The 144179-nt window shown below is 44.1% G+C and overlaps 1 long non-coding RNA gene across 2 annotated transcripts; it reads right to left on the bottom strand.

Moving 5' to 3' along the window:
- Nucleotides 1-39051: 39051 nt before the first annotated feature.
- Nucleotides 39052-121342, bottom strand: LOC133512246 (uncharacterized). Of its 2 annotated transcripts, none has more exons than XR_009798146.1 (4): nt 121059-121342; nt 115850-115920; nt 114852-114960; nt 39052-39590 (listed from the first exon to the last, which is right to left on the bottom strand). It is a non-coding gene; the product is annotated as an uncharacterized LOC133512246 (long non-coding RNA). The 2 variants fall into 2 exon arrangements; XR_009798147.1 differs by having other exon boundaries at nt 39052-39587.
- Between the last annotated feature and the right edge of the window lie 22837 nt (nt 121343-144179).

Here is a 144179-nt window from a genome sequence, read left to right as displayed (position 1 = left end):
TATAATAATGAGAAGAATATAATAAATAAATAAATAATTTTACATTGTTAAATAATAGTATTGGGAATTGTTGTATTGTAATGTACAAGTGAATGCGTATTTGTATGTTCACTTTCAGATCATTTGTACCACTGGAAAAAATACTAGATTTTGGTGTACAATTAAAGTTTCTTGTAGTATTTTATTACTATAAAATAATAAAAGTGAAAGAAAATCATAAGTTAAGCAAAAAAGGATAATGACTGTAATGTTTAGTAGGCCTATTTGGATAAACAAAACTAACATAAATGCCTCAGATGATTGATTTATAAACCTGAGAGCGATACTGTGTTTATTGTTAACATTTCGGAGATTGTTCATCCTCTTGAACAAAAATTATCCAAAAAATTAATTGATATTTGTGGTAAGACGAGAGGTGGGCATGGCAGTTGACATGTTTGCCATGGGGAATATCATTAAGGTCTGTACATTCTATTACATATGTATGTGTCAATGTATCTTCTAAACCTTCCTGGCCATGCTGCAAATATTTAGATCATCTTCAAGTCTCTAGGGATCCAAAACATCCCAAGTGTCTAACCCTTTATTGCATCGTTTTCCATAACGTGTGTATGTTTACCATGCTTTTTGCCCTAAACAGAAATCAGAGCCTGTTGACCATGGTAGAACCAATATTGGATGCAGCGTCTAGTTTTAATTCTTCGTCATTGATCCTTATCCGTTGTCCAAGACACTCGCGGAAGTGCTGGGGCCTATCCCGGCTAATACTGTAGACATTTTGTACCTATTTATTGCTATCACAGTCTCTGATATTAAATACATAATATGGAGTTTGTTGGAAGGAGGTCCTTTTGGAGTCCTTCTGCGTGTTCGTCCAATTCCAGGTTCGGTCAATAACTGGACTCAAGAGGTGTGAAATGTGACAGACACTTTGAAGTTTAATGAACAGAGCGCTTGGTGACACACAGTGTGACACAAACAAAGGCTGTGGTCCGTCACCGAGTGTGTGTGTGTGAAAGCAGAACAAAGATTATATAGGCTATGTTGGAAAGCTGCTGTTAGCGGACAAGTCTCAAAACAGGGTCTTACTGATGTGACTAGACACCCAAGGCCGGTGAGTCTGCTGAGAACCACCTCTGTTGTGACTGGACACTCAGACCAGGTGCCTGCAAAAAACAACTCAGTTTTGGCTATCACACAAGGCCGGAGACTGCTGAAAAACAACTCCATTTAAGGCAGTTCCTAGAACTGGGTCTTAGCGCAGATTGCTGTCCTAACATAACTTTTCATTCCCCCTTTTGGACCCGACACAACAAAGCACGAAAATTTGATTTGGCAAAAAAATCCAATTTGTACACTCTGGTAATGAAAGAAAGGATGATAACCCAATAGCAAAATTTTAGCATCCCCCTTTTGAGTTCAAAAGAATTCACCAACTTAACAGATCAATAAAGGTTGATTGACAGGAGTGGGGCAGTTGTCTTTTGTGGTTGAGGGTGTGACAATGGCCAGCAACAAAAAAGGAAAAAGCGTGGGGTGCATTTTATTAATGAAATGTGGCATGTTGGGGTAAGTGTGTGTTGGAGGTGAGATGGTGACAGGAGTCAAGTGACTGAGGCAGGAACGACTGGTGACGTGAGGGTGGAGTCGGGTGGGGCAAGATTCTGTCCGGTCGGGGTACAAGCACACAGAGCAGGTCGATAAAAGAGGGTACCACGTGTCGCCCTTTCCCACCAATCGAACAGCAGATGAAGTTCGTTCATCATCTTGGGACCGTCCCACCGAGGTTCAGATCACTTCCGCTTTCGCACCTTGAGCCACACAAAAACACAATCATTAAGCACACAGGGAGCATCAGTTTGTTTTCCGGTGAGACGTGAAAACTCGAATGTTAATTGTTTTGGCTCGTGTCGCCTTTCAACTGGTTGTGCTTGTAAAGGACTTGAGGGTGCTGGGAACAGTCAGTTGGTATGGCACTCAAAGGGTGTCCACCCTTTTGATGAATTTAGAGTCATCCGAACGTTCATTAAGGCAATTGGAAGTGCTTGTGGCCAATTCAATTTGTGGTACACACAACCGAACTTATATTTTAATCTCAGTGGTTTTTCAACATCTTGTAGATGTTTGTTTTTGAAATGGGTTCCATTGTGTGATCTTATCTTTTTCGGTGACCCATGGGAAGGAATGTAATGATTGACTAGATGTTTGACCACGGTACTTGGTGTTTCAGATCTGCAGGGATACGCCTCAGGCGAGTCAGAGAAGCCGTCCACTATGACAAGCAAGTATTGATATCCCGACACAGATTTAATCATGTCAGTGAAATCCATCGACACCACATGGCCAGGGGCAGTCATTTCCGGATCGTGACTGCCCTGGGGTGGCTTGGTGGCAGGCATACTATTAAATCTGCTACATACACTGCAGTCCTGCAGTTCTCTTTTAACAATGGTTCTCATGAATGGCCTCTATTAGGCGCGTGAGGAGTTTGAAATTGGACCTTGGAATAATTTTTTTTCTGTTAAGTTTGTAATTATAACATGGCCATTTGGGATTCAGCATTATTATGTTTTTCTACTTTTGTGTCAATTTCTTTGGTGTGTTTCCTCAAATAAAATTTCAAATGAGTCAGCCATCTATCATGGGTGGCTCCAGGGAGATCGGGATTATTCTCCATTGCCTGAGCAATAGTTTTGTGTACCCCTTTAATATGGAAGCGCTGAAAATTTGAGAATATAGTGCAGTGTCAGTGGGCTGGTGCCTGGTTTGCTGAGCAAACTCAACCAAAGTTGTTGTTGTTTCTTTCAGCTTGTCCCTTTCAGGGTCACCACAGCGTGTCATCGCAGATGAATGCACATATATGTTTGGCACAATTTTTACGCCGGATGCCCTTCCTGACACAACCCTTCTCAAGGAGTGGAGGCCCCAGTGGGATACAAACCCAAAACCCCTGGTTTACCAAACCAGTGCTCTAACCACTGAGCTACGGAGCCACCCGAACTCAACCAACGTACAGTCAATAAATAAATCAGCATTCCTATGAGATTTTGGAGCAAAGACCAGGTCGAACAGTTCAATCTCAGGGAGGGAAACAATGCATCCAAAGCACCCAGTATGTTGTCAAAGTCAGCGACCGTGAGTGCGTTACCGTCAAGGAGGCTGCCGACAGTGGAGAGACATCAAGACTTTGAGCTGAGAAAGGAGAGTTGCTTGCGTCATCAGCATTTTCAAATCACCAGCAGTCAAAATTTGCCCAGTTGTATTACGCTGAACAGCCCTCAGCCATTTCGCTTATCCACTCCACTTTCCATTGAAGGAGGTTCCTGTAACAACATTCTCAAGTCGGATGGAGTGAATGGTTTGTGAGTAGTAAATCATTAACACTGTCTTGCAAGTGATTAATTGTGTGATGAGTCTGTGGCTGCTCGCGATTGGGAAAGGGTGTCTCTCGCTTCGTCCCAAACACACAGCAAAGCCCTCCCGGACATGGTCATTAAAGGTCCAGTGTCTAAAATAGATATTAAAATTGTCATGATCCTGCCGCTCCAGCCCGGGCTGTGCGGGTGCCCGCTCGGTCGCGCTAATTGGGAGGCACACACCTGCGCCTCATGCAGGCTGATTATCCCCTGTATATATAGGACCCCGATGATGACTGGTCCTCCACCAGATCGTTGAGGTTCATGTCCCGTTCCAGCACTCTCGTATCCCTGATTGACAACCCGTGTGTACCGACCTTCGCCTGTTCTCTGACCGACCCCATAAGCCTGACTCCTTTGAAACTTCTGCCTGCCTTGATCAATCTCCCGTGTACCGACTCTTGCCTGCCCGCTCACCTGCTCTCTTCGCCCGACGTCCCAACTACCGCTGCTGCACCTGACTGCCTGCCCGATCCCCGACCATTTAATAATAAACGTTTTTCCCTGAACTACCTTGCATCGGACGAATCCTGCATTTGGGTCCTACCTCCGTTCTGATGGGTCGTGACAGAAATGAAAAATACATATAAGATTATTCACTTCAATGTCTACACAAAAAAAATAAATATGAGCGGAGAGTGCTTCATCCATGCGAAAAGTTCCCGAAGTCTCATCCGACGACATCCAAGTGGTTGCCATATTGGGTGCATCCCGTCTGTGACGTCAACCCAAACATACGCCATTGAAAACACGCAGTGGACCCTACTATGGGAGACGAACACGCCCCTTCTGACACGGAAGTTCTTTTCGAAGAAAACATCTCACAACAGAGTGAAGTTACCGACCGGGGCAATATTACAGGCATGAGCATTTCGGCAAGTATGGTAACCGATCTTTCGGTTCTGTTGATTTTTGTCCTGGTAAACGGTGGGAAACGATTTTTCGGTTCCCATTGATAATGCTCATGGGAACCGGTTTTTACATGTACTTCAGAATAAAGCCTTAGCCATATCACAAAGTTTCCTGTTGTGTTTGCAATCTTTCTTTTCTGGTTAGCTCCATGTACATGCAACTGCCAAGTGCAGATTGAGCACAAAACTTTATAGATTATTATAGTATAGTTTTTTTCGTTGCCTTGCCTGATAAAACCTTCTAAGGTTGGATTTGGTGAACTTGCTGTTGCGGCATTAGACACACCACTCGTACTTTGACCACTTTGACTGCATTCGCTTTCAGTTTCATTCGTTTCTCCACAAAACTTTTTTTTTTGCCCAGTCATGGAGTGAGCCGCTCTTCACGTGTTTATCTGCATTACCTCGGTGTACGTAAGACACCCCATCAATATAGTTGAGAATTGACTGTAGCGGCGGTCCCGATATGCCTCGCCGCTTCGCTTCGTTCCGTATTGCTGCATGGTGTTCCGAACATATTCTGCACCTCAGCTTTATCACCTCACCTTCTTCATTGGTTTCGGCAATAAATTCTTCACATATAGTCCACTTTTGGAACGTCTTTAGGGACTCCGTCTCTTGTCTTTTACGCTTAGCAACCGACATGTTTGACAAGCATTTGAGTGACCCGGATATAAATAACTCGACCTTGCGCATGCGTAGCACAGAAGCGGAAACCGGTGCTGTTTGTAAACCACACTGACAAAGCTGGGGGTTTTAATCCTTAAAAATAAAGGGGTTCATGTAGGTTCGTTATATACAGATTGTTGTATTTCGTTGAGAACTTGTTTTACATTCCATACATGGGCGAATTTTATTAAAAGTAAGTCCTGAGATCTGGGAAACGGACTTTCGGTTCTGTGTTTTCTCAGGCTGGGTAACGACACGGTAACAGAACGATCGTTTCCGTGAAATGCTCATGCCTGTATTACCCTATAAATATGGAGCCATATTTAGATTACATGTGGTTAACAGCCAAACCACCTCCCCGGCCTATCCACCTCCGCACGGAGGTGATAAATAAACACTTCCGCGGTGGACATGAGTCACCCCTTGTCGACAAGGCCAGTAGCAATCCACAAGGCCTGCGGAGGCCGTCCTTCAGTGGCTGCTGCATGGAAGCCTTCCGATGCGCACACCGACACATTTAGCAACCTATTATTTTTTTAGTAGCTGTATACACACCTACCTGTAAGCCACAAAGCTCTGGTCCTTTTCACCCGTGCAATCCATTTTTCATGACGAACCGGGTCTCCTGCAAACTTATGAAGGGTAAATCCATCCTCCTGAGTGTTCAAGCAATGTCCAGCAATGCAACGAGCCGGCATTTTGGCTAACACGAAGGAACAACGAGCTACCTTCCCGGAGGTAAAACTAATAGAAACAAACGAGTCCACTTGAGGGCGGTCCTGCCATGTACGTCACATCTTGCTTCTTCTTGAAAACAAATCCCTCAAGTGGATTTTCATGGCGGGAGTTACAAAAAGCTGTATACGTCAAAATCATGTTTTGTGATGAAAAAATGCATGGATCCATGTCGGCTGCCATTTTTTCATTCATAACATCGTAAAAATCAAGCATTTCATGAGAGTGGCACTTTAAGGGACACGTCAAATCGGATGCATTTTGCTACATTTTGTTACATTTGGAATACAGCGATTCCGCTGCGGTAGAATAAGGTGGCGGAATGTGTGTGGTGGCTTGGCTTCTCCCAACACAGACAGAGACATTTGGTTTCTCGCAACCTTCTTTGAAATTCAAACGCTTAACAATCTAGCCTTTTCCAGCATACATGACACCCTTTTCAGTGACTCTCTTACTCTTCTCCCTCTAACAAACAACCTGTTGCTATCACAGTCTCTGATATTAAATACATAATATGGAGTTTGTAAGAAGGAGGTCCTTTTGGGGTCCTTCTGCATGTTCGTCCAATTCCAGGTTCGGTCAATAACTGGAATCCAGAGGCGTGAAATGTAACAAACACTTTGAAGTTTAATGAACAGAGCGCTCTGTGACACACAGTGTGTCACAGACAAAGACTGAGGTCTGACACCGAGTATGTGTGTGTGTGTGTGTGTGTGTGTGTGTGTGTGTGGTGTGTGTGTGTGTATGTGAAAGCAGAAAGCTGGAAAGCTGCTGTTGGCAGACAAGTCTCAAAACAGGGTCTAACTGATGTGACTCGACACCCAAGGTTGGTGATTCTGCTGAGAACCACTTCGTTGTGAATGGACACTCAAATCAGGTGCCTGCGAAAAACAACTCCGTTTTGGCTCATCACACAAGGCCAGAGACTGCTGAAAAACCTGGAACTGGGTCTTAGTGCAGGTTGCTGTCCGAGCATAACCTTTCAAATTCAAAAAAGAGGGAGTTTGTGTAAACATAAATGGTTGATATACTGTATATTTAAAGTGACAGATTCATTAACGGTGTAGTGATACACACGCTTGACTTTGGTGTGGGCAGCGTGGATCGATTGCTGCTCAGTGATGGTGTGGTTATATGCCCTGCAACGAACTGGCGACCAGTTCAGGAAATACGTCGTCCGCCTTTCGCCCATAGCTAGCTTGGATAGACTCCAGCTTTCCTGTGACTCTTGTGAGTCTGAGCGGCTTGGATAATCGATGGAAGGCTTTTAAATTTATTTTCCATTTCTTTTTCTTCAACTTTTATATGATGTAGCTTTTCACCAGAACTTAATGGAAGAACAAAATGGAATAATTAATGTTAACACAGATAAAGGTTATTCCTCAAAAACATTGCCTGAACAAAAAACTACATTAAAGGGCTACTGTCATGATATGGATGATTATTAGTACGTTATTAATGAAAAAACGGCAGCCAGTATGGGCCAGTGCGTTTTTTTTCACCACAAAACATAATTTTGACGTATACAGCTTTTTGTAACTCCCGCCATGAAAATCATGAAAAGCAGGAAGTGATGTAAATGACAAACTCGCCCTCAAGTGGACTCGTTTGTTTCCATTAGTTTTACCTCCGGGAAGGTAGCTCGTCGTTCCTTTGTGTTAGCCAAAATGCCGGCTTGTTGCATTGCTGGACATTGCTTGAACACTCGGGAAGATGGATTTACCCTTCATAAATTTGCAAGAGACCCAGTTCGTTGTGAAAAATGGATTGCAGGGGTGCAGAGGACGAGAGCTTTGTGGGTTCCAAATAACAGGTAGGTGTGTATACAGCTACTAAAAAAAATAATAGTTTGGGGCAGACCACGTCATCGGTCTCCCATAACGTAAAAAAAAAGATCCGCGTACGAAATATGTCGATGTGTACGTCGGACGGCGTCGGGCTGCTGCGTCGCTTCACCAACGAAGGCTGCGCTTCGGGCTCGCAGATGGTGGTGGCTCCGAAGAACCCAGCCGAGAATGCCTCACTCAGCCGCATGCGCGCAGTAAAGACGTCGACGTTGTTGTTCATCACGTACTGCGGCGTCTATAAACAACCTCCGAAAGCAGCATGGCTCGGCTCTGCCTCACTCAGCCACGTGTGACCACAAAGCATTAAAACGCCCTGCCTCGACAGTGTGGCTCATCGCAGCTATGCACAACTCCCTAAAGCAGCACGGCTCTGCTCCGTCATAAGCCACACCGGCCAGCTGCGATGAGCCGCGATGGCTCATCACCACAGAAGTGGATCGGACGGGGATGTGGTTTGGCCATGATCGCATATCATCTGAATATGGCTCGAAACAATAGTGTAATATTGCCCCGAGGGCTCGAAACAATAGTGTAATATTGCCCCGAGGGCTCAAAACAATAGTGTAATGTTGCCCCGTGTAATTTCACTCGGTTGTGTGGTGTTCTCCTTTTAGAAAATAGCTTCCGTGTCAGAAGGGGCGTGTTCGTCTCCCATAGTTAGGGTGCACCACGTGTTTTCATTGGCGAATGTCCGGGTGACGTCACGGACAGAGGATGCAGCCAATATGGCGACCACTTGGATATCGTAGAATGACACTTCTGCAACTTTGCGCATGGATGACGCGCTCCCTGCTCACATTTATTTTTTCGTATAGACATTGAAGTGAACAATGTTATATGTATTTTTCATGACAATATCTATTTTAGAATGTTTATAAGGATTACAAATGGGCTTTAAGAAACGGCTACAGTGATGGATAAGTATTTGTAAGTGTTATATTAGATGAATATGTATTTGCAGTGACTTTGTTTTCTGTGTGTGTATTTGTTTCCCCTATGCTGTTGCTTCATTCTTTCATATTTTATTTATTTATTTTGATCGGTGAAAGAAAGTATCTATCTAAACTTGTGCTTATTTTGTTTGTTTGCCACAGTTGCGGTCCCACAAGTTTTCCCATTTTCGCCAGATGATGGCAGTGCAGTCCACTAAATGGGACCCATGCCCGCCCAATCCTCCTCTTTACACGTTTAATGACATAATAATAATAATAATAATAATAACAATAACACAGTAGATTTATATAGTGTTGTAAAGATGCCAGTTATTTCCAGTCATCATACCCATGTCATTTGATCATCGATGCTAAAACTGCGTGTTTGCTTTTTCTTTATGAATGTACAGAGTCAAAGGTACATTTTTAAATTAAATTAAAAATACATTTTAATTTGATTTGATTATTTTTTCTTTCTTCCCTCTAAATTTATAGCCTTCTTATACTCATTAATATATTAGAAGAATAATTATTTGTTTCAAGGGGAAATAAGATAAAATACTGACATTTACATTGCTCAAGATGAAATAATAATAATAATGAAGACGTAAAAAAAAAGTATATATATACGGCATGGTGGCTCATCTGGGAAGAGTTGGCCTCAGTGTTCAGAGGACCTGGGTTCAATCCCAGCCTTCCTTGTGTGGAGTTTACTTGTTCTCCCCTGTGCAGCTTTTCTCCGGGCACACTCTAAATTGCCACAAGGTGTGATTGTAAGTGCGGTTGTTTGTCTTTATGTCCCCTGCGATTGGCTGGCAACCATTTCGGGTGTACCCTGCATCCTGCCCATTGACAGATGGGATAGGCTCCAGCATTCCTGCAACCCTCGTAAGGATAAGTGGCTAAGAAAATGGATGGATGGATGATGGATGGATGGATGGATGGATGGATGGATGGATGGATGGATGAAAAGATGTCTCTTTGTTGGCTGTATGTTTCCCTATATTGACTTGAAGTATGAAATTGATTTTAAGGTCCACAAAAAAAGGTTGTCTGTTAGAGGGGGAAGAGTAAGAGAGTCATTGAAAAGGGTGTCATGCATGCTGGAAAAGGCTAGATTGTTAAGCATGGGAATTTCAGTGAAGGTTGTGAGAAAGAAAATGTCTCTGTTAATGATTTACAACTTACAAACCATTGAGTCCATCCGATTAATGAATGTTGTTACAGGAACTTCCTCCGATGCAAAGTGGAGGTTGTCCCATTAGGGGTCGCCAGAGCGTGTCATCTTTTTCCATCTAAGCCAGGGGGGGCCAGGATCGAACCAGGGTCCTCAGAACTGTGAGGCCAATGCTTTACCAGCTGATCCACTGTGCCGCCTCTATCTACACACACTTTAAATAGTTCTTCTTTTCCTTTCGGCTTGTACCGTCAGGGGTTGCCACAGCGTGTCATGATTTTCCTAATAAGCCTATTTCATGCATCTTCCTCCTTAACGCCCTGTGTCCTCATGTCCTCCCTCACAACATCCATCAACCTTTTCTTTAGTCTTTCTTTCGCTCTTTTGCCTGGAAGCTCCACCCTCAGCACCCTTCTACCAATATACTCACTCTCTCGCCTCTGAACATGTCTAAACCATCTAACTCTGCTCCCTTTGACCTTGTCTCCAAAACATCTAACTTTGGCTGTCTCTCTCATGAGCTCATTTCTAATCCTATTCAACCTGCTCACTCCAAGTGAGAACCTGAGCATCTTCATTTCTGCTACCTCCAGTTCTGCTTCCTGTTGTTTCTTTAGTGCCACCATCTCTAATCCAGACATCATGGCCGGCCTTACCACTGTTTTACAAACTGCGCTTCATCCTAGCGGAGACTCTTCTGTCACATAGAACACCAGCCATCTTCCGCCAACTCTTCCACCCTGCTTGGACCCGTTTCTTCACTTCTTTACCACACTCTCCATTGGTCTGTATTGTTGACCCCAAGTATTTTAAGTCATCCACCCTCGCTATCTCTTCTCCCTGGAGCTTCACTCCTTCTCCGCCCCTCACTTTTATGCACATATATTTTGTTTTACTTCGGCTAATCTTCATTCCTCTCCTTTCCAGTGCGTGCCTCCATCTTCCTAATTGTTCCTCCACCTGCTGCCTGCTTTCACTGCAGATCACAATATCATCTGCGAACATCATGGTCCAAGGGGATTCCAGTCTAACCTCATCTGTCAGCCTATCCGTTACTACTGTGAACAGGAAGGAGCTCAGTGCAGATCCTTGATACAGTCCCACCTCTACCTTAAATTCTTCTGACACACCAACTGACAACAGACTCCCAGACAGTATGTACGTATGAGCCAGACTGGCTCATACATACATACATACTCTCTGGGCATGCAGTACCACAGTTCCTCTCTTTGTACTCTATCATAGGGTTAGGTACTCGATGCAAATAATGCATCTGTGGTACTCTTTCTAGGCATGAAACCATACTGTTGCTTGCAGATACTTACTTTTGTCGAAACCATACTGTTGCTTGCAGATACTTACTTTTGTCTTTAGTCTAGCCTCCACAACTCTTTCCCATAACTTCATTGTGTTTCATCATCTTTATTCCTCGAATGTTTCCACAGTTCTGAACATCGTCTTTGTTCTTAAAAATGGGACAAGCACACTTTTCCGCCATTCTTCTGGGACCTTCTCTCCTGCTCGTATTCTACTGAATAAGTTGGTCAAAAACTCCACAGCCATCTCTCCAAATTGCTTCCATACCTCCACTGGTATGTCATCAGGACCAACTGTCTTTCCATTTTTCATTCTGTTCAGTGCCTTTCAAACTTCCCCCTTACAAATCCTTGCCACTTCCTCATCATTCACGCTTGCCTCTTCAACTCTACCTTCTCTCCAATTCTCTTCATTCATTAACTTCTCAAAGTACTCTTTCCGTCGACTTGGCACACGACTGGTACCAGTCAACATATTTCCATCACCTTTCCTTGATCACCTTTACTTGCTGCACATCCTTCCCATCTCTATCCCTCTGTCTGGCCAACCTGTAGAGATCCCTTTCTCCCTCTTTCATATCCAACCTGGTGTACATGTCGTCATCTGCTTCTTGTTGAGCCTTCGCCACCTCTACCTTTGTCCTACGTCGCATCTCAATGTATTCTTTACGCCTCTCCTCAGTCCTCTCCATGTCCCATTTCTTCTTCGCTAATCTCTTTCCTTGGATGACTTCCTGTATTTTGGGGCTCCACCACCAAGTCTCCTTATCCCCTTTCCTACCAGAAGGCACCCCAAGTACTCTCCTGCCTGCCTCTCTGAGTACCCTGGCAGTCGTATTCCAGTCTTCTGGGAGCTCTTCCTGTCCATCTCACCTCTTTCCGAAAGGCCACAGGACATTTTTCGTTCCTCAACTTCCACCAACTGATTCTGTGCTCTACATTTGTCTTCTTAATCTTCCTACCCGCTACCAGAGTCATCCTACACACCACCATCCTATGCTGTTGAACTACACTCTCTCCCACAACAACCTTACAATCAGTAACCTCCTTCAGATTACATTGTCTGCACAAAATATAGTCCGTGTTCCTACCTCCGCTCTTGTGGGTCACTCTATGTTCCTGTCTCTTCTGGAAATAAGTGTTCACCACTGTCAATTCCATCCTTTTTGCAAAGTCCACCACCATCCAACCTTCAAAGTTCTTTTGCTGAATGCCATACTTAGCCATCACTTCTTCACCGCCCCTGTTTCCTTCGCCAACATGTCCATTGAAATCTGCACCAATCACAACTCTCTCTCTGGGATGCTCAGGACTACTTTGTCCATTTCCTTACGAAATTTCTCTTTCAACTCAAGGTCACAATCTACTTGTGGGGCATAGCCGCTAATAACATTATACACACTGCCCTCAGTTTCAAATTTCAGCCTCATCACTCGATCTGATACTCTTTTCACCTCCAAGACATTCTTAGCCAGCTCTTCCTTTAAAACAACCCCTACTCCATTTCTCTTCCCATCTACTCCATGGTAAAAGAATTTAAACCATGCTCCTAAACTTCTAGCCTTACTCCCTTTCTACTTGCTCTCTTGGATGCACAATACATCAACCTTTCTCCTAATCATCATGTCAACTAATTCCTGAGCTTTTCCTGTCATAGTCCCAACATTCAAAGTCCCCATACACAGTTGTGGGGACTGTGCGTACCTCTTCTTCTTTTGCCAACTAAGAAGCTTTCCTCCTCTTTTTTGTCTTCGACCTACGTTACCTGAATTTCTATTTACACCATCTAGATTAACAGTGCAGGGGCGGGCATAGTTACCCAGGGCCACGACTTATACGTTATGAAGTCCCCAAAATGTGTACACACTTTAAATAATTGTTAACTTGATGTTTATTATAATTTGAATAATTTTTAACATCTAAAAGAATTTACAAATATTATTTAAAGTCGACTTCAAATACTTGGGGTCAACAATCCAGAGCAATGGTGAGTGTAGTAAGGAAGTGAAGAAATGGCTCCAACTAGGTTGGAACAGCTGGCTGAAGGTGTCTGGTGCGTTATGTGACAAGAGTTTCTGCTTGGATGAAGGGCAAATTCATAAAACAGTTCTGAGGCCAGCCATGATGTACAGATTAGAGATGGTGGCACTGAAGAGACAACAGGAAACAGAATTAGAGGTGGCAGAAATGAAGATGTTGAGGTTCTCGCTCAGAGTGAGCAGGATGGATAAGATTCGAAATGAGCTAACTAGAGGAAGAGCCAAAGTTAGATGTTTTGGAGACAAGGTTCGAGAGGGCAGACTTCGATGGTTTGGACATGTTCAAAGGCGAGAGAGGGAGTGTGTTGGTAGAAGGGTGCTGGGGATGGAGCTGCCAGGCAAACGAGCGAGAGGAAGACCAAAGAAAAGGTTGTTGGCTGTTATGAGGGAAGACATGAGGACAGTGGGTGTTCGAGAGGAAGATGCACAAGATAGGCTTAGATGGAAAATCATGACACGCTGTGGCAACCCCTGATGGGACAAGCCGAAAGGAAAAGAAGAACTATTTTAAGTGTGTGTATATAGAGGCGGCACAGTGGGTCAGCTGGTAAAGCGTTGGCTTCACAGTTCTGAGGACCCTGGTTCGATCCTGGCCCCCCCGTGTGGAGTTTGCATGTTCTCCCAGTGCCTGCACGGGTTTTCTCCGGGCACTTCGGTTTCGTCCCACATCCCAAAAACATGCAACATTAATTGGACACTCCAAATTGCCCCCAGGTCTGTGTGTGAGTGCAGCTGTTTGTCTCCATGTGCCCTGTGATTGGCTGGCAACCAGTTCAGGGTGTACCTTGCTTCCTGCCCGTTGACAGCTGGGATATGCTCCAGCATTCCCCGTGACCCTTGTGAGGATAAGCGGCAAAGACAATGTATTTTTATATATATATATATATATATATATATATATATATATATATATATATATATATATACCCCTGGACATGTTGTTTTTTTGGTGCATTTCTTTTCTTTCGGCACGTCTGGGATCCGCGCCTTAAAGGGGGGGGGGGGTTTCTGTCATGAGCCAGGCTGGACCACGGCCAAGAAGGGCGTGGCTACTGCCCGGGCCAGTGAAACCTGTCACCGCTCTCAGCTGTTTAACATTGGGGCTGTAATTAGATGATGTATTTAAATTGGAGTTTTGTCAATGACATTTGCCAGATTGTTGCTTAATTTCTCCTTCCCCCACTCTCACCATCCTGTTCCTGATCTCCCGTGTACCGATTCCTGCGTGCCGGCTGACCTGCCTTCTTCACCTGACGTCCTGCTTACCACTGCTGCCATTGACTTTCTCCCTGATCCCCGCCCTTGGAACAAATAAACACTTTTCCCGAAAAGTCTCTACGTCTCCGGAGTCCTGCATTTGGGTCCTCCCCCGCACCGATGGGTCATGACATATATATATATACACACATTTTTTAAGATCAATTTGTGTGGGGAAAGAGGAGACTGAAAAAATACATTGCCGGGTGGTTGATGGAAGGCCAAAACAGGAAAAAGATCATGGAGAATAATAAGTGGGAGCAGCCACGGATGCGCTCATGACTTTATCATCCTATCATCGAGAGCTGGTGGATCAAATGTCAGAACAATCCATTGTCCAGCAAGCAGACATCTATGACACAAACCATGATGACATTTACCTCCCTAGCCTCTGTATCAATAGAATAAAAAAAGAGAAGTGAAAATCAATTGTTCCAAAACACCCTACACACACCCACACACCATCAAGCTATCATTTTCCCAACCCTCATCATTTGTTCTTTAGAGCCAAGAGCACTGCCAGGGATTTAGGGGACTTTGAAAACAAAAAAAAAAAATGGGCTCAAACACGACAGCCAATCGCAGGGCACATAGAGACAAACAACAGATGCACTCACAATTATACATAGGAGCAATTGAGAGTTTCCATTTTATGCATGTTTTTAGGATGTGGGAGGAAACTAGACTGCCTGCAAAAAAAAGAACACGCAGGCATGGGTAGAACATGCAAAGTCCACACATGTGGGGCCGGGATTTGAACCTTGTTTCCCACAACTGTGAGGTCAATGTTGTACAACTGCTCCACTGTTCTCCCTCAAACATAACATATTTTACAAAATATGATCTGGAAGATGAGTCAGTGATGGTGTAGTGGTACACATGCCTGACTTCGGTGTGGGGAGCGTTGGATCAATTCCCACTCAGTGATGGTGTTGATACTTAGCCTGTGACTGACTGGCAACCAGTTCAGGGTGTACCCGACCTCCTGTTCGTTGATAGCTGTGTTGGCTCCAACACTATTGCAACCCTTGTGAGGATAAGGGGCTAAGAAAATGGATGGATATATGATCTGGAAGCGCCACCATGTAGTCCAATGTATTAGTTTGTCTGAGGTTTGGAAAGGTTTAGATTAGTTAGGTTAGTTAAAATTTTCAATTAAATCTAAACTTCAGTTAATTTTTTTCATTTTAATAATTTGGGAATTTTTAATGAAACATTTACTCATCAGGTTTGACATATGAAGTGATATTGTGATATGAAGTCAAGATATGTATTCTAATTGCTTTCCTGATATATATGTACAGAACCGTTCATTATCTTTTGTTATGAGTTTATCATTTGTCTAAAAGCACTAATATATAGGGAATTTTAAAATAATGGTGTGAGGTTTTAATTGCAGTAGTAGTAGAAGTAGTATTGCAATAGTTGTTAATGCATTTATTCAAAAGTAATTATTCAAATGTAACTTAATGTTATTAGATACGAGTATATTATTTTTAGAAAGTGATTGAAATACTTACACGACTATTACATTTTCAACAAGGTAACTTATAATCATAACAAATCCATAGCAATCTTAACAACACAACTCATCAGCCGAACCCCTTTGACCTGACCTGTTCTCCACCCTGATAACATGCCTGTTTTTAGCCCTTTACTTCTATCTGTTTCAGTCTATGCTGTTGTGTTTGCCTTTTTATTTGTTGTCGTATGTTCAGTGTGTGGTTGATGCGCCGGGTACAGAATTCTACAGCCACAATGAAGTTCACGGACAAATTCCAGCTGCACTCCTTACCAGACTTTCACTATCACGCACACATGGAATGAGTGATTGCTCTAATCTGGCGCAGAATTTACACAGCCACTGACCTCTGTAACATTTTAGATGCATGAAATTATTTATTTGGATGTTAACCAAAAAGGCACAGCCTGTCCCCTCCCCCACAGTCAGCATTCAAGCCTTCAACTGTGACATTTTAGGCGCACAGGAGGTGACGTGTGCTTCCAGACCACCTGCTCATCCCCACTCTTGTCCCCTGCTATTGTTTGTCCATCAGGATTCAGGAGTTCATCCAATCAAAAAAATCCAAGTGCCAATACTGTACATGTTATTCACACATTTGTTGGATATTCAATCCACAGTGTGTATTAGCATTGTTTCCCCATCGAAATAGTGGCACGGCCCCACACTTGTAAAACATCCCAAAACCATAAACTGAGAACTTGTCCCCTCAAAGCACAGCCTATAACAAATATTGTGTCCAAACTGGCATAATCCAGTATTTCATGTCTCATCGCACTTGCTGCCACTAAAGACAGAATGGAGAGATGTGTGTACTCCTTGTAAGAGAAGAAATCCCTTCAGCCAAATGAGGCTATGCACCCGATTTTAAATGACTCATCAATAATTTACCGTCACCAGCACTTGAGCTGAAATGTGGGAACAAAAAAAAAAAAAAAAAGAGCTCCAAACATGTACCTCGCAGAAACTTGTGATAGGGTAGTCATTATCCAAACGTTTAGTCCTGATCCTTCTAACCCAAATGCCTTGTCATGCCTTGTCAGGCCTTGTAACTGGCTGTTTCCTTAAGAATCATCCATGAATACAGCATAAACATTTTGGAAGTTGGTGTTAGGAGGATATAAGAGCACAAGCTCGAAGCGCTCAGGGATATTGATTTTGCTTCAGCGGCCAAGAGCCACGTCTCTACCGGCATCAATACATCCAGGAGAGGGAGCTAAATGATGAGGAGTGACCTTGAGCCGGGAAGCAATCTTGGCAAATATAGCCGTGTCCTGAAATACAGCAGGAATATGATATACACTGAATGTCAGTGTACAGTGACATGAGTGACTTTGCAGTTTTGATCAAAAGATGTGAAAGGAGTGATGGAATCATGCATTGAATCATGGACATCATGTACAATTTGTTGTTCTCTATGTTTTCAGACAATTCAGAAGTTTTTTTTGTCACGATGGGGCAAAGTTTGTTCCGATTCACTCACAGAGGACAACCTTTATCATTCTCTACTTATGTTTGATTATCCCTTGCTCCAGAGACTGTGGTTTTCTTGAGTAATCCTAATTCAGCTGTGATGTAAGGAGCTCTGCACACATCTTTTTAACATCTTAACTGATTTTTTTTTTTTTTTTTAATGTGAGAGATGATACATGATGAGGAAAAAAAATGGCAATTTTGAGGCGGCATTGACCAAAAGAACAACACACATAATACTGTATGGGAGACCACCTGGGAATACCAGGTGCTGTAATCGTCTCTCCCTGGCTAAATGCAGAAGTGGTTGCATCAGGAAGGGTATCCGGCGTAAAACTGTGCCAAACAAATATGCGTTCATCGAAGATGACACGCTGTGGCGACCCATAAAGGGACAAGCTGAAAGGAAAGAAGAAGAAAATCAGAGTACCCTCCCTCAAACCAGCTGGCAGCATCTAGATGTCTGTCATAGTATAAAGATTGACCTGTGAGAGCTACCATGGTGCCAAAGGGCTTTTGGACTACCTAAAAAACAAGTAATAGTAGACGTTCAGCAAAATCATTTACTAGTCTTATTGTTTCTGGCAACAGCGTTAGTCTCAGGTCACTTCCTAATTGGCTTTGATTCTGTTTCACATCACAGTCACAGAGTATGTGATACTGTCAAATTCACTGTTGACCGTACACAAATTTTTTTTTATTGTACAGTGAATACTGAACAGGTCTAACATTCATTGATTGCAGGTGCTGACCTCTCAGGCAAATCCTGAGTCAAATCCCACATCAAGACTGGCAAGTCCTGGGTCAAGTCGTAAGTCGAATATAGTTAAAAAAATATGTGTGTATGCTACCTTTTATTAATTATTAGTCCCATTAAGCAACAACTAGTTTTGACAAAAGCTTGATATGTCAATTCTAAACATTGTAGTACAGAGGGAAGGTCCAGTGGATTTATGCCTTTTATTGTTCAGTGTTCCCAAGAGGAGAGCACAGCTATTGGTGACCCCGGCTGACTACAACCCCTAGCTGAGTACATCTCTGAGTAGCAGGAGAGGAGGTACACTATGCAATGTATAATAGTCACATGATTTGTACTTACACATAAACATGTTTTTGACTCTGTAAATCACATGTGAAAGGAAATTGTGTCAACTACAATTTCCTTCCTTTACTTTTGGCTTGTCCCGTTAGGGGTCGCCACAGTGCGTCATCTGTTTCCACGTGAACCTGTCCTGTGGATATTCCACCAGAGCTGTTCACATCTTGTATACAAATGATACACATCCATCTTTCATCTGGGCAAACTTGTCAATAACCCATTTGTCAAAATTCAATAATCCATGAATGAATTCATTTTCAACGGACAACATAGCTAGTGCATTTAATCTCTGCTGGCCCATTGTGTTTCTTGTAAATGTATTGATTCTATTTAGTGTTGAAAAGTTTCTTTTGGACACCTGCTTTATAATTTCTTCCCGATATGCATCAAACATAAACTGTAAAAGTGCATTTTGAATCCCTTTGAAGTACAGTTGCGGTTCATAATGCCTTTTGAGTCTAGAATCACCTTCACACATAATCTCAAAAATGCTGCGGAAAATGCTCGGATTCACTGAGGCATTGGATTTATCACGGCCCGAAAGGAGATTTCACATTTACTACAGAGTTTTAAGCATGGAATAATTCTTCCAAGCAAATACAGTACTTTTTCCCCTCAGTTTGCTGATTGTGCACTTCAATGGCACGTTTGTGAGTGGAATTCAACTGTGCAGCTAAATTACCTGTCCCAAGCAAACCCAGTTTCAGAGAATTCTCACGTGAGCCACTGGTCTCATGTTTGGCCAGACATTCTGAAAGATGTTTGACATATTTGGATCCCATTGTAGTTCATGTAGTGTCACCCCCGAAGAGCAGGCAAGGAAAGCAAAACTGATTTCCTGATGACACATCCAGTTAACCATGTTATCCTCTTGAACCATTCGGGGTTGAAGGTGTGGGTTTTGTCCAATCCTGCTTGAACGATATTAAAATCCACTGGTTGATCCCAAACGTTTAATTTCAAATTTTTGCTCAAGTGGAAAAATGCTAAACTTAGTCTATATTCAAGTATCTACATCATTCATATTGATGGGTTGCTTTTATTGATCCTTTAGCTCGCAATGAAAACAAAGCTTGCTGCCGCTATCCAAAAAAACTGAACACTTGTTAAATCTTGACGTATTTCACTCCAGTATTGTATTTTATTGGCTGATTTCAGCCTTTCGGCTGTGGTGTGATTGTGTTGACGTCACCAGGGTGCAACGGTGGGTGATGATAAGGAAGTAAGTTAGGGAGTTGGTGGGCATAAAGGAAAAAAAAGATCACGCACGTGGAAAGACACAAGGGACTCACGTCTATGTTATTTAATAACATGAGATGGTGTCAGAAGTTGTGTAGTTAGCATGAAGTGGACCTAACGGAGCTTCGTTTGGAAGGAGGTGGAGAAAGGATGAGTTTAGAAGGAGGAAACATGACCGGTGGAGCCTTAGCTCCCGCCCGGGTGGACAACGCACCACAGCAGCCGATAATTGCCGCCGGACCAAGTGCTACCTTCAACATCCAGCCTCCGGAACCCTTCGACTTTTCAAAGCCGCAGGAATGGGAGAAATGGATCCGGAGATTTGAAAGATTTCGCCTGGCAAGTAACCGAGAAGTGAGCTCTGAGGAGAATCAAATAAATACGTTGATTTATTGCATGGGAGACAAGGCAGATGACATTCTGCTTGGATTAAACCTGTTGGAAAACCAAAGACAGGAGTGAGAGGAAGATACCAGACGTTCTATGTTGTGAAGAAAAACATCATTTATGAGCGCGCCAAGTTCGACATGCAGTATGAGAGAGAGGGGGTAAGTGTGGATTCGTTCGTTGCCGCACTTTATGCCTTGGCAGAGCATTGTAATTACGGGCTGTTGCACCAGGAAATGATCAGAGACAGAATTGTGGTCGGCATGCTAGACAAGGGGTTGTCTGAATGCATGCAGTTGGATGCAGATCTAACTTTGGAAAAAGACATAAGAATGGCACGGCAGAGTGAGGAGGTGATGAAACAGCAGTCTTGTCTGATTGGGGAAACCCGTTTTGAGGCCAGATCTATTGACAGAGTGTTCAACAGCACCTCCAGGTCAGTTAAACACAAACCTCACTATGCAAACAAGCCACACAGTGCTCAGCAACAAAACAACGCAAGAGACGTACAGTCACGGTGTCAAAAATGTGGCAGCTCTCCTTCTCATCCCATTTGTTACTGTCCTGCTAATGATATGAAGTGTCATGCATGTTGAAGGATGGGACATTACAGACATGTGTGCAAGTCCAAATCTGTGCAGGAGGTTGAGGAGGAGCAGGTTAAGGAGGAAGTCTTCCTTGGCAGTATCACGACAGATGGAGACCCTTGGATGGTCAAAATTGACATTAATAAACGCAGTGTCAAGTTCAAAATTGGCATTGGCGCCGATATCACAGTCTTGTCGCATATTGTGTCCCAAAGAATATACAGGGACAACCCACCCACACTCAAGAAGGCAACAAAGTCACTGCTTGGACCAGGAAGCAGTCCACTTGAGGTGGTGGGCGTCGGTAGGTTGCTGCTGAGGAAAGGTAAGAGGAAAGAGATGAAGAACGTTTACATTGCCCGCCATATGTTTACTGCCATGCTTGGGAGGTCTGTGAGCTGTAGGCTGGGGCTGGTGGCACGCTTAGACAATATTACTGTGGAGGCATTAAAGGAGAATTACCCGAAATTATGCACCGGGCTTGGAGAAATACGTCAGCCTCATGCAATCAAGCTGAAACCGGGAGCTGTACCATTCTCTTTAAAAATGCCAAGGAGGATTCCATTGCTGCTGATGGACAAAGTCAAGCAAGAATTGTCCCGCATGGAACGACTTGGAGTTATATGCAAAATTGAAGAGCCTACCGAATGGTGCACGGGGATCATGGTGGTGCCTAAAAAGAATGGTGCGGTGCGCATATGTGTAGATCTCACCAAGCTAGATGGCTCCGTGTGTAGGGAGGAATATATCCTGCCTTCAGTGGAGGAAACGCTGTGAATTCTGGCAGGAGCCAGGATTTTCAGTTAACTGGATGCCAACATGGGGTTTTGGCAAATTCCCCTGATGGCAGACTCAGTGAAACTTACAACTTTCATCACGGCCTTTGGGCGCTATTACTTCAAGAGGCTGGGATTACTTCCGCCCCAGAACACTTTCAAAACCGGATGGTGACGGAGGTCACTGACGGGCTGGAGGGAGTTGTCTGCCACATGAACGATGTTCTGGTATGGGGCCGGACGCAGGAAGAGCATGATACCTGCTTACATGCAACACTGGAAAAGATTCAGCGGGCGGACATCACTCTGAACGTCGACAAGTGTGACCTGTCGAAGATGGAGGTGACTTTTCTGGGCCATGTGGTCTTCACCAGTGGCATAAGTCCTGATCCATGCAAGATTGAAGCCATCTTGAAAATGAAGGAGCCGACGACTGTAACTGAGCTCAGGAGTTTTCTCGGAATGCTGAACCAACTTGGGAGGTTTGTGCCACAACTGGCTGAGAAGGACAAGGCTCTGTAGTCCTCCTGTCTAAAAAGAACTGCTGGGTGTGGGGCATCGAGCAGGTGTGCACCTTTCAAAACTTGAAGGAGACACTGATGTCTACACCAGTGCTGGCCATGTATAATCCCAACAGAGAGTCCAAGGTCTCAGCAGACGTGTCCTCTTACACCTACAGAGCAAAGGGGACTGACGTGGGCTCGCAAAAGGTTCCGCAACTTCCTCATAGGGAATCATTACCAGATGGAGACAGACTACAAACCCCTCCTAAGACTCCTGGGTACACAACCATTGGATGCTCTACCTCCTCGGATCCAGCGCTTCAGGATGCGACTCATGCGCTATTCTTACTTACATCACTCACGTGCCAGGGAAGTGCCTATTTACAGCTGGCACTCTGTCACGAGCTCCTGTGCAGAGGGACGAGATGCCTGCAGACAAGGAGCTGTTGGAAGATACCAACATCTACATAGACATGGTTATGGAGCACCTGCTGGCAAGCGTAGACTACCTGGAAGAGCTGAAGGAGCAGCAGAGGAGCGACAGTGTGTGTGCACGTGTGATGCAGCTGTGCACAGACGGCTGGCCCAAAGAGCCAGGACTCAAGCTGTATTGGGCAGGGCAGGCGTTCCTCACAGTCCAGAATGATGTCTTGCTGAAGGGACAGAGACTTGTCATTCCTTCAGCGATGAGAAATAATGTCCTTGCCAAATTCCACGAAGGTCATGAAGGTGTGGTGAAATGCAGACAGAAGGCACAACAGTCAGCGTGGTGGCCCGGGCTGAGCCAGCAGCTGAATGAGTTGGTTCTGAAATGCCGAACATGCTGCAAGGAGAGGCAAAACCATAGAGAGCCAATGATGCCATCTCCATACCCAGGCAGAACACGGGAGAAGCTGGGAGTGGATTTGTTTGTGCTCGGGAGTAAGACCTACCTGCTGGTTGTGGACTGCATGTCAAGGTATGTGGACATAGCTCTACTGACATCCAGAAGATCAAATGACGTGATCCACCACCTTATGTCAATTTCCGCATGTCACAGGATACCAGACCTTCTCATTTTGGATGGGGGGCCCACAGTTTTCAGGAGTGACTTTTTCAGAGTTAGCAAAGTCCTATGGGTTCTGACATGTCACCAGCAGCCCAAGATACCCACAAGGCAATGCAGAGGCTGAACAAGCGGTTCAGACCATGAAAGGTCTCTTGAAGAAAGCAGACTACCCCTATCTGGCCTTACTCGCTCGACAGAAATACCACTTTGGAGAATTAATATAGTCCAGCTCAGCTTCTCATGGCAAGGAGGCTTCGGACGATAGTGCGCATCCTTCCCGCCTTGCTGAGTCCAGCTATTCCAAATCTTGAAGCTGTTCAGTTGAAGGAAAATGAGAAGCGAGTGAAAGATGCTATAACCAGCGGCATTGTGCACGGGACCTCGAGGCACTGGAGACAGGCCAGAAGGTGTGGATCAAGGATCAAGAAACATCTGGGGCCGTCATCAGTAGTCATGCCACCCCACGTTCGTATCTAGTGGATGGACCCCACGGAACCATGATGATTATGTTTAGACATCGAGAAAATGCAGGAACTCAAAAAAAAAATGTTGAAATGTGATGTGATGTGATTCATGGTATATTTTTGTAACATAAATGCTTAGTTAGCTGCAGGATTGTTGGGTGAGTTTTTGATTTGTTGCAGTGAATTGTTCAAGATAAGGCTAAAATGTTGTGTGTGTGCTTGACTGTTGGAGACAGGTACAGACAGGAGCAGACCTTCCAACCACCAGGCAGAATAACCTTCAAGGTCTGTTGAATCATTGGCAGTCTACCCTATGATTCTAGAAAGGGGAGATGTGGTGGGATTGTGTTGACGTCACCAGGGCGCGATAGTGGGTGACGACAAGGAAGTAAGTTAGGGAGTTGGTGGGCATAAAGGAAGATAAAGATCACACACATTGAAAGACACAAGGGACCCATGTCTATGTTATTTAATAACATGTCATCTGCCACATTAACTGGGCCCCATGGCAGTCTACTGAGAGCAGTTAAAGACATGCGCATTACGATTTTAGTGGGTCATTGCTTAAACAAATGTTCACGGACTGGCCCAATTTGAATTGCAGTTAGAGAAATTGTGCTTAGCTTCGGCAAAGCCTTTGGATCACACACACTTGGGAATATTTTTCATATAATATTATGGATGTTATTATTCATGATAACATATTGATCCATCCATCCATTTTCCATCCAAGAGCACTGACCATTGTCTTGGGATGTCATCATCATCTTCATCTTCATCATCATTCCAGGCAGTTCTGTACATATATCATGCCTGTATGCAACCATAGTTTGGATTTGTATCCTTTTCCAATCATCCATTCATCCATCCATTTTCTTAGCCGCTTATCCCAAAATGGTCGCAGGCCGTGCTGGAGCCAATCCCAGCTGTCAACGGGCAGGAGGCAGGGAACACCCTGAACTGGTTACCAGCGAATTGCAGGGCACATCGAGACAAACAGCCGCACTCACGCTCACACCTATGGGCAATTTAGAGTGTCCAATTAATGTTGCATGTTTTTTACGACAGCCAAGGTAATCAGAGAGACAGGCAGGAGAGTACTTGGTGTGTCTTCTGGTAGGAAAGGGGAGAAGGAGACTTGGTGGTGGAACCCCAAAATACAGGGAGTCATACAAGGAAAGAGATTAGCGAAGAAGAACCGGGACACTGAGAGGACTGAGGAGAGGCGAAAGGAGTACATCGAGATGCGACGTAGGACAAAGGTAGAGGTGGCGAAGGCTCAACAAGAAGCAGATGACGACATGTACACCAGGTTGGATATGAAAGAGGGAGAAAAGTATCTCTACAGGTTGGCCAGAGAGAGGGATAGAGATGGGAAGGATGTGCAGCAGGTAAGGGTGTTTAAGGATAGAGATGGAAATGTGTTGACTGGTGCCAGTAGTGTGCTAAATAGATGGAAAGAATACTTTGATACGTTGATGAATGAAGAAAATGAGAGAGAAGGAAGAGTAGAAGAGGCAAGTGTGAAGGACCAGGAAGTGGCAATGATTAGTAAAGGGGAAGTCAGAAAGGCACTACAAAGAATGGAAAATGGAAAGGCAGTTGGAAAGTATTAGCCTCACAGTTCTGAGATCGCAGGTCAATCCCGGACCCGCTTGTTTGTATGTTCTCCCTGTGCCTGTGTAGGTTTCTTCCAGGCACTCCGATTTCCTCCCACATCCTATCCAAAATTAATTGGACACTCTGAATTGTCCGTAGGTGTGATTGTGAGTGCAGCTGTTTGGCTCGATGTGCCCTGTGATTGGCTGACAACCAGTTCAGGGTGTACCCCGCCTCCTGCCCGTCACACTTGGTCTCATTCCATATATATGCAAAGATGCTATTACCATGAAAATTACAACAAAATGATAGGAGCATCCCAAGTAATCCATACATACAAATAAAGCAGAATAAGATCAGAAATTATGTTGTGTGTAATAATGTTAAACGACAGATGAAAAAAGTATTGAACACGCCAACCTGGATTGATTTAATAGGTCGCCTTCTTCTTCAGCTTCAAAGAAGCCTGCTGTATGGAGAAACTAATCGCATGTATGGCTCTAGGGTGATTTTGACCCATACTGCCACACAAGCGGATTTCAGCTGTTGAAGATTTCGTGGGCTTCTTCTATGGACCTTGAATTTCATTTTTTTTGCATACATTTTCAGTTGGATTCAAGTCAAGAGATAGGGTTATAGCAACTAATTGAAAGTTTCATTGGCAGGATGTTTTTTTTAAATCATTATTCTGCTGAAATCTCCACCCTCGTTTTATTTTAATCATCCTCGTAGATGGTAGACGATTATTGTCTCTGTAAATGTTCCCATTCATTATTCCTTTGATAATGTGAAGTTTACCAGTGGCATGTGCTAAAAACAGCGTGTTTGAGGGTGACGCACAGTGGCATTTCTCCTCCAAACGTGGTGTGCATTAAACAGTTCAATTTTGCTCTCATCCTCAGACTCCATTTTCCCACTGTTTAACTGGCTCATCCAAATGTTGTTACGCAAATTTTAAATACATTTTGACATGATTTTTCTTACAGTGATGGTATCTTGTGTGCTGAGCATCCTTAAACGCCATGGCGGCATAGTACATTACTCAGTTTTCAGTGTGACAATAGTACCTGCTAATTCTAGGTTTTTTTAAAGCTCTGCGCAGGTTGGGCTTGGCTCTGGGATAACTCTTCTGATTATTCTTTGCACTCATATATTACAAACCTCGAATCTCTGATGGTGTAGTGATATACACGCCTGACTTTCATGCGGACAGCTTGAGATCGATTCCCGGTCAGTGATGGTGTCAATATGTGCCCTGCGACTGACTGACGACCAGTTCAGGTTGTAGTTTGTCTTTTGCACGACGTTAGCTGCGATATGCTCCAGCACTACCGCAATTGTGTGAGGATAAGTGACTTGGAAAATGGATGGGTGGATACTAAATACTGACAATAATTGGTTAATGATGTCATGAAGTTGGAAATGTATGTCAGTACTTTTGAGTGTAGTGTTTAGCCCAGCAAAAGGCTTCGAAGGTCTCCACTGCACATCGGTGATCACTTCAATCCACTCTATTTTGTGGTTTCATCCAAGATACATGCACCTAAAAACCTCAATCCTCACCCAACGTCTGTTTGTCTGCCCCTCATTCCAAAGTACACATATATTTCTCCTCTTACCTTCCACTCCTTAGATGACATCAGGGTCAGCAACAAATTAAATACGGCTGTCTAGATTCTTAATCTTCATTGTGGAGATGTTTATGCCAAGGAGGTACAATACAATTTTTAAAGGTAGCCAATGTCCTGATTAGCTCATGTAGCCCATTTCTTTCCCTCCACTTTTTAGATTCCTACTGTCATACCACAGAAGTGGCAAAATAATCTAAATTTGGGGAGTTGAGCATCCTGCCATTCACCCGTGGATTAAAAAAAAAACGCTTTATGAAGTTGATGGAGCAAATCGGGGCCCTATTCAGAAGCTCCTTTGATCTTCGAGTACAGCTGGGCAGAATAAATAATGTTATTCAAGGTTTTATCCATCCATCCATCCATCCATTTTCTTAGCTGCCTATCTTCACAAGGGTAGCGGGAGTGCTGGAGCCTATCCCAGCTGTCAAAGGGGCAAGAGGTGGTGTACACCCTGAACTGGTTGCCAGCCAATCGCAGGGCACATGGAGACAGACAACAGTCACAATCAAGATCACACTGAGAGGCAATTTAGAGTGTCCAATTAATGTTGCATGTTTTTGGAATGTGGAATAAACTGGAGTGCTTGGAGGAAACCCACACAGGCACGGGGAAAACATGCAAACTCCGCAGATTGAGGGTTGGGATTGAACCCGGGTCCTCAGAAGTGTGCCAAAAAAATATGAGCATTCATTGAAAGAATCCCATACTGGATTGGTCGTAGCCTGGGTTGCAACCCCGGCCCCTGACACCACTAATCTGCAGAGTGTAAGAGTGATGGAAATTCAGCTACTGTGGGTCAAAGACAAAGAAGAGGAAGCAACCGGATTTGTCAGCACAAGAAGAAGAGGAATGCACACAGCCTTTGTATGTTTGGATGATGACAAGAAAACCTCAGGAGTTGATTGAGATGATAATTAGGAAAAAGGTTGATATATTACGCATCCAAGAGAGCAGATGGAAAGGTAATAAGGCTCGAGGTTTAGGAGCAGGGTTTAAATTATTTTACATGGAGTTGATGGGAAGAGAAATGGCGTAGGGGTTATTTTAAAGGAAGAGCTGGCTAAGAATGTCTTGGAGGTGAAAAGAGTAACAGATCAAATGATGAGGCTGAAATTTTAAACTTAAATTTTAAACTTTGTCTCTATGTGCCCTGCGATTGACTGAGAACTAGTTCAGGGTGTACCCCACCTCCTGGCTGTCACACTTGCTCTCATTCCATATATATCCAAAGGTGCTGTTAACATGAAAATTACACAAGATGATAGGAGCAACCAAGTAATCCATGCATATAAATAAAGCAGAATAAGATCAGACATTAAGTTGTGTGTAATAATGTTAAATTACAGATGGAAAAAGTATTGAACACGCCAACCTGGATTGATTTAATACGTCGGTACAAAAGCCTTCTTCTTCAGCTTCAAAGACGCCTCCTGTATGGAGAAACTAATCGCATGTATGCCGCTGGTGTGATTTTGGCCCATACTGCCACACAAGCAGTTTCAGCTGTTGGCTTCTTCTATGGACTTTGAATTTCATTTTTTTAACATACATTTTCAGTTGGATTAAAGTCAAGGGATAGGCTTATATCAACTAATTGAAAGTTTCATTGGCAGGATGTTCTTTATCATTATACTGCTGAAATCTGAATCGTTTTATTTTCATCGTCCTCGTAGATGGTAGAAGATTATTGTCTCTGTAAATTTTACCATTCATTCTTCCATCTATAATTTGAAGTTTACCAGTACCGTGCGCTAAAAACAGCCCCACACCATCATGGTCCCACCTCCCAACTTTATTGTTGGGAGGGTGTTTTTAGGGTGACACGCAGTGGCATTTCTCCTCCAAACGTGGTGTGCATTAAACAGTTCAATTTTGCTCTCATCCTTAGACTCCAATTTCCCAGTGTTTCACTGGCTCATCCAAATGTTGTTTAGCAAATTTTAAATGCATTTTGACATGATTTTTGACTGCGATGAGTATCTTGTGTGCTGAACATCCTTACAGGCCTCGGCTCTGGGATGACTCTTCTGATTGTTCTTTGCACTCATATATCACAAACTTCAAGTCACTAATGGTGTATTGGTATACATGCCTGACTTTCATGTGGGCAGCTTGGGATCTATTCCCGCTCATTGATGGTGTCAATATGTGCCCTGCGACTGACTGGCGACCACTTCAGGTTGTAGTTTGTCTTTCGCATGACGTTAGCGGGGATACACTGCAGCACTACCGTAACTGTGTGAGGATATCCCCTGTTTCCTTCTTAGGTGAGATGAGTGATTCATTCATTGAACCGGTGTACTAAGAAACCGATTCGTTCAGAGAAGTGTTGTACAGGTAAACTGAGGAAATGAGGTGATTTGTCCACTAAGGGGTGATCTACTCGTATGATGAGTAATTTGTTTGCCGTAGGAATGACGTACTATGCAGTGAGTGTACTCATGAGTGATTATAACTGTAAGTCCTAACATCCTCGCGGGGAAAGCTTTCAATAGCAGGCGTTTGTTCAAGCTAACGGCTTAATTTGAATCTGTCAAGCACATGAAAACAAGCACCCATATTTACAATAAATCTAAATAAATAATAAATCTTTATACATACACATACATATCATGCCCTCTGTCTCTAATGCAATTATTAAAGGCTTTTTTCCATCCATTTTCTTAGCTGCTTATCCTTACAAGGGTTGCGTTGACAGCGAGGATAGGCTCCAGCACTCCGGGCGACCCTTGTGAGGATAAGCGGCTAAGAAAATGGATGGCTGGATGGATGGATGGATGACACCTGTATATATTGAGGGGCAAATGGAAATATAGCACAAGATAAAATATAGTGAAACTTAATAGAAGTATGTTCACAATTTCACATGTAGACAAAGCTGTTTTCTTTCTTTCTCACTCTCTCTCTCTCTCTCTCTCTCTCTCTCTCTCTCTCTCTATCTCTAGCTCTCATCATCAAATTTCAAAAAGGTGGCCACTGTCTCATTTGAACTATGACTGAGTGAACATGGCTAGCAGTCTCGGACCTCCAACTCAGGTCATTTGTTAAACATTTATAGTTCATAATCCATCTGTGCTCACCTATTCACATCCCAAGTAATTTTTCATCCCCCTTTTGTTTTATTTCTCTCTCTCTCTCTCTCTCTCTCTCTCTCTCTCTCTCTCTCTCTCTCTCTCTCTCTCTCTCTCTCTGATGGATCATTAAGTATATCTTGCCTCTTATTGGGCCACATTGTGCGAACACTCACGTTTATGGAACTACCCTATATACCAACAGGGGACAGTAGAGGACCATGGATGAAGCTGTTGCTAAGTCACTCAGTGTTCGCCATCTGTTGCTCAGCAAGTGTTCCCAATAGATGCCGACAAATGAGAGGAAGACCGAATGCTTGTTGATCAGCCACATGCCATTTCACCATTCTCTTTCAATAAATTATCTTCATAGGTCAAACCCTCATTTTTTTTCATTGGTTGTTTTCCAAATTATATTTTCAATCCAGGACCCTAACCTCATTGCATCTTGGGCGTAGGATAAGATAAGATAAGATATTTTTGACAGTGAACTCATTAAGCACTAATTCCAGGAAAATATAAAACAGTATATATATATTTTTAATGGTCACATTAAACGTTCTACAAAACCAACAGTGCCTCCATTGTTTATTCTTAGAATAGGTTGTTGTCATTGCTGTTGTTTGCTAAAAGCTGGAATGAATTACTCAATGTAAAAATACAATGGACTGACAAATTTGTCAATATAATCAAACACCGAATGCAATTTTTTCCTATAGGTTTTTGCAGATCATGACCCTAGAATATTTTGTTACACGAATAAGACAGTAAACTAAAGTGGAAGTCAGATTATTTCCACAAAGAGGATACCTCGAGTTATCACTCACTTCTCTGAGAAAGAAAATTAGAGGAAGATCAGCTCACCTGGAAAGCGTTGGCCTCACAGTTCTGAGGACCGGGTTCAATCCCAGCCCTCCCTTTGTGGAGTTTGCATGTTCTTCCTGTGCCTGCGGGGGGTTTCTCCGGGCACTCCAGTTTCCTCCCACATCCCAAAGACATGTAACATTAATCAGATACTCTAAATTGCCCCTAGGTGTGATTGTGAGTGCGGCTGTTTGTCTCTTTCTTCCCCGCGATTGGCTAGTAACCAGTTCAGGGTGTACCCCGCCTCCTGCCCGTTGACAGCTGGGATAGTCTCCAGCACTTCCGCAACCCTTGTGAGGATAAGCGGTGAAGAAAATGGATGGATGGATGATTGGAAAATGATACAAATCCAAACTATGGTTGCATACAGCCATGATATATGTACAGAACTGCCTGGAATGATGATGAAGATGAAGATGATCATGACATCCCAAGACAATGGTCAACGCTCTTTTCTGGACTCCACCTTTCATTTGACTTTGTAATCTCTATAGATGACTGACCTTTCTGTGTGTTTCTTTCAAAGAAAAAAATGAACAGGGTAAAAAATCTTTTCAGTGAAACAAGAGATGTACAATATGGAATGAGAAAGAAGAAGCCGCAGCTGGATAAGTGCTCCTCTTTCTTGCCGTCCCACTGAGCATTCTTTGTTGATCTGAAACCACAGTAACTTGTTCCCCATTTTAAATCTTGTCTTGCTCCAGATGACAGGAAGCGATAAGAGTGAAGTATCTTTTTTACATTGTAGATTGTCATAATAGAATAAATCTCGTTTTCATGTGTAATGCCAGTACAGTTACAGTATGTTCAATACTGTGTACTGTATTAAACCATCACATAAACATGAAATATTCTGAGGGTAATTAAAGATAACAATGGATAGTCTGGGTGGAGAGTAATATCAACGTGGCAGGTGTTGCACCTTATTTTTTTTTTACATTTTTGTTCAAATCCAAGGGCCTTTGCTTCCAGTCCCAAACTGTTAGCAGCTTAAACAGGAGGCACTGGCCAGCCTGATCGTAATTCAATAAATCCTGCTGAATTTGGGCCGAATATTGTGAATACTCGACATGGGACGCTCCTGGTGACGACTTCAGTGGACTAAAATCATCATTTGTGCAATCCGAGTACCCAAATTGGCACATATCGTTCGTGTTGAAGTTGCTCGGCCTAAGTTAGCCTAGCCTAGATCGCTAACAACGAGACGCGTTTGTGATTAAACCATGTTGTTGAAGAAACATCGAACGTGAGTAACCTCATAATTTGTACAACGAGGGCCATGAAGAGTTATCTGGAATTTAACAAGTCTTATCTTAGTACATCTTAATACCCAAATTGGTGCGGTATCGTCCGTGTTGAAGCTGGTCAACCTAAGTTAGCATAGCGCGCTAACAACATTACCGATGTAGAGTATACGACGAGGAGCAAACATTGAACGTGGACTCATCCTTCAACTACTAGAGTGAGGGCCATTGTGGTTTGAATCCCTTCCATCCACATATCCTTGAAATCACCATATCCTTGAAATTTCTCACACAGATAGTATGTGACGACATGTACACCAAGTTGGATATGAAAGAAGGAGAAAAGGATCTCTACAGGTTGGCCAGACAGAGGGATAGAGATGGGAAGGATGTGAAACAAATAAAGGTGATTAAGGATAGCGATGGAAATATGTTGATTAGTGCCAATCATTTGCTGAGTAGATGTACAGGATACAGACGGTGGCACTGAAGAAACAACAAGAAGCAGACCTGGAGGTAGCAGAAATGAAGATGTTGAGGTTCTCGCTTGGAGTGAACAGGTTGGATAGGATTGATAGACATGAGCTCATGAGAGGGACAGCCAGAGTTTGCTTTGGAGACAAGGTTAGAGAGAACAGACTTAGATGGTTTGGACATGTTCAGAGACGAGAGAGTGAGGATATTGGTAGAAGGGTGCTGAGGATGGAGCTGCCAGGCGAAAGAGTGAGAGTGTCACGTCCCATCGTAACGAGAGTAGGACCCAAATGCAGGAACTCGGAAGACACAAGGTAGTTCAAGAAGAGACACGTTTATTATATGCAGAGGTAGGGGATTGAGCAGGCAGTCCGGTGCAGCAGCGGTAGTTGGGACGCCGGGCGAAGAGAGCAGGTGAGCGGACAGGCAGGAGTCGGTACACAGGAGAACAATCAAAGCAGGCAGAAGTAACGAAGGAGTCAGGCTTACAAGGTTGGTCGGAGAACGGACGAAGGTCGGTACACACAGGTTCAATCAGGGATACCGGAGCACATGAACGTGACATGAAGATCATACGAACTGGCCCGGCCAGTTGTCATCGCGGTCATATAAATCCACAGCATAATCAGGCTGCATGAGGCGCAGGTGTGCACCTTCCAATCAGCGCAACCGCGGACACCCGCCCAGCCCAGGCTGGAGCGACAGGATCATGACAGAGAGGAGGACTAAAGAAAAGACTGATGGATATTGTGAGGGAGGACATGAAGACAGTCGGTGTTAGAGAGGAAGATGCACGAGAAAATGGGACAAGCCGAAAGGAAAAGAAGATTTGTTGTAAATCCATTCAAATTCAAATCTATCATTCATCAATTTTCTTGTCCTGTTTATCGCTGGCGCTTTCACCAGCAAAATTTCAGTTACTGATGGTTTACACAACTTTAGGATTAGTAGTGGTGTCCTACACTGCCTTGCATATGTTTATACAAATAAAGAACTAAACAAATATACACTGATTTAGTACACACGCACACCCACCCACCCACACACACACACACACACACACACACACATATACATATATATATATATATATATTATATATATATATATATATATATATACAGTGAAGAAAATAAGCATTTGAACACCCTGTTATATTGCAAGTTCTCCCACTTACAATCAGAAAGGGGTCTGAAATTTTCATCGTAGGTGTATGTCCACTGTGAGAGAGATAATCTAAGAAGAAAAATCCAAAAATCACAATGTATGATTTTTTTAATGATTTATTTGTGTGATACAGCTACAAATAAGTATTTGAACACCTGATAAAACCAATGTTAATATTTGGTACAGTAGCCTTTGTTTGCAATTACAGAGGTCAAATGTTTCCTGTAGTAGTTCACCAGGTTTGCACACACTGTAGGAGGGATTTTGGCCCACTCCTCCACACAGATCTTGTCTAGATCAGACTGGTTTCTGGGCTGTCGCTGAGAAACAGAGTTTCAACTCTCTCCAGAGATTTTCTATTGGGTTTGATTCTGGAGACAGTCTAGGCCATGCTAGAACCTTGATATGCTTCTTAATGAGTCACTTGTTGGTTTTCCTGGCTGTGCACTTCGGGTCATTGTCATGTTGAAAGACCCAGCCATGACCCATCTTTAATACTCTGACTGAGGGAAAGAGGATGTTCTCCAAAATCTCACAATACATGGCCACGGTCACCCTCTCCTTAATACAGTGTCGTCGTCCTGTCCCATGTGCAGAAAAACATCCCCAAAGCATGATGCTACCACCCCCAAAGTTCACAGTAGGGATGGTGTCTTGGGATGGAACTCAATATTCGGTTCCGTTTTGGTCTCATCTGACCACAAAACTTTATATATAGATATTATCATTATCGTGACTGAAAGAACAAGATCCCGGATACAAGGGGTCGAAATGAGTTTCCTCCGCAGGATGTCCAAGCTCTCCCTTAGAGATAGGGTGAGAAGCTTGGTCATCTGGGAGGGGCTCAGTGTCGAGCCGCGGGTCCTCCGCATTGAGAGGAGCCAGTTGAGGTGGCTGGGCATCTGATTCGGATGCCTCACAGACGCCTCCCTGGTGAGGTTTTCCAGGCATGTCCCATTGGGAAGAGACCCCGGGGACAACCCAGGACACGGTGGCGAGACTATGTCTCTCGGCTGCCTTGGGAACACCTCGGGATCCCTCCGCAAGAGCTGGAAGAAGTGGGCCTACTGTGGGTCAAAGACAAAGAAGAGGAGGAAACTGGATTTGTCAGCACAAGAAGCAGAGGAATGCATACAGCCTACAACTGAATGTAGGGACTTTAAATGTTGGGACGATGACAGGAAAAGCTCAGGATTCGGTTGAGATGATAAATCGGAAAAATGTTGATATATTACGCATCCAAGAGAGCAGGTGGAAAGGTAATAAGGCTAGAGGTTTAGGAGCAGGGTTTAATTATTTTACATGGAGTCGATGGGAAGAGAAATGGCGTAGGGGTTATATTAACGGAAGAGCTGCCCAAGAATGTCTTGGAGGTGCAAAGAGTATCAGATCGAGTGATGAGGGTGAAATTCGAAACTGAGGGTGTTATTTATAATGTGATTCGTGGCACTGCCCCAAAGGTAGGATGTGACCTAGAGTTAAAAGAGAAATTCTGGAAGGAAATAGATGAAGTATTTCCGAGCATCCCAGAGACACAGAGAGTTGTGACTGGTGTAGACTGTAATGGACACATTGGTGAAATAGGTGCGGTGAAGTAGTGATGGGTAAGTACGGTTTCCAGGAAAGGAATTTTGAGGGATAGATGGTGTTGCACTTTGCATGAAGGATAGAAATGGCAGTATTGAACACTTTTTTTCCCCCAGAAGAGGCAGTAACATATTGTGACCTATATCAGTGGAGGTAGAAACATGCAGGTGGATTACATTTTGCGCAGATTATGTAATCTGAAGGACGTTGCTGACTGTAAGGTCGTAGTAGGGGAGAATGTAGCTTGACAGCACAGGATGATGGTGTGTAGGATGACTCTGGTGGTGGGGAGGAAGATAAAGAGGACAGATTAAGACCTGAGAACCATGTGGTGGAAGCTGAGAAACGAAGAATGTTGTGCGGCCTTTTGGAAAGAGGTGAGACAGGCTCTCGAAGGAGATTACTTAGTGTGTCTTCTGGTAAGAAAGGGGAGAAGGAAACTTGGTGGTGGAGCCCCAAAATACAGGAAGTCATACAAGGAAAGAGATTAGTGAAGAATAAGTGGGACACTGAGAGGACTGGCACATACATTGAGATGCGACGTAGGACAAAGGTAGAGGTGACAAAGGCTAAACAAGAGGCATATGACGACATGTCCACCAGTTTGGACATGCAAGAATGAGAAAAGGATCCCTACAGATTAGCCAGACAGAGGGATAGAGATGGAAAAGATATGCAGCAGGTAAGGGTGATTAAGGATAGAGATGGAAATGTGTTGACTGGTGCCAGTAGTGTGCTAGACAGATGGAAAAATACACTGAGAAGTTGATAAATGAAGAAAATTAGAGCAAAGGAAGAGTACAAGAAGTGTGATGGACCAGGAAGTGGCAATGCTTAGTATGGGGTAAGAAAGGCACTAACAAGGATTTTAAAGGGAAAGGCAGTTGGTTCTAATGACATACCTGTGGAGGTATGGAAGTAGTTTGGAGAGGTGGCAGTGGAGTTTCTGACCAACTTATTCAACAGAATATTATTATTAATAATAATTAGTTATTATTGTTAATTATTATTATTAATATTATCTCTAAGAACAAGGGCAATGTTCAGAGCTGTAGGAAGACATAATGTGATGAGCCACACAATGAAGTTATGGGAAAGAGTAGTGTAGGCTAGACTCAGAACAGGGGTAAGTATTTTCAAACAACAGTATGGTGTTATGCCGAGAAGGTCTACCATAGATGCATTATTTACCTTGAGGATGCTCGTGGAAAAGTACAGAGAGGGTCAGAAGGAATTACATTGTGTCTTTGTAGATCTAGAGAAAGACATCGAAAGAGTACCAAGAAAGGCACAGTGGTACTGCATGTGTCTGGTGTGGTGGAGAAATATGTCAAAATAGTGCAGGACACGTATTTAGCTATTTTGAAGTCATGTCGACCAAGTCACCCCTAAATGAGTCAGGTGTCTTTTAAATCTTCACCTGCCTTTAGGTATTTTCAGATACCATAAATCTGCACCCACCGTAAGATGGATTTTTCTCACCTTTCCCTTTGGGTGACTCAGCTGAGATGACCTTTTACAGTGTGTAAGGTGTATCCACGTGTTTCTTTCTGCTCTTTTGTCCATGTCATTCACCTCTTCCTTGGTTTATGCCAGTGTTTGGTTAAAACTGCACGTACAGTGTATGTATGACAGCAAAACCCCCACCCCAGTCTGTCTGGAGGCTGTCAGGGCCACCCAAAGCAAGGAGTTTTGCTGTGCAGGTCAGGAGGACAGCCAGGATGCCAAGCACTTGGGTCCCCACGGGGCGACTCAGGCGGATGTCCTCGAGGAGGGACCCAAAGGCACAGCCGGAACCAGATGGTAGCAGGTGACGGCTGAGCACGAAACCTCCCAAGATGTAGTTGAGAGCCAGCGGGTACTGATGCTGGCAGAGGGTCGCTGAGGCCTGGACGTGAGGTGGCCGTGGATTGGTCGTCACTGAGACGTGGGCGTGAGGGGGCTGTGGCTCGGTCGCTGCCGGGGCATGGTTGTGAAGCGCACGTCGATCAGTCACTGCCGAGGTGTGGTCGTCATGTGTGGTCATCAGGCAGCCATGGATAGTCACCGCTGAGGCGTGGTCTTCAGGCGGCTGTGGATCGGTCGCTGCTGAGGTGTGGTCATTAGACAGCAGTGGATAGATCACCACTGGGGCGTGGTCGTGAGGTGGTGGTGGATCGGTAGCCGCCGAGGCGTGGTCGTGAGACAGCTGTGGATCGATCGCCGCCAAGGAGTGGATGTCAGGTGGCCGAGGATAGGTCCCTACCGAGATGTGGGTGAGAGTCAGCTGAGGATCGGTCACCACTGAGACATGGTTGTCAACCAACCGTGGATCGGCCGCCAACGATGCGTGGTTGTCAGGCGGCCGTGGATTGGGTGCCGAGGGGGGGCAATTGTCAGGGGGCCGTGGATCAGTTGTTCCTGGGGCGTTGTTGTGAGGCAGCCGTGGATTGGTCCCCGCCAAGGCGTGGTCATCAGGCAGCCGTGGAGGGGTCGCCGCCGAGACAGGCGGCCGTGGATGGACGTGAGCAGAAGTTTGCTATACTTCGGTCGCCAGTGAGGTGTGGATGAGAGTCCGTTGTGGATCTGCCACCAGCGCGGTGCGGGCGGCAGGGCACTGTGGCTCGGTTGCCACAGAGGTGGAAGCAAGAGTCTGCTGTGGCTCGGTCGCCACCAAAGCGAGGGCGAAAGTCCACTGTGGGTCGGTCTTCGGAGAGGCGTGGGTGATCGTGGGCTGTGGCTTGGTCGCCGTGTAGCGGGAGGCATAAAGCGGCACCCTACATGGGCGTCTCCTCTGGCCGCCACGCGCAGGCCCTAGATAGATGGTCAAACGGGTGCCCCAGAAAGGATCAAAGGAAGAGGACTTGGGCACAGAGGACATAGGCACTTGAGGGCTGGTTATGGGGGGCAGCAAAACAAATTAACCGGGACTAAACACCGGGACGGAAAAAACTAAATCAGTCTCTTCGTCAGATTCGGACAGGCGGTCGTAAAAGTCCAGGTTCTCCACAAAATCCGAAAAATCCAAGTCCAGCAAAATATCTGGTGGTGAGCGGATCGTGCATGGGGAATAATCATCACACCCGGGTGGTGCAGCAAACTGGACAAAAAGGAAGCAAAGACACCAGTTCAAGTCTCGCGAGGAGAGAGGAGAGGAACTGTCTCGTACAATTCACCACTGCACTCTGATTATCTTCTCCTGAGTACCTCTATTTATTTTGTTTTAAGACGCCCCTTATTTACATGGATGTTACAAAAAGGAGATGGCAAACAAAACATAGTTTGAAACAAAGTGTACTTGTTTGTTCATGTGTGTGGAAGATTGCTGAGTACATGTGTGGTCATCATTTCTTTAACAGGCAGCAGGTGCTCCTGGTTCTAACAGTTCTGATGATTAGATGTTTTTATTCTTGCTATCTCCTGCTAGGCGGCTGCCATGTTATCTAGAGCAGAGCAAAGCATTTCTGTATTGGAAGCAGATGTATGATAATTCACAATAATTCCTATATATACATTTGCTAACACGTTTTCTAGAGCAGACCGAAGCATTCTTCATTGCAGGCAGAGCAAAGCATTCTTCATCGCAAGCAGAATCAGTTACTGAATTGGAGCAGAGCAAAGCATTTCTTCATTGCAGGCAGAAGCAAAGCATTCTTCATTGCAGGCAGGAAAGTAACTGAATTGGAGCAGAGCAAAGCATTTCTTCATTGCAGGCAGAAGGAGTTACTTAATTCTATTTACAATTATTTCTACATTATCCTCCATTTGCTCAAATCCTCACATCATCTAAAAGATCACCCTTTTGGCTTTATTCTACATATTTACAGTCGGAGGAAAATATAGCACTAATTACTTGTAATCTTCTGGATCAGAGAACAGGTCTGGAAGAGAAGTCATAACGTCATCATCGTGGTCAACAATATCTCTGTCATTACCCTGTTGTGCCAATAGTGGATATACCTTTATGCAGGGAATACAACAACATCCACACAATGCAAGAATATCTGCAAACAGCTATAGAAACTAGGACAGAGAACACCAAATTTTTAGATTTGCCAAACCTTTTTTTTACCCACCACTTAGACCAAGCTGATGGTTTTACACCAGAGTGCTCCTTCATCTTGTGGTTCACGGTGCGGAGGTCTTGAATGGCCCTTGTGAGTGACCCATCAGGTACTGTGATATTTGGAATAAACAACACTGGTCACCGAACATTGAGCAGTTGCCACCCTTCTCGGCCAGGAGCATGTCGACCGCTATGCGGTTCTGGAACATCATGTCTGAGGTTGCAGCTGGTTGTTCCATTATGGCAATGAAGTCTACTTCCATATAATTACCTAGTTTCTGTACATTGTAATATATGATTCTGTCAACGTTTTTATTTGGAGTTATCCATAACAAGATGGATTCCCATCCCGCAGCAATCTGGTTAGCCAACTTATACTCATCTGGTATGCCTCGTGGAATGCCATTTGCATCAATGTATGTCGGATCTCCATCTTTCCAAGAGGACCTTTGCCTTCGGGAGTAACCAAGGGGAGGTCCAAAGATGGATGCGGCCAATTGTATATCTTCTGCTTTGGATGGAAACACAGTCACAGATAAGAGCAGTGAGACCAATGCACACATTCCTGTTGCATTTATCAGCGTGTCATACAACTTTTGACCAACACACCACCACCACATATCGCTGTGTGGGAGCAGTGGGGCTATTTGTCAATGGATATCATGATACCATGTTTTGTTGAGACTTCCCACTTAATACCTGTCCCTGTAAAGCTAACACAGGAGAGGCTAGCCAACGCAACATGAGTAGAAAATATCAGTTTATCATTTACTGCCTTAGTTGTTGGATAAACACCATTCCATTTCTGACAAGTGGTGTTAAGAGTTGCTTTAATCATTACCTCCTGGGTACACTGTGTTGGGATTTCTGGTGGAATGATACGCAGTAGTGGCCTCGGGCCCATGCACGTGATGTAACTATAGTTTATCTTGTTAGCTGCATTCTTCGTTAATAACAACCAGTGTTTTCGTATTTGTAAAAGAAAAAAATAATGATAATTAAAAAAAAAATGTTCCTCACACTTTTTCGGGAAAAATACTTCAACTCCCTCCATAGTATATGTACTCTTTTGTATGGCATTTGGGTTTAAGGTAGCATTAAATTGTCTCATACAATTCACCACTGCACTCTCTGATTATCCACTCCTCAGCACCTCGATTTATTTAGTTTTAAGACGCCCCTTATTTACATGGATGTTACAAAAAGGAGACGGGAAGCAAAACAGTTGGAAACAAAGTGTACTCATTTGTTCGTGTGTGTGTGCATGTTTGTGGAAGATTGCTGAGTACATCTGTGGTCATTATTACTTTAACATGCAGCAGGTGCTACTGGTTCTAACAGTTCCGATGATTAGATGTTTTTGTTCTTGCTATCTCCTGCCAGTTAGCTACCACGTTATCTAGAGCAGAGCAAAGCATTTCTTTATTGGAAGCAGATGTATGATAATTATATTCACAATTATTCCTACAAATGTTCTACAGCTGCGCCACTGTGCCACCTCTTTTATTTTTATCCTATTTTGTTATTATTCCACTCACTTTTTTGACGCTCTTCTCCATTGACAATCTCCATCCGATTCAATCCATTCCAACTTCAACGTGTTTGGAAAATTCCCGCTTCTCGTGCTATTACATAACTAAACTATTACTCTTCTGATTACTCACTAATCCATTTTTATGTGCCCAAAAAGTTAATTTCCAATGGCACATTTCACATGACACTTTCACATCGTTCTCTTCAAACATAAAGATTCTTCAGAACTTCATCAGAAAACATTCCCATATTCCCCACATTCCTGTATTACCCACGTTTCACAATTTTCACCCACATTTCACTGTCAAGACACATTCTCCCCATTGCACTCTATTCTGCTTTGTTCTCCCCCACTTCCACATTTCTTCACCAATTCAAACTATTCCACTTGTGTTAACCATATTCCACACACTATCATATTACCCAGATTCTAAACTAAATATGGCTTAAAACGAAACAATAGGATAATATTGCCCCGGTTACTTTGCTCGATTGTGTCCGTGGCATACAGCTTCAGACGGGCTATCTCGTACATACTGCCTCAAAGTCTGTTGTTAGTTAGAAGTTATCCGCATATCATCTAAATATGGCTTGAAACAAAATGAGACGATAGGATAATATTGCCCCGGTCACTTTACTGAATTGTGTCCACGGTGGACAGCTTCAGCCAGACTACCTCATACAGACTATCTGGGAGTCTGTTGTTAGTTAGAAGTGACCTGCATATCATTTAAATATGGCTCGAAACACAATGATAGGGTAATATTGCCCGGTCACTTCATTCGATTGTGTCCGCGGCGGACGGCTTCGGCCGGGCTAGTTCATACATACTGCCTGGAAGGCTGTTGTTAGTTAGAAGTGATTTGCATATCATCTAAATATGACTCGAAACGAAATGATAGGATAATATTGCCCCCGGTCACTTAACTCAATTGTGCCGGCTGTGGACGGCTTCGGCCGGGCTGGCTCATATATACTGTCTAGGAGTTTGTTGTTGGTTGGAAGTGATCTGCATATCATCTAAATATGGCTTGAAACAAAACGAAACGATCCGATATTATTGCCCCGGTCACTTCACTCAATTGTTTTAGCGGCGGACGGCTTCGGCCGGGCTAGTTCATACATACTGCCTGGAAGGCTGTTGTTAGTTAGAAGTGATTTGCATGTCATCTAAATATGACTCGAAACGAAACGATAGGGTAATATTGCCTCGCTCACTTCACTCGATTGTGTCTGCAGTGGACGGCTTCGGCCGGGCTGTCTGATACATACTATCTGGGAGTCTGTTGTTAGTTAGAAGTGATCTGCATATCATCTAAATATGGCTCGAAACGAAACAGAGTAATATTGCCTTGGTCAAGTCACTCAATTGTGTCTGCTGTGGACGGCTTCGGCCAGGCTGGCTCATGCATACTCTCTGGGCACCTGTTGTTAGTTAGAAGTGATCCGTATATCATCTAAATATGGTTTGAAACGAAACGATAGAATAATATGACACTTGAACTTTAAGTTTTAAAACAATTACTTGCAATGGTCTTGTGACAGGTTTTGCTTTTGCTTCCGGTCCCCAAACTGGTAGTCGCTTAACCAGGAGGCTCTGCCCAGCCCGATTGTAATTCAATAAATCCTGCTGAATTTGGACCGAATGTTGTGAACACTCGACGTGGGATGCTCTTGGCTTGACTTCAGTGGACTAAAATCATCATCTGTGCAATCTTAGTACCCAAATTGGAGCCGTATCGTTCACGTTGAAGCTGTTCGGCCTAAGTTAGATTAGCTTAGATCGCAAACAACAAATTTTAAAATTTTAACTGAGCTGAACTAATATTTAACATCAAACGTTTCTCCTTACACTACAGGCAAAACCTACCTTTTGTTTACAACAAGGACCATGAGTACTTAGTAGGAAGTTGGGCAAGTAGAAACGTCAACTTAAACTTCCTTTTTGGCCCAGACCACCTTAGATTAGCTGGCTAACAACGAGATGCGTTTGTGATCAAACCATGCTGTTGAAGAAACATTGAATAACTAACATAACTTGTACAACGAGGGCCGTGAGGACTTATAGGAAACTTAAAAAATTCTTCTTAGTACATCTTAGTACCCAAATTGGTGGCATATCTTTCACGTTGAAGCTACTCAACCCATGTTAGCCCAGCGTGCTTAACAACATAACCTAGACTATCCAATGAGAAGCCAACATTGAACGTGGACTACTAGTACTAGAGTGAGGGTCATTGTGGTTTGAATCCCTTCCATCCACGTATCCTTTAAATCGTCTTATCCTTTATATTTTCACACACATAGTGTGTGATTTGTGTACCTTACGTGCTGACTGTGTTTATGTGATTGCTTTTATCTGACTTTAACTTTAACATAGATCAGGTAGTATCTGAATTGTATATCTCCTGTGTTGACTTTGTTTATTTGATTGCTTGTTTTGACTATCTTCAGCTCGAAGGGGGTCACAATTGCTATACGTCCTGTCGGCCGGTCCCAAGCCCTGATAAATGCAGAGGGTTGTGGCAGGAAGGGAATCCGCCGTAAAACTGTGCCAAACATATATAAGCATTCATCAAACGAATTCCATAACAGATAGGTCATGGCCCGGCCCACCCACGGCACTGTTAATCTGCAAGGCGCAGGTAGAAATTCAGATAATGTAGGTCGAACAAAAAAAAGAGGATGAAAGCGGCTTAATTGGCAGAAGAAGAAGAATCATGCACAAACCCTACAAACTGTGTGTCGGGACTTTGAATCTTGGGACGATGACGTGAAAACCTCAGGAGTTAGTTGATATGATGATTAGGAGAAAGGTTGATGTATTGTGCATCCAAGACAGCAAGTGGAAAGGGAGTAATGCTAGAAGTTTAGGAGCAGGGTTTAAATTATTTTACCATGGAGTAGATGTGAAGAGAAATGGAGTAGGGGTTATTTTAAAGGAAGAGCTCACTAAGAATGTCTTGGAGGTGAAAAGAGTATCAGATCGAGTGATGAGGCTGAAATTTGAAATTGAGGGTATTGTGAATAATGCCCCACAGGTAGGATGTGACCTCGAGTTGAAAGAGAAATTCTGGACGGAAGTAGACCAAGTAGTCCTCAGCATCCCAGAGAGATAGAGAGAGAGAGGTAGTTGTGATTGGTACAGATTTCAGTGGACATGTTGACGAAAGAAACAGGGGCAATGAAGAAGTGATGGGTAAGTACGGCATCCAGGAAAGGAACTTTGAAGGGCAGATGGTGGTGGAATTCGCAAAGAGGATGGATTTGGCAGTGTTGACCACGTATTTCCAGAAGAGACAGGAACATAGAGTGACCTACAAGAGCAGAGGTAGAAGCGCACAGGTTAATTACATTTTGCACTGATGATGTAGTCTGAAGGAGGTTACTGATTGCAAAGTAGTGGTGGGGTAGAGTGTAGCTCGACAGCATAGGATGGTGGTGTTTAGTGGGTAGGAAGATTAAGAAGACAAAGGTAGAGCAGACAATCAGGTGGTGGAAGTTGAGAAAGCAAGAATGTTGTGTGGCCTTTCACAAAGAGGTGAGACAGGCTCTAGATGGACAGGAAGAGCTCCCGGAAGACTGAAATACCACTGCCAAGGTACTCAGAGAGGCAGGCAGGAGAGTACTTGGGTTGTCTTCTGGTAGGAAAGAGGTGAAGGAGACTTGGTGGTGGAACCCCAAAATACAGGAAGTCATCCAAGGAAAGAGATTAGCAAAGAAGTGGGACATGGAGAGGACTGAGGAGAGGCAGAAAGAATACAGTGAGATGCGCCATAGGGCAAAGGTAGAGCTGGTGAAGGCTAAACAAGAGGCATATGATGACATGTACACCAGGTTTGATACGAAAGAAGGGGAAAAGGATCTCTACAGTTTGGCCAGACAGAGGGATAGAGATGGGAAGGATGTGCACCAAGTAAAGGTGATTAAGGATAGTGATGGAAATATGTTGACTGGTGCCAGTCGTGTTCTCAGTAGATGGAAAGAGTACTTTGAAAAGTTAATGAATGAAGAAAATTGTAGAGAAGGTAGAGGAGAAGAGGCGAGCATGAATGACCAGGAAGTGGCAATGATTAGTGGTGGAAGAGTTGGCAGAAGGTGTCTGGTGTTCTATGTGACAGAAGAGTCTCCGCTAGGATAAAGGGCAAACTTTATAAAACAGTGGTGAGGCTGGCCATGATGTATAGATTAGAGAAGGTGGCCCTGAAGAAACAAGAGGAAGCAGAGCTGGAGGTAGCAGAAATAAAGATATTGATGTTCTCGCTTGTAGTAAACAGGTTGGATAGGATTAGAAATGAGCTCATTAGAGGGACAGCCAAAGTTGGATGTTTTGGAGACAAGCAGACTTTGATGGTGTAGACATGCTCAGAGGCGAGAGAGTGAGTATATTGGTAGAAGGGTGCTGAGGATGTCGCTGCCAGGCAAAAGAGCGAGAGGAAGACCAAAGAAAAGGTTGATGGATGTTGTGAGGGAGGACATGAGGACAGTGGGTGTTAGAGAGGGAATGCACCAGATAGGCTTAGATGGAAAAAAATGACACCCTGTGGTGACCCCTAACGGGACAAGCTGAAAGGAAAAGAAGAGGTTTTGACACAGACCCCTCTCTGCTCTTACTCATCATGCGATGTTCTTGACTCAGACCTTGGCAATGAAACCTTTTTTTAGTCCATAAATTAGATCTCAACCAGCAGGTAATTAATGTGCGCTGACATGGAGCTGGATTTCTGTTTTATTATCGATAGCTTTTAGGTGTTGTATTGGCTTTATATGCCTTTTTGCACCTCCCTTTCCTCGTCCTTTCACATTATTACACACATCTTAATTTATTATTCTTATTTCTTCCACTTTCGTTGTCTATATGGATTATTTGGGTTGTTCCCAATATTGTTCAGGTCAATAACACGTTTGGAAGTATATTTAGAGAGAAAAATATTGACTTGTTAAATCGTAATTGATGCCCCTGTAAATAGGTGCAGGGAGAAAGAACAAACCACTCAGGAAGGACACAGCTGAAATTCGATCTTCAAAACTTAGAACTCTGTGTCTGATGTGCTAAACACATGTTTACCACGCTCCCCAGAATGTATTTTTACTTTAATAAAATAACTGAAATCTATTGCTTTGACTGAAATTGGGTAGTCAATACCTCATAGTAGACGTCACCTCTCTTTCCTCTTATTGCCATTGAATTGAAAGAATAATGGAAGAATGATTGTTTTTCTTAAGGCTTGACCGAACTCAAGGGATCCTCACAAATCTGTACCAGACGTAGTCCAGTTTCAGCCATGAAGCCAGTTTAGTTTTCTATATTCATAGACTTACTTCACCAATACTGGGACTGAATTCCCCACAATATTTCATTACCATACATTTTTGCTCTCATAGCAATACTTAGTAGTTTTTGCAGACTGCTGTGTTGGCTAGCGCAAAAAGAACCGAGAGAATGATTGCTCAAGGGGGTGCCAAAGGTAAAGAAAAAAACTTAAAAAGAATGAGAGTGTTGAGTGAAAAGAAGTTTCTGGTTTTGGAGGAGGGAAAAAGGCTTAGTTGAATGAAAGGCTGTGCTGTAATTTCCTCCAAGCTCTGTGGTTAAGAATGTCTGTCCAAGCCTGGACGAGAATGAGCTCCAGTCGCTGAGATGTGCTGCTTGCTTTGGCCCGCTCATTCTGCTCATTTTCATGGTGTGGTCATTCTTCTCCATAAATGAAAGTGGCCAGGCAAGCGTCAAAGTAACCACTGTCACTGCAGCCCAGAACAACTTCTGGCTTTAGGGACCACATACTCATCCCCATTGGGCAAAACACATTTAACAAAAAAGCTTTTAATCCCCCCTAATCAATCTCCAACATTGATAAAACATAAATAAAGCCTTCTTCAGATTATGTGGTAATTATCGTCATAGGAAAATGACAAAAATAATAAGAGATGAAACAAATGATGTATATTTTATAGTTCAGCCTGAAACAGTTCATTGCAAAGCCAAATTTTAACCCATTCGTGGGCAGTGTCCCATTTTTGAGACATCTTGATTTTCAAACATTATATCCTTCACTATATCAAAATATTTAAGTGTTTTAATCTGAAGCCATAATTTGGTCTCAGGAGAGGATAACCCATTGGTCAAAGCTAGTACAAAGTTATTTCCCTTTCCTTCTTGACCCAACATGGCTGCTTCAAGTTATCATATAACTTAACCATAAACGAAAAAGAAGTGTTATTTCCTTGATTGTGACATGTTAGGAGAGTTTTATCTCAATAAGGCAAAAAATTGCCACCCTTTACATGAATGGGTTAAGATAAAATCAAATCTATTTGGTTAAATATAGGTAGAAATAAGACAGTGCCAGCATGAAATAAAGTGTTGAAACCTTTTGGAATCCACATCCTGTTCAGAGTCAATAGGGACCGGCACCTATACCACCTGACTTCAAGCAAAAAGCAGACTACACCGTGAACTGGTCACCAGTCAGTTACAGGACACAAATAGACGCGGACAACCATTTGTGCTCACATTCACACCATCACTGAGTGGGAACTGAACCCACACTGCTTGCACCAAAGCAAAGTGAATGTACCGCTACATCATCAGTGATTCTGTTTCAGAGATACTGTCCATCCATACATTTTCTTTTGCGCTTATCCTAACGAGGGTCGCGGGGAGTGTGGGCAAGAGGTGGGGTACACCCTGAACTGGTTGCCAGCCAATCACAGGGAATATAGAGACAAACACTCACACTCACAATCACACCTAGGGGCAATTTAGAGTGACCAATTAATGATCCATGTTTTTGGGATGTGGGAGGAAACTGGAGTGCCTGGAGAAAACTCACGCAGGCACGGGGGGAACATGCAAACACCACAGAGGCGGGGCCAGGATTGAACCCAGATCCTCAGAACTGTGAGGCCAACGCTTTACCAGCTGCCCCACCATGCCACCCAAAGATACTGTATTAGTGAAAAATATCTGACATCTTCATTGTGGTTTATGAAACCAGACTATTTTGAGGAACTTGAATATTATGCAACTCTAAAGCCTCCAGGTAACTTATAGCCCAATCTCGCAGATCAACTATCTATTTAAATATATGGAAATTGCATGAATCAGCTTGGACAGGAATCTTTTATCACAATGTAAAAAATATACTTTGAAAACGATATCTTTTAATACAGTGTTGTATATTCATCCTTCCATCCAATTCCTAATATTGCTTAACCTGTTCAGGGTCAATGGGCGCTGGAGCCTATCCCAGATGATTTCAGGGAAAAGTGAGAATACACCCTAAACTGGTTGCTAGACAGTCCATCCATCCATTTTCTTAGCCGCCTATCCTCACAAGGGTTGCAGGAGTACTGAAGCCTATCCCAGCTGTCAACGGGCAAGTGGCAGGGTACACCCTCAGCCAATTGCAGGGCACATGGAGACAGACAACAGTCGCACACCAAGGGGCAATTTAGAGAGTCCAATTAATGTGGCATCTTTTTTGGGATGTAGGAGGAAAGCAGAGTGCCTGAAGAAAACCCACGCAGGCACAGGGAGAACATGCAAACTCCACAAAGGGAGGGATGGGTTTGAACCCTGATCCTCAGAACTGTGAGGCCAATGCTTTACAGCTGCGCCACTGTGCTGCCTTGCCAGTCACAGGCCACATAAAGACATGGATCACCATCCAGCACTCCTCGCGACCCTTGTGAGGATAAGCGGTTAAGAAAATGGATGGATGGATAATATAATATATAACTAGTTCTCAATAATTATAATTTGTCATTTCATTGCAAGCTGTGAAAATGATTTTACAATGGAGTTTATGTGCTCCTCTGCTGACACAAATTAGTGACATAAACTTACTATATATATATATATATATATATATATATATATAGCCATACTGTAATATTGACATATAGTACATAAGTTTAGGAACTAAACAGACATTAATTTACAAAGTTTGTATCAAAACAACAATGAGTTAAAACCCTTTCCAAAGAAATGTAATAGCATTAAATAAAACACCTTATAAAATTTTACTCTTACAACCTGTAAAAAGTAAGTTTCTTTCAGCTTGTCCCTTTTGGGGTCAGCACAGCGTGTCGGATGCCCTTCCTGACGCAACCCTTCTCAGGGAGTGGAGGCCCCAGTAAGATACGAACCCACACCCCCTGGTTTACCAAACCAGTGCTCTGACCACTGAGCTACAGGTCCTCTCTACTCTTACAACCTGTGAACCAATAAAAATAAATCCGTGACCTATTACTGTAGTGACCTCTAGTTGAAAAAAAACGCTTTAATACAAGAGAAAAGAGCTGCCAAAAATCAGAAAGGGTGTGGAAACATTAAATATCACAAGCTTATTGTTTTAATGTAGTAATGTGTAAGACTAAATCCTTTCTGTCATTCATCTGAAATACCATCAATTTGTTGTTGTGATGGTTTGCTGCCCAGCTAGAGTCGGACACTCTTTTTGTCCTTCATGACGACCATAACATTCTATTCAAAGGCATAGTATGCTGTGATTTGTCATAATTTTCCATTTTTATATAATGTGTATTTGTGGAGTTTTTTAAGCAAATGCCCACATTTGGTGTACAAGCTTGCTTCATCTGAGCTAAAACACAAGGAATGAGGTTGAAAGTATTGAAATTCCTTCCCTCAACTGTTCTCAAACTTTATGTTGCAGTTGAATGCATTGCTAATACCTTACTGGCTAACTTTTTGCCCTCATGCTGTGAGGAACAACTCGCCACTAGAGAATGATAGCTTCTTGACAGCTTCATTAAAACAACAGATGGATGAGGAAGTGAAGAGGAACTTTAACAAATGAAGAGTTTGTTTTCAAAACGAGACATAGGCATTTTTTTCAGATTTACGAAACTCGCGCCAAAATTATCCAGCTCCGAATGGATAATTTTGGCTCGAGTTTCCTAAATCTGAAAAAAAAAAAAAAAAAATACCTATGTCTCGTTTTGAAAACAAACTCTTCAAATGTAAAGCTGGTGAAAAATGATGCAAGCCAGAGGACTTTTTGTCAGCATGAGCTCATGGACCACATCCAAGGCTCCTGCTTACATCTCAACTATTTCCAATTGGAATCTGTGTTTAGAATAGGCGAACTACCCCTGCATGTGTGATCTTATTTCATGTTCGTGGCATCTCTGCGGTGGAACAGTGATCGACTGGCGAGCACATCTACCTCACAATTCTGAGGACTGGGGTTGAAATCCAGCTTCGCCTCTGTAGAGTTTGCATGTTTTCCCCGTGCCTGTGTGGGTTTTCTCCCTGTAAACCAGTTTCCACCTACATACCACATGCGCGATAGGTTAATGGAACACTCTAAATTTTGCGTCGGTGTGAATGTGAGCGGGAAATGTTATTATTTTTTTTTTTTTATATGTGCCGAGCAATTGACTGACAACCAGTTCACTGAACCCCGCCTCTCTTCCAGGGTCAGATGGTCAAGGCTCTACCACGCCTACAAATCTTATGAGGTAAAGCGACACAGAAAAAGGATGGATGGATAGCCAGTGTCTCCGCTGCAAAATATTGAATAACAACTGCTGCCACCACCTAACAAATTTGAGGCAGCAGCATTTTTTAAGATGAAGTCAAGTGTGGAAGAATATACTGAACGAAAAATCCTCATGATAGCATCAGCCCAAAGCAAGAAAAAAAAAACATCTATATGTATATCTTTGATATTTCTGAATAAATACGTAGTAGTTATAGTAATGGGCAACAAAAGTAGATTCATCTTAGCTTTGTGGCAACTGTTTAACAACAGTCACTTACGTGGGCCTGTCGCTGCTAATCTTTTCCATCATGGATATGGTTTTATATTATACTTTTCTACATACTAATATATGCTTTTCAGAAAATGATAAAATGAAAAAAATGTGAAGGAAGTAATTAATGTAAAACAAAATATTATCAAAGTGTGAAAAAGCAGTTATATGAATTTGATTTATAGCTATAAAGAATTTAAATACATAATTCAATTACAACAAGAAATAGCAGGAACCATAAATCATTTGGTAGATGTTCTGCCTGGTCTTTATCAGGATAGCATCTTCAAGAAACCACTCTTATTTTGTCTGTAGCTAAACTTAAATCATGACCCTCTGGTTGTAAAGCACAACTCCTTATACATGAGCTACTCCCATCCACTTTCTGGCATAAAATGATGCATTCACTCGTGTTGAATGCACACACAGAAATTCGTAGCATCCTGAATGTCCTTGCGAATATGAATTTCCTCATTTCACAGTCGACCCACCACATCGTCCTTCATACTCCTTGGACTCCAAGTATCATCTATCCTCTATCCTCCTGTTCTTTTATTCTCTGCTTCTCACCTGAAGGACGAGAGCATATTCTTTTTTCTCCTGCCGATTAACCTCTCATTGCCCAGAGGAAGGTCTTACAGTATGTCAGTGATGAGCCAAACAATCCATCCATCCAACCAGCCAGCCAGCCATTTTCTGAGACACTAATCCTCACGAGGGTCGCAGGAGTGCTGGAGCCAATCCCGGCTGTCATAGGGCAGGAGGAAGGGGCACACCATGAACTGGTTGACAGCTAATCATACGACACGTGGAGACAGACAACCATTCACATTCACAATCACACCTAGGGGCAATTTAGAGTCGCCAATCAATGCATGTTTTGTGATATGGGAGGAAACCCAATTACCTGGAGAAAACCCACGCAGGCACAGGGAGAACATGCAAACTGCACACAGGTGTGGCTGGGATTTGAGCATGGGCATACTAAGTCCGTCCTTGGATGCTAAAGATATTAGTACAGTAGATACCAAAAATAACACAAACATCATTTGCCTGCATTGTACATATACTTTCAACATTGGATTTGTGCTGCTCTTACAAGCAGGACGAGAGTAGAAAAAGATGAAGAGTAGTGGTGTGGTGTCATGTCACAGTTCTGAGGACTGGGGTTCAAATCCCGGCCCTGCCTGTGTGTGGTTTGCATGTTCTACTAGTGCCTGCGTGGGTTTTCTTCGGGCACTCTGGTTTCCTCCCACATCCCCAAAACATGCATTAATTGAAGACTCTAAATTACCCTTAGGTGTGATTGTGAGTGTGACTGTTGATTGTCTCTATAGGCCCTTTGAGGGGCTCACAACCAGTTTGGGGTGAACCATGCTTCCTGCCTGATGACAGCTGGGATAGGGTCCAGCACTCCTGCAACCCTTGTGAGGAAAAGCGGCTCAGAATATGGATGTATGGGTTTGACATTGCCTGCGATTGCTGGGCAACCAGTTCACGGTGTAGCCCACCTCCTGCCCGAAGATAGCTTTGATAGGCTTCAGCACTCTCATGACCCTTGTGAGGATAGGTGGCTAAGAAAATGGATGGGTTTAACATGGGTAAATATTGCTTGGGTTAAAAACTTTTGGCATTCTGGGATTCACATGTAACATTCAGTTGTGGTTTCTCTCATGTCATTTGCTATGTGCTTCACATTTTTCAGGTATCTTAATATTTTTTTCTTTTACAAATTAGTTCTGGTATAACTCCCAAAAAGAGTAAGGTGTGCAAGTGATAACACTGTTAAGAAGCCCTAGAAACTTTCACTTTTGCAGAGCTGTTCGCGGAGCTCTTGCTCCACACTACACACATGCTGATACATAATGTTACTCAATTGTTTCTTCTGAAGAGCTGGCAATGCTCTGCTTCGGGGGATGGAGCTGCGTTCCTAGTGATCACGAGTTACTGCTGGTGTTACACAATCACATCAGAAAAATCTACGGGTGTGGTCAGTCATGCCCGCAGATATAAAGTTGCGGGTATGCTTAGGGATGGAATCTCCAGACCTTAAAATAACTTGCTGAATTGTTGTACCCAAGTATGGAGTTGTTGCCTAATAACATAGTCATAATTTATTGACACTTCACAGACTGAGACAGACATTTTTCAAGAGGTCAATAGACATTCAATTCAAAGGAGAGTTTGAGGTGCAGGAGTTCCGGTTGAGCAGCCGTGCTGTAGACCACAAAATAAGAGAGCTCCCCATCCTGTTAAAGTTTTAATTTATAAATGCCATATACTTTTGGTTTTTACTCCACACGTGAATTAAAAAAGACAAAGAGGTGTTTATATTATGCCCAAACAAAAGAAGAAAGTCGTCCCACAGATGACAGAAGGCGAGGAAGAACCCGTCAATGACGATGTAGCAAATGCTATTCATTCAGAGCCGGAGGAGCTAATGCTACAATGTGAAGGAGGTATGGCTAACTTGCTAACCATACTGCAAGAAATAGAGTTTGAGAGAAAGTGCAGAAACTCTCCGGAGAATATGAGAGGATATTAATGTCATACACAACAGACTGGATGAAGGCAAACAGAGAAGCGCAACCGCAGAGGAACGAGTGCAAGGACTTGAGGAAGCTCTGAGAGAGCTGCTAAAGTTACAGGTTGACAAAGAGGGAAGAGCAAGACGGGAAAATATAAGAATTCATGGCGTAGCGGAGTGGTCGGAAAAAAATTCTGGGTCAATGACGATATTTGTGGAGAATCTTTTGAAAGAACACTTGCATTTGCCACACCCTAAAGATCTGAGGATCGAACGCACTCACCACGTGACAGGACCAAATCCCCCACCAGATGCACCACCAAGATCTATTGTCATGAAATTCTAAAGCAGCAAAGCTAAATAGGAAATCTTGAAACAAATGTGGAGAACTTTTACATCAAGGTAAAAAAGTGTTTGTGGACCATGATTACGCACCGGAGATACTGAGGTAGCGCCGGAAGTACGCGGAGCTGAAGAGGGTGCTTCAGGAGAACAATATCGGATCCAAACTCCTTTCGCAGGGAGAATGAGGGTGTTCTCCGAGGGAGAAACAGCCATGTACAACTCAGCAGAGGAGGCTACAAAATACATTATGAAGAGAGGTATGTTTGTGGCGATATATCAACCTCCAGCAAGCTGGGTTGACAGAGTCAACAACTTGATGTAGAGCAGACCTCGAATCCTGAGAGAATGGACACGGCAAGCCGAGAAGCTAAGGGAAGGCTATAAAAAGAAACTGGACATCTTCAGCCGGACTGACCAGTAAATTTTATTTTATTGGGACAAAGAATTGTTTATGGTAAAGAGGCAAGGTGATGGCGATTGGGGGAAAAATATATAATAGAAAATGAGGGGGAAAAAAAAAAATTCACCATCACTATAACATTTGGGTTACTTCTATGACATTATTAACAAAATATATAGGACTGAGTAAATATAAATTATGGACTGTTCAGAATATTTAAAGGAGGGGATTTCAATTTGAGATTGAATCCAAAATGGGATATATCAAGATGAAGTCAGACACAAAACAATACCATATAAAAAAAAAAAATAGTGGACAAGATTACAAGAGAGATGGGCATTTGCGATGTATGGAGTTAAACCCCACGACCAGAGATTATACCTTTTATTCTCCACCACATAAAACTATTTCTTTATGTATAGTCAAGATATTGGTTTTGTAAAGTCCTGGAAAATTGGATCTTTCAGACCACAGACCACTTTTTTTGGACTTAAACTTAAAAAAAAAAAAAAAGTCAAAACCCGTTTTCTTGGAAGCTTAATTTAAATGTATTTAAAGGGAAAATGAAAGAAGAACTCGAAGAAGACATAAAATTATACCCGTCGGACAATGATAATGGGATATCTCCCCTCTCATGATCTGGGATGCAGGTAAAGCTGACTTGAGAGGGAAGATCATTGCTAAACTGGCACTTCATAAGAAGTTAAAAACAAAAAAAATTGAATAAACTAGAAAATTAATTGGAAGATCTGGAAAAAAAAAACATAAAAAAGACACTCAGATGGAAACTAGTTGGAGAATCAGGGAAACAAAAACCAGATAACGGAAATCTATGATACAGAGATTCAGAAAAATCTTTTTTTTTTTTTTTTTTTTAAACAGAGGCTGTCATGATCCTGCCGCTTCAGCACGAGCTGTGCGGGTGCCCGCGCGGCTGCGCTAATTGGGAGGCACACACCTGCGCCTCATGCGGGCTGATCATCCCCTGTATATATAGGACCCGGTGACGACTGGTCCTCCGCCAGTTTGTTGAGGTTTATGTCCCGTTCCAGCACTCTCGTATTCCTGATTGAACCTGTGTGTACCGACCTTCGTCCGTTCTCCGACCAACCTTGTAAGCCTGACTCCTTGATACTTCTGCCTGCGTTGATTGTTTCCCCGTGTACCGACTGCTGCCTGTCCGCTCATCTGTTCTCTTTGCCAGACGTCACAACTACCGCTGCTGCACCCGACTGCCGGCTCGATCCCCTACCTCTGCATATTATAAACGTGTCTCTTCTTGAACTACCTTGCGTCTTCCGAGTTCCTGCATTTGGGTCCTACTCTCGTTTCCGATGGGACGTGATAGAGGCATTACGAAGTAGGTAGTTAAGCAGCCAAAATATTGGCTTATAGGTTGAGAAACCAACAAGCAGAAAGGGCAATATACAAAACTAAAGACCCATTTACTAAAGAAATGAAATACAAACTTCAGGATATTAATAATACCTTTGAAAAATATTACCAAAAACTTTATACAGAGATGGAGTGCAAAGTGGATAACTCACCTGAATCTCTGCTTCTACCACTCTGTCTCCCAACAATCGCAGAAGACCAGAATAAAATGAGTGGCCGATATATCCACAGATTAACTTCAAAAGGCAATCTCTAGATTAAAACCCAACAAAACCCCAGGTTCTGATGGGTTTACAGGAGAGTGGTATAAGACCTTTAAAGATATGTTATCCCCACTGTTGCTTAGAACATTTATCTAGGTCTTGAGAAAAGGAGAAATTCCTCCATCTTGGAGTTAAATTATTATTACAGTAATACCAAAAGAAAGGAAAGATACAGTGGAATGCTCTAATTATTGGCCAATCAGCTTGTTGAACGTGGACTATAAAGATTTTACTCCAATTTTAGCAAAATGCCTTGAAATAATACTCCCACATATTATACAGTTGGATCAAACAGGTTTCATTAAACAAAAGACAAACACAAGACAATGTCAGGAGAACATTACATGTAATTAACCACATTAACAAGAACAGATTAGATGCTGTCCTATTAGGGCTTGATGCGGAGAAAGCGTTTGATTCCACCGATTGGCTTTTTTTTAAATTATATATAAGATACAAAAGAGATTCCAATTCCATAATTATGTTACTAAGACCATATGAGCCTTTTATTACAAACCAATTGCTAAAGTACAACTCAACGGAGGACGATCCAGTGGCTTTGAACTGGAGAGGGGTTGTCGTCAGGGTGGCCCTCTCTCAACACTGTTGTTTGATCTTTTGATCGAGCCACTTAGTCAATGGATCAAACAGAATGAGAAGATTAAGGGCATCAAGGTGACAGATAAAGAACATAAAATTGCTCTGTTTGCAGACGATATTCTGATATATTTGGGACACCCATCCAAATCCCTCCCAGAATTACTCATAACTCTCAGAGAATATGACCTAGTATCAGTTTATAAATTTAAAACACAACTTATTCTCCTAGCCAGCCCCTCAAGGAAGAACAACGTAAATTGGAATTCAAAAACAATAAAATATTTATGGGTTAATATTCCTATAAATCTGGAGACAATTATATCAGAAAACTATGATCCCTTCTTTTTCTTTCGACTTGTCCCACTAGGGGTCGTCACAGCGTGTCATCTTTTTCCATCTGAGCCTATCTCGTGTATCCTCCTCTAAAACCCACTGTCCTCATGTCCTCCCTCACAACATCCATAAACCTTTTCTATGGTCTTCCTCTTGCTCTTTTGCCTGGCAGCTCCATCCTCAGCACCCTTCCACCAATATACTCACTCTCTTGCCTCTGAACATGTCCAAACCATCGAAGTCTGCTCTCTCGAATCTTGTCTCCAAAACATCCAACTTTGGTTGTCCCTCTAATGAGCTAATTTGTAATCCTATCCAAACTGTTCACACCAAGCGAGAACCTGAGCATCTTCATTTCTGCCACCTCCAATTCTGTTTCCTGTTGTCTCTTCAATGCCACCATCTCTAATCTGTACATCATGGCCATCCTCACCACTGTTTTATAAACTTTGCCCTTCATCCTAGTGGATACTCTTCTGTCACATAGAACACCAGAGACCTTCCGCCAGCTGTTCCATTCTGCTTGGACCCATTTCTTCACTTCCTTACCACACTCACCATTGCTTTGTATTGTTGACCTGAAGTATTTTAAGTCATCCACCCTCGCGATTGCTTCTCCCTGTAGCCTCACTCTTCCCCCTCCACGTTTCTCATTTATGCACATATATTCTGTTTTGATTCGGCTAATCTTCATTCCTCTCCTTTACAGTGAATGTCTCCATCTTTCTAATTGTTCCTCTGCATGCTCCCTGATTTCACTGGATATCACAATATCATGTGCGAACATCATGGTCCAAGGGGATTCCAGTCTAAACTCATCTGTCAGCCTATCCATTACCACCACAAACAGGAAGGGGCTCAGAAATGATCCCAGATGCAGTCCCACCTCCATCTTAAATTTGTCTGACACACCTCACCATTGTTCTGCTGCCATCATATATGTCCTGTACTATTTTAACATACTTCTCTGCCACACCAGACTTACACATGCAGTACCGCAGTTCCTTTCTTGGTAATCTGTGATAGGTTTTCTCTAAATCCACAAAGACAAATGTAGCTCCTACTGACATCTTCTGTACTTTTCCACTAACATCTTTAAGGCAAATAATGCACCCGTGGTACTTTTTCTAGGCATAAAACCCATTCTGTTGCTTGCAGATACTTCTGTCCTGAGTCTAGCCTCCAGTAATCTTTCCCATAACGTCATTGTGTGGCTCATCAACTTTATTCCTCGATAATTCCCACAGCTCTGCACATCGCCTATTTTTAAAAAATGGGAAGTAGCACATTTTTCCTCCATTGTTCAGGCATCTTCTCGCCCACGAGTATTCTGTTGAATAAGTTGGTCAAAAAAACTTCACAGCCACCTCTACAAATTGCTTCCATACCTCCACAGGTATGTCATCAGGACCAACTTCCTTTCCATTTTCCCCTTATTAATCATTGCCACTTCCTGGTCCTTCATACTTGCCTCTTCTACGCTTCCTTCTCTCTCATTTTCTTCAATCATCAACTTCTCAAAGCATTCTTTCCATCTATTTAGCTTGGCTACATCTACCTTTGCCATACATTGCATCTCAATGTATTCTTTACACATCTCCTCAGTCCTATTGGTGTTGCAGTTCTTCTTCGCTAATCTCTTTCTTTGTATGACTTCCTGTATTTTGGGGTTCCACCACAGTCTCCTTTTCCTTTCCTACCAGAGGACACACTCCTGCCGTTCTCTCTGATCACCTTGGGTGTAATAGTTCAGTCTCCCTATCTGTCAAGAGCCTGCCTCGCCTCTTTCCGAAAGGTCACACAACATTCTTCCTTTTTCAGTTTCCACCACATGGTTTTCTTCTTAATCTTCCTCCCCACTACCAGAGTCATCTGACACACCACCATCCTATGGTGTCAAGCTGCAGTCTCCCCTAAATGGACATGAAAAATGTAAGTATTCTCATGTAAGTAAGTAATATCATCCAAAAACACAAATTTACATTTTCAACATGTGGCACAAGACATCACTGACATTTTGGAAAAAAGCTGGGGCATCCATTAGTCCTAAAGGCATTACCAAATACTCATAATGTCCAGTCATTGTGTTTAATGCTGTTTTCCATTGGTTCCCCCTCCCTAATCCTAACAAGATATGCATTCAAGTCAAGTTTGGTGGAAACCTTAGCCCACTTTAGGAACTCAAAGGCAGGGGATGACGGTACTTGTTTTTCACCACGATTTCTTTCGCATCCTGGTTTTCAATACAGGGTCTTGTCTTTCTTGTCCACAAAGAATAATCCTGCTCCCACTGGGGATGAAGATGAGTGAATGATTTTAGTTCCCAATGATTCTTCCACATATTCCTTCATAGCAGTCAGGGGTTGGGCCAAGCCACTACCCTGGGTAAATCTGCCTCCGGCAGCAGCTCCACACCTGCACCTGATTGATGCTAATTCGGCCAGGCATATAAGCGTTGTCTATCTCAGTTGCCAATTCATTGTGCTTGAGACTGTATTAGTCTGTAGGAATATATGATGCTCTTGTGTATTTGCCTCATTGTCACAGCCAGCGTTCCTCTGCCACCACAGCTGAGTCAAGTCTTGTTTTTTTTGCCTAGAAGTCATCCAACCTCGTTTTCATGGTAATTTTTTTTTTTTTTTTTTGACCTTGCCTGTTTTTGTGCCTCTGCCTTTTTTGGACTGCTTACCTGTGTATGACCTCTGCTTGGAATAAAACCACCCTCAACATTACAGTACATACTCATGTTGTCAAAGTGTTGTAAAACACACTCAGTTTTGGGCTATTTTTGAATTCATAAAGGAATACACAATAAGAGCGTATGGTAATGACAGGTCTATCAGACTACCTACCATTCCTCACAGAATTGTGACTCATCTGTGAAAAGGATAGGGTGTTTATGCAGCAGGCCTGGTATGTTTTGGAAAAAAAACAAGATTAAATCAATAGTGCAGTGCAGCAGCACAAACCTAATAGTTGCTGAAGCTCACATTAGACATGTCTGCTTGTGTCTGGTCAACATACCAAGACCTCCACAGCAGGAGTGAAGCGTCACATAATGGGAAATCAATTCTATTTTTGTAGCCTTGGTAGGTGGGCTTAAAGAATAATTACTGAGTGAAACAGCGGGAGACACAGAAGGAGAAAAAGAGGCTGTCTTCAGAGTTCATCCACCATCGTCTGCACTGATGTGAAACCAATACCATTATCCATTAAAATCTGCCACCGAGTGCTCTGTAATAAAAATTCTGTGTGAGGCTCCTCCTTTGATGTGAGGTTCCTCAGGGTTTATTTGAAAATTTTATTTCTGAAGATTGGCATTTCAAACTCTCACTGTTGGTCCTACACCAATGGCGCAATTAACAGTGCTACTCAAGATCTTCAAGTGATGCAGTTACCAGTTTAACCATGAAATCATGCTTTTATAAAAAACATTTGTGTTTAAAGTTATTTTTTTAATGCATTCAATGTCAGCACATCTGTTTAGTTGAAGCCTGTACTGTAACTAGTGGATGACCATCAGAGCCAGCAAGACCTTCTCTGCTGGCCTAAACACCATTAGAAACACTAACCTACATATGCAACCTAAAATTCTAATACATATTTGCTTCGTGAAATTGTATTAATTTACACCCAATATCCTATTCTTTACATTTTCTATTGTTCCTCGTGGTTACACTGCTTCGAGCATGTGCATGTTAAAATCACAGTTTAAATAAAGTGGAACCTTAGATCACAAACACTTCAGTTTACAAACACACATTTTAAAGAAATATTGGCTCAGTTCACGCACTAAGTTTCGGTTTATGAACAGTAACAGCGCCGGCGTTGAATGTATAGTTGTGCTTTTTGGCGTGACATGTAATTGCTGTATTTGTAACTATGTCCCGAATGTATTTTTTTTTACAACGCACTAATAAATATAACATGAGCAAAACTTTATTCATTGGCTAGAACACATTTCTACAATTCTTTTTTTCCCCCCCTTTCGTTTTAATGGTAGAAACTGCTTCAATTTGCAAATATTTTCATTTGTAAAGTCTCGGAACAAACTGTGAACCATATTTCTGCTATACGTGGCCCAGTTATGTACCGTTTTGTTTTTGTATAGTAATGATTTGAATTGGAACAGTTCACAAAATCGCTGTTTTGGTTTGTATCTCGGTTTTGTGGTGGCAGGTGGCAGTTTTGTAAACCTTGACTCTTGAGAAAAAAATAATTGTCGAGTACATTTTGTATTATTTTAAATGTTTCAACTAAATCAGACATATATGTGTGTTTGTCTTTCTAGTTGCCAACCAATCGTAGGGCACATATAGACAAACCATAATTCCCAATCACACCTATGGAGAATTTAGCGTCTTCAATTGACCTACCATGCATGTTTTTGGGCTGTGGGATGAAACCGGAGTGCCTAAAAAAAACACACATACACACAAGCATGGCAAGAACATGCAAACTCCACACTGGGGGAAGCGGGGATTTGAACACACATCCTCAAAACTGTGAGGCAAATGTGCTAACCAGTCATCCAAGACATGTCACCAAGATTCTATACCAGCAAAATAATTCAGAATATTCAATGAATTGACTAGATGGTTAAGTCCATACCTAATTCGTATAAAAGTGCCAAAACCCATAAAGATCTCATACATTAACGAGCGAGCAGTCACACAAACAATGACACAATCCTAATCAACTGAGGGACAGAGCCCAAAGTGGTAGGTTTTCTTTATGACCCATTTTACATGGGTTCACACATCGCAGCTAATAGCAAGTTTTAATTAAAGGTTTTCAGTATTCAATAGCTTTTATCTTTTGCTTTTCTTAAAATTACAGTTGAACTCCTGCACCTTTTCTTCATTCATCTCCCCTCCACTATTTTCCCACTCCTCCCCTTCTTACACATGCATGCATCACAGCAGGCAGGACATCTTTTGTGGCGGTGTGAAAAACCTGATTAAGGTTCAAGATGACTGAACTTGAAGGTTGAAATCTGGATGCATCTCTCTACAACCCAATTAACACAGAGTCAATAGAGAGCAAATTAAAAAGCCCCCAGGTGGTGAACCTTGCCAGAAAATGCCAATGAAATCAAGACAGTCAAGGCCAGCACAATGACATGAACCGTCTGGTTCTGTTCAATCCCCCTGAGCTCCTGTGATTAGAGCATGGAGAGATTATTTAGAACCTTTTCTTCTATGGCGAGAACAAATGAGGGGAAAGGGTATCCATTCAAACAGGGCAAAGGCCTGGGAAAACGGTCGACTTTGGCTCAGGAAACATTGAGGCTGCTAACAGAGGTGTGAAAATACTACCTCCCAAAAACAACATTCACACTGTGGGGGGGGGGGGGGGGGGAATTAATTAAAATGGAAAGAAACTCCAGTAGACTGGGGAAACATTGGAAGATCTTAGTTAAGTAAAACAACAGGTGCCTTATACAGTATTAGCTATTTTCCAAGAACAAATTGTTCTCATCCACTGTTGACTTCAATCTACAGTATATTGTATAATGTAAGAGTAATTACACTTATAAATATCCATATATTCATAGTTTGTCTGTAATTTGTGTCATTGGTCGTTTGTTTGACATTTCCTACATGAATGTCAGGCTTCAGGCTTGTAAGACCTCACCGGAGAAACGACACTTTGATACAATGTAATCACCCTAAAGCTTATTCAACAGTATAAATTTACTGTTCCCAAATAACACCAATGTGAACATTTCCAAAATTTCCTTCCCCACTGTCATGTGACTCATGAATTGAATGTTAATTTTTCTACCAGGAGTCACTGATGATGTAGTGGTACACACGCCTGCTCTTGGTGCGGGCAGCGTTGGATCGATTCCTACTCAGAGATGGTGTTGATATCTGCCCTGCGACTGATTGGCGACAAGTTCAGGGTGTAGTGCGCCTTTCGCCTGAAGCTAGCTGGGACAGGCTCCAGCTTTCCTGCAACTTTTGTGAGGCTAAGTGGCTTGGATAATGACATTTTTCTACCAGAAGTCATCTTCAAAGGTGTTTCTGAGATTTTGCCAGTCCATCCAAGTAGCCTCACAACTGCACATAAACCCAATACCTTCAGACATGGCATTTTCACCTGCAAGATCGTCTGAGAGCAGTCACACGGGCAGCTGCTGGAACAAACTGCATAACTGCACATAAAGTCAGAAATCATCTCAGGGAAAGTTATCAGCATCCTTGGTGACCTATTGCCGTCTTAGCCTGACTTAAGTTTGTTGTTGTAACTGACTTGAGGGGTAAATGATGGCCTCTGGGGCTTTGGAGAGGTTTTTGTTTGCAGATGACATCGTGTGTATGGAATTGTGTGGGTGAGAGATTTTCTGGTGTCAACATTGTACAGTGGGAGGAAAAAAAAGAATGTGAACGATTTGGAATTCCTTCTATTTCTGAATAAATTTGTCATAAAATGTGGAATGAACCTCATCTAACTCGCACGAATGGTCAGACTGCTTAAACCAAAACCATGCAAACGATTGTGCGCTGATTGAATATATGTTATTGCAAATAGGCAAGACACCAAGAGTACAGACACCAACAGCTCATCAGACTCAGGGGTGAGCCAATCTGGAGTCCAATCGATGATTCACAAGTGGTGCTGAGGCTTTTTAATGATCCCTTGTCAAGAATCATTGCCTCATGTGTACTGTGCCTCACTCAAAAGAGCTCTCATAAGCCCTCCAATGAGGAATTGTTGACTTTTGTAAAGCCTGAAAAAGGATACAAATAAAAAAAAAAGACATACAAAAACATTAAACAAGAATTGTGTTCATGGGAGAACAATGAGAAAATCATTGCAAAAAAAAAAAAAAAAACACCACTGCATGTTTGAAAATTGCTAAAGCGCACTTTGATGTTCCACAGCACTATTAGCTAAATTTTTGATGTGTATTTAATCATCCATCCATCCATTTCCCTCACCGCTTATCCTCACAAGGGTTGCGGTGAGTACTGGAGCCTATCCCAGCTGTCAATGGGCAGGAGGCGGGGTATACACCATGAACTGGTTGCCAGCCAATTACAGGGCACATCGAGAGACAAACAGCCGCACTCACAATCACACAAGTGTAATTTAGAGTGTCCAATTAATGTTGCATGTTTTGGGGCTGTGGGAGGAAACCGGAGTGACTCTAAATTGCCCCTAGGTGTGATTGTGAGTGCAGCTGTTTGTCTCTATGCGCCCTGCGATTGGCTGGCAACCAGTTCAGGGTGTACCCCGCCACCTTCTCGTTGACAGCTGGGATAGGCTCCAGCATTCCCATGACCCTTGTGAGGATAAGTGGCTAAGAAAATGGATGAATGATCTTATCCTTTCCTGACATCAGCAACAATTATTTCTTTGGAACTTCAGAAGTGATTTCTTGATTTAGATATTTATTTATTTATTTCATAGAATCATGTTATCAGATCATTTTAAAGATACAATTTACATTGACTTGGATTATCTTTAACATAAAAGAGGAGAAACTCCAAGGGGTACGTAAGGCATGATAAGAAACAATCATGATTATCATGTTACTATAAATAAAATATGTGACTCAACGTGAACATTTTCACGAGGCAAATACACCAATAAGAAGCTCATATACTCACGTACACTCACACAACGACTTGGCAACTCGAGACACCACACATGAGGCTTAAATACAAGACGTAATTAGTACCAATGAAACACAGGTGAGTAGATGCTGCCAGGGGCAGCCACGCACATGGCAGTGAGATGACCACCTTGACAACTACTACTACTACTAAAAATGCATTTTATTATGTCAATCTGTTGTATCACGCAAGGTTACCTTACACGGTTAAAAGTAGTACAGAATGAATAATAAAGCAAAGTAGTCTAAAATACAAAAACCTAACAAGATAAAAGTAGACAAAGCCAAATCAGCACAAAGGTTATGTCTATTAAAAAGCAAAGATGAGTTTCGAGTCATGATTTGATTGTTATGAGAGTCATCAATAATCTGATCACTGAGCATGATGAACAAAAGCTCTTTATACAGTCAAAACCGAATTGCAATTGAAATCCTAGTACTATGAATGCAAATGTGGCGGCACAGTAGATCAGCTGGAAAGTTGACCTCACAGTTCTCAGGACCCAGGTTCAATCCTAGCCCTCCCTGTGTGGAGTTTGCCCCAAGTTGTGATTGTGAGTGCAGCTGTTTGTCTCTATATGCCCTGCGATTGGCTCGCAACCAGTTCAGGGTGTACCTTGCCTCCAGCCCGTTGACAGCTGGGATACGCTCCAGCACTCCCTGCGAACCTTATGAGGATAAGCAGCTAAGAAAATGGATGGATGAATGCAATGGTTGGAATCAATGGCTCCTCAAGTGGTACAATTTAGAATTCCATCAAAGTATTCCCAAATTGTATGCCTTGCAAATTTATCCAATCAGGTTGAACCATCATCAAGAATTTGGCTCAGGATTAATTTAAGGATTGTCATTTTTTCTGTTCTGATCCCAAAACAGAAGGGATGACACTGATGACAAAATGGAAAAGTGCAATTATAGCCATGGCAGCAGGTATAGAACTTATAAAAGCATAAGAAGCTAGTATTACACATCCTGCCTGCTCAGTACAATGTGGTTCCGTAAAGATGAAGAATGAAGTGGCAAAGTAAGTTGCGCTGCGAAAGAGAGTGACTTCCCGGAGAAATCCTGCAACTGTCATCAAAATTAACGATGAGTACATGTGTTCATTTGTCAGTTTACTCACGACAAATCCAGTTCAAAATATACCACATCAGTCTGAGTTGTGTGGTTTAACTTATTTATCCACTTGTTTGACAGGTCAACATGGTAAAAAGTGTTCTTGAGACCTACAATATGTATCATTCGTGAGTAAGTTCCTTTTATTTTATTAACAACTGAAAAAATACACTTGTATGGTTGTTGCAAAATGTCAAATGTTTGTTCCCATTTCCAGGATTTGTTATGGGGGGAAAATGTTCATCAATATAAACACCTTAAGGGATAACTAGCTTCCTAAACTCATTTTGTTGGCTTCAGGGTCACTAGTCACATTTGACCATTTTATTGTGATCTGTCCAATTCAATTGCTGGTAATGCATCATCAATTGAAAATTTTATCTTGATTTTTTTTAGATTTGCTCATTAGTAATACACTTTTAAATATTGAAACGTTGTTGTGAAGATTGCTTCTGCTGTGTATGTTGGTAGTTGCTCATCTTGCCGTCTGTTTTTTAGTGTTTAGCACTATAAGCAAATACACCCCCTCCCATGCACACACGCAGACATACACTCAGACACACGTACACTTTACTAACAAGATCGAGGTAAGTGTGATCTTTTGTTAGTTATTTTCAGAAGTCATAATTTTAATCTGAATGAGTAATCAGGGTGGCAGAGTGGACCAGATGTAGAGGATTGGCCTCACAGTTCTGAGGACTGGGAATCAAATCCCGGCCCTGCCTGTGTGGACTTTGCATTTTCTCCCATGCCTGTGTGGGTTTTCTCCGGGATTCCAGTTTCCGCCCACATCCCAAAAACATGTGTTAATTGGACACTCTAAATTGCCCGTTTGTGATTGTGATTTTGACTGTTGTCTGTCTCCCTGTGCCCTGGGATTGGCTGGCAACCAGTCTGGGTGTACCCTGCCTCCTGCCCGATGATAGCTGGTATAGGCTACGGCACTTCTGCGAGCCTTGTGAGAATATGTGGCTCAGAAAATGGATGAATGGATGACTAATCAGGTTTACATGCAGACTTTTCTACATGCAGACTAGAAACTTGGGGAGTCTTTAAACATATACCGTGGCTATCTATTCATATTGAAAAAACAGTGAACTACTCTTACACAGTTAATTTAAAAAAATCAGCTCTGGCAAGTAAATATGTTACAGCTATTGCATCCAAGTGAAGAACCTCATAATTAAATAACTGATGTCAAAATATGACTTGGTGACTCACAAACATAATTTTCTTACCACATGGGGCAGTTCAGTAAATTACCAGATGAACAAATTTGGTAAGACATGGTCAGGCACTCACTTGAGGCGTTTTGGACACCTTCAGTGGAGGAAGAGTGAGTATATTGGTGGAAGGATGATGAGAAGGGAGCTGCAGGGTAAAAGAACTAGGGGAAGACCAAAGTGAAGGTTGAAAGATGTAATGTGCCCATTCTCTCCTAATGCTGTGTGCCCTCTGGACATGGCCCCCTCACACCTCAGCGACGCCCTCAGGAGGCCCATACAAGCACCATTAACGCTGGACTGGGCCAGAAAGGAACCTATTCACAGCTATGACCACAAATTACCTTTTTTTGATGACCATATGACATCCCATGATTTCCTTTGTTCTCAAGGTTTCCCTTAAGTTTATTTCATTCCCCATAAACACCAGAAAACACAAGCTCAAAACTTAGCTTGTTTTCACCGGATGGAACTCCTTTATGGTCACTCGATATGAGGTCAATGGGCACATGTCCCTAGAGGTGACGTCATGGGCAATAAATCGTCATGTCACAAACCCAGGTTGATATTCTTTGGAAGCAAGGACCATGTGAGACCCTGAAGAATATTAGTAAATGTATTCTTTAAAGTAAGTTGAGTGATAAATGCACCCCTATGGGGGCAAATGCAGCCCTATGGGGGCGCAAGCCAGTTCAATCTGTAGGCCGGTCCCAAGCCTGGATGAATGAGGAGTGTTGCGTCAGGAAGGGCATCCGGCGTAAAAGTGTGCAAAACAAATATGTGCGTTTGAGCATTGAGTGATGAGGCTGAAATTTGAAATTGAGGGTGTTATTGATAATGTGATCAGCGGCTATGCCCCAGAGGTAGGGTTTGACCTAGAGTTGAAAGAGAAATTCTGGAAGGAACTCCATGAAGTACTTCTGAGCATCCCAGACAGAGACAGATATGTGATTGGTACGCAATGTAATGGACATGTTGGTGAAGTAAACAGGGGCGATGAAGAAGTGATGCATAAGTATGACAGCCAAGAACTTTGAGGGAGAGATGGTGGTGGACTTTGCAAAAAGGACGGAAGTGGCAGGAATGAACACTTATTTCCAGAAGAGGCCGGGACATAGAGTGACATACATGAGAGGACGTAGACACATGCAGGTGGATTATATTTTCTGAAGATGATGTCATCTGAAGGAGTTTACTGACTGTAATGTCGTGGTAGGGGAGAGTGTAGGTTGACAGCATATGATGGTGTTGTGTAGGATGACTCTGGTGGTGGGTAGGAAGATGAAGAAGATAAAGGTAGAGCAGAGAACCATTTTCTTCCAGAAAGAGGTGAGACAGGCTCTCGATGGACAGGAAGCGCTCTGGAAGACTGAACTACTAGAGCCAAGGTGAGCAGCGAGATAGGCATGAGAGAACTTGGTGTGTCTTCTTGCAAGAAAGGGGAGAAGGAGACTTGGTGGTTGAAACCCAAAATACAGGAGGTCATCCAAGGAAAGAGATTAGCGAAGAAGAAGTGGGACATGGAGAGGACTGAGGAGAGGCGTAAAGAATACATTGAGATGCGACATAGGGCAAAGGTAGAGCTGGCGAAGGCTAAACAAGAGGCATATGACGACATGTACACCAGGTTGGATCTGAAAGAGGTAGAAAGGGATCTCTACAAGTTGGCCAGACAGAGGGATAGAGATGGGAAGGATGTGCAGCAAGTAAAGGTGATCAAGGAAAGGCGATGGAAATATGTTGACTGGTGCCAGTAGTATGCCAAATTGATGGAAAGAATACTGTGAGAAGTTGATGACTGACGAAAATGAGAGAGAAGGAAGAGTAGAAGAGGCAAATATGAAGGACCAGGAAGTGGCAATCATTAGTAAGGGGGAAGTTAGAAAGGCACTAAAGAGGATTAAAAATCGAAGGGCAGACGGTCCTGATGACATAGCTCTGGAGATATTTACAATTTGGAGAGGTGGCAGTGGAGTTTTTGATCAACTTATTCGACAGGATACTAACAGGCGAGAAGATGCCGAAAGAATAGAGGAAAAGTGTGGTAGTTCCCATTTTTAAGAACAAAGGTGATGTGCAGAGTTGTGGGGAGTACAGAGGAATAAAGTTGATGACCCACACAATGACGTTATGGGAAAGATGATTGAAGGATAGAGTCAGGACATATTTAAGTATCTGCGAGCAACAGTATGGTTTCATGCCTGAAACGAGTACCACAGATACATTATTTTCCTTGAGGATGCGAGTGGAAAAGTAATGCAGCCCTATGGGGGCACAAACCAGTGCAATCTGTAGGCCGGTCCCAAGCCCGGATAAATGCAGAGGGTTGCGTCATGAAGGGCATCTGGCATAAAAACTGTGCCAAACAAATATGAGCGTTCATCTAAAGAATTCCATAGCGGATCGGTCGCGGCTCGGGTTAACAACGCCCGCCCCCGGCACTACTAACCTGCAGGGCGTCGGTGGAAATTCAGCTACTCTTGGTCAAAGACAAAGAAGAGGTGGAAACTGGATCCATTGTCAGAACAAAAAGAATAATGCACAGAGCCTACAACTGAGTGTAGGGACTTTGAATGTTGGAACTATGACAGGAAAAGCTCAGGAATTGGTTGAAATGATGATTAGGAAAAAGGTTGATATACTGTGCATCCAAGAGAGCAGGTGGAAAGTTACTAAGGCTTGAAGTTTAGGAGCAGGGTCTGAATTATTCTACTACGGAGTAAATGGGAAGAGAAATGGAGTAGGGGTTATTTTAAAGGAAGTCCTGGCTAAGAAAGTCTTGGAAGTGAAAAGAGTATCAGATTGAGTGATGAGACTAAAATTTGAAATTGAGGGTGTTATGTATAATGTGGTTAGTGGCTATGCCCCACAGGTAGGATGTGACCTACAGTTGAAAGAGAAATTCTGGAAGGAACTCGATGAAGTAGTTCTGAGCATCCCAGACATCGAGAGAGTTGTGATTGGAGCAGATTGTAATGGACATATTGTTAAAGGAAACAGGGGCGATGAAAAAGTAATGGGTAAGTACGGCATCCAGGAAAGGAACTTTGAGGGACAGATGGTTGTGGACTTTGCAAAAAGGATGTAGATGGCTGTAGTGAACACTTATTTCCAGAAGAGGGAGGAACATATAGTGACCTACAAAAGCGGAGGTAGAAGCATGCAGGTGGATTATATCTTGTGCAGGCGATGTAATCTGAAGGACATTACTGATTGTAAAGTAGTGGTAGGGGAGAGTGTAGCTCGACAGCATAGGATGGTGGTGCAGAGGATGACTCTGGTGGTGGGTAGGAAGATTAAGAAGACAAAGGTAGAGCAGAGAACCATGTGGTGGAAGCTGAGAAAGGAAGAATGTTGTGTGGCCTTTCGGAAAGAGGTGAGACAGGCTTTCGATGGACAGCAGACGCTCCCGAAGACTGGACTACGACAGCCAAGGTAATCAGAGAGACAAAGCAGGAGAGTACTTGGTGTGTCTTTTGGTCGGAAAGGGGAGAAGGAGACTTGGTGGTGGAACCCCAAAATACAGGGAGTCATACAAGGAAAGAGATTAGCGAAGAAGAAGTGGGACACTGAGAGGACTGAGGAGAGACGAAAGGAGTACATCGAGGTGTGACGTAGGGCAAAGGTAGAGGTGGCAAAGGCTAAACAAGAGGCATGTGAAGACATGTACACCAGGTTGAACACGAAAGAAGGAGAAAAGGATCTCTACAGGTTGGCCAGACAGAGGGATAGAGATGGGAAGGATGTGCAGCAGGTAAGGGTGATTAAGGATAGAGATGGAAATGTGTTGACTGGTGCCAGTAGTGTGCTAAATAGATCGAAAGAATACTTTGAGAAGTTGATGAATGAAGAAAATGAGAGAGAAGGAAGAGTTGAAGAGGCAAGTGTGGTGGACCAGGAAGTGGCAATGATTACTAAGGGGGAAGTCAGAAAGGCACTACAAAGGATGAATAATGGAAAGGCAGTTTGTCCTGATGACATATCGGTAGAGGTATGGAAGCAATTTGGAGAGATGGCTGTGGAGTTTTTAACCAACTTATTCATCAAAATACTAGCGGGCGAAAAGATGCCTGAAGAATGGAGGAAAAGTGTTCTAGTTCCCATTTTTAAGAACAAAGGTGATGTTCAGAGCTGTGGGAATTATAGAGGAATAAAGTTGATGAGCCACACAATAAAGTTATGGGAAAGAGTAGTGGAGGCAGGACAGAAGTAAGTATCTGCGAGCAACAGTATGGTTTCATGCCAAGAAAGAGTACCACAGATGCATTATTTGCCTTGAGGATGCTAGTGGAAAAGTTCAGAGAAGGTCAGAAGGAGCTACATTGGGTCTTTGTGGATCTAGAGAAAGCCTATGACAGAGTACCAAGAGAAGAACTGTGGTACTGCATGCGTAAGTCTTGTGTGGCAGAGAAGTATGTTAAAATAGTACAGGACATGTATGGTGGCAGCAGAAGAATGGTGAGGTGTGCCTTAGGTGTGACAGAAGAATCTAAGGAGGAGGTGGGACTGCATCAGGGATCAGCTCTGAGCCCCTTCCTGTTTGTAGTGGTAATGGATAGGCTGACAGATGAGGTTAGACTGGAATCCGCTTGGACCATGATGTTCGCGGATGATATTATGATATGCAGTCGAAGCAGGGAGCATGCAGAGGAATAATTAGAAAGATGGAGACATGCACTGGAAAGGAGAGGAATGAATATTAGCCAAAATAAAACAATATATGTGCGTGAATGAGAAAGGTGGAGGGGGAAGAGTGAGGCTACAGGGAGAAGAGATTTCAAATATTTAGGGTCAACAATCCAGAGCAATGGTGAGTGTGGTAAGGAAGTGAAGAAACGGGTCCAAGCAGGTTGGAACAGCTGGCGGAAGGTGTCTGGTGTGTTATGTGACAGAAGAGTTGCTAAGATGAAAGGCAAAGTTTATAATACAATGGTGAGGCCAGCCATGATGTATGGATTAGAGACGGTGGCACTGAAGAGACAACAGGAAGCAGAACTGGAAGTGGCAGAAACGAAGATGTTGAGGTTTTTGCTCGTGTTGGATAGGATTAGAAATGAGCTCATTAGAAGGGACAGCCAAAGTTGGAGGTTTTGGGAAAACAAGGTTCGAGAGAGCAGACTTCGATGCTTTGGACATGTACAGAGGCGAGAGATTGGTAGGAGGGTGGTGAGGATAGAGCTGTGAGGCAAAAGATCGAGAGGAAAACCAAAGAGAAGGTTGATGGATGTTGTGAGGGAAGACATGAGGGTACTTGGTGTTTGAGAAGAGGAAGCAGGAGATAGGCTTAGATGGAAAAATATGACACACTGCAGCGACCCCTAATTGGACAAGCCGAAAGTAAAAGAAGAAGATCATAAGTTGAGTGATATATAAATGACTTTGGGGGATATACTGTGTTGTGTAAAATTAACTTTTTTTATTGGCTGTGTACAAATATTTAGGTGCGTGGAATGCTTCCACACGTCTGTGTGAAATTACACAACAAAATACATTTGGTGCAATCACTTCTGTTTTGGTGACACGGCGGATTACCAATTGTCCAGGCCCCACCTGTGTGGAGTTTACATGTTCTCATGTACATGTTGTTGGAGGAATTAATCCAGGGTAGATCTGGCACCTCTGAGGAGATCTGAAAATCTTTGGAAAAAACATAGAAGGAAAGACCATGCAAGATCACGCGTCTATAAAGATCACTTCAGATTTGCGAAGAATCTCTTTGCAAAGGAGAAAAGCGGAAGTCTCTCTGTAACGAAAGACATCCTGGAAGAACACCTGAAAAATTGTTGCACAGATGACCACTGGCATTAAGACCAACAATCAATCCACCAAAGCATGAGCTGGACATCAGTCCACATGGGTGGGGTGAGGTAATCCATATTCTGTTTAGAGCAAGGGCTGCATCAGATACTGGTCCCAATGGAGTTCCATACAGGTTCTACAAAAACTCACCAGATGTCCTGCGATACCTCTGGAAGCTGATGAGGGTTGTGTGTCATAAGGGAGATACCAACTGCCTGGCGTAGAACTGGAGGAATTCTTATCCCAAAGGAGAAGAACTCAGAGATTGGGCCGTTTCGACAGATCAGTCTTCTAAATGTCGAAGGGAAAATTTTCTTTAGCGTGCTTGCTCATAGACTAGCAGAATACTTGCGAGGTAACAACCTGATTGACACTTCAATCCAGAAAGCAGGCTTCTCCGAATGCATAGAACACACTAGCGTCATCTGGCATCAGATTCAAGTCGCCAAAAAAGAGGGAAGAGATCTTCATGTGGTGTTCCTGGACCTAGCAAACACCTTTGGCTCAGTCCCTCATAATCTTTTGTGGACAGCACTTGACTACTTCAAGGTCCCAGCAGTGCTTACAACCTTTGTTAGAGCCTACTTCAAGGATATCCAAATCTGTGTTAAGACAGCAGGGTATACAAGTGCATGGCAGCACCTGGATGTGGGAATCATGACTGGGTGTACCATCTTCCCGCTGCTATTCACTCTGGTCATAGAGGTCATCCTCCGAGCCTCTTGCTGAGTGGTTGGCGGGCAGTGAATAAGACCTGGGGTGAGGCTGCCTCCGATCAGAGCCTACATGGATGACCTCACTACACGAACAACAAACCAAGGCCTGCACTGTGCGATTGTTAAAAAAGCTCCAGGAAAACATTGAGCTGGCTTGCATGACGATCAAGCCGAGTAAATCTCGAAGTATCTCCATCGTCAAGAGAAAATTGTCAAACCACCGCTTTCACATTGGTAAGGAATCAATTCCAACTGTCTCCGAAAAGCCTGTGAAGACCTTAGGCCGGTGGTACAATGCCTCTCTTAAGGACAAAAAGCAAGCAGAGCAGCTCAGAAAGGAGGTCGCCAGTGGACTGGAAATAATCAACAGAACCCTGCTTTCTGGGAAGTTGAATCTCTGGTGCTTGCAGTATGGGTTACTTCCTCGACTCCTTTGGCCATTAACCCTCTATGAGATCCCTCTCTCAAAGGTAGAAAAGCTGGAAAGACTGATCAGCTCGTTTGTGAGGAAGTGGCTTGGCCTTCCCAGGTGCCTCAGCACCATTACACCTGCCCATTTCCACCCTGGGAGAGGAGTACAAGTGCGCCAAAGTAAGACTGAAAATGATGCGACTGGATTGCAGCAATCTGCTGGTCGCCCAGACTGCCCCCATCCTGGCCACTGGGAGAAAGTGGAAGCTGCTGGTTGCAACTGAACAGGCAAAGGCAGCACTCAGACACAAGGAAATCATTGGCCGAGTCCAAGAGTGGAGGAGTGGCCTTGGGATCTGGGCCAGTAGACCAGTATGGAGCAAGGCCACTACTACTGAGCGGCGCAAGCTGATGGTTTAGGAGGTACGTCGAGAAGAGGAAGCAAAAACGTGCACCCAGGCTGTGTCGCAGGCCAAGCAAGGGCAGTGGTTGCAGGTTCCCCTGCTTAAACCACCACATGTCAAGGCCCGTCTTAAGTTTGCCACTGACCATTTGGATGATACAGAGGAAACATGGAAGAAAGTTTCGTGGTCAGATGCGACCAAGATGGAACTTTTTGGTCATAATTCCACGAACCGTGTTTGAAGGTAAAGGAATGATGAGTTATCCTCACAAGGACTATCCCAGCTATCTCTGGGCAGGAGGCGGGGTACACCCTGAATTGGTTACCACCCAATTGCAGGGTACATAGAGACAAACAACTATTTGCGCTAAAAGTCACACCTAAGAGCAATTTAGTCACCAATTAACATATGTTTTTGGGATGTGGGAGAAAACTGCAATATCCAGGGTAAACCCACACAGACACAGGAAGTCCATGCAAACTCCACACAGCCGGGACCGGGATTTGAACTCTGGTCCTCAGAACTGTGAGGCAGACGCACTAACCAGTTTTCGTGCCGTGCCATCAAATAAACACACTGGAAATTTATTCACTCAGCAAACATAGTGGATATTAAGTGTCTACACCCGTAGTACAAATACAGACATGTACACACATATTTGTGAAGAAAATTATCAGTTTGATATCCAATATGCATGCATTGCAGTAACAGGTTTCAGTGCTGTATATCTTTCTTGCATGTACAGTATTCCCCAACGAAGACCTAACAAGTACTTTGTTGATACGACTGTAACAGCGATCTGCAAAGTTGGGATAACATATATTAAAGAAAGGATCGACTCTAACTTCAGAGTAAAATCATGAAAGTTTGGTAGTGAATGACTTAAAAAAAAGCATGAAGTCTATGCTCATGATGACATGAGTCACCTGTTCTAAAACGGCAATCATAAGAAAGAGGAAGAAACAACTGAACATTTCTTTCTCTCTTTTATTCCCTATCTCATTCAAAGCAGCCGTGTCTCCCTTCCTTTGCTATTCTGCTTATAAAGTTACATTGGTATCACTGTGCAAAGACAGCTTGCACAAAGACGTGCTTCCTCTCAGTTGCCATGGAAACATTATTGGACTTTTTCTCTCTTTGCAGATCAACAGGAGGACCGACTGTATGTGTTTTGTATATTTCTACAACAGGATTGCCATCCTTTATTTACAAGTCAATGACTCCTTGGTCTGAAGATACAAAAGATCCTAAAAAGAAAAAAAAAACAATGTCTTGTAAATTTGATGCACCACAGAGAAGAGCATTGTTTACATTCCTGCTTCATTTGAATTACAATAAAAATCGGTAGGTCTGTAAATTGAGATTTCAAATTCATGAAAAATCTTCCAAAACTCTGTGGGAGCATTCACTAAATGCACTAAAACTTAGCACTGCTCATCTGTTAACTGTCAATGAAATATCACGACAGTCAAAAGCAGCATTATGGGCATTGTGACAACAAGCTCAATATGTGTGGGCGTGTGTGTCGATGTGTGAGTGAGATGGGACTGCACAGGTGTGTGCAGGGGGACAGTGAGAAGGAGAAAATGAGTGCTCACAGGAGCCGTGAGAAGATGGCGATTGGGGAAGAGTAGTGTATAGGACATGACATGGAGGCGCCAATAAAGCCATTTGAGCAGCAAATCAGTGCTTCGTGCCATTATTGTTCCCATCATCCAGCTCATCTGTGCAACTAGAGAAGGGAGTTAGCTCCGAGGAGGATAACCTCGGCCAGAAGAAGGTGTCTCCCTCTGCGTGTCCCGACCATGGTCAGGTGACCGTAGCAGGAACGGTTCACAGTTCAACGCTTCTTCGCATGTTGTCTAAGGAGTTGTGAGCGTCGTGTATCTCGAGCAAAAGCAGTGAACGTAACATACCTACTTTATTAGCCCAAAGCTAAACTAACTCATGACAGCTGCTACTCGCAATCCCTGCGAATATATTGGACTCGAAGCTAATCCTCCTAACTCTTTTATATTGATAAACAACTGTCCTGGTTGTGTCAAATGCATTAAAGAAACTAAGCAAAACTGAACTGTGGCGAATTGTGAACATTATCACCCAATCATTTGTGATGTAACTTGTGCTAACATTTGTTGATGGAGAGGAAGTGCTCACTACGCCGGAGTTTTCCCCCTCTAAACCTTTTGCTGATAGTGTATATCAAAACTGCTGTCATAAAGCACACACGATTGTGCAACCCCTACTCAATTAATGCAAAAGACAGACTCAAACCCATCCTTCTCTGACTATATGGGAGGTAATGTAAATAGCACACCAGCATTTTTGAAGGCTCAGGAGAATAGTGAGAGTGGAGCTGTAGAAACCTCTTCACCCTCAGCTCCACCCAATGCTAGCTAAGAGCCACTCTCCTCGCCAACCCCTTTCCGATACTAAAGAAGAGGATGATCCAAATGAAAGGATCCCCATGTTGCGACCAGGCCAATCTGACGGCACCACACCATGGAGGCAATTCCTGCACAGGTTTGAATGTTATGCACAGGCAAATTATTGGTCACAAAAGAAAATCACCACACAGCTGAAATTATACTTAGTTGAAGCTGCAGGAGCCATCCTCCACCATAATCCTTGGTCATATAAATGGGACTACCACCGCTTGGTGGACCAGCTGGAAACTGCATAGGATCCAACTTCAGACCATGCAGGTGCAGTTGCTGTACAGCTTCGATAATGGGTGCATAAACCTGGAGCAGCTTCGCATGCATTCCAGGATAACATTTATGGCAGTGTAGCTGTGTGTTACTGTAGTAGAGCAGAATCAGAATCAGCTTTATTTGGCCAACTTTGTGTCATGCTCAGGGCTTCCTGCCCAGGCTGGGCTTGGCCAGCCAATTAGTCAGAGCACACCTGCACCGTGTTACAGTTGATGACGCCCAGTATATATAGGACTTGGGGGACGACTTGTCCTCCGCTAGATCGCCGTCCTTGTTGCCTCGTTCCCGCACTCCTGTTTGCCTGACTTCTGCTCTCCGTGCACCGACCCACGCCTGTCCAGTGACCACCCTCGTGAGCCTGCCGTACTATTACTTCTGATTGTTTGGACTGTCTGCCTGATCCTAGACCTTGGACCGAATAAAGGTTTCCTCTGCACTGTCTGCTTGTCTCTTGAGTCGTGCATTTGGGTCCACCCTCGTGCCCCGTTCGTGACAGAACGATCTAGCCAAAACATGGACCCAGCCAACTCCGAAGCCATCCGCCGTGCGCTGCAAGTTCAGGGCAAGCGCCTGGTCAAGCAAGAGGCTGCTCTCCAGGTAACCAACAAGAGGCTCCATGAGATCTGCACCCGGCTGGAGCCGTGGCTAACCTCCCAGGCTAGCGTGGTTGCCACGCCAATGGTGGCCACTCCACCGGTACCACCGTTTCCGCCCGCACCGTTCTCCACGGAGCTCCCCTTTAGCGGCGTTACCCCGCTCTCCCGACCGGAACGATTCTCAGGCGACTCGGGGAATGTCAAGCCTTTCCTCGTTCAGTGCGATCTCCATTTTGAACTGCAAGCGGTCGCTTTTCCCACGGACCGCTCCCGTATCGCCTTCGTCATCTCCCACATGACGGGGAGGGCGGAGGCGTGGGCCACTGCCGAGTGGAGTCGTAACTCGGAGACTGCCGTTCATGGACGAGGTTCCACTCAGGTGGAGGGTCTCGACGGGCCAGTGGAGGAGCGTGTGCGCCGGCGACGGGAGGGGCGCTGTTTTTACTGCGGGCGTTTGGGACACTTGATCCCCCGCTGCCCGATTCAACCAGAGCACTCTGACATCAGGATCTCTACTCCGGTGAATGTGCGGTATACCGCGGCGGGGTCAGGGAGGTCCCTTCTTCACCTCACCTTGGGAACGGACTCCCGTTCATGCACTGTGACGGCTTTCATAGATTCCGGGTTGGACGCAAACCTGATAAATCCCCGCGTGGTCGAGGAGCTGGGGGCAGCAACTTTCCCCACGCAACGGCTTTGTCACGCCTATGCCGCCAACGGCAAGTTCCTTTGTCGGGTTACACATCGCACTCAGACGCTACGTATGAGCTTTCCGGATGCTCACTCGGAGCGTATTAGCTTTCATGTCTTCAACGCACGTAGTAGCGACATCATCCTGGGCAGCCCGTGGCTCAAAGAACATAACACGCACATAGATTGGACCACAGGTCAGATCAAGACTTGGGGAGAGGACTGTCTCAGTCGCTTTTTCGCTGTCCAGGAAGACAAGGGTATTCAAGTCGCGTCGGTTCGGCTAACAGAACCTAGTACCGCCCCGGAGCTGACCACGGTGCCCTCCTGCAACCATGACCTACGGGAGGTCTTCTCTGAATCTAAGGCAAAGTCTCTGCCGCCACATCGGTCATACGACTGCGCGGTTGAACCCCTGCCAGGCACCTCTCCTCCCAGAGGGAAACAGTTCTCGTTAACAGGACCAGAGCATCAAGCCATGAGGGACTACATCGAGGACTCGCTGGCAGCCGGACTCATTTCCACGCTGCGACCCTGCGTCGACTACTGAGGACTGAACGACATCACAGTCAAGAGCAGGTACCCTTTGCCGCTGATTGCTACAGCATTCGAACTCCTTCAGGGAGCTCGGATCTTCACCAAGCTCGACTTGCGCAGCGCTTACCATCTGGTGCGGATTCGGGAAGGGGATGAGTGGAAGACGGCGTTCAACACCCCCACAGGGCACTATGAGTATCTTGTGATGCCTTTTGGACTGAGAAACGCCCCGGCCGTCTTTCAAAACTTCATTAACGACGTGCTTCGGGAGTTTCTGAATAGATCTGTCTTTGTATACCTGGATGATATTCTCATCTTTTCAGCAGACCTAACCTCTCACATTCAACAAGTCAGAGAGGTGCTCCGGCGTCTGCAGCAGCACCAATTGTACGTGAATATGGATAAGTGTGAGTTCCATCGGGCATCCGTGTCCTTCCTGGGCTTCGTCCTGGCTGAGGGAGAGATACGGATGGACCCCGGGAAGGTCGACGCGGTGCTGCGGTGGCCTACCCCCACCAACAGGAGGGACGTACAGAGGTTTTTGGGATTTGCCAATTTCTATAGGAAGTTCAAAAGGAACTTTAGTTCCGTGGCCGCTCCTCTGCATTCGCTCACCTCGCCACACACCACCTTCGCGTGGTCCGGGACCTGCCGGTGGAGGTGGATGCATCTAATTCAGGAATCGGAGCAGTCTTGTCGCAGAGGAGTCACAGGGACGGAAGGATCCACCCGTGCGTGTTCCTGTCTAGGAAGAGAGAGGAACTACGAGTGGCGGAGTGGAGGAGTGGCGGCACTGGCTGTAGGGCTCGCAAGTACCGTTCGTTGTCTTCACGGACCATAAGAGGTTGAACGCCCGTCAGGCCAGGTGGGCCCTGTTTTTCACCCGCTTCCGCTTTACGGTGTCCTTCCGCCCAGGCTCCAAGAACGGCAAGCCGGATGCACTCTCGCGAATCCACGAGGGAGAGCGCCCGGATTCAGAAGCCGCTACTATCCTGCCAGCGGCGTGCTTCGTGTCCGGCTTCACCTGGGCGGTCGAGTCGCGGGTGAAGGAGGCCCTGGGAGAGACGCCGCCGCCCGCGGATTGTCCGTCGGGCCGCCTTTTCGTCATTCCATCTCTGCGGGGAGACGTCATCAACTGGGCCCATACCAACAAGACGGTCTGCCACCCGGGTATGGCGAAGACCCGTTCAGTGGTCGAACAAAGGTTCTGGTGGCCTAACCTCAGCAAGGACGTAAGGGAGTTCGTCAACGCCTGCCCGGTGTGTGCTGCCAATATGACTTCCCGCCTACAGCCTGTTGGTGAGTTGCAACCCCTGTCCATCCCCTTTCGTCCGTGGTCACACCTCGCACTGGACTTCATCACCGGCCTGCCGCCTTCACAAGGGAACACAGTGGTGCTGTCCGTAGTGCACCGTTTCTCCAAGATGGTCCACTTCGTGCCGCTTCCGAAGATCCCGTAGGCCAAGCAGACAGCACAGCTGGTGTTAGACGAGGTCATCCGTTACCACGGGCTACCCCAGGACATCGTTTCGGACAGGGGTCCGCAATTCAGCTCCCGTTTCTGGAAGGAGTTCTGCAACCTCATCGGCGCTTCAGCTAGTCGGACATCGGGTCATCACCCGGAGTCTAATGGCCAGACTGAGAGGATGAATCAGGAATTAGAGACCGGTCTTCGATGTCTGGCATCCAGGGACCAGAGCACGTGGAGCCAGCACATCAAGTGGGTGGAGTATGCCCACAATTCTCTACCCTCCGCCTCAACAGGTATGGCTCCACTCCATGTCGTGCATGGCTATCCTCCGTCCCTGTTTCCTCCACTGGTCACAGACTCCGCGGTCCCGTCGGCCCTGGCCGTGGTGCGACTCTGCAAACGGACCTGGGAAGCAGCTCGGAGGACACTGCTGCGCATGAGCAGCGCCTACAAGGCCGCAGCGGATCGCAAGAGAAGGGCTGCACCAGAGCTCAGAGTGGGACAGCGAGTGTGGCTCTCCACCAAAGATCTCCCGCTGCGGACGGAATCCCGCAAACTTGCTCCCAGGTTCGTTGGCCCGTTCCCGATTTCCAAGATCATTAACCTGGTCGCTGTCTCGCTCAAACTGGCCAGGTCGATGAGGGTGCACCCTACGTTCCACGTCAGCAGACTTCGCCCGAATCGCACTTTGTCGCTGGCTCCTCCGGTCAAGCACCCCCCCCCCCCTGCATGGTCGACGGTGAGCCGGTGTATACTGTGCGCCGGTTGCTGTTTTCCCGCCGCAGAGGAAGGGGGGTCCAGTACCTGGTTGACTGGGAGGGATATGGCCCGGAGGAGCGCTCCTGGATCCCCTCCCGCTTCGTTGTGGACCGCTCCCTCATCAGGGACTTTCACGCGGCTCACCCTGATGCTCCTGGGCCGTCCAGAACCGGCCGTTGAGGGGGGTTACTGTCATGCTCCGGGCTTCCTGCCCAGGCTGGGCTTGGCCAGCCAATTAGTCAGAGCACACCTGCACCGTGTTACAGTTGATGACGCCGAGTATATATAGGACTTGGGGGACGACTTGTCCTCCGCTAGATCGTCATCCTTGTTGCCTCGTTCCCGCACTCCCGTTTGCCTGACTTCTGCTCTCCGTGCACCGACCCACGCCTGTCCACTGACCACCCTCGTAAGCCTGCCGTACTCTTACTTCTGATTGTTTGGACTGTCTGCCTGATCCTAGACCTTGGACTGAATAAAGGTTTCCTCTGCACTGTCTGTTTGTCTCTGGAGTCGTGCATTTGGGTCCACCCTCGTGCCCCGTTCGTGACACTGTGTGAAAAAAAACAAGCCTTCACCCCCTCCTCGAGCAGTCACCCCTCCTCGAGCTGTCACCTTATCATGTTGGAGGGGTTTGTGTGTCCCGATGATCCTAGGAGCTAAGTTTTGTGGGGCTTTATGCCCCTGGTAGGATCACCCATGGCAAAAAGGTCCTAGGTGAGGGACCAGACAAAATACGGCTCCAAAAACCCCTATGACGAGTACAAAAATTGTATCTTGGTTTGCCTTGCCCGGACGCGGGTCACTGGGGCCTTCCTCTGGAGCCAGGCCTGGAGGTGGGGCTCGAAGGTGAACGCCTGGTGGCCGGGCCTCCACCCTTGGGGTTTGGCTGAGCACAGTCCAAGAGGGTAACACGGGTCTCCCTTCCCATGGGCTCACCACCTGTGAGAGGGTCATAGGTGTTGGGTGGGATGTGAGCTGGGCGTTGGCCAAAGGCTTGGCAATCCGATCTCCGGCTACAGAAACTAGCTCTAGGGACATGGAATGTCACCTCTTTGGCAGGGAAGGAGCCCGAGTTGATGCGTGAGGTCAAGAACGTCCGACTAGATATAGTCAGACTTGCATCTATGCACTGCTTGGGCTCTGGCACCGCTCCTCTTGAGAGGGGTTGGACTGTGTTCCTCTCTGGAGTTGCCCACGGTGAGAAACGCTGAGCAGATGTGGGTATACTCACTGCTCCCCGGCTCAGATCCTGTTTGTTGGCAATTACCCGAGTGGAGGGGTAAATCAGCATATCCAAATCTGAGACCATGATCCTCAGTTAGAAAAGGGTGGCGTGCCCTCTCTGGGTCGGGGATGAGATCCTGCCCCAAGTGGAGGAGTTCAAGTATTTTGGGTCTTGTTCACAAGTGAGGAAAGAATGGAGCAGGAGATCCATTGACGGATTGGTGCAGTGTCTGCAGTGATGCAGACTTTGTATCAGTCCATTGTGATAAAGAAGGAGAGAAATCGAATGGCGACGTTCTCAATTTACCAGTCAATCTACGTTCCTACCCTCATCTATGGGCAAGAGCTATGGGTCATGACCGAAACAACAAGGTCTGAGATACAAGCGGCCAAAATGAGTTTCCTCCGCAGGGTAGGGGCTCTCTCTTAGAGATAGGGTGATAAGCTTGGTCATCCAGGAGGGGCTCAGTGTCGAGCTGCAGCTCCTCCGGATTGAGAGGAGCAAGATGAGGTGGCTGATTCAGATGTCTCCTGGACGCCTCCCTGGTGAGGTGTTCTGGGCATCTCCCACCGGAAAGAGACCCCAGGGATGACCCAGGACATTAATATGACTAAGTTGGCTACAAATACATAATGAGCATTCATGATTAAATGTTTATTTTCCCTGCAGTGTATTCTGTAGAGAACAAGGCACAACTTGACTGCTCTGTTGTGTGATGGCGGCTCAAGTTTAACTTCATTACAATATTAATGAATTATGTTTGAAATTAAAGAACTGCAATAAAGAAATCTGACTTTTTTAATGTCATGTTTATTTGAGGATTCGAAAAAAACAACAACAAAAAAGAACATGCATAACGTGCCCCTTATCTGGGCACTAAACGGGGTATAATATAACGTCACTGGTCAGTTCCTTCCATCTGTGAAAGCTTTTCCACGCTTTATTATCTCCTGGGTTGCAACAAAACATGCAGCAATAGTGGAGTTTGGAGATGCAATTCACTTCTTAAATTAATTTTTGCGCTCCTCTAATTTCTCCAGAAGTCATGAAATTGCTCTTTTTCTCTCTTTCCCAACTGGGTACTCCACTGCAAATGTAGCATGCATTCCCTGGAAATGTCTGTTCACATGACTCTTTTTGTTATTTTACAACTTCTTTCTACAAAGCAAACATTCAGGCAATCCTTCTACATTGGCAATGAATGCAAATAATTCGGTCCAAGAAACGTTGAATCCTCTGTTCTCCTCAGTTATTTTTCTCTTTTTTCCCTTGGAGTCCGTAGCCCATCACACAGACGGCATTTTGTTTACAACAGCCACTTGCCTAGCATTCCAGCCTGCTGATAGAAAATTGTCGCAGGCTGTGACGTTGTCAGAAATGTTGAAATTTAATATTTATTGTACACATTCTTACAGCATTGGAAATCGTTAAGAATGTTATGTCATGTCTGTCCTCCCACATAAACCATATTAAAACAAAAAGTATATTTTTCTCCCCCATCTTTTTCCATTTTCATACATTTTTGAAAAAGCTCCAGGGAGCCACTCGGGGAGCACTAAAGAAAAGAGGTTGCCGACCCCTGCCCTATGCTGCTATGGCCCTCATCACCAGAAAAGCCCTGGGTGCCGCTCCAGCCCGGGCTATGCGGGTGCCCGCGCGCTCGCGCTAATTGGGAGGCACGCACATGCGCCTCATGCGGGCTGATTATCCCCTGTATATATAGGACCCCGATGATGACTGGTCCTCCACCAGATCGTTGAGGTTCATGTCCCGTTCCAGCACTCTCGTATCCCTGATTGTCAACCCGTGTGTACCGACCTTCGCCTGTTCTCCGACCGACCCCGTAAGCCTGACTCCTTTCACACTTCTGCCTGCCTTGATCGATCTCCCATGTACCGACTCCTGCCTGCCCGCTCACCTGCTCTCTTCGCCCGACGTCCCAACTACCGCTGCTGCACCTGACACCTGCACCTGACTGACCGTTTTTCCCCGAACTACCTTGCATCTGACGCCGGAACCGACGCAAGGTAGACCGACTGCCGGAGGACCAAGCCAGTCCGATCCGGGTAGGCTCTATGACGTCCTCGATTACAAATATCTTCGCCCGATCTTAAATCCCGGCCGGTTTGTTTCACTTCCCCGCGTTTCCAGCACCCGAGCGTCTTCGCCTGGTAGGTCCGAGTACACCAACCCGTTTGTGGGAACCCGCTTGGCCATCTACCCGGGACCTCCGCGTGGCGGCCAGAGGAGACGCCCCGGCCGGGCGCTTCCTTGTGCCTCCCGCTGCACGGCAACTTCTCATTCACTCCTGCACATTGTCCTTTTCAACTTCTCATTGTCCCTCTGCACAAGCCTGCACAATCATGTCTCACTCACATATCGTTGGATATACCAAAACACACTGAGCATGTTGTTACAATAACCCAAACACTACCCCCACTCTGGAAGGCAATGAAATACTGTAATTCTACTCCAGCACAGAATTCAATCTCGCTCCCTCCCTGACCTATGGCCACAAGTAGTGCATTGTGATGAAGGACAAGATCACAGACACAGGGTTAAAATGAGTTTTGAACACAGGGTATTTGGCTTTCCGTTAGAGATAAGAGTGAGAGTCTTGTTCATATCGTGAAGAAAATAAGTATTGGATGACCCTGCCAACCTGTAGAAATCCTTTTCTCCTTCTTTAGTGTCCAACCCGGGGTACATGTCATCATATGCCTTTTGTTTTGCCTTCCACCTCTACCTTTGACCTACAGTGAAGAAAATGAGTATTTGGACACCCTGCTATATTGCAAGTTCTCCCACTGAGAAATCATGGAGGGGTCTGAAATTTTCATTGGAGGTACATGTCCACTGTGAGACATAATCTAAAAAGAAAAACCTAGGATGTAGGATTTTTTAACGATTTATGTGATACAGCTTCAAATATGTATTTGAACAGCTGTCTATCAGCTATAATTCTGACCCTCAAAGACCTGTTAGTCTTTAAAAGTCCACCTCCACTCCATGTATTATCCTGAATCAGATGCACCTATGTAGGGTCGTTAGCTGCATAAAGACACCTGTCCACCCCGTACAATCAGGAAGACACAAACTTGTAACATGTTCAAGACCAAAGAGCTGTCCAAAGACACCAGAGACAAAACTGTACAACTCCACATGGCTGGAAAGGGCTACGGAGAAATTGCTAAGCAGCTTGGTGAAAAAAGGTCCACTGTTGGAGCAATCATTAGAAAATGGAAGAAGCCAAACATGACGGTCAATCTCAATTGGAGTGGAGCCTCATGCAAGATATCACCTCGTGGGGTCTCAATGAGCCTTATGGCCCCGTCACACCATGACATTCTGGTCAGTGTTCTATAGCGTTTGAGGAAACGGTGGTAGTCGCCCATGGTCGCCGGGATAGCGCCAGAAGAGTGTTGTTTGAACGCTAGTGAACGTCAACGATCGGCGGAGAACGCCGCTCCAGAAAAAGAGTTTTGAACATGCACAAAAGTTCTCACCAAGACCAGCATTCATCAACGTTTAATTTTAAAAGATGCAGAACATCCAAGAACGTTTGTGGAATGTTTTACTAACGTTCGCCGAGTGTTGCACGCGTTTGGCTATCGTTAGTCAGTCGTAACAACCTCTTTCCCTCAGTCAGAGCATTGAAGATGGGTCGTGGCTGGGTCTTTCAACATGACAATGACCCGAAGCACACAGCCAGGAAAACCAAGGAGTGGCTCTGTAAGAAACATATCAATGTTCTCTGGCGTGGCCTAGCCAGTCTCCAGACCTAAACCCAAAAGAAAATCTTTGGAGGGAGGTGAAAATCTGTGTTTCTCAGCGATAGCCCAGAAACCTCTCTGATCTAGAGAATATCTGTGTGGAGGAGTGAGCCAAAATCCCTCCTGCAGTGTGTGCAAACCTGGTGAACAAGTACAGGAAATGTTTGACCTCTGTAATTGCAAACAAAGGCTACTGTACCAAATATTAACATCTTCTCAGGTGTTCAAATACTTATTTGCAACTGTATCACACAAATAAATCGCGAAAAAAAAATAATCATACATTGTGATTTCTGGATTTTTCTTTTTAGATTATCTCTCTCACAGTGGACATGCAACTATGATTAAAATTTCTCCAGAAGACCCTGCAGGCAGTCCTTTCCCTGAAAAATGCATGACTCATCCATACTTCCTGGAGATTCCTGGAGTTTTTTTTTTAGATTATCTCTTTCACAGTCTCTCACAGTGGACATGCACCTATGATGAAAATTTCAGACCCCTCCGTGATTTCTATGTGGGAGAACTTGCAATATAGCAGGGTGTTCAAATACTTATTTTCTTCACTCTATGTGAGAAGCTCAGAGTAGAGCTGCTGCTCCTCCACATGAAGAGGAGCCATTGGATTGGGCATCTGTTTAGGCTATACCTCTGGTGAGGTGTTCCGGGCATGTCTACCCAGGAGGAGGCCCCCTGGGACAGGATTCGAGAAAAATCCCAAATAAATTCATACTTGTCCCACCAATTCTTCTTTTCAAAACCATGATTATAAAGTTGTTCACTCATTCCATGTTGCAGTGGGAACGGGTCCGCCACCTCGACACATCCACGTCGCAGTTTTGACGGATTCGTTACGGACTCATGCTGGAACTGACCCGCTCCCGAGACACGCCCATGTGTCAGTTTCGACTGACTCTCTGCCAACTCTCGTTCACGTCGCCGTGGAAACAGCTCCGCCACCGCGCCACGCCCACGCCTTCTCATGTTGCTGTCCAGGAAAAGGTGGCGATGGTTGCGCTGGCTCCGCCTTCTCACGCTGCTGTCCAGGAGGAGGTGGTGCTGCCGCCGCCTTCTCACATTCCTGTCCAGGAGGTGGCGATGGTTCCCCAGCCGCTTCACGTTCCTGTCCAGGATTACCAGCGGCGACCGGCCCACGGCCGTCCCACGCCCCTGTCTCGACGCCGACAGGAGCTGGGAAGTTCTGTTGAGCCACTACGGAGCTGAAGAGACTTCGGGATGGCTGTGATGGTGATGGTGGCGGTCATGGCTATGGTCCTTCTCTCCATCATCCTCTTCGCTCCTGATGGCTCCCAGCCACTTCATGACCTGGCGTCGTTGGTGACCAATCCACGGCTGCCTCCTGACCAAGCCTCGGTGGCGACCAGTCCCTGGTCGTCTCGCAACCACGGCGTGGGAGGTTCTCGTCCGGAGCAGTTGCTTGCCTCGGTCTGGTTCCTGCTTCGCCGTTTGGTTCCTCACTGAGGTCGTCCGCAAGGATCATTGATACCCCATGGGGTGATATCTGGCATGGGGCTCCACTCTGATTAAGATTGATTGTCATGTTTAGCTTCTTACATTTTCTAATGATTGCTCCAACAGTTGATCTTTTTACACCAAGCTGCTTGACAATTTCTCCGTAGCCCTTTCCAGCAGTGTTGGAGTTGTCTCTGGTGTCTTTGGACAGCTCTTTGATCTTGGCCATGTTACAAGTTTGAGTCTTACTGGTTGTATGGGGTGGACAGGTGTCTTTATGCAGCTAACAACTTCACACAGGTGCATCTGATTCAGGATAATACATGGAGTGGAGGTGGACTTTTAAATGCGGACTAACACGTCTTTGAGGGTCAGAATTCTCGCTGATGGATAGGTGTTCAAATACATATTTGGAGCTGTATCACACAAATAAATCATTAAAAAAACATGCATTGTGAAATTGTAATTTCTGGATTTTTCTTTTTAGAATATCTTTCTCAAAGTGAACATGCACCTACAATGAAAATTTCAGAAACCACCTTTACCAGGGAGGCATCCCGGTAAAATCTAAAGGAGATACTCGATCCACCACATCTGATTCCTCTTGATGAGGTGCTGCAGAGGCTTGGCTGTAAGCCAAGCCCAGATGATCAATTATCTTACCCTATCGCTAAGCCGAGACACCCTGTAGAAGAGACATATTTCGGCCAATAATAGCTGCAATCTTGTTCTGTCTGACAAGACCCACAGGTTGTGACCATAGGTGTAAATCGGTTAGTAATTCTAAAGTTTTGCCTTTTACCTCAGTTCTTTCATTACCATGACAGTTCGATACAATGTCCACATCATTGCAGACACAGGATCAATCTTCTTCGATTTCCCACACCTTTCTTTCCTCACTCCTGAACAAGACCCCAAGACTCTTGAATTCCTCCACTTAGGGCAGAATCTCTTCCTTGACCTGGAGAGACCACTCCACCCTTTTCCGACAAAGGACCCTGGCCTTAGATTTGGAGGTGCTGATTTTCATACCAGCTGCTTCAATCGGCTGTGAATTACTCCAGTGAAAGTTGATGGAAGTTGCTTGATGAAGCCCTCAGAACCACAAAATCTGCAAAAAGCAGAGATGCCATGCTGAAGCCATCAAACAGACCTCCTCAACACCTTGGTTAGGTCTGGAAATTCTGTTCATGAAGGTAATGAACAGAATTTGTGACAAAGGGCACCCTTGGCAGCTTCCAACTCTCACTGGAAATGTATTTGCAGCAATGCAGACCAAAACCTGACAGTGGTCAAAAAAATTGAGGATGTCTTTGAAGTTATTGGTTCTCCAACTCTGAACATCCCCACTATACACAGGGCTGATAGATGCACTTCTTCCCAATCCTGAGACACCGGATGGTGGAGGACAATTTCTTGAAAGCTATCTTGATGGATGTTGTTCTCTATAGCCTTAGCAACCTCCTCCCATGCCCGGGTTTTCACCTCAGTGACAACCAAAGGTGTATTTCCCTTGGCCAGCGTACTCGGTACTCATTAAGTGCCTCCCGAGTCCAACAGGCCAAAAAGGCTCAATAGGACTCCCCACCAAGCACTTGCCATCGTGCCCAGTTTTATTTTATGTTTGTTGATGTGCATCGAAATTTTGATTTTTATAAATTTGTTAAATTTGGGATCTGCACTACAGATTAAAATTAGATTTATTTATTTTGTTGATGTATGTGGAGATTGTCCTTTGATTTATTTAAAAAAAGTCTCCACTAATCTTATAAAATAAAAAAGTGTATTTCAAATAAACGCTTCATAAGACACTGGACAAGAGAGGTCATTATATGTTCATTTGATTTAAATTTTTGAGGGTGGCACGCTAGTGCAACTGTTTAGATCATTGGCGTCAAACAGTTCTGAGGACCTGGGTTAAAATCCCGGCCCCGCCTGTGTGGAATTTGCATGTTCTCTCTGTACCTGGGTGGGTTTTGTCCGGGTACTCCATTTTCCTCCCACATCCCTAAAACATGTGTTAATTGTGTTAACCTTCGTGAGGCTCGGAAAATGAATTCATGTTTGAAGATAAGTGCTTAACACGTATAAAGGCGTGTGTGTTATATCTCTTTCACTGGAAAGTACCCATGACGGAAAGAAGGTACATGTATTTGATTGACATGAGAGATGGGATTTTCAGAGCCATTAGTGGCATGCCCACAACATTCGAGCTCTGAGAAGGGCCCCCATTTTTCACAATTTTGAAGTTTCATACCCTTTGCATTTCTTTTATTTATTTGTTCATTGTCTGGCTTATTAACAAGATTGTTCTCTCTCCATCCATCCATTTTCTTAGCCGCCAATCCTCACATGGGTCGCGGGAGTGCTGAAGCCTATTCCAGCTGTCAATGGGCAGTAGGCTGGATACACCCTGAACTTGTTGCCAGCCAATCGCAGAGACAAACAGCTCCACTCACAATCATACCTAGGGGCAATTTATAGTGTCAAATTCATGTTACATGTTTTTGGGATGTGGGAGGAAACCAGAGTGCCCGGAGGAAACCCATGCAAACAAGGGGAGAACCATGCAAACTCCACACAGGGAGGACCGGGGTTGTAGGTTTTTTTTTTTTTTTACAAAATCCCCCTACTTCTTTGGAACACAAGGTAGACCGACTGGCGGAGGACCAAGCCTGCCCGATCCGGATAGGCTCCATGATGTCCCCCCGTTCCGTGTCACACGCTCCGCCTGCGAGTTATGAATACGTTCCGACCGCAAGCCGTCCAGCACCTCACATTCTTTTGGATTCTGATTTCTCGGACTATGAGGAGGACTGTGATTTATATGACCGGCTGCCTGACTACGACTCAGATTATTTCAACTACGAATCTCTTCGCCCGATCGTTAATCCCAGTCAGTTTGTTTCACCTACCCGCGTTCCCAGCTCCCGAGTGTCTTCGCCCGGGAGGTCCGAGCCCCCCAATCCAAGCCCTCCAATCCGTTTGTGGGAACCCGCCTGGCCATCTACCCAGAACCTCTACATGGTGGCCAGAAGAGACGCCCAGGCCGGGCACTCCCTTGTGTCTCCCACTGCGCGTCAACAAAGACACTGTCCCCGTCCACCCACTCCTCACCGGCAGCAGTCAAACCAGCAGAACCGCAGCTGGTGGCAAAGCTTCCAGTCCAGAGGGAGGAGGGGTCACCAAATCACGAGGTGTTCTGCCGCAAAATGCGGGTGGAGATAGAGCGGCAGAGTATCGAACTGGCGACCCTCACAGCCCAGGTTTGGTAAGGATTGGAGAATCAGCCGAGCTACACCGACGTCGCGGTTTCAACACACTCGTTGCTTACTCTTGTTCACGCTGCAGTGGCGACGGACCCGCTACCGCGCCATTCCTACGTCGCGCTGGCAACAGCTCCATTGCAAGCGCACGTTGCAGTCGCCACTGATCCACGACCAAGCCAAGGGCACGTTGCAGTGGGAACGGATCCACCACCTCGCCACGCCCACGTCGCGGTTTCCACCCCCCCCCCTGGATTTGTTAATTTTTGTCTGTGTGTTTCTTTCGTTTAGGCACGTCTGGGAGCTGTGCCTTGGGGGGTACTGTCATGCTCATGGCTTCCAGCCAGGGCTGGGCGTGGCCAGCCAATCAGTAGACACACACCTGCGCCTCATGAACTCTCATGACACCCAGTATATATCGGACCATGGGGACGACTGGTCCTTCACCAGATCGTTGCAACTCATACCCCGTTCCTGGACTTCCATATCCCTGATTGTGAACCTGTGTGTACTGACCTCCGCCTGTTCTCCAACCGACCCTGTAAGCCTGACTCCTTTGACACTTCTGCTTTCTTTGATCGATTTCCCGTGTACCGACTCCTGCCTTCCCGTGGACCTGCTCTCTACACCCCATGTCCTGACTACCGCTGCTGCACCTGACTGTCTGCCTGATCCCCGACCTTGGAACAATAACGTTTTTCCCGAATTACCTCTGCATATCCCGAGTCCTACATTTGGGTCCTCCTTCCGTCTTGATGGGTCGTGACACTATTACTGGTCAGTATCAAATTGTAGATAAGGTAGCTAAGTCCAGGTATCCATAATCCACATAGAGACAACCATGAATGAAATGTAGATAAAACGAATCGCATACCACTGTATGATTGGCAAGTGATGTCATTTTTTGCCTCGGCAAAATTACATCGCAAATATCTAAAATGCCAATTGTGAGTAGAAAGAATGTAGTTAAGGATATCTGAAAAATCGTTCTGAATAGCCAAAACTGTATGACAGATATAAATAACACATACCCAATCAAGCTGTTAAATGTCAAAGAATGCTTTTGAAGTATGTCTTATGCCCATATTTAGTCATGACTCCATAATTTACTCATGTCCTCAGATGAAGTCAGATGCGTCCTTGAGCGCATCTCTACACGTAGGCTAATCTTGATGAACTTCATACTGGACATTTTGTAATAATCCATTGCCAGCTAGAACCGGTTGAGACAGAAACCCTTTGTCTAAATGGAAAGCCCCGAACTCACGCTAGAGGTTTGATACCACCATAGTCCACCCTTCTGACAAGATAAAGGATGTGTGCTTTCTCTGTATCTTTGCACCTGTGATCTGCTCTCTACAGCCATTGTCTGTAACTCATAAGTGCCCAGAATATTATGTGAGTAAATTTGTCGAAGAAACTGTTCATCATCTCCAGCCTTTATTTGGATAACCAACGTTCTCGCGACCCGAAATTAAACGAACACGTGGAGGGAAAAAAATATCCTCTAACAATTGATGACCCCGACGTGATTTCGGACTGAGGTGTTGGTTAACAGACAGAACATCGTCCGGCCAACAATTGATAAGGAAAGAGGACATTTACCCTCCAAAAATGATATTCTGTCTGTTAACTAGGGTTGAGGTCCATGTCACATTTGAATTTGTTATATTGTGAAATTATAGTTTTTGGCTGGATGAACAGTAGGGGAAGTTGAATTTGAATAAGTCCTGGGTTCGAGGCCCTGGTGGGTAACCGTCGCGTCCCACCTAAATGATTGAAAAGCTATAGTGCGTGTGGGGGACCACTCTAAAAAGGGTTTAGAAGAGCCGAAGTTTTCTAGTTCTTTTCGGAGAATGCTAGAGACTGGAATTACTCGTTCGAAATCAAAGGACTGTTTCGTTAAAATAAAGGGGCTCGAGCATAAAACAACAAAAAATTAAAAAGATCTATCTATCTATCTATCTATCTATCTATCTATCTATCTATCTATCTATCTATCTATCTATCTATCTATCTATCTATCTATCTATCTATCTATCTATCTATCTATCTATCTATCTATCTATCTATCTATCTATCTATCTATCTATCTATCTATCTATCTATCTATCTATCTATCTACCTGCCACCCTTAGTAATAGAAAGACCTGTTGACTACAAAAAAGGAGCGAGATAGGGTTGTTTGATTTAAAACAAAATGCAGGAATTGTTTGATAGGGAAAGGGAATGGTTCTATTTGCGGAAAATACCAAAACCATTCTGAACAATTGTTGCTGAATGTACAAGTGAGAAATGCATGTGTTGTGTGTGTTGCAGGGTTGCCTGAAAAAGAACCAGATAGTGAGAAAGAACAGTTGAAAGAATGGATGAAATGTTGTGAGAATGGTTCCCTGTATTGTCTTCCACTGCGTGTTTGGTGATATTAATGAAAGAAACGGAATAAGATTGTGTTAAAAGAGTGGCAGCTCTAAAATTGGAAGTGGAAAAAATTAACAGGTTGTCTTCAAAAGGTAGAAACGTGAGGGACAATACTAAGAAAATTGTGGAAATGAAAGCGAAAGCAAGAATGATGGCAATGGGATGTGCGTTAAAGTTGTTCCATTTGGCTGTCAAGGAAGAAAGTGTTGGTCTGGTACCGTCAACAACCAAATTGCCCTCCACGCCACCTTCTTACTTGGAGGAGAATTGACCTTGGGCGCTGTCTCCAACTAAACCTTTTGTACCGTCACCCTACCATAAACCAGGAAAGTTTTAAATGAATTTCAGGCTCCAGTATTAAATGTAATTGCGGGCCAGCTCGAGGTAGATGTAGACGATCACACATCTCTCACTCGTGCACAACAGACATCGAACATGAACACCGTTGCGGAAACTTTGACTCCTGGAGTGACTGCTGCCATTACTGAACTGTGTTCTCCTTACACAATCATGTTTGCTTTCACAATTGAATACTCTGATGCAAAATTCCGTTTTTTCTTCTCTCCCCGATCATCAGGCTCTTACACAAGAAAATTATTTGACCTTGTCTACAGCGTTATATACTTTATTCCCGCTCCCTGAGTGTGTCATTCCAGATTTGGTTGCTCCCAAAGCAGATGAGGATACCGCAGCTTTTCTTGACCGAGCCCTCACTGATTACACTCTAAAAACAGGACATGCCCCTACAGCCTATGCTTTGCATTCGCAAGTGTTCCGAGCAGCCACTTTGAAGGGCGTTCCCATGTCTGTGGCACAAGCCATGGAGGCCAATCCGGACCTTCTTGGTGCTGAAGTTGACTGGTGGTAAACATCATTTGAGGAGACATGCTAAAGAAAAAGAGTCTAAGGTAAACAAACAAAAACTACAGAAACACAACTTGCCATGTTGCAGTTGCAAAATCTAAAAAGCAGGAAGAAGCCACTCTTGCTCTGGTCTCATCTCCCTCTGTCGGTTCCGAGTGCATGATGTATCAAGCTGGTTCATTCATGGGTCGAGGTGCGCCCCTGGTGGCCGTAGCGTGTGCTTCAATTGTGGACAGCCTGGTCATTGGCCTTGCGAGTGCAGACAGCGACCTCAAGCCTCTGAATGGAGCACGTGGCTACAATCGAGAAGGTTACAACCAACCCCAAGAGAGCCAAACCAACAGTCACAGACTCTTGAGCATTCTTTTGTGTTTGCACCTAACTGTCCAGTCAATCTTTTGGGCAGAGATCTCCTCATCGCCACATGGCCTCTCATCAAATGCACCCCTGATGGACTCATCCATCAATTTCCGGATTGTAACACCTACTGCTGCTCGGCTGCCTCTGCCTCCGGTGCCACCTCCTGCTTCCCGTTTGTTGAACATCGCCCTGTGGCATGCGCCACTGCCGACATCTACTGGGCAAGAGTGGATATTGACTACAGTGGTTGGCTTGAAGCTGAACACTTTTGGACTCTAGTCACCTTGGGTTCGCAACCTCAGATTTTATGATATGGTAACTGATTATATGCATTGCACTCTGTACTGTGAAAGATCAGGGGATGAGATGTATCTTGAGGCATTTCAGGAAATTGAAAACATGTGGAAATTGAACATGGGTAAATTGTTTGCAGGTAAACCAGGTTTCTCCTTTTCAGTGTTCCTGACTCTTGAACAACTCAAATGGTACATGATGGTGGATGCCCCGGATCCTTGAATGCCTCCTTGTCACCCACATGACTCCTTGATGGTCTCGCCTCAGCACACAGCAAAGGATCTCGGTCCGTTTGTCTTGGGCATGCACACAGGCCACTGATTGGCAAAATTCATTTCACTCTCTATTGCGCTATTCCCCGTCACTTGATGCTTATTGCATTCAGTCTAACACATTTTTACACACTTCTGTTTTGGAGCACCAGCTTCTGGATAGGCACCATGGGCGTGAAACAACCGGGAGCGATTTTGCTGGTCAACTTCATGATTCCCTTCCCATATCACTGTGGTCCATGGATCCCACTGATGTTGGTGCTTGCAACGTATCACTTGTTGTGTTTCAGATGAAACCAGGACAAATATATGTTCCCCAATACTCTGTAAAAGAGGCTGGGATGATTGGCATCTCGGAAACAATTGACAGCTTGCTCAAAGCAGGGGTGCTGTGTGAAATTCCTGGCTCTGATTTTAACATACCCATCTTGTTTGTTGAAAAGAAAAACACTGGAAAGTTTCGGATGGTCCATGACCTGCGAGCAATTAATACGGCTGTGTTAACCCTCAGTTTGCCCGTCCCGAACACGCACTCAGCATTGTCCCAAATTACATCAGCCCACACTCATTTCACTTGCATTGACTTGGCTAATGCATTCTTTTGCTTCACCCTTCAATGAAGCAATTTTTTGCTTTCACTTAGAGTGGTGTTTGCTACTCCTACAATCACCTGCCCCAAGGTTTTGTTCTTTCACCTGGACTCTTCAATGACTGTCTTCGTCAGTTGCTGTTTCCACTTGAATTGCCTCATGGGGTTCTCCTGGTGCAGTATGTGGATGCCCTCTTGCTGGTGGCTCCATCTGAAACCTCTTGTCTCGAAGCCACTAGGTTTTTGCTTTCTCATTTGCCCTCTGTTGGACTGAAGTGTTCCAAGTCCAAACTCCAGATTGCAACTCCTCCAGGCATCATTTTCCAAACTTTGCTGAACTCACTCACCCACTCCGACGGACGGTCAATGAACAAGGTATGCAAAATCTTTCTAACACTCTTTGTTGGACCACAGTAGCAGACTCTTCCTTCATCTCATCATCTTAATACAACCACATATTCTCTTTACTCATGAAGGGCTAAACATGGCTGAAGGTCTGCTCGGAGGAGAGCCGCATTGTTGTGTACAAAAAAACTACGGAAGAAAACTCACTCCGCACTGAACTTTACAAGACACCTCTTGACAACCCGGACTTGAATTTTTTCACAGACGGATGTTGCTTTAAAGGCAACGATGACCTACAATCTGGATTTGCAATAACCCAACCCACAGAAACATGTTTTGCAGAAGTGCAATCAGAAAGAATTCCACGCTCCCAGTCAGCACAAAGAGCAGAAATCTTGGCATTAACAGCAGCTTTCAAGTTGGCAAAAAAATCAGTCAGTTAACATTTACACAGATTCAGCATATGCACACATGACAGTTCATGTTGCATTAAAAGAATGGCAGCGAAACGATTTCCAAACTGCAACCTGTACACCACATCAGGACGACATTCTCGAATTGCGAGATGCTTTAATGCTCCTGACAGCGGTTGCAGTCCTTAAAGGTCACTCTGAAACTAATGATTTTGTATCAGCAAGAAATGAATCAGCAGATCGAGCATCAAAAAAAGGTTGCGGGGTAGCGACCAACACTCCAGCTAACTGTAAGTGAGCCTGAATGTTATAATCAACAAGAGGTGACAGTAGAAACATTTAAATTGTGGCAGGAAAAAGCAAGTCCAGAGGAAAAGAATGTGTGGAAGTCGAAAGGGGGTGTCAAAGATGAGGATGGCATATGGCGAAAAGAGGGTAAGTGCATTCCATCTCAGATCCATCTGAATCTGTTGATGAACTTCATACTGGACACTTTGTAATAATCCATTGCCAGCTAGAACCGGTTGAGACAGAAACCCTTTGTCTAAGTGGAAAGCCCCAATCTCACGCCACAGGTTTTATACCACCCATGGTCCACCCTTCTGACAAGATAAAGGATGTGTGCTTTCTCTGTATCTTTGCACTTGTGATCTTCTCTCTACAGCCATTGTCTGTAACTCATAAATGCCTGGAATATAAATAATATAAATTCTTTGAAGAAACTGTTCATCATCTCCAGCCTTAATTTGGATAACCAACATTCTCACTACCCGAAATTAAACGAACACGTGGAGGAAAAAAGTGTCCTCCAACACTTTCTATAAATTTTCTCCCTCTGTACCAAGACCCTGCCTGCAACAACAAAGCAGCGTCTTCATACAGTAAATGCCTTGTATTCTGGCATGTGGTCTAACTTGAGGTATTTCACAAGGTTTGGCATGTTGCCACAACTTCAGACTGTTTTTCCATAAAGATTGTCAACTCGGTCTTAGCTGTTTGAAGCTAAAATACACATTTTGTTTGTATTAGCCAACATAGACTGTAAGTTGAGAGCTGTGAGAAATGTGGCTACATATTAAAAATTGGACAGTGTACGCTTATCTTAAAAATCCAAAAATGAACAAAATGTATTGCTGATTTATTTATTACATGTTGGGTTAATCAAAAGCCTATAAAACTTTCCAAAATATTCACCCTTAACTCTGCTAATTGTCTTTGGAGTAAACTTGGGGAAATAATTACTTTTCTGTTTTAACTGTGTTAAAAAAATATCCACCAAGATGTCATCCTTATTTATAAATGAATTTCTTTGAAGCAAAACGACACCTTTTTTGTGTCCCATTTTTCCCTGATTAAGCAAGATGCAGGAGTGATTGAGAAGCGGGCAATGCAATTACTGATAAAAGTAGTTGAGAAATACAGGGTTCTCCATCTAATTCAAAATGTGATCTCCCTTTCCTTTGAACCTATTCAACAGACCTATCCCCTAAATTAAATACATGCATTCCTCTCATTCTATTTAGGAAGACGAGGACAGAAAATCACTACTTAACATTTCTTTCCATTCAATAAACCTTTCAAGTCAGTGATTAAAATCTGCAATCTTACAGAATTAATTAACATTTCATTGTACTTTTCTCTTTGTTTCTTGGCAAAGATACTGTATTAAAATGATGTAATACTGAAGTACAACTAGATCCTTAACATTGCTGGAAATGACATCTTGTATTTTTTTGTTTTTTGCTTGCTTTATGTTTCTATCACAAAATAACTTCCTGTATGCATTACAAAGAATACAATGAGGGTATTGTTTCTATAACATTATCTGTCCTATAAATCGTTAACATTACATACCAAAACAAATTTCTGATAACAATGTAAGTGTTTTCCCATCTGGCAGTCTCTGATGAGCATGAGGAAAATATTATACACGTGCAAAGTGTGACAGTTGACATCAGATAACTGTAGCATAATTGTTTTTTGGCATGGTCTTTTGCAAGTTGAGGCATGTCTGCTGCCCAAGAACAACAATAACACTTTGTCACTGACCAAAGTATTCATCCATCCATCCATCCATCCATCCATCCATCCATCCATCCATCCATCCATCCATCCATCCATCCATCCATCCATCCATCCATCCATCCATCCATCCATCCATCCATTTTCTTAGCTACTTATTCTCACGAGTGTCAAAAGAGTGCTGGAGCCTCTCCCAGCTGTCAATGGGCAGGAGGCAAGATACACCCTGAACTGGTTCCCAGCCAGTCGCAGGGCACATAGAGACAAACAGCTGCACTCACAATCACACCTAGGGGCAATTTAGAGTGTCCAATTAATGTTGCATGTTTTTGGGATGTGGGAGGAAACTCAAGTACCCGGAGAAACAAACAAACAAACAAACTTTCCTTGGAGAACCCATGGCAACTCAACTGAATGAATCTTTGATACATCAACTCATACAGCTGTTTGAAGGAGATGACTTGGCTATCCCATCAGTCACTCTTACCGTATTAAGCACAGCAACATTCAACACTCCAGACACAAGTGATCAAGCAAGTGATTCTACAGCTCCCTATGATCTTGAATGCGTCATCACCTTAAAACTTCACAGACTCCATCTTCTGGATTCATCTTGATTAGCTAGTTTAAGGATGCAGCATTGCTCAAACACCACTTAAAATACACTTTCATTGATGATGGTGTTTCAAGAGATGTCTAAACTGAATTTTGGACAGTTTTTGAAAAACACAGCTGAGGGGGTGGACATTAGAGTTCCATCATTTTCTCCTTGATGGCAGGAGGATGCCTTACCTGTTTTCATGGTGGCACTTGTTTTTGGTGAAAATAAAGTCTCGTTGAAAGTCTCGTCCTTTACAATCTGTAAATAATCAATCAGATGCAGATCTTATAACCACTGCCTTAAAAGATAACTTTCAAATGAGGACAAACTATTAGATCTTCTGGACGCTTGGATGTAACAATTCTTCCGACAAAAGAGAACTTGAAAGCCAACCTTCCAAAAGTGGCACACAAGCAGTTGATCCAAACCCCTAAAATATGCTGCAATAAAATGTTTTTGTTAGCACCACTCTAAAAAGGAGGATTTGTGATGATCTCTTACAAATGTATCAGGATAAAAAGGCAACAACAAAAAATCTGTTGAAGCTGCTAACAGCATCTCCTATGACTCAAGCAGAAAATCAAAGCTTGCGTTTTCTGCAACAATACATCAGAGGACTGCATGATGCAGGACTGAGAAAATTGTTAAGGATTGTCACAGGGTCAGGTAATATCTCTGTTGACAAGGGTAAGATCCTGTTCACACCAGCAGATGGACTACCAAGATGTCTTGTAGCTCAATCTGGCGGGGCAGTTTTGGAACTTTCATGGGCATAGTGTCATGTTGTTCATTTTGGTTGGGTGGGGTTGGTTTTGTTTTTTTCCTCATGTGCTCATTTATTTTAGTTTTGTTCACCTCTTCACATTTACCCTTGCCCCTTGTGGTTACCAATCAGTTCCCTCCAGCTTCTTGTGTCTTGTCCAGGTATTTCTTATCTCGTAAATCTCTGTGGATTTAATTTCCTGTTTTCTTTCAGTTCCTGATGGTCCATTGCCTTGTTGTGTTTGTTGCATTTTACATTGCTGAAGTCATGTCTGTCCATACCCTTGCAAAGATCTCTTCGTGCCACTTCTTGTCTAAGTTCTGGTTTAGGTTTATTTTGGTTATGCTTTGATATTTTGAATATTTTGTTGTTACTTTGCTCAGTTGGATTTTCTTTAAAATTCAATATTTTCTTTTAGATTCCTGTATTCCTTCTTTGCGTCCCTGCTTCCCTGCACTTGGGTCCTCCATGCTTTGCCTTGCCTTCCTTGACTTCGCTAGACCCAACCGTAACAAAATGAACCGACCAAGAGTGGGAAGAACACAACGTCATCGGTCAGACCACCAGTCTGCTTCCCAGCACTTACTGCTTACCAGTCAAGCTTGGACCACTTAAGTAAGCCCTGTGATTCTGTCATCCTTTTCACCTGTGTCCCGCACTTTTGGTAGTTATTTACCATGCCATACCATTTCACATCCACGTGATTTTGTAGACTCAGATTTTTTTGATTATGAAGATCACCTCTATTTTTTACCCCTGTCCAATTCTGACTCCAACACAAACTAGTTTTTGTGATTCTTTTGTGTTTCGAGTCCTTGTCAGTTTATGTCACCTCTCTCCTTCTAAAATCCCCTTGATTCAAAGCCCAAATCTTTTCCTGCTGACCGTTTCCAGGGCACCTGTTTGCACATTTGTCTTGGACCCCGCGTGGTGGCCAGTGCAGGTGCTCAAGTAAAGCAAAGCGAAGCAAAACAAAATGAATTTATTTCTATAGCGCATTCCATACACAAGGTAACTCAACGCACTTTACATGATTAAAAGCATTCAAATACATAAATGAAAAAATGAAAAACTACAACAGCTTTTAATCCAAAAAATATCACTGAAAAGTGTAGGTACTCAAAAACACATGAGAAAAAAGCCTTTTTAAATGGTACGTGAAAAAAATCACTCTTGGGGCTCACCTCTGTGTGTTTTTGCAGCATAATAACTAAATCCTGCTTGACCATGTTTTCTTTACACTCTGGACTCCATTATTAGACCCGAGTCAGCACTACTGAGTTTGTATTCCACTTGCACTTCTTTCATGTATTCAAAATCAAAACCATTTAGTGATTTATAGACCAGTATCAGAACTTTAAAATCGCTTCTAAAACTGACTCAAAGTCAGTGTAAAGGCTTTAGAATTAGTTATATGCTCTGACGGCATTGTTCTAGTCAAAACCCGAGCTGTATTATTCTGAACGAGCTGCCGCAGTTTAATGCTCTTTTTGGGGACCCCAGTCAGATGACCATTACAATTGTCAAGTCTCCTTGAGATAAAACCATGGATGAGCGTCTCCTTCTCTGCTTGACTCATCCAAGCCTTCACTCTGAGTATATTCTTCAGATGGTTAAAAGACAGTCAAAGTACGCGATTTGACATGACCGTTGAAGGTAAGGTCGGAATCTTTCAGAACAGTGTAAAGGTCAGTTGACCAATAAGCTCCCTCCAGCCACTTATGTCTTGTCCAGGTGTTTGTCGTTGTCTCATTAATCTATGAGTATTTGCAGACTTTACTTTACTTTATTTTTACTTTATGTGCTTTCATCATAGTTTAGGTCAGTAATAAATGACTCCTTCAGGGACCAAGCCACAGTGAGAATTACTATCTTAATAAATACACAAAGCTGTTGATCTGCCGTGTTCATTCTGAACATACCTGTTCCTTTTGTTACTTGTTGATTGCCAAAGAGCAAGAACTACAAAGTGATAATTTTATCACATTGAAGTTAAACCTCAACAACAGTCTGGTGATACGCTGTTTTGTGATTGCTGTTCTGGATGCTGTGACCAAAATTCAAATGTAATTGTAAATAAGTCCACAGTTGCAAATAGGGAAATGAATATTAATTCTTGCTTTATTTTATTTGTATCACGATTGGTGAGGCATGAAGGCCCATCTAGTTGGTTCTTTAAAAATGAAGAATGTTGAAAAACAAGCACAATAACTTCATCTAAAAATGTTGTAGTTTTCTAATTTAAACCGGGGAAACTGGTTACAACGTCTACCTTACAGTTTTGAGGGCCGGGGATGAAATTCCGGCCCCCTTGTGTGGAGTTTGCATGTTCTCCCCATAAAGAAGTGAGGAACAATTGGACTTTTATTTTTGTAAGTAGAAGAATAATCTTAACATTCTGTTTTTGCCCTAACAATGACTGATGGAAGCAAGTCACCAGTTAATACGATAGAGAAGCATGTCACGAGTCAACATGCCATCCTCACTCACAGTGTCACACCAAACCAAAATCCATGCTATCTAAAAAACTGAGTTCATGTGTATTTTATTGTATTTAACAATGTAAACAGTGAGTTTGGTTGTCCATTCACCCATTTTCTTAGCCACTTATCCTCACAAGGGTCATGGGAGTGCTGGAGCCTATCCCAGCTGTCAACGGGTTGGAGGCGGGGTACACCTTGGACTGGTTGCCAGCAAATCACAGGGCACATGAAGATAGACAACAGTCGTATTCACACCTATGGGCAATTTAGAGTCTCCAATTAATGTCACATGTTTTTGGGATGTGGGAGGCAACCGGAGTGCCCGGAGAAAACCCAAGCAGGCACAGGGAGAACATGCAAACTCCATACAGGCGTGGCCGGGATTGAACCTTGGACTTCAGAGCTGTGAGGCCAACACTTTTCAGCTGAGCCACTGTGCCGCCTGAGTTTGGTTGTACTTTATTAAGGTATGTATCAATGTATATACTCACATTATTAATTTTTTATTAATCCTCATTCACATATGTATCAAAGTCTTCATCTGAATCTGAAATGAACAGCTGGCAGGTTCTCCATCAAACACGCAAGGTTCCAGCTCATCATTGTCAAAATCAGTCTCGTTGCCACGCAGCTCCTCAGAAATCATGCTGGCTTTTGGGAAAGCTCAGTCAACAGCGGAAGCACAATCATTAGCCCAAGCATACACAATCCATTCACAAATTGTGGCGTAACTTTCCAGGCACTGCCTCCAAGTCTTAGTAAAGCTATGTTCATCAACTCTCATCCATCGCTCCTGTGCCACTTGAAACTTCACTTTGAATGCCCTGTTTGCACTCAGGTCCAGTGGTTGAAGTTCCTTCATTTCGTCAAAGCACTTTTTCCTGTTTCTTCCCCATGCAAACCATGAATTTGTAAGTATGTCCATTCTTTGGTGCCATTTTCGGGGCTCCTTAGGCAAAATGGTGTTGTTTTCCCCAAAGGAAATACCGGGGGCATGCCTTTAGCGTCCTCTTCCACACCTACCCTACCCATTTTAACCTCCACATGCTGTCCTCAGTCCCGTCCATCTTTCCTCTAAATAAGCAGTGTGTCAGCAGGGAATGCTCCCAGTCAGTCATCAAAATTGCACAACAACATTTACAGATTACGGAACTTGGTGCAAACATAACACATGCTGCATTATCAGGTGCCTTGTCCATTTTGGAGAATATTTAAGATTTTTGTGTCTGCCATCTGGTTATGACAATATAGAAAATATAGTATATTAAATGAGCAGGGGGAGTGAGAGAGAGAGAGACATACAAACATACAGCAACTAGATTTCACCTATGACTGTATTAAGGAGAGGATGACAGTGGCCATGTATTGTGAGATTTTGGGGAACAACCTCTTTCCCTCAGTCAGAGCATTGAAGATGAATCGTGGCTGGGTCTTTCAACATGACAATGACCTGAAGCACAGAGCCAGGAGAACCAAGGAGTAGCACATCAAGGTTCTGGTGTGGCCTAGCCAGTCTCCAGACCTATACCCAATAGAAAATCTTGGGAGGGAGCTGAAAGTCCGTGTTTCTCAATGACGGCCCAGAAACCTGTCTCATCTAGAGATGATCTGTGTGGAACAATGGGCCAAAATCCCTCCTGCAGTGTGTGCAAATCTGGTGAACAACTACAGGAAACGTTTGACCTCTGTAATTGCAAACAAATGCAACTGTACCATATATTAACATTGGTTTTCTCATGTGTTCAAATACTTATTTGCAGCTGTATTACACAAATAATCATTAAAAAAATCATACATTGTGATTTCTGGATTTTTCTTTTTAGATTATCTCTCTCACAGTGGACATGCACCTACGATGAAAATTTCAGACCCCTCCATGAGTTTAAAGTGGGATAGCAGGGTTTTCAAATATTTATTTTCTTAACTGTAGAAGTTTGTGTCATGAGCAAGTGGCCTGGAGTAGGACGCAAATGCAGTAGTGGCAGAGGTCGGTGAACATGTACGCAGTCCAAGCAGGCGACAGCACAAATCCATGTGGCAAAAAGGCAAGGTCCAAAAATTATGAAATGAGGTCAGATACCTCTAAGTGAAAAACATTTCAAATTAACAAAACAAGACTAGACTAGATTATGGTGGCACAAGAACGCTGGGATGTGGGAACGAGGCAAATCACTCCCAAGAAGCCCGTGTACTCACGCGAAACTCTCATACACACACAAACGCAGCAACCTGGGAACCGAAGACATGACACACAAGCCTTAAATACATTACATAATTAACAAACGAGGTGCAGGTAAGTGGCCATGCCCCTAACACTTCTCAAGTCCCTGTCCACTCTATCCCTCTTGTATCCACTCCTACCAACCCTCGATGGCAGCAGGCTGGTGAGGCAACTGCAGTCCCTGTGCCTGATCCCTAGTTTGTCCCCGTGCCTGCTCCCCAGTAGCTGCGTCAGTACCCGGTGCCTGCTCCCCAGCTCCTGCGTCAGGCCTCAGGTGTAGGTCCCCGGCAGCTGCGTCAGACCCCAGTGCCTGCTCCCCGGGAGCTGTGTCAGGCCCCTGTGCCTCTACCAGGCACCCGGGCCTGGTCCTCGGCAGCTGTGCAAGGCCCCCATGTCTGCTTCTTGACCGGCATCCGCTATCTTCAGCTCCTGTTCCGGCGGCGGTCGACCAGAGGCCGCCACTCCAGCTCCTCTTCCGGCATCACTCAACCACCGGCCGCCACTTTCAACTCCTGTGGTGGTGCTTGACCACCTGGTCCTGTTGTCTGCCTCCTGCTTTGCTATTGCCTCTGTCAGGCCCTTATTTTCAATGGATGAGACGCCATTTTCTGCGCTAGGCCTAGCTGAGCTATGCCCCAATGCCTGTTTCTGTTCTGAGGGCACTTGACCAGTGGCCACTATCTTCAGCTCCTGTTCCGGCAGCGCTCCACTAGTGGCCATCACCTTCATTTTTTGCTCCAGCAGTGCTCACCCTACCGCCGCCAACTTCAGCTACTGTTCCGGCGGTGCTCAACCTGCCATCCCCACCTTTAGCTCCTGTTCCGGCGGCGCTTGACCAGAGGCTGCCACCTTCAGCTCCTGCGGTGGAGATTGACCATTGGCCACCACCTGGCCCTGTTGCCTAACTCCTGCTTTGCAATTCCCTCTGTCACCAGTATTCCCTCTAAGCTGTGCAACTGCGCAATTGCGCACTGGTCGCACACTCTCCGCGCACAAGAAACCCTATACAGTGCAGTGAACGTATCACAAAATTATTAGATGTATAACTTTTTTCTGTATCATTTTGCTGTGTAATTCAGTGAGTGACAGGTGTCCAGCCAATCATACGATATGATGCAATTATGCTATGCAGCCATTCACGGCATTGACAGTACTTGCTGCTCGTAAAAACTCCATAACAATAACAGTGCAGTGAAGTTAAGTAATGCTAATGCTAACCTCTTATCATGGTGAAACCAGTGGTCAGTGAATGTGATACGTCGACTCCCCAAACCAAAGTAAAAAAGAACTTGCAGTTCTTTTAAGATGGAATGGCTGTCAATGTATGTGCAAGTAGAAGCACAAGTGGTGGAACTGGGTGAGATCTTTTCTTTCGAGTGAGAAAGGTCTGCACTGCAAAACATGCGGCAAGTTGTGAGCAAATTTTCCGATGGAAAAATATGGACTAAATGGAAGCTGGACTTCCTCAAGCGATACATTCAGCAGAAAAGTCATTTGAATGCTGTTGGAATTATACAAAGACTCAAGATGGGAAAAGGTTATTAAGATTATTGCGGGAGAGCGCAAATGACCAGGAGTTTTGACTATGGATCAGACATTGCTACACTGGCAAAAAGGTATAAAGCCATTCTCCACCACTGATATGCTGAGTTCTAGTACATAATGAAGCAAAAACTTAAACGGGAAAATCAGCAGATTCCCAGAAATGTTGGTTGCAGCATTTAAATGTCAGGAGCAAAAGGCGATCTCACAGCTTGTGGATATTTGTGCTACATTTCAAGCTTCCAGTACAGATTGTGAAAGAGGATTTAGTTTGATGAATATTAGCAAAACAGCATTCTGTAATTGTCTTGAAGTGACACATCTGGACCAACTGATGCTGGCGGAAGGTGTCTGGTGTGTTATGTGACAGAAGAGTCTCTGCTAGGATGAAGGGCAATGTTTATAAAACAGTGGTGAGGCCGGCCATGATGTACGGATTAGAGACGGTGGCACTGAAGAAACAACAGGAAGTAGAACTGGAGATAGCAGAAATCAAGATGCTGAGGTTCTTGGTCGAAGTGAGCAGGTTGGATAGGATTAGAAATGAGCTCATTAGAAGGACAGCCAAAGTTGGATATTTGGAGACAAGGTTTGAGAGCCCAGACTTTGATGGTTTGTTCAGAGGCGAGGGAGTGACTATATTGGTAGAAGGGTGCTGAGGACGGAGCTGCCAGGGAAAAGAGCAAGAGGAAGACCAAAGAGAAGGTTGATGGATGTTGTGAGGGAAGACATGATGGCAGTTGGTGTTAGAGTGGAAGATGGCTATGATGGAAAAAGATGACACGCTGTGGCGACCCTTAACGGGACAAGCTGAAAGGAAAAGAACAAGAAAAGCTAATAAAAGACTCTCACAAGCTACAGCACATGTCATTGTGGAAAATGTAAATGTTTTAACGTGAACAAAATGTTATGTCTGAAAGGTGCGTATGTCTCATTTCTTCCAAAGCAAGACACTCACCCAGGCCAAAACTGGACCTCACCGATCTATGCCAAAGCAGGACTCTCACATAACATACTACAAATCTCAGGAACAATCTTCAATCAATGAGGTTTGTGGTTTTTGTTTTAAGTGGGCAAAATGAGTTATAGTAAAAGAAAAATAATGGAAATTGCTGTTAAAATTTGATTCTTTTAATAAGCCATGAAACTTTCTCTGATTCCAGGTGTGATACTGGTATGTGACCACAGTGAGCACTTCTGATGTTGCTGAAAGTGGTCCTCAGTGTGCTCAGGCAGCTTGTCTGTATGCCCAGACATATGAAAAATTGGAGGGAACATTGTCTGTCACCACCTTGTTTTCAACAGATGAGACACCATTTTGTTCTCACAGGCTGCTACTCGTTGTCAACGGATGCGACATCAGCTGGCACGTGCAATGGCTGCATGACACATGATGACATCTTAGACAATCAATCATTTTTACGAGCCAGATATGTTATAGGCAATACATTATTTTTATATCAAAGCCAAATGTGACGTGGTAGGCGACAAATAATTTTTTGACCGAAGCGGGCCTTTAATACTCTCTCAAGTAAACTAAAAGTAGGAGACATTCTAACAACTTAATTCCTCTTGCCATTAATTTATAATTAACATCCATCCATCCATCCATCCATCCATTTTCTAAGCCTCTAATCATCACAAGGGTTGTGGGCAGGAGGCAGGGTACACCCTGAACTGGTTGCCAGCCAATCGCAGGGCCAATGGAGAAATACAACAGTCGCACTCAGAATCACACCTCGGGCTATTTAGAGTGTCCAATTAATGTTTCATGTTTTTGGAATGTGGGAGGAAACCAGAGTGCCCAGAAAAAACCCACGCAGGCACGGGGAGAACATGCAAACTCCACACAGGTGGGGCCAAGGGTTGAACCCCAGACCTCAGAACTGTGAGGTTTACGCTTTACATCTGCTCCACCGTGCCGCCTAATTAACAACAGTTAACTTACATTCCATTGCAATATACTGCCAATTTTGTCTTGAGATTGTTATATTTCAGTCAGTCCTATTGTATATTATTCATACACTCAATGTAGTAGTCTTGCTACTCTTCACCTTTGCATTTCTGTTGTTGACTGATACTGTCCACTTGTGCTTGAGAAGTACAGGACCTGCACCATTTGCACACTTTACACTGTTCCATATATCGCACTACTAGCCACTTTAAACTGGTTAAATTTCTTGAAATCTCTGCTCCATCTGCACTAATGTCACTGTACTAGACTATTTTTAATATATGCATCGGCATTACCACATTACATGTAACATTTCATTGCTCAGTGGCTCTCCATGGTGTTTTTTTTATGTTTCACTGTCTCAAAAATAGTTTATCTCAAATGGCCGTCTGGGCGGCACGGTGGGGCAGCTGGAAAGCGTTGGCTTCACAGTTCAGAGGACTCGGGTTCAATCCCAGCCCTCCTTGTGTGGAGTTTACATGTTCTCCATGTGCCTGCGTGGTTTTTTTTCGGGCACTCCGGTTTCCTCCCGCATCGACAAAACATGCATTAATTGGACACTCTAAATTGCCCCTCGGTGTGATTGTGAGTGCAGCTGTTTGTCTCTATGTGCCCTATGATTGGCTGGCAACCAGTTCAGGGTGTACCCTGCTTCCTGCCCGTTGACAGCTGGGATATGCTCCGGTACTCCCGCGACCCTTGTGAGGATAGGTGGCTAAGAAAATGTATGTATGTATGTCTGTTGTATTAAAGTGATTTCAACAATTCCTTATGCACAGGGGTGCTCAATGCATCGCACGGCAACATGTGACAACAAGCTCACTGTGTGTGGGCGTCTGCATCGACTTGTGAGTGAGATGTAATGTGAATCTAAGTCCATCAGTGTGTGAGCAAACACAGCGTCAGGCCCCATTTGTAGGTCCCCGGTAGCTGCGTCAGACCCCAGTGCCTGCTCTCCTGGGAGCTGTGTGAGGCCAAACAGTTTTTGGAGCATTGAGGTAACCACTAGCACTCCACTGGCTGATTGCCTTCCATATGGTTTCCACTTTTAAACAAAGAAATTGAAAGAACAAAAGCCTGCTTTTTCTCTTTTTCTGTAGTTTCCATTACTCATCTTCTTTTTGAAACCCTTCATCCATTTCAGTATGACTTATGATACAATAAATCTACAGGTTATAGTACTTATCTTGGCTTGGAGATATAATTGTATTCTCTACTTTTATAGGGACATAAATCGGTGTCACCTGGCAACTACCAATCCTGTTACTGTTGTGTGGCAGTTAGGTGTACCACATTTTTGTTTCACCCTCTTCCTGCAATGAAGGGTGAAATATTTTACTTTATTGGCAAATATATACACTTATTAGGTAACCATCTGAACATAGGAGGCATTTAGTTTGTAGGCGTAAAATAAACATATATATATATTTATATTTTTGTTATGTTGCTTAATGTTGACTGAAGAAAATAACAAACTACTTTGTCAGCCTAAATCAAATAATTGACTATATCTTAGTTCAGGAAACTTTTGGCTTGATAGCAAAACATTAATAATCCCAAACAGTAATAGCTGGATTTGTCTTTTACAATAAAATAAATTTTAACTTCATTGCATTTTTGACAAGTAAGGATTATGGCATATGGATTGCTTATGAAAGCACAAGCTATTATTGATACATTCTCTACATGTAGAGGGGTGGTTAACACAGATATATAAGCTTGCATATTTGTCTTTAGATGAATGAGTTTAAGCTTGGCAGCATACATATACATGAGTCGGCACGTCTGTCTGCCCATTAAAAGAGCACTTTCTTTGCAGATGCTTTAACTCGCTGTAGCATTTGAGCAGGAAAGTGCTTCCAGCTTTATTTACCTCCCTCCTTTTATCACTCGTAATCCATCAATAGCAGATCTGAAGCCTTCTGCAGCATGGCATCCAAGTCTCTCGCATTTAAAAAGCCTGCTTGTGAAACCAAGTGCGAATCTCAGGATGATGAATATTAAACTTTTGAACTATATTGGTATCGGATCATTTACTTTGATTATTTTTCTTGTGTTATTTCAAACTTTGACAATTCATTCCTTCGACATCCCAGCTAAGAATGTTATTCCCACATTATCCAACATGTTCCTTTACATTCTATTTATTTTTTGTCAACATGACAGATGTTTTGTGCAATTTATAAAGGGAAGGCAGATGTCATTGATTATGAAAATAGATGCTGTCATGATGTTTTAGACACACACACATATACTTGCCACACGCACATGCGCACGCAGATACACACACACACACACACACTGCGGTTGGAGGACTGAACCCGTGGCAATCTTGTCAGCAAAAACTCACGATAAATTAAGCAACACATTTGCAAAATGGATAGGAAATAAGAATGGACAAATTATCAGGAAAAAAGTTTCAAAGAAAAAAGTAAATAGTATTAATGGCACTTGGTGTGTTTTATACTTTTTTTCCATTTAATTTCACATTATCACACACAACTAAATTTCTCATCTCATTTGTGGTACTTGCTTTATATATATGGATTACTTGGGTTGCTCCCAACATGGGAGACATTTTCAGTTCAATTGTACCTTTGTAAATATATTTAATGAGAAAAATAGTGATATGTTAAAGCTCAAGTGTCATAAAATGGATGATTTTTGATATTTTATTAATGAAAACCCCACAGCCAATATGGTCCCATGTGTTTTTTCACCACAAAACATGATTTTGATGTATACAGCTTTTTGTAACTCCCGCCATGAAAATCTTCTCAGGGATTTGTTGTCGAGAAGAAGCAGGAAGTGACGTAAAGGAAAGTGGCGCCCCCTCGTGGATTCGTTTGTTTCCATTAGTTTTACCTATGGGAAAGTAGCTCGTTGTTCCTTCGTGTTAGCCAAAATGCCGGCTCGTTGCATTGCTGAACATTGCTTGAACACTCGGGAGAATGGAATTACCCTTCATAAGTTTGAAAGAGACCCTGTTCGTTGTGAAAAATGGATTGCATGGGTGCAGAGGACGAGAGCTTTGTGGGTTCCAAATAACAGGTAGGTGTGTATACAGCTACAAAAAAAAATAAAAATTGTTTGGGGCGGACCACGTAATCGGTCTCTCTCATAACGTAGCAAAAGATCCGCGTATAAAATGTGTCGATGTGCGCGTCGCCCGGCCAACAATCTCTCACTCAACCTGCAACATAGCTCGGCTCCACCCCCTTCTTATATTGCACGGCAGGCCAAAACTCAGCCACACCGGCTGAGGCGCCGCGTTCGGCACTCACATCTTCCGTGAAGGCTGCCTGTCGGGCTTTGCGATGGGGGTGGCTCTGAAGAACCCAGCTGAGAATGTGTTACTTAGTCGCGTGCGAGCATGAAGCGCGCCGGCTCGACTGTGAACACAAAGCAGCACCGGCCGGCTGCGATGAGCCGCGATGGCTCATCTCCGCCGTGGAAGTGGATCAGACGGGATGCGGTTTGACCGTGATGGCATATCATCTGAATATGGGTCGAAACAATAGTGTAATATTGACCCGGTAACTTCACTCGGTTGTGTGGTGTTGTCCTTTTCGAAAAGAGCTTCCGTGTCAGAAGGGGTGTTGGAAAAATCCGAATATCTTTGTTGTTCGACCTTCCATAGTAGCAAGCACTGCGCGTTTTCAACGGTGGAAGTGACGATGACGTCAAGGACAGATGACGCGACTAATATGGCGACCACTTGGATGTCGAGGGGCACTCAATTGCACAACTTTGTGCATGGATGACGTGCTTTACGCTCACTTTTTTTTTCATATAGACATTGTAGTGAATACTGTTATATATTTTTTTTCATTACAATATCTATTTTACAATGTTTATAGGTATGTCACCCCCACTTTAAGTACTTATTTCAGCTGCTGTGTATGTGTCAGAGGTAGATCATGGGCAGGTAGTTTGATGGTGTCATTGTTGATAAGGAGTGTCCAACCTTGGGTAATTAACCACTCTTGGTGGCTCCCTGATGTTAGGAGCTCATTAATTTGTGCTGCCAGGCATTCGTGGAGAACAGTTTCCTTCTTTAGCCAGTTGATGTGATTCATGTTTGGCCTTGGTGCTCTTCAACCTACAAACTTTTGGTTGCATATCTTCCACTGTTGTAACTTCTGGCTTTGTTCTGTTTCTGTAGTCTCCTTTTAACTCTTGCCAGCCATAAGGCATTGGTATTGTGTGATGCCTCCTTCACCAAGATACTCTTCCAGTAAGTTTCATTCTTCATACCTCGCCACTGAGAGTATACGTTAGCTGGGTTGTTTGTTATTGTTAATTCTCCTGGCCTCTACCTCTCTCATATACCTTTTCAGGCAGTTAGCCAAGGGTGTCTTTACAGTCTCAAGTGTCTTGACTGGAACATGTTGTTGTTTTTCTTGGTCAGTTCTTAAAGCTCCACTGACGTCCCTATATACAGTCACTCACATTAGACGAGTGCGATCACGCCCGCACACCATCACACTCGCAAATGTGAGTGACTTCTTTATACATTGTAAAATAGATATTGTAATGAAAAATACATATAATCATATTCACTTCAAAGTCTATCCGAAAAAATAAATATGAGCGGAGAATGTTTGAGGTGTCGCCGAAGAGATCCATGACCAGGATATGCCGACGGGCACATCTACACATTTAGCACCCCTAACTTATATATATCTTTTGTTACATTCTGAGAGGCGTACGTCTAACTCTATACATACCTACCTGTCATTTGGAACCCACAAAGCTCTCATCCTTTAGACCTGTGCAATCCATTTTCCTCTTTCTTATATTTGAACAATAAGCCTGTAGTTATTTCTCCTCTATGTGTATCAGGGGTTTCAAAGAGACTATTCCGTCCACATTCTCTGGATCTATCTATCATCTATCTATCTATCTATCTATCTATCTATCTATCTATCTATATCTATCTATCTATCTATCTATCTATCTATCTATCTATCTATCTATATCTATCTATCTATCTATCTATCTATCTATCTATCTATCTATCTATCTATCTATCTATCTATCTATCTATCTATCTATCTATCTGTGTGTGTGCATGCATATGGACATATAAAGTATATATGCACATATAAGCACTATATTGAGTGTTTTGGGGATATTTGACTAAAGATCTTTTAATAGAAAAAAAAAGGTTTTATTTTATTCAATTCCAATAAGCAAAGTGCCTGTGCATTATTATTCTTCCCAATGACCATTTGTCTTTACCAATGCATCTGCTAGTTAAAATTTTAGCGTGCATTACTTGCAAATACAGTGTTATTCTGCTGGGCACTGACGTCTGAGGTGCCCTCCACATAAATGGAGGATTTGACTCTCTCCTCATCATACACATACACAAACAGCACTGTGGAAAATTCTACTTTGAGACCACAGTGACAGATTCACAGTAAGAGCTAGAGTTATTACATGTTTCAGACCTTTGTCTCCTTGTCCACAGGAATGATTCATGCCTTGTGGTGCTCCTGTTCACTGGGTCAGCTTTTCCCATCTTGCAGTTTGTCTCTTTTTTGCTGTGAGACACTTATTCATGAATGCAGACACAGCTATACATTATATCAACTGTCATATGTCCGTTTTTAAAAAGAATATGAAATCACTAGTTTAGAAAGTGAATTGAAAGACTTCTTTCTTTGTATGTATGGATAACTTGGGTTGTTCCCAACATCTGGTGAAGTTTTCATGTCAATAGCACCTTTGGAAATACTGTATATTTAAGTGAAGAAAAATGCTTACGCGTATTTTAGGAACTGTGGGTGCGTGTATTTGTGAGTGTGTATAATGGAGTGTTCAAAATAAGAGCAGTCCAATGTGACTAACCAGATTAATCCATGTTTTCAGTGTATTTTTTGTTACATGTCAGACAAGTTACCAGAAAGTGCAGTAGATTCTCAAAAAAAAAAAAAACAATAAGATCCAGCATTCATATATAGAGAGAGTTCTTGGGTTAAGACGGTCTCGACCTAAAACATTTAAACTTTACGACACCCGAGTCTTGTCCGCCATCATGGCCCCAGAACCATACTGTTTCTGCTTAGCTCATGCATATTGCTTATCTGTGTTTGGCTTTTTTGCCCACCTTTTTTACACATTATGGCCCAAAAGAAGAAATCTAGCAATTTAGCAATGCTGGCCCAGCTGAAAGAAAAGCAATGACCATGGAAACAAAGTTTAATAGCATAAAAAAAAATCGGAGAAAGGATTAACACTGACGGACATGACGGACATAAAGACTTGGGTTTCAATTGGACGAGCCTGGCAATTATTATTAAGGATTGTTTTGCCCCTATGAGAGATACAGTGATAACAAAGCACCTTTTTTGTGAAGAAAAAAAAAATCCGAAGCAACTTTCTTCGATGGTTGCCGAGATGGAAATATTACCTACGTTATGCATGGAGGATCAGAATCAACATAGCATTAATATCACCCTAATGTTCATTAAGGGAAAAGGCACGGCGTATTTTCCCAACTTTGAAAGAGTAGAAAGTTAAGGACGGTGAGGAGGACTTTACCGCTAGCAAGGGCTACCTGCACTTGCTTCCTGAGCAATAGTTTAGCAGAGCCTCCTTTCATTGTTCACCATCCCAACCTCCAGTCAATCTTTGTCATCCACTTCTTGCAGTAATGGTAAGTGAAGCATCTTATATTTTTTATTGTAATGTATTTTTATATACTGTATGGAGTACCAACACCCATCCATTTTCCAAGATGCTTATCCTCACGAGTGTTGTGGGAATGCTGAGGCCAATCCCAGCGGTCATCGTAAATTTTGACTTTAATGGTGAAATCCGACTTAAGTCAAAATTCGGGTTAAATCGCTACTGTAGGAATTGATCTCAGTCGTAGACCGAGGACTCCCTGTACTCACTTTTAAGGCTGGCCAAATGGGCAATATGGTGAAAGGGGTGTATTCTAAAATATAGCAGTCTGCCATTGAATTTACAAACTCAAAACTATTTTGTACAAACTTTTTTCCCCCCTAGGATTTACTAATCCTTTGAATCACTAATTTAGTTTAATGAACCCAGTTTCGACAACTGCTATTCCACAAATAATTTACATTTCGTCGTTTTGCTCCAGAAACAGTATTTTTTATGTCACCCCACAAGTTTTTGATTGGATTAAGTTCCGGGGATTGGCCTGGCCACTTCATAACATAAATTTTGTTAGTTTGGAACCAAAACTTTGCATATTTAATAGTGTGTTTGGGGTCATTATCTTGTTGAAACACCAATTTCAAGGGCATGTCCTCTTCAGCATAAGGAAACCCTCTTTAAGTATTTTTACACAAGCAAACCCATCCATGATCCCTGGTATGTGATAAAAAGGCCAACCACCATAGTAGGAGAAACATGCCTAGATCATGATGCTTGCACCACCATTCTTCACTGTGTACTGTACTGTGGCTTTAATTCAGAGTGTGGGGGTCGTCTCAAAAACTGTCTGTGGCTCCTGGATCCAACAAAAACAATTTTACTGGCATCATTCCACAAAATGTTCCTCCATTTCTTTTTAGGCCAGTTGATGTGCTCTTTAGCAAATTGTAGCCTCTTCTGACATGCCTTTATTTAAGATTTAGATTATTTTCACACAGACATCCTCTCATTGTCACAGTACTTACAGGTAACTTCGGACTGTCTTTGATCATTCTGGAGCTAATCATTGGATGAGCTTTTGCCATTATGATTGTCAAGCCAACTAACAGGAAGAGCACCTGTCCCCCTCCAGACCTGCAGGGGGCAGAGAAACCTCAATCACACAACTCTTCAAAATTCCTATCAGAGGCTAGGGGCAGCCATATTTCTCACATACAGCATGTGAGTTTGTGTGCAACAAAGAACGCCTACCAGCAAAATGAATAAATCACTAACAAACAACTGAAGCAACCAAGAAGCAACTAAAAAAAACAAAAGGAACCCCTCAGTTTCTGGTCAGATGCAACTGGTAGGGAAAGGACATGGATGCTAAATGGTTAATTTTTTTCATTTCAGCTACAAGCTATGTTCTTTGTGTTTGTCTAACTTCTGAATTAATCTAAAGTATTCATGGAGACAAAGTGGATGCTTTTGTTTGGTTTATTCAATCAGTTGTGGTGCTTATTTACTTTTTACTTTGTTACTTTTGAATACTTAAATGAATGTCATTAATTTACTTAAAATGTGATTAATAAGGTGTTGGGTTTATCACCTAACATGCTGGAATAGTTACACAAATAACGGACACGAAGTCATTTTTCTTCTGATCAGAAGACGTGAGAGACAGGCCAGTTACAGTCTCCAAACACGTTCTGAACCAGCCTCTCGCGTACTCCTTTTTTTTTTTTTAATTAGAAAACACACAAGGTCAAAAGGAGCAGATGAAATGAACAAAGGTACAGTTTTTGGTGATGATGTGGCACATTCTTTGATTATGATGGAGTTGTCCTTGGCCACTTCTAGGAAGATACTGTTGCATCTGTGTGTAGGAGCTCGATACTTTGGCTTTGTTGCAAGTCCATAATAAATATATTAACGATAACTCTAACATTTCCCCCCAGTTTATTATGTATTTGCACAAATTCTTATATCATCTTGCAACTTCTCCTAACAAATACATTTTTATGAAAATGAATACACTCACACGGAGAATAGAAAATCATCATCATCGTCGTCACGGTCATTCTTCACCATTAAAGGATGCATCTCCCCCACCTGTTCGTTCGTGGGTGACATAACAGTGTTAATAAGTTTCACAATGAGAGCACGCAGACAAGGAATACAACAACATCCACACAAGGTCAAAATTGCTGGAAAAACAGCAACTGATACAAAATTTGAGGACAACAGGGCTGTGCATCTTCCAGAGGAATTCGTCCAGGTGTCTCACATGGAGGTGTCAATACCAGAACGAGCCATTCGGGTTTCGAAGCCCCTCGGTGGCATGACTCCGTAGCTGTGTGTTGGCCTTCACTGCGCAACATTGTTCTCCGAACATAGCACAGATTTCTACTCTCTCAGCCAACCTGTCAACAGCAGCTCTGCTTTGGAATGCCATAAATAAGCAGATAACTGTTCACGCGCAGCTACAAACCCTCTCTGTGTCCAATTGCCCAATTCATGTACGTTGTGATGAATGGAGTTGATTCTGGGTACGTTTTTGTTGGTTCTACGGCAACAACCCAAGGACTCAAATCCTGCTGCCAAATTGATCGCAGGGCACATTGAGACAGACGTCAGTCGCACCCACAATCACTCCTAGGGAGACTCCAGAGTGTCCAATCAATGTTGCACACTCCTGAGATGCAGGAGGGAGCCAGAGCGCTACACAGGCATTGGGGAAACATCCAATTCCATACAGGAGGAGCTGGGACTTAACCGCAGTCCTCAGAACTGTGAGGCCAAAGCCTTACAGCTGCGTCACTGTGACGCCTTTTTCTACCATGAGAACCCAATTATTATTTTTAAATGCCTTTTGCAATTTGAAACTAATTTTCTACATCTAATTTAGTGTTTATTTTAATGAACTCAAATTCCCTTTTTTTTCTATGCAGTTATCGAATTTGTTTTCTCGGACCTTGGGTGGTTCCCACAGGTACCACTCGAGCAGAAAAAATAAAATCCAACACCCAACAAAAAATTTTAACTGTTTAGTTACCATTATGATAGCAGACTCACTCCCCTAAATGCCTCAGTCGGGGTGTTTTCTTCACCGGAGTGAGAGGGAAGGGTTCTTAATACCACGACCCCATTTGTACTACAGCAACTTTGGCAGTGGGAATGAGAACAGCTATCTTACAAATAGCCAATAATAGTATTACATTATTATAGTACAATAGTATTAACAATGGTTTCAAAATCAATAATCTTCTTCCAATGAGACAAATTATCTCGAGTATTCCACTCTGCTATTTTTAAAGCTGTTGGCATGTTTGATTGGAAAGAGTTCTATCCATTTTGAAAAGGCATCTATAATGACCAAACCCTTTTTTTTTCTTCACTTTTAATTCAATAGACTCATGGATAGTTTTTAAACAGATATTGTGGTGTAAGGAACCGTCCTCTACATTGGCTCTAATCACCTTGTGGATGATGTTTTGCACATGTCAAACATGTCCTACAAAAAAAAAACGTTTTTTTCAATAAAAATTGAAGCCATAAATTGTACAATGTTGATTGTATAGAATCATGTCCCTCCTGTTTGAGATATGTGACAAAATCATGAATCAAAACGGCCGCCTATTTATCGGATAGGTTTATTGTTTGGTCACACATAGATGTCTTTTTACAATGTTGCGCATATCTTCTTAATGTGTCTTTTATGTAAATTTTGTCTTATCTTTTTTTTTTCCTTAATGCAGCTTCCTTTAATATTCATTTCAAAAGCATTTCCCAATGAAATCATATCTTTGTTTGATGTACGTGTGAGGCATTGGCATACAGTAACAGTTTTTTGGCATTTGCATTGCAATAATTAAATCAACTAACAATTCCGCATGTCTTACTTTGGCTGTAGATGAATTCATCCCCCTATTTTTTTTTTCAAAACATGCACTGTTGAAAATGCACATTGGCTGTCTATACCATGCATTTTCATAGATGAGCCATCGACAAATAGCATTTCTTTCTAAAAGCTGGTCTCTCAGGCCACTTCTACTTTTGGCTCATATTTCTGCTAACTTTTGACTCTCACGTTTTGCACCATCCTCATGACTTGGAATTAAAAATTGTTGCTGCGTTCGACGTCGCTTTTTTGTCTTGATACGCAATGCAGTGACTGCATGTGGTACTCTTTAGAATCAGAGGATGGAACAAAACTATGGCTGAACTTGTTTCTACAGCAATAGATGTCACAATAACTGCTCTTACACACTGGGGTAATGCACATGCTACGCTGAGTCTCTATGTTGCACTAAAACTGAGGTCATAAAATGACCTTTACAATCTAGTATCTACATAAAGGATTTGCTATAATCTGACACTAGTTCCATCTTTATCTCACAGAAAGCTTTTTCTGATTCTTCTGTCCATTTTGACAATGTTGTCATTTTGAGGTCTTCCTCATACATTAATTTGGACAAAGGCGCAGTTATTGGTGCATAGTTTGTTTGTGGTTTTGGTACATTAAGTACAACTTTTTTTCTATCATCTAAAATTGTTCTTGCTGTGCTAAGGTTGTGTCCTAAGCTCTTAACTTGTTGTTAACTTGTTCTTGCTAACCTTGTGTCCCTCCTGTGCTAAATGTTTTAACAATGCTATTGTATCACTTTGCAAGTTTCCTTGTGGGGTGATGCAAGCAAAACACCATCTACATAAAATAGAATTTGATCGCCACTTGATAGTTCAAATGTGGACATACAAGCTGTCATAATTTGTGAATATATTGTTGGCCTTTCACAGTACACTTGAGGTAACCTGGTAAATCTGTATTTTTGCCTTCAAATGCAAATGCAACTCAATCCATTACTGTAAAAACTTTTGCATCTGGTTTTAATGAATTTAGAAATGTGTATGTTTTGTCAGGGACACAAGGTGCTCACTGTGTTACAGCGGCATTTACTGCTTGTAGGTCTTGAACCGTTCTCTGCTTTTTTTTTTTTTTTTTTACTGGAGAAATGGGCGTGTTGCAGGGAGAGTCTGGCCATTCAATTATTACGCCTGCACTAACTAATGACTCAATAATTGGCTTTATGCCGTCTAATGCATCTGGTTTTAATGGATAGTAAGTTTCTTTCGGCTTGTCCCTTTCGGGGTCGCCACAGCGTGTCACCTCAGATGAACGTACATATATTTTTGGCACAATTTTTACGCCGGATGCCCTTCCTGATGCAACCCTTCTCAGGGAGTGGAGGCCCCAGTGGGATATGAACCCACAACCCCTGGCTTACCAAACCAGTGCTCTAACCACTGAGCTACGGGGGCCTCTATCTGGTTTTAATGGATATTGTTTCATAAATATCCGACTGTATATTCTGTTTTAGGTCTAATTTGTACAGGTAGTGCTCCCCTAATGAGTCCCACATCTGATAGTCCTTTCGACCATATGCATTGTGGGACTTCTTTTAAAAATGTTTCCTCTTCCTCTGTTAAGAGGTAAGAGTTTATACCGCGTCACTTTTGATGAAGGTAATGGCCTGCACCAACCCGTACTTTTCAAATTTTCTCCATCCACTTTCCAATTAGTTACTGTTTGGTCTCTTTTGACGAAACCTCACAACCACTCCGAGTGTGTGTCATATTGTTTTAAACTGACACATGTGACAACATTAAGCGTCTGTCTTTCAAGGCCTGTGGGAGTCTGACCCTTGTGGCTGCTATCCCCAGATTATCTGTGTGCAGATAATCAACTATTTTTTTTTTTTCCGGAGTGTATTTGTTGAGTTTTTTTTCAAAATGAAAATCTGGGCCTGGAATATTTTTTGTACTCCATTGTTACTTTAAGAAAGTCTTCATTCATTTTATCCTGTTGTTATGTGAGGAAATGCTCTGCTTGTTGTAGCAGTGTCTTTCCCATAAAAGTTGTAGCTTTTCTGTTTCTTTTTTTTTTTATCTTTCAGAATGTTCTCCGCATGGAGGGCATGATTAACATATTCCTCCTTAGTCAGGCCAATGTAATGTTTGTTAACCCAGCTGTAATGTGTCTTTTAAACCTGCATTTAGAGCATATCAATTGCTGTTGAAATGGCCTATTCTCCATCTTCCTGCAGGCCACTGTAAATCTTGAATACAGTTGTCATTCTCACTCAGTATTCCTCAAAAGGCTCATCATCTTTTGTTTTTCTCCTTCTATTTTAGTGTAATTTCCTCTATGTTTAAAACGCTGGGTTACTCTCTGAATTTTCAAATTTTCCATATCTTCTACAAATTAATTCATGTCGGCTTTGTGTGAAGTGTTATCTTCCACAGCCTTTTTTGACATCACCCATAGTACAAGTCCTCTACACTAAATAGTCAGGTTGGCGCCATTTTGTGTGTCAGGGTAAATTACTTGGATCCTTGGTCATAAGTCGCCGAACTTGGTGATAAGTAGGTCATTTGTACAGCAGTCTGCGGGGGAGATAGTAGTCCTCCCAGTCTTTACGACCATTTCAAGTCAGTTCTGTGTGATCAAGTCATTCTGTGTGGTGGTGTAAGTCAGGGAGGGGGGTGTGGTTGGTTTTCTCGATTCTTTATCTTGTTCTTTCCTTTTTCTATCTCCTTCCTCTCTTGTAACCACCATTAGGTATCGCCATACCCATCGTAGGTCAATTTAGCAAGGTCACCTTTATTTCTACAATCTGTCATTTTTTTCATCTATTTATGTAAATATTTTTTTAATTTCCAATCCTTGGAAATTCAGTTGTCCCTTTCCTTTTGTTTACTAATATTTTTCCCCATTTTGCGAATTTGGAGGCAACACACAACACCTAGTGTCTACTACAGTTGATGTTTTTGTATTAGACAGGGTGACTGTTAAATACTCTTGGTTTGTATTCCTCAGGCTTCTACCCAGAAGGGCGGAGGAATCTTGCCTTTGCATCCAAACAAGTCATCACTTTCTTTCCTGTCTCTCAAACACTCGCTTACACAATCACACACGGTTTATACTGCAGTTTTATGAGATGTTCTTTTATACAGACTGTATTTTATTTTCCACGGAATTTAAGTACCTACACGAGTCCGCCCTCGTTTACCTTTTAATGTACAGACGAGTCCGCCCTCGTTACGCGGAATTCAACTGTGACGATACAAATGAGTCCGCCCTCGATACGCGGAATTTAACTGTACTTCCTACACGTTATGTTCGTGTAGACTGCGACGCACCTTCGCACAGATTTTCCGTCGACAATCACTCCTCGTAAGAAAGTTCTTACCATGACGTCTTCTTGTCAGTTCGATTTACGTCAACTCTCAGATCCCAGTTAGAAAGTTCGAGAACCAGTCCCTTAACGGGTCTGTGTTGCCGTGGCCACGGTTTTCCTGGAAATCGACTCTGAAGCTGGGATCCTCAGGTATCTTGGAATCCGGCTCAAAGGACCAAGAAAATGTTAGGTTTATCACCTAACTTGCTGGAATAGTTGCACAAATAACGGACAAAAAGTTATCTTTCTTCTGATCAGGAGGACGTGAGAGACAGGCCAGTTACAGTCTCCAAACACGTTCTAAACCAGCCTCTCGTGTATTTTTTATTTTTTTTTAATCAGAAAACATACAAGGTCAAAAGGAGGGGTGAGCAGATGAAATGAACAAAGGTAGAGTTTTTGGTGATGATGTGGCTCATTCTTTGGTGATGATGGAGTTGTCCTTGGCCTTTTCTCAGAAGATACTGTTTCATCTGTGTGTAGGAGCTTATTCTGTGAAAAAGACTCTTCGAAGCAAGGATGATACTTTGGCTTTGTTGCAAGTCCATAATAAATGTATTAACGATAACGCTAACATAAGGTGAAAGCAACGCTTTGATGACCTATTTATTTAAACTAAAAATAATGCAATGTGTTCAATGTGCTTGTTTGTTCAAGGTTTTCAACCTAATCAACCTCAAATCACCCCCCACTAATCAACCTCTAATCCCCCTCTAACCACCCTCTAACCACCTTAACCGTAAATAAACTGTGAAAAGAGGAAGATTTGAGTTGTTCATGTGTTTGAAGATCAAGGCCCTTTTCAAGTTGGGGAAAAGAACTGAGGGAGTTAAAGACAACTTCACTGTTGAAAACCAGCATGGCAGCAAAGACAAAGGATTAACGGCCTCAAGTCAATGCAGTCAATGCAAAGAACAACTTCAAGTATGGCGGAAGAAGCCACAGGTAAAGCAATCAAGCTGCTGAAGCAAGAGAGGACCTCAGCAAAGAGTGCTTTCACCAAGCAGGCCCACTACCTATGCAGAGCTGTTGGACACCTGACAAAGTCAGAGTTGCAGAATTAATTCAGAATACTCTCTTCACTTGCATGGGATGTAAATGACACCAATGACAGCTATGAGCTCAGCCTACTAGCTGAACTGGGAGGTGATGAGGAAGATGAAGAAATGACATTAGATAAGTAGCAGCAGGTGGACCTGGCGAAGACTATAGCAGACTACAACACCAGGGTGGTCGAAGTGAAGTCGACAGTGCACTCCAACCTCTGGTCCAGATATGGGGAAGGTGAGCTGACGTTCGCAATTGAAGAGGCAGAATCAGCTTGTGATTCTTGTCTGTGGTGAACAAAGATGCCTATGAACATCAAGTGGATGGTGCAAAGAAACTCATCAATGATGTGATGGCAAACTTCACGGAATGGGAAGAATGGATCCCGGGAAGCTAGAAGTTCAAGGGACTCAGCATGAACGATCTCCTCTTGAAAGGGCGTGACATCCTCAATCCAATTCGTGCAGTGCTACTCAGGTTCAGAAGAGGTGTGCATGCAGCACTTGGAGACATCAAAAAGATGTACATTTCAGTGTGCCTGGAAGATCTGGAAATGCGCCCTTGGTGACCGACCAGCAGGATGCTTTGCACAGCTGGCCATGAGAGAAGCTGCAAAGCTACCCATGTTTACACACATGGAGGAGGAGTGTAGGATCCTGGTGGAAGATTGTTATGTTGATGATGTGCTTACCTTCCACAACGACCTGGAAAAGCTGGATAAAGACGCCAGAAGAGTTGAAGAGATTCTAAAGGCAGGCGGATTCTTCCTTAAGCCCTGGGTCCGGTCAGGCCAAAGTGGGAGGGACATGCCCACACCAGGAGCATCATTAAGTAAAGTACCTATTCTGCCAAATCAAAGGAGAGGAGAAGAAGATGACAAAGCCCTGGGAGTCCGCTACCTTGTCGAAAGTGACAAACTGTACCCAATGACCTCAGTCAACCTCTCAGAGAGGAGGAAGAAAATGAGAGTGGGTCAAAACTTCCTGGAAGAAGAGGTGAGAGAACAAACTCCCAAGCCACTGACGAGAAGACAACTGCTCAGCCAAGTAGCCAGCCTCTATGACCCAATAGGTCTTGTCACTCCTGCTAATCAGAAGGGTGCCATTCTAGTCAGGAGAGCTTTCCAAGAGGCTGGAACCAGCACAAACCGAGACACATGGGACAAGCTATTGTCAGAAAAGTTGAGGGAAAAAGCAATCCAGTTATTTATATACTTATTTATATAATACGTCCGCCTCAGCCAAATTACCTTCCACAGAAGCCTCACACCATGGAACTGGACCCGAAAACCGTGGGGAGTAACATTCTTTGATGGGAGCCACCAGAGCTACAGAGCCGTGGTGTACCTCAGATGGGAGACGGCAAAGGGCGTTGAAGTCAGACTCGTTGAGTCCAAAGCAAAGCTCACACCAGTCGACCAGAAGGGAGAACCAGTCAAAGCTGAAATATGTGGTGCTGTCTACACAGTTTGCCTCCGAAGTGTTGGAGAAATTCAGAAGACCACATCCACTGATGACTGGTGGTGGATCCAGGGGGGACAGATGACCTCCAAGAGAATTCTGTGTGGCAGGATGGACCTCAATTCCTAAAGCTCCCTGTGGAAGAGTGGCCGAAAAAGTCTGCCAAAGAAGTTGCTCCTTACGCCAGGGAAGGGCTTAACAAACTCCAAAGAAAATCCTTCACAGCAGCACTGACCACATCACAGTTGAAGAAAACCACATCCGATGCGCTATCTATTGGAGCGAGTAATCCAGCAAAAGTCACTGATGAGAGAGACCATAATGCTCCACGAGGCACCGCAGATGGAAAAGAGCCCAAGCCTCAAACCCAAAGCCTACCAGCTGGATCTGCAGTGAAAGATCTGATCGACATCAGGAAGTTTAGCAGCCTAACCAAGTTGATCAGAGTTGTTGCCTGGGTATAGAGCGCTTCAACAAAATGGAAAAGAGTATTGGCAAAAACCCGAGCTACAAGTAAGCCAAAGTCGGAGGGGCTTTCATCAGAAGAGAAAGTCCAGAGCCAAGCTGTACTTACAATCAGTGAGACACCACCCTCAACAGGCTGCCTGTATACAAAGATGCAGAGACTGGACTCTTGGTCTGTGGAGGAAGATTTCAAATCTTTAACAATGACAAAACTGCTGTACTTACCGTGCAATGCATGGATATCCTCTCTTCTGGCACAAGAAGCCCACAATGCAAACCATGAGGAAATAGCAGGACACTCCTGCGCATGAGGAAGAAAGCATGGGTTATAAAAGGCCGAAGACTGGCTCAGAAGATTGTAAATGGCTGTGTGACATGCAGCAAAGCCAAAGCCAAAAAATACCAACAAATCATGTACGACCTCCCATCCCAGCAGATAACACCAGCCAAACCATTTCTATATACATTAGTGGATTTGTTTGTCCCTTCCGAAGTGAAGGATAAGGTGAAGAAGAAAGCGAGGCTCAAGGTATGGGGGCCAGTTTTCTGCTGCATGGCATCCCAAGCTCTACACTCATATGTCGTAAGTAAGCAGTCGTCTGAGGGTTTCCTGTTGGCCTACAAGAAATTCACAGCATCCAACATCCAAAGAAAATGTGGTCAGACCCAGGAAAAAACTTGGGTGCCAGACCTGCCCTCAAAGAACTGTATGGCTTTCTAAAGAAGCTGGAAAAATCCAAAGTCGAGAATGAAGGCTCCTAGCAGAATGGAAAAGAATGGAGCTGGAAACTTCACCCTGCTGGTTCCCCTCAAAGGAATGGAGCTGCAGAGACTGCTGTACTGCACAGTGAAACACAACCTGGGAGGAGGTACTTCACGTGGAGTGACTTCCAAACCTTCCTCTACATGGCTGTTAACCTAGCCAACGAGAGACCCATAGATGCCAGAACTCAAAGCCGTGAGGACTGTGCAGATTACATCAGCCCTAACTCTCTTCTGATGCGAAGAACAGGACCCAGGGGAGATGTAGGAAGGGAAGCTTTGACTTTGAATGATACCCATACAAGAGGATAAGAGCCATTCAAACTGAAGTTCACCAGTTCTGGAGGAAGTGGAGTCAATTGGCGCAGCCTAATCTATTCATCAGAAGTAAGTGGCACATAACAAACAGAAATGTAGCCACATGAGACATTGTCTGGCTGGCTGACCAAAATGCTTTGAGGGGTCAGTAAAAACTTCGCCGAGTCATCAGTGTCAACCCTGACAAAAAGGGCGTCGTCAGAGATGTACATATCAAGACCTTCCCCAGCTACCCCGTTCTCTACTGTCAAATCTGATCAAAGACGGTCAGCACAGAAAACCCCCACAAAAATCCCCTCTACAATTCTGCACAGAGATGTACGATGCATCATTGTTCTAATCCCTGTAGAGGAACAAAAGTATTCATCAACCATCAACGAAGAAAAAGACAATGAGCATCCAGGACTCATGTTACCTTTCTGGGTTCAAGAACCTAGATGTCAAGTGGTAGGTGTCAAGTCAACTCACAGGAAGGGCACCTGTGCCCCTCCAGACCTGCAGGGGGCAGAGAAACCTCAATCACACAATTCTTCAAAACTTCATGTCAGACGCTCGGGGCGGCCATATTGTTCACAGCATGCGAGCTTGTGTGGAGCAAAGAAAGCCTACCAGCAAAAGGAATAAAGCAACTAAAAAACCCAAAGCCACGCCTCAGTTTACGGTCAGATGCAACTGGTAGGGAAAGGACTTGAATGCTAATTGGTTAATTTGTTTCATTTCAGCTACAAGCTATGTTCTTTGTGTTTGTCTAACTTCTGAATTAATCTAAAGTATTCATGGAGACAAAGTGGATGCTTTTGTTTGGTTTATTCAATCAGTTATAGTGCTTATTTACAATTTACTTTGTTACTTTTGAATACTTAAATGAATGTCATTAATTTACTTAAAATGTGATTGGTAAGGTAAAGTATTGCTTTGATGACCCATTTATTTAAACTAAAAATAATGCAATGTGTTCAATGTGCTTGTTTGTTCAAGGTTTTCAACCTCTAATCACCCCCCACTGATTACCCTCCAACCACCTTATCCATCAATAAACTGTGAAAAGAGGAAGATTTGAGTTATTCATGTGTTTGAAGACCAAGGCTCTTTCCACGTTGGGGTTTTCAAGAACTGAGGGAGTTAAAGACAACTTGACTGATTATTCTTTAATCCATTTTGATAGTTGTCTTCTTTTTTCTGTCACATTTCTCTGGTTTTGCTCTCCCTTTTTTAGGCATTCGAGGTCATTTTACCTGAACAGCCTATAATTTTTTTGCACCTTTCTGTAAGGTTTCCCCACACCAATGAAATTTTTCATCAAAGTACATAGTTCTTCTGAAGAATGTGTTGAACGGCCCACAAGGACTGGGCTTCAGATCCCAGCCCCATCATTGTTGTGTTCGTATGTTCTCTCCGTACCTGTGTGGGTTTTCCAGGCACTCAAGTTTCCTCCAACATCCCAAAGACATGCATTAATTGGAGACGTTAAATTGTCCAGAAGTGTGAATGTGAGTCTGAATGGTTGTTTATTTCTCTGTACCCCACAAATGCCTGGCAACCAGTTCAGGGTGTAACTGACCTCCTGCCCGAAGATAGGTGGGATAGGCTCCTGCACTACCACAACCCTTGTGAGGATAACCATCTAGGATAATGGGTGGATGGATGGATGGATGGATAAAGTGGAACCTCAGATTAAAAGTGTTAATTATTGTTGTTAATATCTCATGTTCTAGTTTTAATTAAAGTGCAGCAGTCGGGTGGAGCAGTTTATGCATGCATTTATATACAGGGGAAGTGCATACACAGGGGAAGTGAATATACAGTACTATAGTAGGGGGCATGTGCTCCAGTGACGCTTTATACCAAGTCATGCCACTGAATCAGAAAACAAAAAAAATGGCTTTCAATATCTTCTCCTGAACTGACTGAAAATGTATACACTGGTGCAAAAACAACAAAAAAAAAGATTGTGCAGGGTTACGGGTAGGTAACTGGGGCTTATCCCAGCTGACTTGTTAGAGGGAACATACACCCTAGCCTGGGCAATTAATTGCAGACATGGATACGTATTTAATTTTAACAAATACCGAACATTTTTCCCATTTTAGCCTTTTCTAGCATGTTCTCACCTGCCAGCTTAGCTTTATCGCTGTGTTGTATCACTTCTCTCACATTTCCAAATCTGATGGTTCCCTTCTTTATCTTGGATCATTTGGTTGTCCACAGATGTGTCTATGATGTTGAACCTGTGTTCAATAAGCCCTTGGTTGGTTGGTTCCATCGTGCTGGAGCAATAGATGTTCTCCCCTCAATGTTTGACTACGGCTTACAAATGCAAAGCTTCTATACACACCTCCTTCAGAGATGCCCACATCCAATCAGCTACAATGGTGTTAATAGAAAAGCAGTCCAGGCTAATCTTCACATGCAAAAAGTAGAGTTGTGAAGAGAACATTGAAGCCATGGGGAAGAAATGGTTGGTTTTAAGTGTGCATCAAAAATTAGAATAAGGACACACCAGTTTTCCTTATTTTTTGACACTTTTTTACTGTATGTACCAAAATGTTGAATATTCAGCCATGCATTTTCTTAGCCGCTTATCCTCACAAGGGTTGTGGGGAGTGCTGGAGCCTATCACAGCTGTCAACGGGCTGAAGGTGGGGTACACCCTGAACTAGTTGCCAGCAAATCACAGGGCACATCAAGACAAACAGCCGCATTCACAATCACACCTGCGGCCAATTTAGAGTGTCTAATGTTGCATGTTTTTGGGATGTGGGAGGAAACCGGAGTGCCCAGAGAAAACCCACGCAAGCACGGGGAGAACATGCAAACTCAACATAGCTGGGTCCGGGATTGAACCAGGGACCTCAGAACTGTGAGGTCAATGGTTTCCAGCTGATCCACTGTGGCGCCAAATGTTGAACATGTTGTTTTATTTGGAATTCTTATATACAGAATCTATTATTCCCCTTTTTGACAATGTTTTTTTTTTCTTCTTCTGCAATTTGCCTGTTGTTGAATTACAGCACCGCTTGTTTAGAATCCACTTGTTGTGTTTGTGTGTGTTTGTCCATGCATCCATCAATCCATATTCTGAGGTGTTTGTCCTCAAATGGTTGCCGGAGTGCTGAAGTGCTGAAGCCTATCCCATCTATCTTGGGGCAGGAGGTGGGGTTCACCCCGAAGCAATTGCCAGCCAATCCCAGGGCACAAACAAACAACCGTTGGCGAACATATACACACTTAAGGGTAATTTAGAGCTTCTAATCAATCTACCATGTATGTTTTTGTGATGTGGGAGGAAACCGGAGTACCTGGAGAAAGTCCATGCAGAACTTGAGTTCTGTTTCACAAAACTGGCATGCAAATTGGAGTTAAAATAGCTTGAAGTTTCCCAGTCCAATTGTGATATTTGGAGAAAATAATTTATCAAACATGTTCTCAAAATGGCAGGGAAAATGCACAGTAAAACAAAAATATGAGGATGAACAGGTCGTTTTTACCAGGGTGGGAGAGCTCATATTTATTTTATGAGCGCAACAGCCAACCACTCTGCCTTTTGTGTCAAACGTCTTGATCTCATTTTAAAGCTTCAAATCTTCAACGTTTCAGCTCACTTCACGTTAACCTGGAATTTTCAAAAGATGCTGAACTTTGCAGTCACAAATTAGTCACTTTGAGAAATCAGACAAAAAGCACATGTCGTTTTAAGAAAAATAATTATAATGAAGCATCTAGAGACTAACGCTCGCATCGTGTCATGACTTGGAATATCGCAGGGGCCGAAAAGCCATGGAATGAAGGGGAATTTATTTAAAAAAAAGCATTGATTATGTCACTGAAATCTTGTGTCCTGAAAACAACAATTCAAACAAATGGTATCAGACCATCAACTGTCTCGTCACACAGTTGAACATAGAATGTCAGATATTAGTATGGCTACTGATTCACAGTTGCACTCACACCTCCAACCATGTGAGTGTTTTAGTGTTGCATTAGATGAGAGTTGTGACCTACAAGGCAAGACTTGGTTGAATAGGTAGTTTGTCTGTGTGAGAAAGACTTCACAATTTTAAATTATTTTTAATTGCCCAACTGTGGCATGACCGCACTCTGGCACAACTGTACCGCATCGGTTTCACAGTTCTGAGGACAGGGGTTCAAATCCTAGCTCAACCTGTGTAGAGTTTGCATGTTGTGTGTGTGTGTGTCTGTGTGTGTTGTGCCAATTGTACATTACCCATGCCCTCAATTTTGTAGTCTTGCCACCCTGCACTACTTGCACACCTGTGCTAATTAATACTCACAAGAGAAGTATAGAAGGTATTAACATTGTCCCAGATAATCCCACGACCATGATTTAAACTGCATACATTTGTTGAAATTTCTGCACCATTGGCACAATGATTATGGCACCAGACTACAGTTATATCATTTAAATCTGATCTAATTGATAGACTCAGCATTGTTTTGCACAAATGTTAAAAAAAATGACCACCAATGACTACTTAACAGGTAATCTTTTATTGCTCAGTGATCTCTTTTTGTTTCTGTTTCAAAAGTATTTTCTCTCAATGTTGTCCAACTAGAGTGGCAGTGTGATTTTCATCCTGGTTGTGGAATACTGAACCAGCTCTACACACTCAACAGGGTCCTTGAGAATGTACAAGAGTTCACCCAACTAGTCTACGTATTTTGTAGATTTAGAGAAAGCATTTGACCTTGTCCATCAATAAGTCCTGTGAAGGATGTTCCAGTTGTATTGGATACAAAACCCCCTAAAAAAGACCCTATAAAACTCGTGTCAGAGTTTGGTCCGCAAGCGGACAGTAAGTCAGATTTGTTTTTAGTGAAGGTTGGACTCCACCAAGGAGGCCCTTTGTCACAGATTTTTATCTTTGTGGACAGAATAGTTTGGCATGGTTGAGGTGTTGAAGGGTTCAGGGTTCATGGTTTCAGGACTGCAGTGCTACTTTTTTCCAGGTGATGTTGTCCTGTTGGCTGTATATATCCACTATGTGGAAGGTTAACACACTTATCTCTTATCTATTCTAAATGAAGATTTTACATCTTGCATGTCTTCTATTAGGAATAGTTTCGCTAAACAGAAATGTCTTGTTCTTGTTGTTCTTTGTTCTTTGTTTTGAACGTCCGACTGCCAGAGAAATATTCATTATGTGTTTTTACACACTTGGCCAATAAAGCTGTTTCTAATTCTATGTTCAATTCTCAAAGGATCAGCTTTCAGCCAACTGTGAAGCAAGAACAGGACCTTCAAATCGGAGATCATGGTAATCAGTCAGAAAAAGCTGCAGTGCCCTCTTCAAGACAGGATTGAGATCCTTCCCCAAGAGGAAGAATTCTACTTTCTTTGAGTTTTATTCACAAATGAGGGAAGAAGGGAGCAACAGGTGGATGTGTGCAGCATTTACAGTGATGCAGACTCGATATCAGACTGTCGTGATGAAGAAAGACAAGGTTCAAAAGGTGAAGCTCTCAATTTACCAGTCGATCTACGTTCCTTCTCTCACCTATGGTCATGAGCTGTGGGCCGTGACCCAAGATACAACATGGTGCATACATGCAGCCGAAATGAGTTGGCTCCAGAGGATGTCTGAGCTCTACCTTAGAGATAAGATGACAAATGTTATCATCATGGAGGGGCTTAGAGTCTGCCCCGCCACACTGAGAGGAGCCAGGCGAGCTGGCTCGGGCATCTTGGTAAATGCTTCCTGGACACTTTCCTGGTTAGCTGTTAATTAATCATCCCACTGCGAGGAGGCCCCACTAATGACCCAGAACATGCTTGAGAACGTATTTGCTCCAGCTGCTCTGTGAACCGCTCAGGATAAACCTGAAAGAACTGGACAAAGTGGCTAGGGTTATGAAAGTATGGGCTGCTTAAGCTGCTGCCACATCGACCTGGAGAAGAAAATGGATGGATATACAGGGGGAGAGAGAGAGAGAGAGACTGTCGATAGTGAGCTATTGAGAGAGATAGACAGACTGATAGACAGTAAGTCAGTCAAAACAGTAGCACCCACCACTCATTGGGACTCAATTGTTAGAAATCAATCAAGGAAATGTGCAGTGTTCATTAAGTGGCCCAGCTGAATTTTGGGCTATGAATGCATGTATTTATAAAAATGTGTATCCAAGCACACACTATGCACAGAATTACCAGCCCTTAAGATACTAGGGGTTGATGGAATCAATTACTATAGTGACATGACAGATGTTTTTCTTTGATGTTGTTGTCATGGCAATACTTCAGGCAGCAATTTCATCTACACCTGCTAGCCCAATAATTGGTGATACCAGATGCTTTGTTTATCAAAGACAAATCCATCTCGGAACATGATAGAAATTTCTCTATATTTTAACATCTACTATGAGCCGATTAGATTAACAGACATCGGGGCAGCCATGGAGGAGTGGTGAAGAACAGAGGCTGCCACTGCTGGGATCCCAGTTCAACCTGTGCTAACCTATGAAACTGCTCTGTGCGATCACAAATTCGCTCCCTGCGTCCATTGCTAATGTGTTGGTTTGAATGCCGAAGATTATTGTGGAGTATATACATGTTAAAGGGCCACTGTCATGAAATGCATGGTTTTTAATATGTTATCAATGAAAAAACGGCAGCCGACATGGACCCATGCGTTTTTTTCCCCACAAAACATGATTTTGACATATACAGCTTTTTGTAACTTCCACCATGAAAATACTCTCAAGGGATTTGTTTTTGAGAAGAAGCAGGAAGTGGCATGGCAGGACCGCCCTCAAGTGGACTCGTTTGTTTCTATTAGTTTTACCTCCGGGAAGGTAGCTCATTGTTCCTTCGTATTAGCCAAAATGCTGGCTCATTGCATTGCTGGACATTGGATGGATTTACCCTTCATAAGTTTGCAAGAGACCCAGTTCTCGTGAAAAATGGATTGCACAGGTGCAAAAAACAAGAGCTTTGTGGGTTCCAAATGACCGGTAGGTGTGTATACAGCTACTAAAAAAATAATATGTTTGGGGCGGAGCACATAATTTGTTTCTCATAATAAAACAAAAGATCCAGGTATGTATGACAGGGGTGCTAAATGTGTCGATGTGCGCGTCGGACAGCTTCTGCGTCGGCTCGCCCACGAAGGCTGCCGTTCCTGACCGAAGCTCTGCTCGTCCGTGAAGCATGATGTTGCAGCCTCCGTCGATTTCGCCGCCACGTCTGCTGGTCACAGCTTTGGCTGGGGTGGCTCATCTTCGGCGCCGAGGTGGCTTATCATGGTGCCAAGCCGGGCCGCTTTACGGTTTTGTCTTTCCACGTGGCTGAGTGCACCATTGATGCCAGGGTTGTTGATAGCCGCCGCCGTCATCCACGATGAACAACACCGCCGATAGTGGCAGCGATAAACAATTGATTATGGCGCACTCAGTCGCGAGCGGCGACAACGCTCGGTGCCGTGATAAGCCACCTCGGCGGCAAAAATGAGCCACCCCAGCCGACAAGGCCAGCAGCCGGCTGAGCCTATTAATGGATGTCTTTGGGGGGTGGGAGGAAAACCACGGAGGCAGTGGGAAAACATGCAGACTCCACACAGGCGGCGCTGGGTTTTGAACCCGAATCCTCAGAATTATGATACCAACACTCTAGAGCTACGTCACTGTGCATCCAGCCTTCAGTCATTTAAGGGTTATTTATTTTGCAGGCCAACCAAAATTGTACTTCTGTGTGTGCCACCATAGAATCTAATCTTGCAGGGGTTTTTAGAGTCATGATTGTTGCCCACTGCCAAATACACTTCATAGAAATGTCAGGAAGAATTTTGCCAGCACTTTTGACTTGAGTACCGTTTACCCTGGTTTATTAAAAAATCATCAGTAGGATCGGTTTCAGGGTGAATGTTTGTAGATTCCATCCATTTATTTTCTGGACCACTTATCCTGACTAGGGTTATGGGCGTGCTGGGGTCTATCCCAGCTCTCTTTGGGTTAGCAGTGATTTACATCCTGAAACGGGTGCCAGCCACTCACAGGGCACATACAGTGAAGAAAATAAGCATTTGAACACCCTGCTATATTGCAAGTTCTCCCACTTGGAAATCATGGAGGGGCCTAAAATTTTCATCGTAGGTGGAGGTCCACAGTGAGAGAGACAATCTAAAAAGAAAAATCCAGAAATCACAATGTATGATTTTATTTTAATGATTTGTGTGATACAGCTGCAAATAAGTATTTGAACACCTGTCTATCAGCTAGAATTTTGACCCTCAATGACCTGTTAATCCGCCTTTAAAAGTACAGCTCCACTCCATGTGTTATCCTGGATCAGATGCACCTGTGTCTGATTGTTAGCTGCATAAAGACACCTGTCCACCCCATACAATCAGTAAAACTCAAACTTGTAACATGCCAAGACCAAAGAGCTGTCCAAAGACACTAGAGACAAAATTGTACAACCCCACATGGCTGGAAAGTGCTAAGGAGAAATTGTCAAGCAGTGTGGTGAAAAAAGGTCCACTGTTGGAGCAATCATTAGAAAATGTAAGAAGCTAAACATGACAGTCAATCTCAATCAGAGTGGAGCCCCATGTAAAATATCACCGCGTGGGGTCTCAATGATCCTGAGAAAGGTGAGGAATCTGCCCAGGACTATACGACTGGACTTGGTCAATGACCTGAAAAGAGCTGGGACCACCGTTTCCAAGGTGACTGTTGGTAATACACTAAGACGTCATGGTTTGCAATCATGCATGGCACGGAAGGTTCTCCAGCTTAAACCAACACATGTCAAGGCTTGTCTTAAGTTTGCCAATGACCATTTGGATGATACAAAGGAATTATGGGTGAAGGTTTTGTGGCTAGATGAGAGCAAAATGGAACTTTTTGGTCATAATTCCACTAACCGTGTTTGGAGGAAGACGAATGATGAGTCCCATCCCAACAACACCATCCCTACTGTGAAGCATGGGGGTGGTAGCGTCATGCTTTGGGGGTGTTTTTCTGCAGACAGGACAGGACGACTGCACTGTATTAAACATTTGAACTTACATTCACACCTCAGGGCAAATCTCAGGTAACATAATTTGCATGTGTTTGGGATGTAAGAGGAAAATTAAGTACATGGGCAAAACATGGAAACTCTACATAGCAGAGTCCAGAATTGAGCCTTGATCCTCAGAACTGTGAGCTAGGTCTGCAAACCAGTTATTGCTCTGCTTCCTGTGCAGAGTCCTTTTCGTCTAATTATGTTAAAAAGGATTCTGACAGTAGTGTCCCAGGTATGAATAATGCAAATAATAGCAAAAATATGGCAGCGTCTGGCATCCTTTACAACATGATTTGAAGCAATGACAATATAATTAGTCCAGTAGGCTCGCAACAGAGTATGTTGTCATAGAAAATGAAAGGGTTTGACATGAACTGTGTTAGTCACCAGCCTCTTTGGCTACCAGAGACATTTTTCATGAACTTTCAGAACTTTCTCTGTTGTCAACGAGTTGGGGGAGTTGTTCTGATGGGTGTGGGGGTGGTCTCATGCTCCTGGCTTCTAGCCTGGGCTGGGCGTGGCCAGCCAATCAGGAGGCAAACACCTGCGCCTCATGAACGTTAATGACACTCAGTACATATAGGACCCAGGGGACGACTAGTCCTCCGCCAGATCGTTGCCTTTGATGCCTCTTTCCGCACTCCCGTTTGCCTGACATGTACCTTCTGTGTACCGACCCACACCTGTCCCTTTACCACCCTCGTAAGCCTGCTATTACGATTACCTCTGCTTATTTGGACTGTCTGGCTGATCCCCGACCTTGGACCGAATAAAAGTTTCCTCTGTACTGCCTGCTTGTCTCTGGAGTCGTGCATTTCGGTCCGCCCTCGAGCCCCGTTCGTGACTGAATGATCTGGCCACAACATTGACCCAGCTGACTCAGTCACTCACGATCGAGTTTCAGATCCGCGCCGCCGAGATTCGATGGAACGAGGATGCCCTGCACGACGCCTTTTTCCAGGGACTGTCTCCACAAATACGTGGTCTCCTCCTCGCCGTGGATCTCCCTCCTTCGCTGGACACGCACATCGCGTTGGCCCTCAAGGTCGACCAGCGACTGGTAATGCAGGGGCAAATAGACGCGATCACCGAGGGGGAGACAGAGGTGTCCAGTCCGACTCCTGCCCGGCCGCCCACGCTGCCCTCCACGGCTGAACCCATGCAGGTGGAGGGTCTCAACGGGCCAGCGGAGGAGCGTCTGCGCCGCCGAGGGGAGGGGCGCTGTTTCTACTGCAGGTGTCTGGGACACTTGATCGCCCGCTGCCCGGTTCAACCAAAGCACCCCGACCTCAGGATCTCCTATCCGGTGAGTGTGCGGTATACCGCGGCGGAGTCAGGGAGGTTGCTTCTTCACCTCACCTTGGGAACGGACTCCCGTTCATGTAGTGTGACTGCGTTCATTGACTCCGGGTCAGATGCAAACCTGATAAATCCCCACGTGGTCAAGGCATTGGGGGCAGCAACCTTCCCCACGCTTTGGCTTCGTAACGCCTATGCCGCGAATGGCAAGTTTCTTTGTCGGGTCACACACCGCACTCAGACGTTACGTATGGGCTTTCCGGACGCTCACTTGGAGCGTATTAGCTTTCATGTTTTCGACGCACGTAGCAGCGATATATCTTGGGCAGTCCGTGGCTCGAAGAGCATAACCCACACATAGATTGGCCCACGGGTCAGATAAAGACATGGGGAGAGGACTGTCGCAGACGTTTCGGTGCCCAGGAAGACAGGGAGATTCAAGTCGCGCCAGTACAGCTAGCAGAATCTAGTTCCGCCTCAGAGCTAACCACGGTGCCCACCTGCTATTACGACTTGAAGGAGGTGTTTTCGGAGACGAGGGCGAAATCCCTGCCGCCACATCGGCCATATGACTGTGCCATTGAGCTCCTCCCAGGCACCTCACCACCTAGAGGGAAATTGTTTTACTTAACAGGACCGGAGCACCAGGCCATGAGGACATAGGTGGAAGAGTCGCTGGCCGGCGGCCTCATCCGCCCGTCGTCCTCACCAGCCAGTGCAGGGACCTTCTTCGTTAAGAAGAAGGATACTACGCTACGACCCTGCATCGTCTACCGAGGACTTAATGAGGTCACAGTCAAGAACAGGTATCTTCTGCCTCTGATCGCCACAGCATTCAAACTTCTTCAGGGAGCCCGGATCTTCACCAAGTTGGACCAGCGCAGTGCCTACCACCTGGTGGGGATCCGGAAGGGGGACGAATGGAAGACGGTATTCAACACTCCCACAGCACACTATGAATATCTGGTGATGCCGTTCAGACTAACGAATGCCACGGGCGTCTTTCAGAACTTTATTAATAATGTACTTCGGGAGTTTCTGAACAAGAATGTTTTTGTGTATTTGGATGACATTCTGATTTTCTCGTCAGACCTGACCTCCCACATTCGACAGGTCAGAGCGGTGCTCCAGCGTCTGTTACAACATCAACTGTTTGTCATGATTGAGAAGTGTGAATTCCATCGAGCGTCCGTGTCCTTCCTGGGCTTCATCCTGGCGGAGGGGAGATACGTATGGATCCTGGGAAGGTCAACGTGGTGCTACAGTGGCCCACTCCCGCCAGTAGGAAGGACTTGCAGAGGTTTATCGGCTTCGCAAACTTTTACCGGAAATTTTAACGAAAATTTAGTTCCTTTGCCGCCCCTCTGCATGCTCTTACGTCCCAGCACAACACCTTTGAGTGGACCAGGACCTGCCAGGAGGCTTTTGACAGACTCAAGGGCAGTTTCACTGAGACCGGACTTCACTGCTTGGCGTCCAGGGATCAGAGCACGTGGAGCCAGCACCTTAAGTTGGTAGAGTATGCTTATAATTCTCTGCCTTCCGCTTCGACAGTTATGGCTCCATTCCACATCGTGCACGGCTATCATCCCTCTCTGTTCCCTTCACCAGACACGGACTCTGCGGTGCCGTAAGCCCTGGCGGTGGTACGTCGATGCAAATGAACCTGGGAGACAACTCGGAGGATGTTGCTGCGCATGGGCAGTGCCTACAAGTCCTCAGTGGACCGCAAGAGGAGAGTTGCACCAGAGCTCAAGGTGGGACAGCGAGTGTGGCTCTCCACCAAGGATCTGCCGCTGAGGATGGAATCTCGCAAACTCGCTCCCAGGTTCATTGGTCCTTGGTCAGAAAGATTATTAACCCGGTTGCCGTATCACTCAAGTTACCCAAGTCGATGAGGGTTCAGCCGACGTTCCACATCAGCAGGCTGTGCCCGACTCGTCCTTCTCCACTGGTTCCTCCAGCCAAGTCCCCCCCCCCCCCCCCCGCATGGCGGACGGTGGCCCGGTGTATACTGTGCGCCGGCTGCTGTCCTCCCGCTGAAGAGGAAGTGGGGTCCCGTACCTACTGGACTGGGAGGGTTACGGACCGGAGGAGGGCTCCTGGATCCCCTCCTGTTTCATCGTGGACCCCTCTCTCGTCGGGGACTTTCACGCACCCCACCCTGATGCTCCTGGGCCGTCCGGAGCCGGCCGTTGACAGGGGGTACTGTCATGGTCCTGCCTTCCAGCCCGGGCTGGGCGTGGCCACCCAATCAGCAGATACACACCTGCACTTCATGAACGTTAATGACACTCAGTACATATAGGACCCGGGGGATGACTATTCCTCTGACAGATCGTTGCCTTTGATGCCTCGTTCCCGCACTCACGTTTGCCTGACGTCTACCTTCCGTGTACCGACCCACGCCTCTCCCTTGACCACACTTGTAAGCCTGCCATTAGTATTACCTTTGCTTGTTTGGACTGTCTGCCTGATCACCGACCTTGGACTGAATAAAGGATTCCTCTGTACTACCTGCTTGTCTCTGGAGTCGTGCATTTGGGTCCGCCGTCGAGCCCCGTTCGTGACAGGTGGTGCGATGGAACTTCTTCCCTATAGTTGTACATCAATCTCTGGGGGTGGGAGCGGAGGGGGGTGGTTGTTTGGAGGTCAAGATTTGGCTGCTGAGTGAAGGCCTATGTCCGAAATGCACTGGCCGCCCCTACATATATTTTAATATAAAATCCCAAAATGGCATCCACTACACTTCAGACAATCTTTTAAAGACCGACTGAATTGATAAGTCGGAATACTATCTCTCTCTTCCACCAAGCTAATATGAGTTGAGAGTTCCCAAAATGACAGTTTCTTTAATTTACTCCTAATGACATGGTCATTGCAGTCTACATTTAACATAATGGACAACGTTAAAAAAAAGCTGGTTAATAACTGACTGTAATGTAACAGACATTCAAGAAGATCTCAGCGAGGACTGAAAGAAAGTGGTCATTAAAAGTCAGTAATACGAAATAAACTGGAATTCTATCCAGCTAAAGATGAGGGAAAATAGCACTCAAATCATTGCGTTCTTTCTTAAATGCAAAAGCCGAACAAGCAATGACCAAATGTGCTGGGTGTTAAATGATTATAATTACTGAAAAAAAAAGTTGGATAAAATTTTCCGTTTAAGATTTACAACAGATAAAACTTACTGAATATTAGAATTGATTATTTGGAATAGAATTTATTTTATCTGTAGTGATAAAGTGCTTACTGCTTGTTGGTATCACCCAGAATCATTTTCTTATTCTTGTTTTGTTATTTAATGGTTGTTAGTCAGCTATTAATGAAAAATTATGGGTACTGACATGTTTAAGGACATCCATGACAAGTAATGAGTATAATGACAATGTAAATACATCTTCAGTGCTGATTGAATGTTTGCGAAGAATCCTTATAAGGGCGCTTATTTTGCAAAAAAAGTAAACTGTCAGTGGCGTGGTCATACCACTGCCTTGCGCACAGCTGTGCCTGGCAGCAGCCGCTCACCTGCACCTCGTTTGTTAAAAATGTAATTATTTAAGCTTTGTGCATTGTGTCTGAGGTTGCCAGTTCATTGTGTGTGTGTGTTTGTGCGTGTGTGTGTCCCTGCTAAAAATTTTCAATAGAAATTCTATTGAAACCTATAGAATTCTATAGGATTTCTACAGAACAACTTGTTCTATAGAACTTTGGCTCTGACTTTCTATAGAATTTCTATAGAACAAAATGTTTCCGTAGAAATTGTTTCGAAAGGTTTGAAGAACAGAATGTGGCACCACTCTTGACCTCAAATTTCTATAGAATTTGTACAGAAAATTATTTTTGTAGAACAATTTTCAAGCAACGTCAGAGTTAATACACATGCTGAAGTCGCATAGTAAAATGCATCAAGTATTTGTTACAATATATAAATGAATATGGAGATTTCAAAATAGGGCAAGTCCATCATGTAAGACAAGCCACTATAATAAAGCCTACATCTTGAAAAATCGGAAACCAGCTGTCAGTGTGTTGAACAGGGCACTACGTTCACAAACCATCTATCACTATCAACCAAATGGCCAAACAGACCAAGGAGAAGTCATCTGACCAAATCTGGATTTGAACCATTATTCCACAGTTTTAAAGATACGGGTTGTGAAAACCACTCAATCAACTAGCTTTTCATCCATTACATCTTGAGTACCAACATGACCAACAAAAATAAACAGTTGATGATTTTTTTCAGGTTTGAGTATTAAAGTTTGCAGAGATACCCAAACTTAACATTTCCAGCGGTTCTCTGGGTGTGGCATATTTCGCCTGCCAGCAGGTGGCGGTGAGTTGTATGCTGATACAGTTGACTGAAGGAGAAGAACAAAATGCTTCATATCCTTTAATTTAAAAAATGGCGGTTGTTGCTGCAAGTCTAGAAGACTCCATTTTTCTTGATGTGAAGGCAATAAATTAACGTTTTCCACAACCACCTAAGGCATCTGTCGTGAGTGGTGCAGGGAACGTGCTACAAAGTATGTGTTCACCTTCAGGCGGCTTTCTAGTTTATCGTCACAAACTTTGAATGTGCAGCTAGCTAGCCAGCTTGGTATCACGGCCACGTGGCGATAACATAACTAGGCAACAAGCCGTATAGTACTTTTTATTTGAAACTTTTCTCCATTTAAAACCTCGATCAAAACCCAAGTATATATATTTTTTCCATATTAGTTCATTTGTTTTATTTGTACTTATAGATGTAAAAGCAAGTAGGAGATCAAGTAGTAGTAGATGCATAAGTAAAATATCAAAGTGATATGACCGGTCGCATTGTTTTTTATACGCTCGCAAAAATGTTGGTCGCAATGGCAAAATCGGTAAAATTGCCGGATTTGGTGCTTTGTATGCAATTATATGCATCCTTCCATTTTCTTTTGCCGCTAATCCTCATGAGGGTTGCGGGCAGTGCTGGAGCCTATCCCAGCTGTCAACGTGCAGGAGGCGGGGTAAACCCGGCCAATCTCAGGGCACATATAATAACATATAATAACCATTCGCACTCACAATCAGACCTAGGGGCAATTTAGAGTGTCCAATTAATGATGCATGTTTTTGGGATGTGGGAGGAAACTGGAGTGCCCGGAGAAAACCCACGCAGGCACGGGAAGAACATGTAAACTCCATACAGGCGGGGCCGGGATCGAACCCGGGTCCTCAGAACTGTGAGGCCAACACTTTTAGCAGCTGATCAATTATATGCAATCATAACAAAAATACAGGTAAGTACAAATGGCAATCATCAAGGGATTTTTGAGGAACAAAAAAGTCATGACATTTTAAAAATCCTATAACCAGGAAGGTCATAACTTATTGTTCTTTTCCATTGTTTTACCAATACCATATTTAGCCCATATTCCGAATCTTTAAATGGTCATAATGTTTGTTGTTTGAGCGATTGAGATAATTTAAGTAAGATTTTAAGGGGTTTTCAAAGCTCTTTCCAATGATAGTTTTTTAAATTCCAGCCATTCAATTTCTTAGCCGCTTATCTTCACGAGGTTCGCAGGAGAGTTGAAGCCAATCCCAGCTGTTAAAGTGCAGGATCCTGGTACACCCTGAACTAGAACATGTCTAATGAAAAATTTGGTATTTAGATGAATATATTGACATATTTTGCAGGCAAAGCTACATTGGCAAATCTATCGAAGAAATGAGGAAAAGAAAAAGTTTTCTGTGAGATAAAGAAGGAACTCATGTCAGATTATTGTCACGGACGAGACTCGGGGGTGGACCCAAATGCACGACTCAGGTGAGAGGTAAGCAGTGCGGAATAAGCCTTTATTCGTTCCAATGTCGGTTACCAGGGAGTCAGTCCAAACAAGCAGCAAGATCAGTAACGGCAGGCTTACGGGGTAGGTCGGGAGACAGGCGTTGGTCGGTACACGGGAGGAAGACGTCAGGAGTACGGTAGTGCGGGAACGAGGCATGAGAGGCAACGATCTAGCAGAGTCTCTGTTGTCCCCCGGGTCCTATATGTACTGGGTCTAATCGATGTCATGAGGCGCAGGTGTGACCCTTCCGATTAGATGGCCACGCCCAGCCCTGGCTGGAATCCAGGATCATGACAGTACCCCCCCCCCTCAACGGCCGGCTCTGGACGGCCCAGGCGCATCAGGGTGAGCCGCGTGAAAGTCCCTGATGAGGGAGCGGTCCACGACGAAGCGGGAGGGGATCCAAGAGCGCTCCTCCGGGCCATATCCCTCCCAGTCCACCAGGTACTGGACCCCCCTCCCTCTGCGGCGGGAAGACAGCAACCGGCGCACGGTGTACACCAACCCACCGTCGACCATGCGGGGGGGCGGGGGGGACTTGAGCGGAGGAGCCAGCGACGACGTGCGATTCGGGCGAAGTCTGCTGACGTGGAACGTAGGGTGCACCCTCATCGACCTGGGCAGTTTCAACGAGACGGCGACCGGGTTAATAACCTTGGAAACAGGGAACGGGCCAACGAACCTGGGAGCAAGTTTGCGGGATTCCGTCCGCAGCGGGAGATCTTTGGTGGAGAGCCACACTCGCTGTCCCACTCTGAGCTCTGGTGCGGCCCTCCTCTTGCGGTCTGCTGCGGCCTTGTAGGCACTGCTCATGCGCAGCAGTGTCCTCCGAGCTGCTTCCCAGGTCCGTTTGCAGCGTCGCACCACGGCCAGGGCCGACGGAACTGTGGATTCTGTGACCAGTGGAGGAAACAGGGACGGAGGATACCCATGCACGACATGGAGTGGAGCCATACCTGTTGAAGCGGAGGGTAGAGAATTGTGGGCATATTCCACCCACTTGATGTGCTGGCTCCACGTGCTCTGGTCCCTGGATGCCAGACATCGAAGACCGGTCTCTAATTCCTGGTTAATCCTCTCAGTCTGGCCGTTAGACTCTGGGTGATGACCCGATGTCCGACTTGCTGAAGCGGCGATGAGGTTGCAGAACTCATTCCAGAAACGGGCGCTGAATTGCGGACCCCTGTCCGAAACGATGTCCTGGGGTAGGCCGTGGTAACGGACGACCTCGTCTAATACCAACTGGGCTGTCTGCTTGGCCGACGGGATCTTCGGAAGTGGCACGAAGTGGACCATCTTGGAAAAACGGTCCACTATGGACAGCACCACTGTGTTCCCTTGAGAAGGCGGCAGGCCGGTGACGAAGTCCAGCGCGATGTGTGACCACGGACGAAAGGGGATGGACAGGGGTTGCAACTCACCAACAGGCCGTAGGCGGGAAGTCTTATTGGCAGCACACACCGGGCAGGCGTTGACGAACTCCCTTACGTCCTTGCTGAGGTTAGGCCACCAGAACCTTTGTTCGACCACTGAACGTGTCTTCGCCATACCCGGGTGGCAGACCGTCTTGTTGGTATGGGCCCAGTTGATGACGTCTCCCCGCAGAGATGGGATGACGAACAGGCGGCCCGACGGACAATCCGCGGGTGACGGTGTCTCTCCCAGAGCCTCCTTCACCCGCGACTCGATCGCCCAGGTGAAACCGGCCACGAAGCACCCCGCTCGCAGGATAGTAGCGGCGTCTGAATCCGTGCGCCCTCCCTCGTGGATCCGCGAGAGTGCATCCGGCTTGCCGTTTTTGGAGCCTGGGCGGAAACACACCTTAAAGTGGAAGCGGGTGAAAAATAGGGCCCACCTGGCCTGATGGGCGTTCAACCTCTTCGCAGACTTCAGGTATTCAAGGTTCTTATGGTCCGTGAAGACAACGAACGGTACTTGCGAGCCCTCCAGCCAGTGCCGCCACTCCTCCAACGCGCTCTTGACCGCCAGCAGTTCCCTATCTCCCACGTCGTAGTTCCTCTCTGCCGGGGTCAACTTTCTAGACAGGAACGCGCACGGGTGGATCCTTCCATCCCTGGGACTCCTCTGCGACAAGACTGCTCCGATTCCTGAATTCGATGCATCCACCTCCACCACAAACTGGTTATCCGGGTCCGGAATAATGAGAACGGGCGCAGTAGTGAAACTTGCCTTGAGCCTGCTGAAGGCCTCCTGGCAGGTCCCGGATCAGTCGAAGAGGGTATGTGGCGAGGTGAGCGAATGCAGAGGAGCGGCCACGGGACTGAAGTTCCTTATGAATTTCCTATAGAAATTGGCAAATCCCAGAAACCTCTGTACGTCCCTCCTGTCGGTGGGGGTAGGCCACCGCAGCACCGCGTCGACCTTCCCGGGATCCATCCGTATCCCTCCCTCAGCCAGGACGAAGCCCAGGAAGGACACGGATGCCCGATGGAACTCACACTTCTCCATATTCACGTATAATTGGTGCTGCTGCAGACGCTGGAGCACCTCTCTGACTTGTTGAATGTGAGAGGTTAGGTCTGCTGAAAAGATGAGAATATCATCCAGATAAACAAAGACAGATCTGTTCAGGAACTCACGAAGCACGTCGTTAATGAAGTTCTGAAAGACGGCCGGAGCGTTTGTCAGTCCGAAGGGCATCACCAGATACTCATAGTGCCCTGTGGGGGTGTTGAACGCCGTCTTCCACTCATCCCCTTCCCGAATCTGCACCAGATGGTAAGCGCTGCGCAAGTCGAGCTTGGTGAAGATCCGGGCTCCCTGGAGGAGTTCGAATGCTGTAGAGATAAGCGGCAAAGGGTACCTGTTCTTGACTGTGATGTCGTTCAGGCCTCGGTAGTCGATGCAGCGTCGCAGCGTGGAGTCCTTCTTCTTGACAAAAAAAACCCCCGCACCGGCTGGTGAGGATGAG

This window comes from Syngnathoides biaculeatus, chromosome 14, assembly GCF_019802595.1.
Source record: "Syngnathoides biaculeatus isolate LvHL_M chromosome 14, ASM1980259v1, whole genome shotgun sequence".
Lineage (NCBI taxonomy): Eukaryota > Metazoa > Chordata > Actinopteri > Syngnathiformes > Syngnathidae > Syngnathoides > Syngnathoides biaculeatus.
The sequence above is the reverse complement of the archived record's forward strand: the minus strand, read 5'-3'. Positions and strand labels throughout refer to the sequence as shown.